At 47.6% G+C, this 141424-nt stretch overlaps 3 protein-coding genes, 3 long non-coding RNA genes and 1 pseudogene across 68 annotated transcripts; 4 read left to right on the top strand and 3 right to left on the bottom strand.

Annotated features, from left to right (window-relative positions):
- Nucleotides 1–2113: 2113 nt before the first annotated feature.
- On the top strand, nt 2114–3320 carry LOC127916387 (uncharacterized). 24 transcript variants are annotated; one of them, XR_008094859.1, is made up of 4 exons: nt 2114–2406; nt 2455–2550; nt 2647–2922; nt 3178–3320. It is a non-coding gene; the product is annotated as an uncharacterized LOC127916387 (long non-coding RNA). The 24 variants fall into 24 exon arrangements; XR_008094878.1 differs by having other exon boundaries at nt 2455–2502; nt 2695–2922; XR_008094858.1 differs by having other exon boundaries at nt 2503–2550; nt 2695–2922.
- Nucleotides 3321–4325: 1005 nt separating this feature from the next.
- On the bottom strand, nt 4326–40874 carry LOC118375740 (mothers against decapentaplegic homolog 1-like). Of its 4 annotated transcripts, XM_052498034.1 has the most exons (10): nt 40856–40874; nt 40501–40624; nt 37743–38191; nt 37412–37627; nt 35170–35451; nt 34473–34592; nt 33833–34054; nt 7894–8054; nt 7207–7302; nt 4326–4998 (listed from the first exon to the last, which is right to left on the bottom strand). In XM_052498034.1, exons 3-10 carry the CDS (start codon nt 37924–37926, stop codon nt 4855–4857), a joined length of 1425 nt encoding a protein of 474 aa, XP_052353994.1. In that variant the 5' UTR covers nt 37927–38191; nt 40501–40624; nt 40856–40874; the 3' UTR covers nt 4326–4854. The 4 variants fall into 4 exon arrangements, with proteins under 4 accessions (XP_052353994.1, XP_052353996.1, XP_052353993.1 ...); XM_052498036.1 differs by lacking the exon at nt 40856–40874 and having other exon boundaries at nt 34473–34574; nt 40501–40662; XM_052498033.1 differs by lacking the exon at nt 40856–40874 and having other exon boundaries at nt 40501–40660.
- Nucleotides 40875–41188: 314 nt separating this feature from the next.
- otud4 (OTU deubiquitinase 4) lies at nt 41189–84926 on the top strand. Of its 32 annotated transcripts, XM_052498039.1 has the most exons (24): nt 41189–41768; nt 42291–42374; nt 42919–42969; nt 43075–43121; nt 43310–43382; nt 43483–43564; nt 45898–46072; nt 53810–53858; nt 55855–55960; nt 58324–58388; nt 58496–58596; nt 58689–58798; nt 59664–59829; nt 64449–64608; nt 65485–65532; nt 67740–68574; nt 68754–69038; nt 75659–75699; nt 75965–76959; nt 77535–77875; nt 78046–78214; nt 78508–78718; nt 78804–79214; nt 83947–84926. In XM_052498039.1, the coding sequence occupies exons 1-19, from the start codon at nt 41622–41624 to the stop codon at nt 76823–76825; spliced, it is 3486 nt and encodes a 1161-aa protein (XP_052353999.1). In that variant the 5' UTR covers nt 41189–41621; the 3' UTR covers nt 76826–76959; nt 77535–77875; nt 78046–78214; nt 78508–78718; nt 78804–79214; nt 83947–84926. The 32 variants fall into 32 exon arrangements, with proteins under 32 accessions (XP_052353999.1, XP_052353998.1, XP_052354009.1 ...); XM_052498038.1 differs by lacking the exon at nt 78046–78214 and having other exon boundaries at nt 77535–77918; nt 78384–78718; XM_052498049.1 differs by lacking the exon at nt 78046–78214 and having other exon boundaries at nt 77535–77918; nt 78384–78591; nt 78762–79214.
- On the bottom strand, nt 56194–57299 carry LOC127916392 (uncharacterized). Of its 2 annotated transcripts, none has more exons than XR_008094889.1 (4): nt 57196–57299; nt 56652–56875; nt 56364–56491; nt 56194–56235 (listed from the first exon to the last, which is right to left on the bottom strand). It is a non-coding gene; the product is annotated as an uncharacterized LOC127916392 (long non-coding RNA). The 2 variants fall into 2 exon arrangements; XR_008094888.1 differs by lacking the exon at nt 56194–56235 and adding an exon at nt 56258–56299.
- Nucleotides 70599–73644, bottom strand: LOC127916391 (uncharacterized). 5 transcript variants are annotated; one of them, XR_008094883.1, is made up of 6 exons: nt 73517–73556; nt 72735–72806; nt 72429–72611; nt 71885–71995; nt 71221–71283; nt 70599–70634 (listed from the first exon to the last, which is right to left on the bottom strand). It is a non-coding gene; the product is annotated as an uncharacterized LOC127916391 (long non-coding RNA). The 5 variants fall into 5 exon arrangements; XR_008094885.1 differs by lacking the exons at nt 70599–70634; nt 71221–71283 and adding an exon at nt 70941–71013 and having other exon boundaries at nt 71966–71995; XR_008094887.1 differs by lacking the exons at nt 70599–70634; nt 71221–71283; nt 72735–72806; nt 73517–73556 and adding exons at nt 71427–71630; nt 73601–73644 and having other exon boundaries at nt 71678–71995; nt 72480–72530.
- Nucleotides 84927–90872: 5946 nt separating the features above from the next.
- On the top strand, nt 90873–116614 carry anapc10 (anaphase promoting complex subunit 10). Its single transcript, XM_052498069.1, has 6 exons — nt 90873–91075; nt 93962–94077; nt 94323–94413; nt 97253–97373; nt 115759–115829; nt 115932–116614. Exons 2-6 carry the CDS (start codon nt 93963–93965, stop codon nt 116089–116091), a joined length of 558 nt encoding a protein of 185 aa, XP_052354029.1. The 5' UTR covers nt 90873–91075; nt 93962; the 3' UTR covers nt 116092–116614.
- Nucleotides 116614–117796, top strand: LOC127916394 (tubulin polyglutamylase TTLL11-like; annotated as a pseudogene).
- Nucleotides 117797–141424: the final 23628 nt, after the last annotated feature.

The raw sequence follows: 141424 nt of genomic DNA on the forward strand, positions 1-141424 counted from the left end.
TAAAATGACCATAGTGTTAATCACTACAGAGTAAACTGACCATAGTGTTAATCACTACAGAGTACACTGACCATAGTGTTAATCACTACAGAGTAAAATGACCATAGTGTTAATCACTACAGAGTAAAATGACCATAGTGTTAATCACTACAGAGTAAACTGACCATAGTGTTTATCACTACAGAGTAAACTGACCAGTGTTTATCACTACAGAGTAAACTGACCATAGTGTTTATCACTACAGAGTAAACTGACCATAGTGTTTATCACTACAGAGTAAACTGACCAGTGTTAATCACTACAGAGTAAACTGACCATAGTGTTAATCACTACAGAGTAAACTGACCATAGTGTTAATCACTACAGAGTAAACTGACCATAGTGTCTATCACTACAGAGTAAAATGACCATAGTGTTAATCACTACAGAGTAAAATGACCATAGTGTTAATCACTACAGAGTAAACTGACCATAGTGTTTATCACTACAGAGTAAACTGACCAGTGTTTATCACTACAGAGTAAACTGACCATAGTGTTTATCACTACAGAGTAAACTGACCATAGTGTTTATCACTACAGAGTAAACTGACCAGTGTTAATCACTACAGAGTAAACTGACCATAGTGTTAATCACTACAGAGTAAACTGACCATAGTGTTAATCACTACAGAGTAAACTGACCATAGTGTCTATCACTACAGAGTAAAATGACCATAGTGTTAATCACTACAGAGTAAACTGACCATAGTGTTAATCACTACAGAGTAAACTGACCATAGTGTTTATCACTACAGAGTAAACTGACCAGTGTTTATCACTACAGAGTAAACTGACCATAGTGTTTATCACTACAGAGTAAACTGACCATAGTGTTTATCACTACAGAGTAAACTGACCAGTGTTAATCACTACAGAGTAAACTGACCATAGTGTTAATCACTACAGAGTAAACTGACCATAGTGTTTATCACTACAGAGTAAACTGACCATAGTGTTTATCACTACAGAGTAAACTGACCAGTGTTTATCACTACAGAGTAAACTGACCATAGTGTTTATCACTACAGAGTAAACTGACCATAGTGTTAATCACTACAGAGTAAACTGACCATAGTGTTTATCACTACAGAGTAAACTGACCATAGTGTTTATCACTACAGAGTAAACTGACCAGTGTTTATCACTACAGAGTAAACTGACCATAGTGTTTATCACTACAGAGTAAACTGACCATAGTGTTTATCACTACAGAGTAAACTGACCAGTGTTTATCACTACAGAGTAAACTGACCAGTGTTTATCACTACAGAGTAAACTGACCGTAGTGTTAATCACTACAGAGTAAACTGACCATAGTGTTAATCACTACAGAGTAAACTGACCATAGTGTTTATCACTACAGAGTAAACTGACCATAGTGTTTATCACTACAGAGTAAACTGACCATAGTGTTTATCACTACAGAGTAAACTGACCATAGTGTTTATCACTACAGAGTAAACTGACCATAGTGTTTATCACTACAGAGTAAACTGACCATAGTGTTTATCACTACAGAGTAAACTGACCATAGTGTTTATCACTACAGAGTAAACTGACCATAGTGTTAATCACTACAGAGTAAACTGACCATAGTGTTAATCACTACAGAGTAAACTGACCATAGTGTTTATCACTACAGAGTAAACTGACCATAGTGTTAATCACTACAGAGTAAACTGACCATAGTGTTAATCACTACAGAGTAAACTGACCATAGTGTTTATCACTACAGAGTAAACTGACCATAGTGTTTATCACTACAGAGTAAATGGACCATAGTGTTAATCACTAGAGTAAACTGACCATAGTGTTAATCACTACAGAGTAAACTGACCATAGTGTTAATCACTACAGAGTACACGGTGATCCTGGCCGTAGAGACAGTCCTCTCTCTTCAGTCTTCTCTTTATTCACTCAGCAGGAAGAAAACAGACTCCAAACCACATCCAATAAGAAATGCTCAGTTTTATTTAAATGTAAAAATAATAAAACCACAGTTTTTTATGGAACAGACATCATGTCTGTTTGTAACGGCAGCCCATTTCCTATACAGAGCCCTATAGGCCAGGGTCTAAAGTAGTGTACTATGTAGGGAATAGGGTCTAAAGTAGTGTACTATGTAGGGAATAGGGTCTAAAGTAGTGCACTATGTAGGGAATAGGGTCTAAAGTAGTGTACTATGTAGGGAATAGGGTGCCCTATAGGTCCTGGTCTAAAGTAGTGCACTATGTAGGGAATAGGGTCTAAAGTAGTGCACTATGTAGGGAATAGGGTGCCCTATAGGTCCTGGTCTAAAGTAGTGCACTATGTAGGGAATAGGGTCTAAAGTAGTGCACTATGTAGGGAATAGGGTGCCCTATAGGTCAGGGTCTAAAGTAGTGCACTATGTAGGGAATAGGGTGCCCTATAGGTCCTGGTCTAAAGTAGTGTACTATGTAGGGAATAGGGTGCCCTATAGGTCCTGGTCTAAAGTAGTGTACTATGTAGGGAATAGGGTGCCCTATAGGTCCTGGTCTAAAGTAGTGTACTATGTAGGGAATAGGGTGCCCTATAGGCCAGGGTCTAAAGTAGTGTACTATGTAGGGAATAGGGTGCCCTATAGGACAGGGTCTAAAGTAGTGTACTATGTAGGGAAAAGGGTGCCCTATAGGCCAGGGTCTAAAGTAGTGTACTATGTAGGGAATAGGGTCTAAAGTAGTGTACTATGTAGGGAATAGGGTTCCCTATAGGTCAGGGTCTAAAGTAGTGTACTATGTAGGGAATAGGGTGCCCTATAGGTCCTGGTCTAAAGTAGTGCACTATGTAGGGAATAGGGTGCCCTATAGGTCCTGGTCTAAAGTAGTGCACTATGTAGGGAATAGGGTGCCCTATAGGCCTGGTCTAAAGTAGTGTACTATGTAGGGAATATATGGTCTAAAGTAGTGTACTATGTAGGGAATAGGGTGCCCTATAGGCCAGGGTCTAAAGTAGTGTACTATGTAGGGAATAGGGTGCCCTATAGGACAGGGTCTAAAGTAGTGTACTATGTAGGGAAAAGGGTGCCCTATAGGCCAGGGTCTAAAGTAGTGTACTATGTAGGGAATAGGGTCTAAAGTAGTGTACTATGTAGGGAATAGGGTTCCCTATAGGTCAGGGTCTAAAGTAGTGTACTATGTAGGGAATAGGGTCTAAAGTAGTGCACTATGTAGGGAATAGGGTGCCCTATAGGCCAGGGTCTAAAGTACAAACATATACTACTGTCGTGACACAACAACCAAATGATACCCTTCTTACATTTATAGTCCACTACTATTGACCAGGGTCCATTGGGGTTAAAGTACTGCACTATAAAAGGGAACAAGTGTTCCATTTGGGACATAACCTGAATATAAAGATGAATATAAAATGCACTGGAAAGGGCCTTTTCTCATTTGGGCAAAAGTCCATCCTCCACCCTCTCTCCTCCGTGACCCAGAAACCAATAGGTAGTCAAGGAGATGGCAATTCGTTAAGCAGGCGAACGGAAGACGGTCCCTCCCCTCCTCGATAGCCATCGCTCATGGAGGACAGTCACGTGTGTCCTACCTTAGTCCTTCACAGAAGAGTTTTGAAATCAACCCCCCCCCCCCACACCCTTTGAATCAGCTTTTGTTTTGTCACAGGAGAAAAACATGCCTCTGTTTAAAAACAATATACTACTTATAGTTTTATCTAGAACATGTACTTCACAACTAGCATTCATTTGATTGTCTTTACATGTTTTAATTGGGATCCATTTGCCTGTTTGAGGCCAGGCATTTTAGTCCCATGATCACAGACCCTTTGACCTTTTGTCTCGGTCCTGATTGATTGTCCTGGCTGGCCAGGCAGTGCTAGCCGATCACAGATGATTGTCACGGTCCTGATTGAGGCCAGGCAGAGCTAGCCGATCACAGATGATTGTCTCGGTCCTGATTGAGGCCAGGCAGTGCTAGCCGATCACAGATGATTGTCTCGGTCCTGATTGAGGCCAGGCAGTGCTAGCCGATCACAGACGATGTCTCGGTCCTGATTGAGGCCAGGCAGTGCTAGCTGATCACAGATGTCTCGGTCCTGATTGAGGCCAGGCAGTGCTAGCTGATCACAGATGTCTCGGTCCTGATTGAGGCCAGGCAGTGCTAGCTGATCACAGATGTCTCGGTCCCGATTGAGGCCAGATAATCTCTCAGTCCTGATTGTCCAGCTTGGTCATGGTAAATTTAAATTACCCATGTGACATTGCTACAAAACAGGGATATACCATGAAATATCAGATAATTCACAAACTTTTCAAGGTAGTTTTTATAACGTGGTCCCGTAAAAAAGACCGGTAGCCTTTACTGTGTAGCTTGTTGTTATGTTGGCCAATCAAATAGGCTCAATGTGACGCAAGTGGAGTGAGTTCACTAATGCAAGATGGAATAACATATGGGAACTCAAAGTTAGCAAAAATGGGGTTGGAAGTAACCAATAGGTAGGCTGATGTTTTCTCATCTGAATGGGGTTGGGAGTAACCAATAGGAAGGCTGATGTTTTCTCATCTGAATGGGAGTAACCAATAGGTAGGCTGATGTTTTCTCATCTGAATGGGGTTGGGGAGAAATTGCAGCATGTGGCCTCATTTAGCCTAGCTATTCATAGCTGATTCTCTGGGCTACTCCAGTCAAGACAGATATTGTAATATGGGATGATGAATAACGTTGTGTTTTTTTTCCTCTCTCAGCAGATTTAAAAAAAATAAAAAAAGTTACAAAAATAACATTTGAACATGTGGCGTCGAGAGGCTGTGTGTGTGTGTGTGTGTGTGTGTGTGTTAGGACACGGAGGATATGGCATTATGGGGAGAGCCCATCTGTGTGAGGACTTTGTCCAGCCACTGTAGAGGGCCGTGCAGGTGCACTTCTATCCAGCAGGGGGTGCTGGTCACGTCCTGGCGGTGGTACTCTGCACCCCAACCCTGGGGGAGGAAGAGGAACACACACGATTAGATGGTACACTGCACAACACAACTGAAAACGTGCAGGATTGAGCATTCAGAGACAAGAGAATGGGATGAGCTTGTAGACCACCTGTTAACCCCTGACCCCTCAAATCTAGTTGTATTTGTCACGTGCCGAAAACAATGGGTAGAGACTTAACCGTGAAATGCTTATGAGCCCTTGCCAACGATGCAGAGTTGAATAATATAAAATACACAAGAATAGAGCTATATACAGGAAGTACCAGATCAATGTGGAGCTATATACAGGAAGTACCAGATCAATGTGGAGCTATATACAGGAAGTACCAGATCAATGTGGAGCTATATACAGGAAGTACCAGATCAATGTGGAGCTATATACAGGAAGTACCATATCAATGTGGAGCTATATACAGGAAGTACCAGATCAATGTGGAGCTATATACAGGAAGTACCATATCAATGTGGAGCTATATACAGGAAGTACCAATGTACAGGAGTACCATATCAATGTGGAGCTATATACAGGAAGTACCATATCAGGAGCTATATACAGGAAGTACCAGATCAATGTGGAGCTATATACAGGAAGTACCATATCAATGTGGAGCTATATACAGGAAGTACCAGATCAATGTGGAATGACAGTTGAAGCAGGAAGTTTACATACATCTTTAGCCAAATACATTTAAACTCAGTTATTCACAATCACTGACATTTAATCCTAGTAAAAAATTCCCTGTTTTAGGTCAGTTAGGATCACCCCTTTATTTAAGAATGTTAAATGTCAGAATAATAGTAGAGAATGATTTATTTCAGCTTATTTCAGATTTATTTCTTCCATCACATTGGGTCAGAAGTTTACGTACACTCAATTAGTATTAGGTAGCATTGCCTTTAAAATTGTTTAACTTGGGTCAAACATTTCGGTTAACTTTCTGATGGCCACTCCAATACCTTGACTTTGTTGTCCTTAAGCCATTTGGCCACAACTTTGGAAGTCTGCTTGGGGTCATTGTCCATTTGGAAGACCCAATTGTGACCAAGCTTTAACTTCCTGACTGATGTGTTGAGATGTTGCTTCAATAGATCCACATAATTTCTCCCTCATGATGCTGTCTATTTTGTGAAGGGCACCAGTCCCTCCTGCAGCAAAGCACCCCCACAACATGATGCTGCCACCCCCATGCTTCACGGTTGGGATGGTGTTCTAAAGAGTACGATCTTTGTCCCCATGTGCAGTTGCAAACCGTAGTCTGGCTTTTTTATGGCGGTTTTGGAGCAGTGGCTTCTTCCTTGCTGAGCGGCCTTTCAGTTTGTGTCGATATAGGACTCGTTTTACTGTGGATATAGATACTTTTGTACCTGTTTCCTCCAGCATCTTCACAAGGTCCTTTGCTGTTGTTCTGGGATTGATTTGCACTTTTCGCATCTCCTTCCTGAGCGGTATGACGGCTGCGTGGTCCCATGGTGTTTATACTTGCGTACTATTGTTTGTAGAGATGAACGTGGTACCTTCAGACGTTTGGAAAATGCTCCGAATGATGAACCAGACTTGTGGAGGTCTACAATTTTTTTTCTGAGGACTTGGCTGATTTCTTTTGATTTTCCTATGATGTCAAGCAAAGAGGCACTGAGTTTGAAGGTAGGCCTAGAAATACATCCACAGGTACACCTCCAATTGACTCAGATGATGTCAATTAGCCTATCAGAAGCTTCTAAAGCCATGACATCATTTTCTGGAATTTTCCAAGCTGTTTAAAGGCACAGTCAACTTAGTGTTTGTACACTTCTGACCCACTGGAATTGTGATACAGTGAATTATAAGTTAAACAATCTGTCTGTAAACAATTGTTGGAAACATGACTTGTGTCATGCACAAAGTAGATGTCCTAACCAACTGGCCAAAACTATAGTTTGTTAACAAGAAGTTTGTGGAGTGGTTGAAAAACAAATTGACCCCTCCCCTGACCCCATGTTGACCTTGACGAAGCTCATGCGTACGGTACACATTGCCCACCTGTAACCCTTAGCCCCTCCCCTGACCCCATGTTTACCTTGGCGTAGCTCATGCGTATGGTACACAATGCCCACCTGTAACCCTTAGCCCCTCCCCTGACCCCATGTTTACCTTGGCGTAGCTCATGCGTATGGTGCACAATGCCCACCTGTAACCCTTAGCCCCTCCCCTGACCCCATATTTACCTTGACGAAGCTCATGCGTATGGTACACATCTTGGTGAGCTCGTAAACAGCCTCAAAGCCGTGGTTCACTGACTGGGCCAGTAGCTGGGCAAATTCCTGGTGAAGAAGATATAAGGCAGAAGACACGTTTCTACTATATAAAGTGTATATATACAGTACCAGTCAAAAGTTAGGACACACCTACTCATTTAAGGGTTTTTCTTTATTTTTACTATTTTCTACATTGTAGAATAATAGTGAAGACATCAAAACTATAAAATAACACATATGGAATCATGTAGTAACCAAAAACTATTTGAGATTCTTCAAAGTAGCCACCCTTTGCCTTGATGACAGCTTTGCACACTCTTGACATTCTCTCAACCCGCTTCATGAGGTCGTCAAAAGAAAAAGATTTTATTTGTTTTACACTTTTTTTTGGTTACTACATGATTCCATATGTGTTATTTCATAGTGTTGATGTCTTCACTATTATTCTACAATGTAGAAAATAGTAAAAAAATAAAATAAAGAATAACCCCTGGAACCCCGGAACCCCTGGAACCCCGGAACCCCTGGAATGTTCTAAAACTATTGACCAGTGGGGTTTATAATTATATTATATTCTCCTCTGAAAGACATAGAGAGGTAGAAATGGAACCTTCCGGTCGTTTTGTGTGTGTGTGTGTGTGTGACCTGTCTACGTACCTGGTTGTTAAAGATCTTCAGACTGCAGCCACTCGGGATCTTACACACCGTGGTGGGGTGGAAACCGTGGTGATAGTTACAGTTACGACTCTGAACGAAGATACTGGTGTCACTCAGACACTCTGCATACACCTCACCTCCTACGTAGTAGAGGTGGACACCTGGGGAGAGGAGTTTGTTTTTTAAATGCATAAATGTCTCCTATGACAGAAAACAGCCTCTGGACATCAGAACAGCAATCACTAACTTCGATGAAAATGTCTACTTCAATGAGTCGGCAGATCAGAGCGTTATGGTGATGGTTTGGGGTCAGCATGGTGGTGGTTTGGGGTCAGCATGGTGATGGTTTGGGGTCAGCATGGTGGTGGTGGTGATGGTTTGGGGTCAGCATGGTGGTGGTGTGTGATGGTTTGGGGTCAGCATGGTGGTGGTAGGGTGATGGTTTGGGGTCAGCATGGTGGTGGTGTGATGGTTTGGGGTCAGCATGGTGGTGGTTTGGGGTCAGCATGGTGATGGTAGTGTGATGGTTTGGGGTCAGCATGGTGGTGGTGTGATGGTTTGGGGTCAGCATGGTGGTGGTTTGGGGTCAGCATGGTGATGGTTTGGGGTCAGCATGGTGATGGTTTGGGGTCAGCATGGTGGTGGTAGTGTGATGGTTTGGGGTCAGCATGGTGATGGTTTGGGGTCAGCATGGTGGTGGTGGTGTGATGGTTTGGGGTCAGCATGGTGATGGTTTGGGGTCAGCATGGTGATGGTTTGGGGTCAGCATGGTGGTGGTGGTGATGGTTTGGGGTCAGCATGGTGGTGGTGTGATGGTTTGGGGTCAGCATGGTGGTGGTAGTGTGATGGTTTGGGGTCAGCATGGTGGTGGTAGTGTGATGGTTTGGGGTCAGCATGGTGGTGGTAGTGTGATGGTTTGGGGTCCAGCATGGTGGTGGTAGTGTGATGGTTTGGGGTCAGCATGGTGGTGGTAGTGTGATGGTTTGGGGTCAGCATGGTGGTGATAGTGTGATGGTTTGGGGTCAGCATGGTGGTGGTGGTGATGGTTTGGGGTCAGCATGGTGGTGGTAGTGTGATGGTTTGGGGTCAGCATGGTGGTGGTAGTGTGATGGTTTGGGGTCAGCATGGTGGTGGTGTGATGGTTTGGGGTCAGCATGGTGGTGGTAGTGTGATGGTTTGGGGTCAGCATGGTGGTGGTAGTGTGATGGTTTGGGGTCAGCATGGTGGTGGTAGTGTGATGGTTTGGGGTCCAGCATGGTGGTGGTAGTGTGGTGGTTTGGGGTCAGCATGGTGGTGGTAGTGTGATGGTTTGGGGTCAGCATGGTGGTGGTAGTGTGATGGTTTGGGGTCCAGCATGGTGGTGGTAGTGTGATGGTTTGGGGTCAGCATGGTGGTGGTTGTGTGATGGTTTGGGGTCCAGCATGGTGGTGGTGATGGTTTGGGGTCAGCATGGTGGTGGTGTGATGGTTTGGGGTCAGCATGGTGGTGGTAGTGTGATGGTTTGGGGTCAGCATGGTGGTGGTAGTGTGATGGTTTGGGGTCAGCATGGTGGTAGTGTGATGGTTTGGGGTCAGCATGGTGGTGGTAGTGTGATGGTTTGGGGTCCAGCATGGTGGTGGTAGTGTGATGGTTTGGGGTCAGCATGGTGGTGGTGTGTGATGGTTTGGGGTCAGCATGGTGGTGGTAGTGTGATGGTTTGGGGTCAGCATGGTGGTGGTGGTGTGATGGTTTGGGGTCAGCATGGTGGTGGTGTGATGGTTTGGGGTCCAGCATGGTGGTGGTGGTGTGATGGTTTGGGGTCAGCATGGTGGTGGTAGTGTGATGGTTTGGGGTCAGCATGGTGGTGGTGGTGTGATGGTTTGGGGTCAGCATGGTGGTGGTGGTGTGATGGTTTGGGGTCAGCATGGTGGTGGTAGTGTGATGGTTTGGGGTCAGCATGGTGGTGGTGGTGGTGATGGTTTGGGGTCAGCATGGTGGTGGTGGTGTGATGGTTTGGGGTCAGCATGGTGGTGGTGGTGTGATGGTTTGGGGTCAGCATGGTGGTGGTGGTGTGATGGTTTGGGGTCAGCATGGTGGTGGTAGTGTGATGGTTTGGGGTCAGCATGGTGGTGGTGGTGGTGATGGTGGTGGTGATGGTTTGGGGTCAGCATGGTGATGGTGGTGATGGTTTGGGGTCAGCATGGTGGTGGTGTGATGGTTTGGGGTCAGCATGGTGGTAGTGTGATGGTTTGGGGTCAGCATGGTGGTGGTGTGATGGTTTGGGGTCAGCATGGTGGTGGTAGTGTGATGGTTTGGGGTCCAGCATGGTGGTGGTAGTGTGGTGGTTTGGGGTCAGCATGGTGGTGGTAGTGTGATGGTTTGGGGTCAGCATGGTGGTGGTGGTGGTGGTGATGGTTTGGGGTCAGCATGGTGGTGGTGATGGTTTGGGGTCAGCATGGTGGTGGTAGTGTGGTGGTTTGGGGTCAGCATGGTGATGGTTTGGGGTCAGCATGGTGGTGGTGGTGTGATGGTTTGGGGTCAGCATGGTGGTGGTAGTGTGATGGTTTGGGGTCAGCATGGTGGTGGTAGTGTGATGGTTTGGGGTCAGCATGGTGGTGGTAGTGTGATGGTTTGGGGTCAGCATGGTGGTGGTGTGATGGTTTGGGGTCAGCATGGTGGTGGTAGTGTGATGGTTTGGGGTCAGCATGGTGGTGGTAGTGTGATGGTTTGGGGTCAGCATGGTGGTGGTAGTGTGATGGTTTGGGGTCAGCATGGTGGTGGTGGTGTGATGGTTTGGAGTCAGCATGGTGGTGGTAGTGTGATGGTTTGGGGTCAGCATGGTGGTGGTAGTGTGATGGTTTGGGGTCAGCATGGTGGTGGTAGTGTGATGGTTTGGGGTCAGCATGGTGGTGGTAGTGTGATGGTTTGGGGTCAGCATGGTGGTGGTGTGATGGTTTGGGGTCAGCATGGTGGTGGTGGTGTGGTGGTTTGGGGTCAGCATGGTGGTGGTAGTTTGATGGTTTGGGGTCAGCATGGTGGTGGTAGTGTGATGGTTTGGGGTCAGCATGGTGGTGGTAGTGTGATGGTTTGGGGTCAGCATGGTGGTGGTAGTGTGATGGTTTGGGGTCAGCATGGTGGTGGTAGTGTGATGGTTTGGGTCAGCATGGTGGTGGTAGTGTGGTGGTTTGGGGTCAGCATGGTGGTGGTAGTGTGATGGTTTGGGGTCCAGCATGGTGGTGGTAGTGTGATGGTTTGGGGTCAGCATGGTGGTGGTGGTGTGATGGTTTGGGGTCAGCATGGTGGTGGTAGTGTGATGGTTTGGGGTCAGCATGGTGGTGGTGTGATGGTTTGGGGTCAGCATGGTGGTGGTGTGTGATGGTTTGGGGTCAGCATGGTGGTGGTAGTGTGATGGTTTGGGGTCAGCATGGTGGTGGTAGTGTGATGGTTTGGGGTCAGCATGGTGGTGGTAGTGTGATGGTTTGGGGTCAGCATGGTGGTGGTAGTGTGATGGTTTGGGGTCAGCATGGTGGTGGTAGTGTGATGGTATGGGGTCAGCATGGTGGTGGTAGTGTGATGGTTTGGGGTCAGCATGGTGGTGGTGGTGTGATGGTTTGGGGTCAGCATGGTGGTGGTAGTGTGATGGTTTGGGGTCAGCATGGTGGTGGTGTGATGGTTTGGGGTCAGCATGGTGGTGGTGTGATGGTTTGGGTCCAGCATGGTGGTGGTAGTGTGATGGTTTGGGGTCAGCATGGTGGTGGTAGTGTGATGGGTTGAGGCCAGCATGGTGGTGGTAGTGTGAAGGTTTGGGGTCAGCATGGTGGTGGTAGTGTGATGGTTTGGGGTCAGCATGGTGGTGGTGGTGTGATGGTTTGGGGTCAGCATGGTGGTGGTAGTGTGATGGTTTGGGGTCCAGCATGGTGGTGGTGGTGTGATGGTTTGGGGTCAGCATGGTGGTGGTGTGATGGTTTGGGGTCAGCATGGTGGTGGTAGTGTGATGGTTTGGGGTCAGCATGGTGGTGGTGTGATGGTTTGGGGTCAGCATGGTGGTGGTAGTGTGATGGTTTGGGGTCAGCATGGTGGTGGTGTGATGGTTTGGGGTCAGCATGGTGGTGGTAGTGTGGTGGTTTGGGGTCAGCATGGTGGTGGTGTGATGGTTTGGGGTCCAGCATGGTGGTGGTGGTGTGATGGTTTGGGGTCAGCATGGTGGTGGTGTGATGGTTTGGGGTCAGCATGGTGGTGGTAGTGTGATGGTTTGGGGTCAGCATGGTGGTGGTGTGATGGTTTGGGGTCAGCATGGTGGTGGTAGTGTGATGGTTTGGGGTCAGCATGGTGGTGGTGTGATGGTTTGGGGTCAGCATGGTGGTAGTGTGATGGTTTGGGGTCAGCATGGTGGTGGTAGTGTGATGGTTTGGGGTCAGCATGGTGGTGGTGGTGTGATGGTTTGGGGTCAGCATGGTGGTGGTGGTGTGGTGGTTTGGGGTCAGCATGGTGGTGGTGGTGTGATGGTTTGGGGTCATGGTGGTGGTGGTGGTGATGGTTTGGGGTCAGCATGGTGGTGGTAGTGTGATGGTTTGGGGTCAGCATGGTGGTGGTGGTGTGATGGTTTGGGGTCAGCATGGTGGTGGTGTGATGGTTTGGGGTCAGCATGGTGGTGGTGGTGTGATGGTTTGGGGTCAGCATGGTGGTGGTGTGATGGTTTGGGGTCCAGCATGGTGGTGGTGGTGTGATGGTTTGGGGTCAGCATGGTGGTGGTGTGATGGTTTGGGGTCAGCATGGTGGTGGTAGTGTGATGGTTTGGGGTCAGCATGGTGGTGGTGTGATGGTTTGGGGTCAGCATGGTGGTGGTAGTGTGGTGGTTTGGGGTCAGCATGGTGGTGGTGTGATGGTTTGGGGTCAGCATGGTGGTGGTAGTGTGATGGTTTGGGGTCAGCATGGTGGTGGTGTGATGGTTTGGGGTCAGCATGGTGGTAGTGTGATGGTTTGGGGTCAGCATGGTGGTGGTAGTGTGATGGTTTGGGGTCAGCATGGTGGTGGTGGTGTGGTGGTTTGGGGTCAGCATGGTGGTGGTAGTGTGATGGTTTGGGGTCAGCATGGTGGTGGTGGTGTGATGGTTTGGGGTCAGCATGGTGGTGGTGGTGTGATGGTTTGGGGTCCAGCATGGTGGTGGTGTGATGGTTTGGGGTCAGCATGGTGGTGGTGTGATGGTTTGGGGTCAGCATGGTGGTGGTAGTGTGATGGTTTGGGGTCAGCATGGTGGTGGTGGTGTGATGGTTTGGGGTCAGCATGGTGGTGGTGTGATGGTTTGGGGTCAGCATGGTGGTGGTAGTGTGATGGTTTGGGGTCAGCATGGTGGTGGTAGTGTGATGGTTTGGGGTCAGCATGGTGGTGGTAGTGGGATGGTTTGGGGTCAGCATGGTGGTGGTAGTGTGATGGTTTGGGGTCCAGCATGGTGGTGGTAGTGTGATGGTTTGGGGTCAGCATGGTGGTGGTAGTGTGATGGTTTGGGGTCAGCATGGTGGTGGTAGTGGGATGGTTTGGGGTCAGCATGGTGGTGGTAGTGTGATGGTTTGGGGTCAGCATGGTGGTGGTAGTGTGATGGTTTGGGGTCAGCATGGTGGTGGTAGTGTGATGGTTTGGGGTCCAGCATGGTGGTGGTAGTGTGATGGTTTGGGGTCAGCATGGTGGTGGTAGTGTGATGGTTTGGGGTCAGCATGGTGGTGGTAGTGTGATGGTTTGGGGTCAGCATGGTGGTAGTGTGATGGTTTGGGGTCAGCATGGTGGTGGTGGTGTGATGGTTTGGGGTCAGCATGGTGGTGGTAGTGTGATGGTTTGGGGTCAGCATGGTGGTGGTAGTGTGATGGTTTGGGGTCAGCATGGTGGTGGTGGTGTGATGGTTTGGGGTCAGCATGGTGGTGGTAGTGTGATGGTTTGGGGTCAGCATGGTGGTGGTGGTGTGATGGTTTGGGGTCAGCATGGTGGTGGTAGTGTGATGGTTTGGGGTCAGCATGGTGGTGGTGTGATGGTTTGGGGTCAGCATGGTGGTGGTAGTGTGATGGTTTGGGGTCAGCATGGTGGTGGTAGTGTGATGGTTTGGGGTCAGCATGGTGGTGGTGGTAGTGTGATGGTTTGGGGTCAGCATGGTGGTGGTGGTAGTGTGATGGTTTGGGGTCAGCATGGTGGTGGTAGTGTGATGGTTTGGGGTCAGCATGGTGGTGGTGGTAGTGTGATGGTTTGGGGTCAGCATGGTGGTAGTGTGATGGTTTGGGGTCAGCATGGTGGTGGTAGTGTGATGGTTTGGGGTCAGCATGGTGGTAGTGTGATGGTTTGGGGTCAGCATGGTGGTGGTGGTGTGATGGTTTGGGGTCAGCATGGTGGTGGTAGTGTGATGGTTTGGGGTCAGCATGGTGGTGGTGGTAATGTGATGGTTTGGGGTCAGCATGGTGGTGGTAGTGTGATGGTTTGGGGTCAGCATGGTGGTGGTGGTAGTGTGATGGTTTGGGGTCAGCATGGTGGTGGTAGTGTGATGGTTTGGGGTCAGCATGGTGGTGGTAGTGTGATGGTTTGGGGTCAGCATGGTGGTGGTGGTGTGATGGTTTGGGGTCAGCATGGTGGTGGTGGTGTGATGGTTTGGGGTCAGCATGGTGGTAGTGTGATGGTTTGGGGTCAGCATGGTGGTGGTGGTGTGATGGTTTGGAGTCAGCATGGTGGTGGTAGTGTGATGGTTTGGGGTCAGCATGGTGGTGGTGGTGTGATGGTTTGGAGTCAGCATGGTGGTGGTAGTGTGATGGTTTGGGGTCCAGCATGGTGGTGGTAGTGTGATGGTTTGGGGTCCAGCATGGTGGTGGTAGTGTGATGGTTTGGGGTCAGCATGGGGGTGGTAGTGGGATGGTTTGGGGTCAGCATGGTGGTGGTAGTGTGATGGTTTGGGGTCAGCATGGTGGTGGTGGTGTGATGGTTTGGGGTCAGCATGGTGGTGGTAGTGGGATGGTTTGGGGTCAGCATGGTGGTGGTAGTGTGATGGTTTGGGGTCAGCATGGTGGTGGTAGTGTGATGGTTTGGGGTCCAGCATGGTGGTGGTAGTGTGATGGTTTGGGGTCCAGCATGGTGGTGGTAGTGTGATGGTTTGGGGTCAGCATGGTGGTGGTAGTGTGATGGTTTGGGGTCAGCATGGTGGTGGTAGTGTGATGGTTTGGGGTCAGCATGGTGGTAGTGTGATGGTTTGGGGTCAGCATGGTGGTGGTGGTGTGATGGTTTGGGGTCAGCATGGTGGTGGTAGTGTGATGGTTTGGGGTCAGCATGGTGGTGTAGTGTGATGGTTTGGGGTCAGCATGGTGACGGTGGTAGTGTGATGGTTTGGGGTCAGCATGGTGGTGGTAGTGTGATGGTTTGGGGTCAGCATGGTGGTGGGTGTGTGATGGTTTGGGGTCAGCATGGTGGTGGTAGTGTGATGGTTTGGGGTCAGCATGGTGGTGGTAGTGTGATGGTTTGGGGTCAGCATGGTGGTGGTAGTGTGATGGTTTGGGGTCAGCATGGTGGTGGTAGTGTGATGGTTTGGGGTCAGCATGGTGGTGGTGGTAGTGTGATGGTTTGGGGTCAGCATGGTGGTGGTGGTAGTGTGATGGTTTGGGGTCAGCATGGTGGTGGTAGTGTGATGGTTTGGGGTCAGCATGGTGGTGGTAGTGTGATGGTTTGGGGTCAGCATGGTGGTAGTGTGATGGTTTGGGGTCAGCATGGTGGTGGTAGTGTGATGGTTTGGGGTCAGCATGGTGGTAGTGTGATGGTTTGGGGTCAGCATGGTGGTGGTGGTGTGATGGTTTGGGGTCAGCATGGTGGTGGTAGTGTGATGGTTTGGGGTCAGCATGGTGGTGGTGGTAATGTGATGGTTTGGGGTCAGCATGGTGGTGGTAGTGTGATGGTTTGGGGTCAGCATGGTGGTGGTGGTAGTGTGATGGTTTGGGGTCAGCATGGTGGTGGTAGTGTGATGGTTTGGGGTCAGCATGGTGGTGGTAGTGTGATGGTTTGGGGTCAGCATGGTGGTGGTAGTGTGATGGTTTGGGGTCAGCATGGTGGTGGTGGTGTGATGGTTTGGGGTCAGCATGGTGGTGGTTTGGGGTCAGCATCGTGGTGGTGGTAGTGTGATGGTTTGGGGTCAGCATGGTGGTGGTGGTAGTGTGATGGTTTGGGGTCAGCATGGTGGTGGTGGTGTGATGGTTTGGGGTCAGCATGGTGGTGGTGGTGTGATGGTTTGGGGTCAGCATGGTGGTAGTGTGATGGTTTGGGGTCCAGCATGGTGGTAGTGTGATGGTTTGGGGTCAGCATGGTGGTAGTGTGATGGTTTGGGGTCAGCATGGTGGTGGTGGTGTGATGGTTTGGGGTCAGCATGGTGGTGGTAGTGTGATGGTTTGGGGTCCAGCATGGTGGTGGTGGTGATGGTTTGGGGTCAGCATGGTGGGGGTGGTGTGATGGATTGGGGTCAGCATGGTGGTGGTAGTGTGATGGTTTGGGGTCAGCATGGTGGTGGTAGTGTGATGGTTTGGGGTCAGCATGGTGGTGGTAGTGTGATGGTTTGGGGTCAGCATGGTGGTGGTAGTGTGATGGTTTGGGGTCAGCATGGTGGTGGTAGTGTGATGGTTTGGGGTCAGCATGGTGGTGGTGGTGTGATGGTTTGGGGTCAGCATGGTGGTGGTGGTAGTGTGATGGTTTGGGGTCAGCATGGTGGTGGTAGTAGTGTGATGGTTTGGGGTCCAGCATGGTGGTGGTAGTGTGATGGTTTGGGGTCCAGCATGGTGGTGGTGGTGTGATGGTTTGGAGTCAGCATGGTGGTGGTAGTGTGATGGTTTGGGGTCAGCATGGTGGTGGTAGTGTGATGGTTTGGGGTCAGCATGGTGGTGGTAGTGTGATGGTTTGGGGTCAGCATGGTGGTGGTAGTGTGATGGTTTGGGGTCAGCATGGTGGTGGTAGTGTGATGGTTTGGGGTCAGCATGGTGGTGGTAGTGTGATGGTTTGGGGTCAGCATGGTGGTGGTAGTGTGATGGTTTGGGGTCAGCATGGTGGTGGTAGTGTGATGGTTTGGGGTCAGCATGGTGGTGGTGGTGTGATGGTTTGGGGTCAGCATGGTGGTGGTGGTGTGATGGTTTGGGGTCAGCATGGTGGTGGTGGTAGTGTGATGGTTTGGGGTCAGCATGGTGGTGGTGGTGTGATGGTTTGGGGTCCAGCATGGTGGTGGTGGTGTGATGGTTTGTCAGCATGGTGGTGGTGTGATGGTTTGGGGTCAGCATGGTGGTGGTGGTGTGATGGTTTGGGGTCAGGATGGTGGTAGTGTGATGGTTTGGGGTCAGCATGGTGGTGGTAGTGTGATGGTTTGGGGTCAGCATGGTGGTGGTGGTGTGATGGTTTGGAGTCAGCATGGTGGTGGTATTGTGATGGTTTGGGGTCAGCATGGTGGTGGTAGTGTGATGGTTTGGGGTCAGCATGGTGGTGGTAGTGTGATGGTTTGGGGTCAGCATGGTGGTGGTAGTGTGATGGTTTGGGGTCAGCATGGTGGTGGTGGTGTGATGGTTTGGGGTCAGCATGGTGGTGGTGTGATGGTTTGGGGTCCAGCAGTGCGATGGTTTGGGGTCAGCATGGTGGTGGTAGTGGGATGGTTTGGGGTCAGCATGGTGGTGGTAGTGTGATGGTTTGGGGTCAGCATGGTGGTGGTAGTGTGATGGTTTGGGGTCCAGCATGGTGGTGGTAGTGTGATGGTTTGGGGTCCAGCATGGTGGTGGTGGTGTGATGGTTTGGGGTCAGCATGGTGGTGGTAGTGTGATGGTTTGGGGTCAGCATGGTGGTGGTAGTGTGATGGTTTGGGGTCAGCGTGGTGGTAGTGTGATGGTTTGGGGTCAGCATGGTGGTGGTGGTGTGATGGTTTGACATCAGCATGGTGGTGGTAGTGTGATGGTTTGGGGTCAGCATGGTGGTGGTTGTGATGGTTTGGGGTCAGCATGGTGATGGTGGTAGTGTGATGGTTTGGGGTCAGCATGGTGGTGGTGGTGTGATGGTTTGGGGTCAGCATGGTGGTGGTGTGATGGTTTGGGGTCAGCATGGTGGTGGTAGTGTGATGGTTTGGGGTCAGCATGGTGGTGGTAGTGTGATGGTTTGGGGTCAGCATGGTGGTGGTAGTGTGATGGTTTGGGGTCAGCATGGTGGTGGTAGTGTGATGGTTTGGGGTCAGCATGGTGGTGGTAGTGTGATGGTTTGGGGTCAGCATGGTGGTAGTGTGATGGTTTGGGGTCAGCATGGTGGTGGTAGTGTGATGGTTTGGGGTCAGCATGGTGGTAGTGTGATGGTTTGGGGTCAGCATGGTGGTAGTGTGATGGTTTGGGGTCAGCATGGTGGTGGTGGTGTGATGGTTTGGGGTCAGCATGGTGGTGGTAGTGTGATGGTTTGGGGTCAGCATGGTGGTGGTGGTAATGTGATGGTTTGGGGTCAGCATGGTGGTGGTAGTGTGATGGTTTGGGGTCAGCATGGTGGTGGTGGTAGTGTGATGGTTTGGGGTCCAGCATGGTGGTGGTAGTGTGATGGTTTGGGGTCAGCATGGTGGTGGTGGTAGTGTGATGGTTTGGGGTCCAGCATGGTGGTGGTAGTGTGATGGTTTGGGGTCCAGCATGGTGGTGGTGGTGTGATGGTTTGGGGTCAGCATGGTGGTGGTAGTGTGATGGTTTGGGGTCAGCATGGTGGTGGTGGTAGTGTGATGGTTTGGGGTCAGCATGGTGGTGGTAGTGTGATGGTTTGGGGTCAGCATGGTGGTGGTGGTGTGATGGTTTGGGGTCAGCATGGTGGTGGTAGTGTGATGGTTTGGGGTCAGCATGGTGGTGGTGGTGTGATGGTTTGGGGTCAGCATGGTGGTGGTGGTGTGATGGTTTGGGGTCAGCATGGTGGTGGTGGTGTGATGGTTTGGGGTCCAGCATGGTGGTAGTGTGATGGTTTGGGGTCAGCATGGTGGTGGTAGTGTGATGGTTTGGGGTCAGCATGGTGGTGGTGGTGTGATGGTTTGGAGTCAGCATGGTGGTGGTGGTGTGATGGTTTGGAGTCAGCATGGTGGTGGTAGTGTGATGGTTTGGGGTCCAGCATGGTGGTGGTAGTGTGATGGTTTGGGGTCCAGCATGGTGGTGGTAGTGTGATGGTTTGGGGTCAGCATGATGGTGGTAGTGGGATGGTTTGGGGTCAGCATGGTGGTGGTAGTGTGATGGTTTGGGGTCCAGCATGGTGGTAGTGTGATGGTTTGGGGTCAGCATGGGGGTGGTGGTGTGGTGGTTTGGGGTCCAGCATGGGGGGGGTAGTGTGATGGTTTGGGGTCCAGCATGGTGGAGTGTGATGGTTTGGGGTCAGCATGGTGGTGGTAGTGTGATGGTTTGGGGTCAGCATGGTGGTGGTGGTGTGATGGTTTGGGGTCAGCATGGTGGTGGTAGTGTGATGGTTTGGGGTCAGCATGGTGGTGGTGGTGTGATGGTTTGGGGTCAGCATGATGGTGGTAGTGGGATGGTTTGGGGTCCGCATGGTGGTGGTAGTGTGATGGTTTGGGGTCAGCATGGTGGTGGTAGTGTGATGGTTTGGGGTCCAGCATGGTGGTGGTAGTGTGATGGTTTGGGGTCCAGCATGGTGGTGGTAGTGTGATGGTTTGGGGTCAGCATGGTGGTGGTAGTGTGATGGTTTGGGGTCAGCATGGTGGTGGTAGTGTGATGGTTTGGGGTCAGCATGGTGGTAGTGTGATGGTTTGGGGTCAGCATGGTGGTGGTGGTGTGATGGTTTGGGGTCAGCATGGTGGTGGTAGTGTGATGGTTTGGGGTCAGCATGGTGGTGGTAGTGTGATGGTTTGGGGTCAGCATGGTGACGGTGGTAGTGTGATGGTTTGGGGTCAGCATGGTGACGGTGGTAGTGTGATGGTTTGGGGTCAGCATGGTGACGGTGGTAGTGTGATGGTTTGGGGTCAGCATGGTGGTGGTAGTGTGATGGTTTGGGGTCAGCATGGTGGTGGTAGTGTGATGGTTTGGGGTCAGCATGGTGGTGGTAGTGTGATGGTTTGGGGTCAGCATGGTGGTGGTAATGTGATGGTTTGGGGTCAGCATGGTGGTGGTAGTGTGATGGTTTGGGGTCAGCATGGTGGTGGTGGTAGTGTGATGGTTTGGGGTCAGCATGGTGGTGGTAGTGTGATGGTTTGGGGTCAGCATGGTGGTGGTAGTGTGATGGTTTGGGGTCAGCATGGTGGTAGTGTGATGGTTTGGGGTCAGCATGGTGGTGGTAGTGTGATGGTTTGGGGTCAGCATGGTGGTGGTGGGGTGATGGTTTGGGGTCAGCATGGTGGTGGTGGTGTGATGGTTTGGGGTCAGCCTGGTGGTGGTAGTGTGATGGTTTGGGGTGAGCATGGTGGTGGTAATGTGATGGTTTGGGGTCAGCATGGTGGTGGTAGTGTGATGGTTTGGGGTCAGCATGGTGGTGGTGGTGTGATGGTTTGGGGTCAGCATGGTGGTGGTGGTGTGATGGTTTGGGGTCAGCATGGTGGTGGTAGTGTGATGGATTGGGGTCAGCATGGTGGTAGTGTGATGGTTTGGGGTCAGCATGGTGGTGGTGGTGTGATGGTTTGGGGTCCAGCATGGTGGTAGTGTGATGGTTTGGGGTCAGCATGGTGGTAGTGTGATGGTTTGGGGTCAGCATGGTGGTGGTGGTGTGATGGTTTGGGGTCCAGCATGGTGGTGGTAGTGTGATGGTTTGGGGTCCAGCATGGTGGTGGTGGTGATGGTTTGGGGTCAGCATGGTGGTGGTGGTGTGATGGTTTGGGGTCAGCATGGTGGTGGTAGTGTGATGGTTTGGGGTCAGGATGGTGGTGGTAGTGTGATGGTTTGGGGTCAGCATGGTGGTTGTGTGATGGTTTGGGGTCAGCATGGTGGTGGTAGTGTGATGGTTTGGGGTCAGCATGGTGGTGGTAGTGTGATGGTTTGGGGTCAGCATGGTGGTGGTGGTGTGATGGTTTGGGGTCAGCATGGTGGTGGTGGTAGTGTGATGGTTTGGGGTCAGCATGGTGGTGGTAGTAGTGTGATGGTTTGGGGTCAGCATGGTGGTGGTAGTAGTGTGATGGTTTGGGGTCAGCATGGTGGTGGTAGTGTGATGGTTTGGGGTCCAGCATGGTGGTGGTGGTGTGATGGTTTGGGGTCAGCATGGTGGTGGTAGTGTGATGGTTTGGGGTCAGCATGGTGGTGGTGTGATGGTTTGGGGTCAGCATGGTGGTGGTGGTGTGATGGTTTGGGGTCAGCATGGTGGTGGTAGTGTGATGGTTTGGGGTCAGCATGGTGGTGGTAGTGTGATGGTTTGGGGTCAGCATGGTGGTGGTGGTGTGATGGTTTGGGGTCAGGATGGTGGTGGTGTGATGGTTTGGGGTCAGCATGGTGGTGGTAGTGTGATGGTTTGGGGTCAGCATGGTGGTGGTGTGATGGTTTGGGGTCAGCATGGTGGTGGTAGTGTGATGGTTTGGGGTCATGGTGGTGGTGGTGTGATGGTTTGGAGTCAGCATGGTGGTGGTGGTGTGATGGTTTGGAGTCAGCATGGTGGTGGTTGTGTGATGGTTTGGGGTCATGGTGGTGGTGGTGTGATGGTTTGGAGTCAGCATGGTGGTGGTGGTGTGATGGTTTGGGGTCAGCATGGTGGTGGTGTGATGGTTTGGGGTCAGCATGGTGGTGGTAGTGTGATGGTTTGGGGTCAGCATGGTGGTGGTGGTGTGATGGTTTGGGGTCAGCATGGTGGTGGTGGTGTGATGGTTTGGGGTCAGCATGGTGGTGGTAGTGTGATGGTTTGGAGTCAGCATGGTGGTGGTGGTGTGATGGTTTGGAGTCAGCATGGTGGTGGTAGTGGGATGGTTTGGGGTCAGCATGGTGGTGGTAGTGTGATGGTTTGGGGTCAGCATGGTGGTGGTAGTGTGATGGTTTGGGGTCAGCATGGTGGTGGTAGTGGGATGGTTTGGGGTCAGCATGGTGGTGGTAGTGGGATGGTTTGGGGTCAGCATGGTGGTGGTAGTGTGATGGTTTGGGGTCAGCATGGTGGTGGTAGTGTGATGGTTTGGGGTCCAGCATGGTGGTGGTAGTGTGATGGTTTGGGGTCCAGCATGGTGGTGGTGGTGTGATGGTTTGGGGTCAGCATGGTGGTGGTAGTGTGATGGTTTGGGGTCAGCATGGTGGTGGTAGTGTGATGGTTTGGGGTCAGCATGGTGGTGGTGTGATGGTTTGGGGTCAGCATGGTGGTGGTGTGATGGTTTGGGGTCAGCATGGTGGTGGTGGTGTGATGGTTTGGGGTCAGCATGGTGGTGGTAGTGTGATGGTTTGACATCAGCATGGTGGTGGTGGTGTGATGGTTTGGGGTCAGCATGGTGATGGTGGTAGTGTGATGGTTTGGGGTCAGCATGGTGGTGGTGGTGTGATGGTTTGGGGTCAGCATGGTGGTGGTGTGATGGTTTGGGGTCAGCATGGTGGTGGTAGTGTGATGGTTTGGGGTCAGCATGGTGGTGGTAGTGTGATGGTTTGGGGTCAGCATGGTGGTGGTGGTAGTGTGATGGTTTGGGGTCAGCATGGTGGTGGTAGTGTGATGGTTTGGGGTCAGCATGGTGGTGGTAGTGTGATGGTTTGGGGTCAGCATGGTGGTGGTAGTGTGATGGTTTGGGGTCAGCATGGTGGTAGTGTGATGGTTTGGGGTCAGCATGGTGGTGGTAGTGTGATGGTTTGGGGTCAGCATGGTGGTAGTGTGATGGTTTGGGGTCAGCATGGTGGTGGTGGTGTGATGGTTTGGGGTCAGCATGGTGGTGGTAGTGTGATGGTTTGGGGTCAGCATGGTGGTGGTAGTGTGATGGTTTGGGGTCAGCATGGTGGTGGTGGTAATGTGATGGTTTGGGGTCAGCATGGTGGTGGTAGTGTGATGGTTTGGGGTCAGCATGGTGGTGGTGGTAGTGTGATGGTTTGGGGTCAGCATGGTGGTGGTAGTGTGATGGTTTGGGGTCAGCATGGTGGTGGTAGTGTGATGGTTTGGGGTCAGCATGGTGGTGGTGGTGTGATGGTTTGGGGTCAGCATGGTGGTGGTGGTGTGATGGTTTGGGGTCAGCATGGTGGTGGTAGTGTGATGGTTTGGGGTCAGCATGGTGGTGGTGGTGTGATGGTTTGGGGTCAGCATGGTGGTGGTAGTGTGATGGTTTGGGGTCAGCATGGTGGTGGTGGTAATGTGATGGTTTGGGGTCAGCATGGTGGTGGTAGTGTGATGGTTTGGGGTCAGCATGGTTGTGGTAGTGTGATGGTTTGGGGTCAGCATGGTGGTGGTGGTGTGGTGGTTTGGGGTCAGCATGGTGGTGGTAGTGTGATGGTTTGGGGTCAGCATGGTGGTGGTAGTGTGATGGTTTGGGGTCAGCATGGTGGTGGTAGTGTGATGGTTTGGGGTCAGCATGGTGGTGGTGGTGTGATGGTTTGGGGTCAGCATGGTGGTGGTAGTGTGATGGTTTGGGGTCAACATGGTGGTGGTGGTAGTGTGATGGTTTGGGGTCAACATGGTGGTGGTGGTAGTGTGATGGTTTGGGGTCAGCATGGTGGTGGTGGTGTGATGGTTTGGGGTCAGCATGGTGGTAGTGTGATGGTTTGGGGTCAGCATGGTGGTGGTGTGATGGTTTGGGGTCAGCATGGTGGTGGTAGTGTGATGGTTTGGGGTCAGCATGGTGGTGGTAGTGTGATGGTTTGGGGTCAGCATGGTGGTGGTAGTGTGATGGTTTGGGGTCAGCATGGTGGTGGTGGTGTGATGGTTTGGGGTCAGCATGGTGGTGGTGGTGTGATGGTTTGGGGTCAGCATGGTGGTGGTAGTGTGATGGTTTGGGGTCAGCATGGTGGTGGTAGTGTGATGGTTTGGGGTCAGCATGGTGGTGGTGTGATGGTTTGGGGTCCAGCATGGTGGTGGTAGTGTGATGGTTTGGGGTCAGCATGGTGGTGGTGGTGTGATGGTTTGGGGTCAGCATGGTGGTGGTGGTAGTGTGATGGTTTGGGGTCAGCATGGTGGTGGTGGTGTGATGGTTTGGGGTCAGCATGGTGGTGGTAGTGTGATGGTTTGGGGTCAGCATGGTGGTGGTAGTGTGATGGTTTGGGGTCAGCATGGTGGTGGTAGTGTGATGGTTTGGGGTCAGCATGGTGGTGGTAGTGTGATGGTTTGGGGTCAGCATGGTGGTAGTGTGATGGTTTGGGGTCAGCATGGTGGTGGTAGTGTGATGGTTTGGGGTCAGCATGGTGGTAGTGTGATGGTTTGGGGTCAGCATGGTGGTGGTGGTGTGATGGTTTGGGGTCAGCATGGTGGTGGTAGTGTGATGGTTTGGGGTCAGCATGGTGGTGGTGGTAATGTGATGGTTTGGGGTCAGCATGGTGGTGGTAGTGTGATGGTTTGGGGTCAGCATGGTGGTGGTGGTGTGATGGTTTGGGGTCAGCATGGTGGTGGTGGTGTGATGGTTTGGGGTCAGCATGGTGGTGGTAGTGTGATGGTTTGGGGTCAGCATGGTGGTAGTGTGATGGTTTGGGGTCAGCATGGTGGTGGTGGTGTGATGGTTTGGGGTCAACATGGTGGTGGTGGTAGTGTGATGGTTTGGGGTCAACATGGTGGTGGTGGTAGTGTGATGGTTTGGGGTCAACATGGTGGTGGTGGTGGTAGTGTGATGGTTTGGGGTCAGCATGGTGGTGGTGGTGTGATGGTTTGGGGTCAGCATGGTGGTGGTAGTGTGATGGTTTGGGGTCAGCATGGTGGTGGTGGTGTGATGGTTTGGGGTCAGCATGATGGTGGTAGTGTGATGGTTTGGGGTCAGCATGGTGGTGGTAGTGTGATGGTTTGGGGTCAGCATGGTGGTGGTAGTGTGATGGTTTGGGGTCAGCATGGTGGTGGTGGTGTGATGGTTTGGGGTCAGCATGGTGGTGGTGGTGTGATGGTTTGGGGTCAGCATGGTGGTGGTGGTGTGATGGTTTGGGGTCAGCATGGTGGTGGTAGTGTGATGGTTTGGGGTCAGCATGGTGGTGGTAGTGTGATGGTTTGGGGTCAGCATGGTGGTGGTGGTGTGATGGTTTGGGGTCAGCATGGTGGTGGTGTGATGGTTTGGGGTCAGCATGGTGGTGGTGGTTTGGGGTCAGCATGGTGGTGGTAGTGTGATGGTTTGGGGTCAGCATGGTGGTGGTAGTGTGATGGTTTGGCGTCAGCATGGTGGTGGTAGTGTGATGGTTTGGGGTCAGCATGGTGGTGGTAGTGTGATGGTTTGGAGTCAGCATGGTGGTGGTGGTGTGATGGTTTGGGGTCAGCATGGTGGTGGTAGTGTGATGGTTTGGGGTCAGCATGGTGGTGGTGGTAATGTGATGGTTTGGGGTCAGCATGGTGGTGGTAGTGTGATGGTTTGGGGTCAGCATGGTTGTGGTAGTGTGATGGTTTGGGGTCAGCATGGTGGTGGTAGTGTGATGGTTTGGGGTCAGCATGGTGGTGGTGTGATGGTTTGGGGTCAGCATGGTGGTGGTAGTGTGATGGTTTGGGGTCAGCTTGGTGGTGGTGGTGTGATGGTTTGGGGTCAGCATGGTGGTGGTAGTGTGATGGTTTGGGGTCAGCATGGTGGTGGTAGTGTGATGGTTTGGGGTCAGCATGGTGGTGGTAGTGTGATGGTTTGGGGTCAGCATGGTGGTGGTAGTGTGATGGTTTGGGGTCCAGCATGGTGGTGGTAGTGTGATGGTTTGGGGTCCAGCATGGTGGTGGTAGTGTGATGGTTTGGGGTCAGCATGGTGGTGGTAGTGTGATGGTTTGGGGTCAGCATGGTGGTGGTGGTGTGATGGTTTGGGGTCAGCATGGTGGTGGTAGTGTGATGGTTTGGGGTCAGCATGGTGGTGGTAGTGTGATGGTTTGGGGTCAGCATGGTGGTGGTGGTGTGATGGTTTGGGGTCAGCATGGTGGTGGTGGTAGTGTGATGGTTTGGGGTCAGCATGGTGGTGGTGGTAGTGTGATGGTTTGGGGTCAGCATGGTGGTGGTAGTGTGATGGTTTGGGGTCCAGCATGGTGGTGGTGGTGTGATGGTTTGGGGTCAGCATGGTGGTGGTAGTGTGATGGTTTGGGGTCAGCATGGTGGTGGTAGTGTGATGGTTTGGGGTCAGCATGGTGGTGGTGTGATGGTTTGGGGTCAGCATGGTGGTGGTGGTGTGATGGTTTGGGGTCAGCATGGTGGTGGTAGTGTGATGGTTTGGGGTCAGCATGGTGGTGGTAGTGTGATGGTTTGGGGTCAGCATGGTGGTGGAAGTGTGATGGTTTGGGGTCAGCATGGTGGTGGTAGTGTGATGGTTTGGGGTCAGCATGGTGGTGGTGGTAGTGTGATGGTTTGGGGTCAGCATGGTGGTGGTGGTAGTGTGATGGTTTGGGGTCAGCATGGTGGTGGTAGTGTGATGGTTTGGGGTCAGCATGGTGGTGGTGGTGTGATGGTTTGGGGTCAGCATGGTGGTGGTGGTGTGGTGGTTTGGGGTCAGCATGGTGGTGGTGGTGTGATGGTTTGGGGTCAGGATGGTGGTAGTGTGATGGTTTGGGGTCAGCATGGTGGTGGTGGTGTGATGGTTTGGGGTCAGCATGGTGGTGGTGGTGTGATGGTTTGGGGTCAGCATGGTGGTGGTAGTGTGATGGTTTGGGGTCAGCATGGTGGTGGTAGTGTGATGGTTTGGGGTCAGCATGGTGGTGGTAGTGTGATGGTTTGGGGTCCAGCATGGTGGTGGTAGTGTGATGGTTTGGGGTCAGCATGGTGGTGGTAGTGGGATGGTTTGGGGTCAGCATGGTGGTGGTAGTGTGATGGTTTGGGGTCAGCATGGTGGTGGTAGTGTGATGGTTTGGGGTCAGCATGGTGGTGGTAGTGTGATGGTTTGGGGTCCAGCATGGTGGTGGTGGTGTGATGGTTTGGGGTCAGCATGGTGGTGGTGGTAGTGTGATGGTTTGGGGTCAGCATGGTGGTGGTAGTGTGATGGTTTGGGGTCAGCATGGTGGTGGTAGTGTGATGGTTTGGGGTCAGCATGGTGGTGGTGGTGTGATGGTTTGGGGTCAGCATGGTGGTGGTGGTGTGATGGTTTGGGGTCAGCATGGTGGTGGTGGTGTGATGGTTTGGGGTCAGCATGGTGGTGGTGGTGTGATGGTTTGGGGTCAGCATGGTGGTGGTGGTGTGATGGTTTGGGGTCAGCATGGTGGTGGTAGTGTGATGGTTTGGGGTCAGCATGGTGGTGGTGGTGTGATGGTTTGGGGTCAGCATGGTGGTGGTGGTGTGATGGTTTGGGGTCAGCATGGTGGTGGTGGTGTGATGGTTTGGGGTCAGCATGGTGGTGGTGGTGTGATGGTTTGGGGTCAGCATGGTGGTGGTAGTGTGATGGTTTGGGGTCAGCATGGTGGTGGTGGTGTGATGGTTTGGGGTCAGCATGGTGGTGGTAGTGTGATGGTTTGGGGTCAGCATGGTGGTGGTGGTAATGTGATGGTTTGGGGTCAGCATGGTGGTGGTAGTGTGATGGTTTGGGGTCAGCATGGTTGTGGTAGTGTGATGGTTTGGGGTCAGCATGGTGGTGGTGGTGTGGTGGTTTGGGGTGCAGCATGGTGGTGGTAGTGTGATGGTTTGGGGTCTAGCATGGTGGTGGTGATGGTTTGGGGTCAGCATGGTGGTGGTAGTGTGATGGTTTGGGGTCAGCATGGTGGTGGTGGTGTGATGGTTTGGGGTCAGCATGGTGGTGGTAGTGTGATGGTTTGGGGTCAACATGGTGGTGGTGGTAGTGTGATGGTTTGGGGTCAACATGGTGGTGGTGGTAGTGTGATGGTTTGGGGTCAGCATGGTGGTGGTGGTAGTGTGATGGTTTGGGGTCAGCATGGTGGTGGTGGTGTGATGGTTTGGGGTCAGCATGGTGGTAGTGTGATGGTTTGGGGTCAGCATGGTGGTGGTGGTGTGATGGTTTGGGGTCAGCATGGTGGTGGTAGTGTGATGGTTTGGGGTCAGCATGGTGGTGGTAGTGTGATGGTTTGGGGTCAGCATGGTGGTGGTAGTGTGATGGTTTGGGGTCAGCATGGTGGTGGTAGTGTGATGGTTTGGGGTCAGCATGGTGGTGGTAGTGTGATGGTTTGGGGTCAGCATGGTGGTAGTGTGATGGTTTGGGGTCAGCATGGTGGTGGTAGTGTGATGGTTTGGGGTCAGCATGGTGGTAGTGTGATGGTTTGGGGTCAGCATGGTGGTGGTGGTGTGATGGTTTGGGGTCAGCATGGTGGTGGTGGTGTGATGGTTTGGGGTCAGCATGGTGGTGGTAGTGTGATGGTTTGGGGTCAGCATGGTGGTGGTGGTAATGTGATGGTTTGGGGTCAGCATGGTGGTGGTAGTGTGATGGTTTGGGGTCAGCATGGTGGTGGTGGTAGTGTGATGGTTTGGGGTCAGCATGGTGGTGGTAGTGTGATGGTTTGGGGTCAGCATGGTGGTGGTAGTGTGATGGTTTGGGGTCAGCATGGTGGTGGTAGTGTGATGGTTTGGGGTCAGCATGGTGGTGGTAGTGTGATGGTTTGGGGTCAGCATGGTGGTGGTGGTGTGATGGTTTGGGGTCAGCATGGTGGTGGTAGTGTGATGGTTTGGGGTCAGCATGGTGGTGGTGGTGTGATGGTTTGGGGTCAGCATGGTGGTGGTGGTGTGATGGTTTGGGGTCAGCATGGTGGTGGTGGTGTGATGGTTTGGGGTCAGCATGGTGGTGGTGGTGTGATGGTTTGGGGTCAGCATGGTGGTGGTGGTGTGATGGTTTGGGGTCAGCATGGTGGTGGTAGTGTGATGGTTTGGGGTCAGCATGGTGGTGGTGGTGTGATGGTTTGGGGTCAGCATGGTGGTGGTAGTGTGATGGTTTGGGGTCAGCATGGTGGTGGTGGTAATGTGATGGTTTGGGGTCAGCATGGTGGTGGTAGTGTGATGGTTTGGGGTCAGCATGGTTGTGGTAGTGTGATGGTTTGGGGTCAGCATGGTGGTGGTGGTGTGGTGGTTTGGGGTCAGCATGGTGGTGGTAGTGTGATGGTTTGGGGTCAGCATGGTGGTGGTAGTGTGATGGTTTGGGGTCAGCATGGTGGTGGTGGTGTGATGGTTTGGGGTCAGCATGGTGGTGGTAGTGTGATGGTTTGGGGTCAACATGGTGGTGGTGGTAGTGTGATGGTTTGGGGTCAACATGGTGGTGGTGGTAGTGTGATGGTTTGGGGTCAGCATGGTGGTGGTGGTGTGATGGTTTGGGGTCAGCATGGTGGTAGTGTGATGGTTTGGGGTCAGCATGGTGGTGGTGGTGTGATGGTTTGGGGTCAGCATGATGGTGGTAGTGTGATGGTTTGGGGTCAGCATGGTGGTGGTAGTGTGATGGTTTGGGGTCAGCATGGTGGTGGTAGTGTGATGGTTTGGGGTCAGCATGGTGGTGGTGGTGTGATGGTTTGGGGTCAGCATGGTGGTGGTGGTGTGATGGTTTGGGGTCAGCATGGTGGTGGTAGTGTGATGGTTTGGGGTCAGCATGGTGGTGGTAGTGTGATGGTTTGGGGTCAGCATGGTGGTGGTAGTGTGATGGTTTGGGGTCAGCATGGTGGTGGTGTGATGGTTTGGGGTCAGCATGGTGGTGGTGGTGTGATGGTTTGGGGTCAGCATGGTGGTGGTGGTGTGATGGTTTGGGGTCAGCATGGTGGTGGTGGTGGTGTGATGGTTTGGGGTCAGCATGGTGGTGGTAGTGTGATGGTTTGGGGTCAGCATGGTGGTGGTAGTGTGATGGTTTGGGGTCAGCATGGTGGTGGTAGTGTGATGGTTTGGGGTCAGCATGGTGGTGGTGGTGTGATGGTTTGGGGTCAGCATGGTGGTGGTGGTGTGATGTTTGGGGTCAGCATGGTGGTGGTAGTGTGATGGTTTGGGGTCAGCATGGTGGTGGTAGTGTGATGGTTTGGGGTCAGCATGGTGGTGGTGGTGTGATGGTTTGGGGTCAGCATGGTGATGGTTTGGGGTCAGCATGGTGGTGGTGGTGATGGTTTGGGGTCAGCATGGTCGTAGTGTGATGGTTTGGAGTCAGCATGGTGGTGGTAGTGTGATGGTTTGGGGTCAGCATGGTGGTAGTGTGATGGTTTGGGGTCAGCATGGTGGTGGTGGTGTGATGGTTTGGGGTCAGCATGGTGGTGGTGGTGTGATGGTTTGGGGTCAGCATGGTGGTGGTAGTGTGATGGTTTGGGGTCAGCATGGTGGTGGTGGTGTGATGGTTTGGGGTCAGCATGGTGGTGGTGGTGTGATGGTTTGGGGTCAGCATGGTGGTGGTAGTGTGATGGTTTGGGGTCAGCATGGTGGTGGTGTGATGGTTTGGGGTCAGCATGGTGGTGGTAGTGTGATGGTTTGGGGTCAGCATGGTGGTGGTAGTGTGATGGTTTGGGGTCAGCATGGTGGTGGTGTGATGGTTTGGGGTCAGCATGGTGGTGGTAGTGTGATGGTTTGGGGTCAGCATGGTGGTGGTAGTGTGATGGTTTGGGGTCAGCATGGTGGTGGTGTGATGGTTTGGGGTCAGCATGGTGGTGGTAGTGTGATGGTTTGGGGTCAGCATGGTGGTGGTGTGATGGTTTGGGGTCAGCATGGTGGTGGTGGTGTGATGGTTTGGGGTCAGCATGGTGGTGGTAGTGTGATGGTTTGGGGTCAGCATGGTGGTGGTGGTGTGATGGTTTGGGGTCAGCATGGTGGTGGTGGTGTGATGGTTTGGGGTCAGCATGGTGGTGGTGTGATGGTTTGGGGTCAGCATGGTGGTGGTGTGATGGTTTGGGGTCAGCATGGTGGTGGTGGTGTGATGGTTTGGGGTCAGCATGGTGGTGGTAGTGTGATGGTTTGGGGTCAGCATGGTGGTGGTAGTGTGATGGTTTGGGGTCAGCATGGTGGTGGTAGTGTGATGGTTTGGGGTCCAGCATGGTGGTGGTAGTGTGATGGTTTGGGGTCCAGCATGGTGGTGGTAGTGTGATGGTTTGGGGTCCAGCATGGTGGTGGTAGTGTGATGGTTTGGGGTCAGCATGGTGGTGGTAGTGTGATGGTTTGGGGTCAGCATGGTGGTGGTTGTGTGATGGTTTGGGGTCAGCATGGTGGTGGTTGTGTGATGGTTTGGGGTCCAGCATGGTGGTTGTGTGATGGTTTGGGGTCCAGCATGGTGGTTGTGTGATGGTTTGGGGGCAGCATGGTGGTGGTAATGTGATGGTTTGGGGTCAGCATGGTGGTGGTTGTGTGATGGTTTGGGGTCAGCATGGTGGTGGTTGTGTGATGGTTTGGGGTCCAGCATGGTGGTTGTGTGATGGTTTGGGGTCCAGCATGGTGGTTGTGTGATGGTTTGGGGTCAGCATGGTGGTGGTTGTGTGATGGTTTGGGGTCAGCATGGTGGTGGTAATGTGATGGTTTGGGGTCAGCATGGTGGTGGTTGTGTGATGGTTTGGGGTCAGCATGGTGGTGGTTGTGTGATGGTTTGGGGTCCAGCATGGTGGTTGTGTGATGGTTTGGGGGCAGCATGGTGGTGGTAATGTGATGGTTTGGGGTCAGCATGGTGGTGGTAGTGTGATGGTTTGGGGTCAGCATGGTGGTGGTAGTGTGATGGTTTGGGGTCAGCATGGTGGTGGTAGTGTGATGGTTTGGGGTCAGCATGGTGGTGGTGTGATGGTTTGGGGTCAGCATGGTGGTGGTGGTGATGGTTTGGGGTCAGCATGGTGGTGGTGGTGTGATGGTTTGGGGTCAGCATGGTGGTGGTAATGTGATGGTTTGGGGTCAGCATGGTGGTGGTAATGTGATGGTTTGGGGTCAGCATGGTGGTGGTTGTGTGATGGTTTGGGGTCCAGCATGGTGGTGGTAGTGTGATGGTTTGGGGTCAGCATGGTGGTGGTAGTGTGATGGTTTGGGGTCCAGCATGGTGGTGGTAGTGTGATGGTTTGGGGTCCAGCATGGTGGTGGTAGTGTGATGGTTTGGGGTCAGCATGGTGGTGGTTGTGTGATGGTTTGGGGTCAGCATGGTGGTGGTAGTGTGATGGTTTGGGGTCAGCATGGTGGTGGTCGTGTGATGGTTTGGGGTCAGCATGGTGGTGGTAGTGTGATGGTTTGGGGTCAGCATGGTGGTGGTAGTGTGATGGTTTGGGGTCAGCATGGTGGTGGTTGTGTGATGGTTTGGGGTCAGCATGGTGGTGGTTGTGTGATGGTTTGGGGTCCAGCATGGTGGTTGTGTGATGGTTTGGGGTCCAGCATGGTGGTTGTGTGATGGTTTGGGGGCAGCATGGTGGTGGTAATGTGATGGTTTGGGGTCAGCATGGTGGTGGTTGTGTGATGGTTTGGGGTCAGCATGGTGGTGGTTGTGTGATGGTTTGGGGTCCAGCATGGTGGTTGTGTGATGGTTTGGGGGCAGCATGGTGGTGGTAATGTGATGGTTTGGGGTCAGCATGGTGGTGGTAGTGTGATGGTTTGGGGTCAGCATGGTGGTGGTAGTGTGATGGTTTGGGGTCAGCATGGTGGTGGTTGTGTGATGGTTTGGGGTCAGCATGGTGGTGGTAGTGTGATGGTTTGGGGTCAGCATGGTGGTGGTAGTGTGATGGTTTGGGGTCAGCATGGTGGTGGTAGTGTGATGGTTTGGGGTCAGCATGGTGGTGGTAATGTGATGGTTTGGGGGCAGCATGGTGGTGGTAAGGTGATGGTTTGGGGTCAGCATGGTGGTGGTAGTGTGATGGTTTGGGGTCCAGCGTGGTGGTGGTTGTGTGATGGTTTGGGGATGCTTTGCTGCCTCAGGACCTGGACGACTTGCCTTAATAGAAGCCTTAGTCAAAGTCCAGACCCAATTGAGATGTTGTGGCAGAGACTGTGTGTCAAACTTCCTCCACAGCGACGTGAGAGACTGGTCCACAACTCCAGGAAGTGTTTGGTTGGTCCACAACTCCAGGAAGTGTTTGGTTGGTCCACAACTCCAGGAAGTGTTTGGTTGGTCCACAACTCCAGGAAGTGTTTGGTTGGTCCACAACTCCAGGAAGTGTTTGGTTGGTCCACAACTCCAGGAAGTGTTTGGTTGGTCCACAACTCCAGGAAGTGTTTGGTTGGTCCACAACTCCAGGAAGTGTTTGGTTGGTCCATAACTACAGGAAGTGTTTGGTTGGTCCACAACTCCAGGAAGTGTTTGGTTGGTCCACAACTCCAGGAAGTGTTTGGTTGGTCCACAACTCCAGGAAGTGTTTGGTTGGTCCACAACTCCAGGAAGTGTTTGGTTGGTCCATAACTACAGGAAGTGTTTGGTTGGTCCACAACTCCAGGAAGTGTTTGGTTGGTCCACAACTACAGGAAGTGTTTGGTTGGAGTCATTGCTGCCACAGTAAACTCCTCCACAGCGATGTGAGAGACTGATCCACAACTACACGAAGTGGTTGGTTGGAGTCATTGCTGCTACAGTAAACTCCTCCATAGAGACATGATAGACTGGTCAACAACTACAGGAAGTGTTTGGTTGGTCCATAACTACAGGAAGTGGTTGGTTGGAGTCATTGCAGCTAAAGGAGAACCAGAGATTCAGTGTAAAGGGGGAAATTACTTTTTTTTGCAACTACCATGTATATTTGGCCTTGTGTTTTAGGTTATTGTCCTGCTGAAAGGTGAATTCATCTCCCAGTGTCTGTTGGAAAGCAGACTGGACCAGGTTTTCCTCTAGGATTTAGCCCGGAGGAAAATAACAAAATGGAGCCCTGACCTCAAACCCATCGAACACCTTTAGGATGAATTGGGACGCCGACTGCGAGCCAGGGCTAATCGCCCCCAACGTCAGTGCACGAAGGCTCTTGTGGCAGAATGGAAGCATGTCCCCCCCCCCCCGCAGCAACGTTCCAACATCTAGTGGAAGGGTCTTCCCTGTTGCCATAGCCACAGTCTCACCAATATTTCTAAAGCTAAACTCACCTTTGCCGATGTGCCTGCGTGTGTTCTCTATGGTCGAGTTGCGGTTGACGTTAGACAGCAGGCCGAGGCAGAAGCGGTTGCGGTTATTGGACGGGTCGGTGAAGCCGTCGACCAGAACACTGGAGTCTGACGCCAGGTACGCCTCACCCACGCGGTTATTAAGCTCATAGTACACTATAGAACACCAGTGTTTCGGTTCCTCGTAGGCTACTGGCTGAACATCTAGAGAGAGAGACAGACAGAGAGGTTATTCAGCTCATAGTACACTATAGAACACCAGTGTTTTGGTTCCTCGTAGGCTACTGGCTGAACATCGAGAGAGAGAGACAGAGATCAGGTTATTCAGAGACATCTAGAGAGAGAGAGGAGGGAGAGAAGGAGAAAGAAGAGGGATAGAGAGAGAGAGAGAGAGAGAGAGAGGAGGAAGGAGAGAAGGAGAAAGAAGAGAAAGAGAGAGGAAGAGAGAGGAAGAGAGAGGAAGAGAGAGGAAGAGAGAGGAAGAGAGAGGAGGAAGGAGAAAGAAGAGAGGGATAGAGAGAGAGGAGGAAGAAGAGAGAAGAGAGGAGGTTATTCAGAGACAGAAGAGAGGCAGGAAGAGAGGATATTCATGTCTATGGGCAGACTGCGTTTCTGTCGTTACCTGGCCTGTTGTTGGTATCCAGGCCGGTTGGCATGGCGAGGAGGTTGGTTTCCATTGGCTGGGAGCAGTCCTGAATGAGATAATCATCTGGAGGCATGTAGGCTGGGGGCGGGGTGTCAGCTGTGTTACAACACACCATTTATTAGCCAACACAACAAACCTACGGCATAGAAAACTACTTGAACACAGCTGTATAGAGTAAGACGCTCCAGGTAAGCTGCAGAGAGGAGAGGAGAGAGGGGGAGGAAAGAGAGGAGAGAGGGGGAGGAAAGAGAGGAGAGAGGGGGAGGAAAGAGAGGAGAGAGCAGGAGGAAAGAGAGGAGAGAGAAGGACGAAAGAGAGGAGAGAGAAGGACGAAAGAGAGGAGAGAGAAGGAAGAAAGAGAGGAGAGAGAAGGAAGAAAGAGAGGAGAGAGAAGGAAGAAAGAGAGGAGAGAGAAGGAAGAAAGAGAGGAGAGAGAAGGAAGAAAGAGAGGAGAGAGAAGGAAGAAAGAGAGGAGAGAGAAGGAAGAAAGAGAGGAGAGAGAAGGAAGAAAGAGAGGAGAGAGAAGGAAGAAAGAGAGGAGAGGGAGGAAGGAAGGAAAGAGAAGGAGGAAAGAGAGGAGAGAGAAAGGGAGGAAGGAGAAGGAGAGAGCAGGAGGAAAGAGAGGAGAAGGAAAGAGGGCTCCAGAGGTGAGCCGGCTCGGGACCAGTCTTACCCGGGACATGGAAGGGGCTGTCTGGGTCGGAGCTAAGTGGGGAGTGGGGGAACGCGGAGATACTGCTGGACCCACTGCCGGGCGAACTGGGGAAGCTGTTGCCAGGGGAACAAGGGAACGCCAACCCTCCGTTGCCGCCCCCGCCTGGAGGGAAGGATTCTGGGAAAGTGGCGTTGTGGGGCATGAGAGGCTCGTTCTGGTCGATGGCGCCATGGTAACGGGGCTGCATCCCCGGCCTCGCTGTGAGGTCGCTGTTCCTAGGGACCAGGACAGGGGGCAGCACTGAGGAGGGGGGAGAGGGGAGGGAGAGGAGGAGGGTGTCAGTCCCTTATCAATAAGGCAAGCTGGCTCTATTTCCATACAGCTAAAACCTTGTAGAGGTCAATTTCAGATTGTATACTTGTTATTATAAACTGGGCTGTTCGAGCCCTGAATGCTGATTGGCTGAAAGCGGTGGTATATCAGACCGTATACCACGGGGTATGACAAAAACATTTATTTTTACTGCTCTAATTATGTTGGTAACTAATTTATAACAGCAATAAGGCACCTCGGGGGTTTGTGGTATGTGGCCAATATGCCACGGCTAAGGGTTGTGTCCAGGCACTCTGAGTTGCATCGTGGGTAAGAACAGCCCTTAGCCGTGGTACATTGTATACACACAAAAGTATGTGGACACCGCTTCAAATTAGTGGCTTTGGCTATTTCAGCCACACCCATTGCTGACATGCAATCTCCATAGACAAACATTGGCAGTAGAATAGCCTATACTGAAGAGCTCAGTGACTTATAACGTGGCACTGTCTGAGGATGCCACCTTTCCAACAAATCAGTTTGTCAAATTTCTACCCTGCTAGAGCTGACCCCGGTCAACTGTAAATGCTGTTATTGTGAAGTGGAAACGTCGAGGAGCAACAACGGCTCAGCCGAGAAGTGGTAGACCACACAAGCTCACAGAACGGGACCGCAGAGTGCTGGAGCGTATAAATATCGCCTGTCCTCGGTCACAAGCCTAAGATCACCATGCGCAATGCCAAGCGTTGGCTGGAGAGGTGTAAAGCTCACCGCCATTGGACTCTGGAGCAGTTCTCTGGAGTGATCGATCACACTTCACCATCTGGCAGTCCGGCGGACTAATCTGGGTTTGGGGGATGCCAGGAGAACGCTACCTGCCCCAAATGCATAGTGGCAACTGTAAAGTTTGGTGGAGGAGGAAACTTTATAGTTGGCGCTTTTCATTGGGGCAGGTAGCGTTCTCCTGGCATCCGCTGGGTCCCTTTCCTGTTTCAACATGACAATGCCCCCGTGCACAAGGAGAGGTCCACACACTTTTCAATTTAGTGGTCATTTACCCCCTCCGGCCATACACCACCACACCCCCTCCTGCCATACACCACCACACCCCCTCCGGCCTTATACCACCACACCCCCTCCTGCCCCATACCACCACACCCCCTCCTGCCATATACCACCACACCCCCTCCTGCCATACACCACCACACCCCCTCCGGCCTTATACCACCACACCCCTCCTGCCCCCATACCACCACACCCCCTCCTGCCATACACCACCACACCCCCTCCTGCCATACACCACCACACCCCCTCCGGCCATACACCACCACACCCCCTCCGGCCTTATACCACCACACCCCCTCCTGCCCCATACCACCACACCCCCTCCTGCCATATACCACCACACCCCCTCCTGCCATATACCACCACACCCCCTCCTGCCCCATACCACCACACCCCCTCCTGCCCCATACCACCACACCCCCTCCTGCCATACACCACCACACCCCCTCCTGCCATACACCACCACACCCCCTCCGGCCTTATACCACCACACCCCCTCCTGCCCCATACCACCACACCCCCTCCTGCCATATACCACCACACCCCCTCAGGCCCTTATACCACCACACCCCCTCCGGCCATGTCCAATTTCTTGTAGTGGTAGGGGGCAGTGTAACCTCACTAGGGGGGCAGTGTAACCTCACTAGGGGGCAGTGTAACCTCACTAGGGGGGCAGTGTAACCTCACTAGGGGGGCAGTGTAACCTCACTAGGGGGCAGTGTAACCTCACTAGGGGGGCAGTGTAACCTCACTAGGGGGCAGTGTAACCTCACTAGGGGGTCAGTGTATACTCACTAGGGGGTCAGTGTATACTCACTAGGGGGTCAGTATATACTCACTAGGGGGTCAGTATATACTCACTAGGGGGTCAGTGTATACTCACTAGGACTGTCCACTCTCTTATAGTGGTAGGGGTTGATACAGACATCTTTGTGTTTGGCCGTGAAGGGGAATTGGCAGCACTCCAAGGCCTTGAGTTCGTGATGAGACTGTAGGTCGGGCCACCTCCACACTCTGCAGTAGATGACGTGGGGGAGACCTTTACGATGGGATACCTGGAGACGACCGTCCAACGACCGAGGGATGGTCACACACTTACCTGGTGAGAGAGGGGAGAGGATTTAGAGAGAGACACACACACACACACACACACACACACACACACACACACACACACACACACACACACACACACACACACACACACGACTCACTGGGCTGTCCGGGACAGCTGAGAGCCTTCTCCAGCTCCTCCATCGTTCCCTTCCTCTTCTTCAGTTTCTTCACTAGGGCGTCCACTGCCTTCTCCGCCCACTTCTCCTCCTCATCCCCCTGTTTCCATCCCAGCAGCCTCTTCACCGCCGGGCTGGTGAAGGAGAATAGCGACGTCACGTTCATCTTGATGACGACGTAGGGAAGGACGGGGTCCTCTGGGAGAAATATCCTCAAATACAGTACAGTACAGTCACACACGGGTACTCAGTATCTCCCTCTCAGTCACATACAGATGCACACTAAGTAGTGTGGAGAGGATCACACTCTGTGTTGTTGTGCCCTAGCTAGCCTCTGGACTGTAGAGTGTTACTGCACGGAGGGATCTAGGTTGGCCAGTTGTGTTGGGCAGTCGTAGGACCAGATCAGGCTGTCAAGCCTTACAGCACACCTGAGAGAGAGAGAGACAGACAGTACACCTGAGAACAAGAGAAACAGTACAACTGATAGAGAGACAGAGAGCACACCTGAGAGAGAGAGACAGCGCACCAGAGAGAGAGAGAGACAGCGCACCAGAGAGAGAGAGAAAGACAGCGCACCAGAGAGAGAGAGAGAGAGAAAGAAAGACAGCGCACCAGAGAGAGAGAGAGAGAAAGACAGCGCACCAGAGAGAGAGAGAGAGAAAGAAAGACAGCGCAGAGAGAGAGAGAGAGAGAGAGACAGACAGCGCACCAGAGAGAGAGAGAGAGAGACAGACAGCGCACCAGAGAGAGAGAGAGACAGACAGCGCACCAGAGAGAGAGAGAGACAGACAGCGCACCAGAGAGAGAGAGAGACAGACAGCGCACCAGAGAGAGAGAGAGAGAGAGACAGACAGCGCACCAGAGAGAGAGAGAGAGAGAGAGACAGACAGCGCACAGAGAGAGAGAGAGAGAGAGAGAGACAGCGCACCAGAGAGAGAGAGAGACAGACAGCGCACCAGAGAGAGAGAGAGACAGCGACAACAGCGCACCAGAGAGAGAGAGAGAGACAGCAGCGCACAGAGAGAGAGAGAGACAGACAGCGCACCAGAGAGAGAGAGAGACAGACAGCGCACCAGAGAGAGAGAGAGAGAGACAGACAGCGCACCAGAGAGAGAGAGAGAGACAGACAGCGCACCAGAGAGAGAGAGACAGACAGCGCACCAGAGAGAGAGAGAGAGACAGACAGCGCACCAGAGAGAGAGAGAGAGAGAGACAGACAGCGCACCAGAGAGAGAGAGAGAGACAGCGCACCAGAGAGAGAGAGACAGACAGCGCACCAGAGAGAGAGAGAGAGACAGACAGCGCACCAGAGAGAGAGAGAGAGAGACAGACAGCGCACCAGAGAGACAGACAGCGCACAGACAGACAGCGCACCAGAGAGAGAGAGACAGACAGCGCACCAGAGAGAAAGACAGCGCACCAGAGAGAGAGAGAGACAGACAGCGCAAGAGAGAGAGAGAGAGACAGACAGCGCACCAGAGAGAGAGAGAGACAGGCAGCGCACCAGAGACAGACAGCGCACCAGAGAGAGAGACAGACAGCGCACAAAGAGAGAGACAGACAGCGCACCAGAGAGAGAGAGAGACAGGCAGCGCACCAGAGAGAGAGAGAGACAGGCAGCACACCAGAGAGAGAGAGAGAGCGACAGGCAGCGCACCTGAGAGAGAGAGAGAGAGAGAGACAGGCAGCGCAGAGAGAGAGAGAGAGAGACAGGCAGCGCACCAGAGAGAGAGAGACAGGCAGCACACCTGAGAGAGAGAGACAGGCAGCACACCAGAGAGAGAGACAGGCAGCACACCAGAGAGAGAGACAGGCAGCACACCAGAGAGAGAGACAGGCAGCACACCTGAGAGAGAGACAGGCAGCACACCTGAGAGAGAGACAGACAGACAATTCGGTCAGAATTGGACAGAGAGCACAGCAGTTTAACTCTCAAACTAACCCGCCCTAGATCTGAAAGAATCGGCTAGCTGTAAACTACCCTTCTCATTTCACTGTCTGGCCTGCCTGATGCTCAATCCTACACCACTACCGCATAAGATACAAAACATTTCCCTGCTTCTATCTGCAGGATAGACAGCTGAAGAATAAAAATCAATGTGTCCAGGCACGGACGGCCATGGCGCGGTTTAATTGGGAGATGGAGATGTGGAGAGAGAGAGAGTGTTACGTTGCAACAGCAACCCTGCCTTTGCCTCCCCCCCTTGGGACACTCTCCTATCCCGCCTTGTGGAGAACGAAGCTACATTGTTTATGACCGACCAGGAGACAGGCCTGTAGCTTGCCCGGTCTGAGAGCACTTTCAACAGACCTGTGCTTCAGACAGAGACGCCCTGTCAATCAAATGTATTTTGATACGATCATTGCTACAAGGAGAAATCATAACGACAAAACAAAAATCCGTTTCTAACTACATCCGACTGTTATTTCTACAGGGAGAGAAAACGGGGTCTAAAAAATAATAACGTTCATCGTTTAACCGATTCTAAACGGATAAACTATTAACTTAACTTTTTTTAAAAACGGTTTATGATCAGATAGGCCTACATGCTTTGGGGATAGTCTTGTCTGGATGAGAACGACAATAGAGCGAAAAGTTGGACGACTCTGGAATCGTAAAATAAACTCTTACTCTAGTTTGAGCTTCGAACAAACGATTTAAACAAACAATTTCTTCGGAAAAACATAGGACTGTTGTTTATTTTTGTATTTAAATTATAGGAAGCATTTACATTACCGTGTTTTAAAACAGACGTTATTTTTGTTTTAAAGCGCTCCAGAACAACACCGGACTCCTCGCCACCCGCTTGCCGGACTCTAGCGTCACATTATAGGGCAGAACCACTGGCAAAACGCCCTCCCTGGGACCGCACCGCGTAGGAGGAGGGGCAAAAACAAATTAGAAACCAAGACACGACATATACATTACATATAAGGTTATATTATTGGGTTATCGTATAAGGTTTTCCATTCTCTCTGACATCTAAAAAAATATATATATTTGTATAATCTCTAAATAACAACATATAAGAATAATATGATAAAAAAATATGTTATGTTAAAAAAAATATATATATATATATATAACCAACGGATAGTTTCCACCGATCTCCTCTGGTAACAACTCCTATTGAGAATGTGTTAAATGGAGAAAGATAAAAAAAACAATATATATATATATATATGATTAATTAAGTAGTGTGCTAGTGTTGAGAGATAATTCACCATCAAATCACAAACAACCTTAAAAATAAAATATTTATTTTATGTTTCTAGACCTTTTAATTTTTAATTTAATTGTATTAATTTCGTTACAGTTTGTTTGGAAAAGAGAAGAGAATCTGCGTGGGGGCACGATGGTTAATGTAGTTCTCTTGGCACTCTGCCCCTGCGCACAGGAAGGGCGTGTTGCCTACAACTCCCAGCGGCCAGTCGAGTTACCAAACTTCAGTGAGAGTAAAACAGCGAGGAGACAACCGTGGACTAAAACGAGAAGCTATTTTGTTTCGTTATTTTTTGTTGTTGTTGTTGTTGTTATTGGTGAATACATGTTAGCTATGTCATCTATTTAATTGTACACGATAGCGAGTTAATATAACACACGGTATATTTAGTCTTTAATTGACAGTCTAGGAAAAAATATACAAATAATGAGACTATAAAGGAATGTTTTGGTGAAAACGAAAGCTTGACGCTTCCACCGAAACAAAACAGCAGTCCTTATATATACTGTTTCCTGGTATTCATTGCACAGCCTGAATGGAAAACGTCTTATATTGTTAGTTAACCAGAAAGCTAACTTAACTCTTAGTGTCTCGAGTGAGACTATCAAGACTCAACAGCATCGATAAACCAACTATGGACGGATGTCAACCAAACATGCGGCCAAATAACAACGAAAAAAGTGTAGAAAAATGTATGGACGAATACCTGACATCCATCGGCTTTCACCGGAAAAAAATAGCCAAAGACGGGTCGTGTTTATTTCGGGCTGTAGCTGAACAGGTAAAGTCCAATTTTCACGTTATTCACATGACACATCAAAGAAAAACAAAATATCACAGACGGGCTCTTTTTAATACAAAATTTAAAAAAATAAGCTTTTTTTTAATAAAGTTAAAAGCTTCGTAGACATGAAAGTCCTCAACAGTGTTTCACACACACCCTCTTTCTTTCTTTCCAAACACGTGTTTTTAATCCATGCTGTTTTTTTTCCCACCTACTCATCCTCACGTTAAAGTCCAAAACAAACATCATTTATATTATATTGCAAACATTCTTAACTTGAATCTCAACTAATAAAAACAATTTGCGACTTTATTTATTTTGTTTTTCCTTTCAGGGAGACTTGGTCCAGGGGAATTTAGTCAAGTTGTGTTTTTAGCGAGATGGTTAGTTAGCTATGGTAGCAATCAGTGTGTTGGTCCAGTCTTATGTTAGCCTGCTAGCTAGTTTGTCAAGCCTGGAGTTTTCTAGCTACTTTAGTGCACTATTTTTGACTGGGTTTTCGTGTGTGGTGTTTCTCAGGTGTTACACTGTCAAAGCCTCCATACCAAAGTCCGTGCCACCTGTGTGCAGTATCTAAAGAAGAACAAGGAGAACTATGCGGCGGTAGGAAGCTAGTTAATAGGAAGGCCTCAACCAAGTTACCACTTGAACCAACTGCGTTATATTATATTGGCTAGACGTGACTCTCTGTGTGTCTATCTCTCATTTCTCTGTCTCTCAAATCTCTCTCTCATATCTGTCTCTCTCCCTCTCTATCTCTCATCTCTCTCTCTCTCTCTCTCTCTCATCCTTCTCTATCTGTCTCCGTCTCTATCTCTCTGTGTCTATCTCTCTGAGGGTCTGTGTCTCCCTCTCTATCTCTCTCTGTCTCTCTATCTATCTCTCATCCCCCTCTCTCTCATCACTCTCTCTGTCTCTATCTATCTCTGTCTCTATCTATCTCTGTCTCTATCTATCTCTGTCTCTCTCTCTCTCTCTCTCTCTCTCTCTCTGTCTCTCACCCCTCTCTATCTCTGTCTCTCATCCCTCTCTCTCTCTGTCTCTCACCCCTCTCTATCTCTGTCTCTCATCCCTCTCTCTCTCTGTCTCTCATCCCTCTCTCTCCGTCTGTCTCTCTCGTCCCTGTCTCTTTCTTGCTCTCCTCCAGTTCATAGAAGGAGACTTCGAGGAGTACATAATGAAACTTGAGGACCCTCAGGTAAAGTGTTTATCCGTGTCCAAAACACATCACTGTAACTCCAAACTAATATGATCCTTTAGGCATTTCTTAGTATGTAGCTGATTCATATAATTATTTTTTCAGCACTGGGTGGGAGAGGTGGAGATATGTGCACTGGCTCTGATGTACAAGTAAGAGTTTTCATCACGTTCATCATCTTGACCTTGTCGTCTGTCTCTCTCTTGTAAATGAGATCTTGTTCTCAACTAGCTTAAATAAAGGTGAAATAAAAAAAAAATGTGTGTTTGTTTACATGTTAGTAGTTATTTACTGAGACTAAAGCTTGGTCTATGTTCTCTAAATGCATTTGTTGATCCAGGAGTGATTTCATCATCTTCCAGACCCCTGGTAAACCTCCTGTTCAAATCACTGACAACGGCTTTAATGACAAGGTAAAAAAAACAAACGCACCATGTTTAAACAACACTGCATCCTGATTTCTATTCACTACTTTTGACCCGAGGCAAACTTTTGTTGTTTTGTGTCCGTTAGGTGCGTCTGTGCTTCCTGAACGGGAACCATTACGACAGTGTCTACCCCATAGCTCATGTGAAGAATGCTGCCCTGTGCCAGTGTGAGTTAAGAACACACACACACACACAGTCAGGGGGTTAGATTAATCTGGCCTGGGGTATGGCCTGACACGTCATCGGGGCGGAAGTGGTAAGGGAGCAGCGTCCTTCTCAAAGAGAACAGGAATCTCTGCTGCTCGGTCATGTTGTCAATCCAGGGAGCAGTGAATCGTCCGGATATGTTTTTCAAACTAGTTTTCATGAGGAAAGCAGATAAAAGAGTTGTTGTTTTTTAAAATCAAAAAGCCAATTCACTTTTTGCACGTGAAAAACATCCATATACAGAACGGGACACCTGGGTCCTGGGAGGGTAGCCTGATTCCAAATCCAATTTATTTATAAAGCCCTTCGTACATCAGCTGATATCTCAAAGTGCTGTACAGAAACCCAGCCTAAAACCCTCAAACAGCAAGCAATGCAGATGTAGAAGCACGGTGGCTAGGAAAAACTCCCTAGAAAGGCTAGAACCTAGGAAGAAACCTAGAGAGGAACCAGGCTCTGAGGGGTGGCCAGTCCTCTTCTGGCTGTGCCGGGTGGAGATTATAACAGAACATGACCAAGATGTTCAAATGTTCATAAATGACCAGCATGATAATAATCACATGCAGAACAGTTGAAACTGGAGCAGCAGCACGGCCAGGTGGACTGGGGACAGCAAGGAGTCATCATGTCAGGTAGTCCTGAGGCATGGTCCTAGGGTTCAGGTCCTCCGAGAGAGAGAAAGAGAGAATTAGACAGAGCATACTTAAATTCACACAGGACACCGGATAAGACAGGAGAAGTTCTCCAGATATAACAAACTGACCCTAGCCCCTCGACACAAAGTTACTGCAGCATAAATCAAATCAAATGTGATTTTAAACTTACAGCCTGGAAAAAAAGAGGGGGGGGGGGGGTTCCATTAACCCCTCTCTCAGTTTGGGACGAGGTTAATGGAACCCCCTCTCTCAGTTTGGGACGAGGTTAATGGAGTCCCCCTCCTCTCTCAGTTTGGGACGAGGTTAATGGAACCCCCCCTCTCTCAGTTTGGGACGAGGTTAATGGAACCCCCCCTCTCTCAGTTTGGGACGAGGTTAATGGAGTCCCCCCTCCTCTCTCAGTTTGGGACGAGGTTAATGGAACCCCCCTCTCAGTTTGGGACGAGGTTAATGGAACCCCCCCCTCTCAGTTTGGGACGAGGTTGATGGAACCCCCCTCTCTCAGTTTGGGACGAGGTTGATGGAACCCCCCCTCTCTCAGTTTGGGACGAGGTTGATGGAACTCTCCCTCTCTCAGTTTGGGACGAGGTTAATGGAACCCCCCCCAGTTTCGAGGTTAATGGAACTCAGTTTGGGACGAGGTTAATGGAACCCCCTCTCTCAGTTTGGGATGAGGTTAATGGAACCCCCCTCTCAGTTTGGGACGAGGTTAATGGAACCCCCTCTCTCAGTTTGGGATGAGGTTAATGGAACCCCCCTCTCAGTTTGGGACGAGGTTAATGGACCCCCCTCTCTGTTTGGGACGAGGTTAATGGAACCCCCACTCCTCTCTCAGTTTGGGACGAGGTTAATGGAACCCCCCTCTCTCTCAGTTTGGGACGAGGTTAATGGAACCCCCCCCCCTCCTCTCTCTCAGTTTGGGACGAGGTTAATGGAACCCCCTCTCTCAGTTTGGGATGAGGTTAATGGAACCCCCCTCTCAGTTTGGGACGAGGTTAATGGAACCCCCTCTCTCAGTTTGGGATGAGGTTAATGGAACCCCCCCCTCTCAGTTTGGGACGAGGTTAATGGACCCCCCTCTCTGTTTGGGACGAGGTTAATGGAACCCCCTCCTCAGTTTGGGACGAGGTTAATGGAACCCCCCTCCTCTCTCAGTTTGGGACGAGGTTAATGGAACCCCCCTCCTCTCTCAGTTTGGGACGAGGTTAATGGAACCCCCCCCCTCTCAGTTTGGGACGAGGTTAATGGAACCCCCCCTCTCTGTTTGGGACGAGGTTAATGGAACCCCCCCCCTCCTCTCTCAGTTTGGGACGAGGTTAATGGAACCCACCCCCCTCTTGTGAAGAACACTGCCCTCTGTCTGCCACTGTGAATTGCGATGAGTCATTTCACCATTTTAGGTTTGTGCTATTAGCTGGCTGTACTGTTTTGCCTAATCCTATGGTCAATGACCACAGACCTGCAACCAGGCAGATCAACCTTCCTGGAGTGCCTTTAAAATATATGTTGGGGCGAAGGTTTATCTATCAACAGAATAACAAGGCAGTCAACAGGTTGTTTTTACTGACGTTGTCACTGTCTGTCTCTGTGTCTCTCTGTGTGTGTGTCTGTCCTGCCCTCTCTCTCTCTCTCTGCAGCCGTCCTGTACGAGCTCCTCTATGAGCGCGTGTGTGGCACGGACCATTCCGTGGTGGCTCCCTGTCTGAAGGGCGGTACCGGTAACCGTGGCAACGACCTTCTCGAAGACGACCCGGACAATGAGCAGTGTCGTAGCAGCGACGAGTCGGACCTGGAGGGAGAGGACGCTCTCTGGTAGGGACGGCTCTAGGAACTGTTCTGGGGACAGCTCTAGAGACAGCTCTAGGAACTGTTCTGGGGACGGCTCTAGGAACTGTTCTGGGGACGGCTCTAGGAACTGTTCTGGGGACGGCTCTAGGAACTGTTCTGGGGACGGCTCTAGGAACTGTTCTGGGGACGGCTCTGGGAACTGTTCTGGGGACGGCTCTAGGAACTGTTCTGGGGACGGCTCTAGGAACTGTTCTGGGGACGGCTCTAGGAACTGTTCTGGGGACTGCTCTAGGAACTGTTCTAGGGGACGGCTCTAGGAACTGTTCTGGGGAGCTCTAGGACTGTTCGGCTCTAGGAACTGTTTAGGGACAGCTCTAGGGACAGCTCTAGGAACTGTTCTGGGGACGGCTCTGGGAACTGTTCTGGGGACGGCTCTAGGAACTGTTCTGGGGACGGCTCTAGGAACTGTTCTGGGGACGGCTCTAGGAACTGTTCTGGGGACGGCTCTAGGAACTGTTCTGGGGACGGCTCTAGGAACTGTTCTAGAGACAGCTCTAGGAACTGTTCTAGGGACAGCTCTAGGAACTGTTCAGCTCTAGGAACTGTTCTAGGGACAGCTGTTCTGGGGACTGTTCTAGGGACAGCTGTTCTGGGGACAGCTCTAGGAACTGTTCTGGGGACAGCTCTAGGAACTGTTCTGGGGACGGCTCTAGGAACTGTTCTAGGGACGGCTCTAGGAACTGTTCTAGGGACGGCTCTAGGAACTGTTCTAGGGACAGCTCTAGGAACTGTTCTGCCTCTACATTGGGGACTTATAGGCTCTAGACTGAGGAACTGTTCTACAGGGACGGCTATAGGAACTGTGGACTAGGCCTTATAGCCTCTAGTTCTGTTCTGGGGATAGCTCTAGACTGATGGGGCCTTATAGGCTCTGAGGAACTTTATAGTTCTGGGGACGGCTCTAGGAACAGTTCTGGGGACATAGCCTCTACATTGATGGACATTAGGCTTTATAGCCTCTAGACTGATGGACATTAGGCCTTATAGCCTCTACATTGATGGACATTAGGCTTTATAGCCTCTAGACTGATGGACATTAGGCTTTATAGCCTCTAGACTGATGGACATTAGGCTTTATAGCCTCTAGACTGATGGACATTAGGCTTTATAGCCTCTAGACTGATGGACATTAGGCCTTATAGCCTCTAGACTGATGGACATTAGGCCTTATAGCCTCTAGACTGATGGACATTAGGCTTTATAGCCTCTAGACTGATGGACATTAGGCCTTATAGCCTCTAGACTGATGGACATTAGGCTTTATAGCCTCTAGACTGATGGACATTAGGCCTTATAGCCTCTAGACTGATGGACATTAGGCCTTATAGCCTCTAGACTGATGGACATTAGGCCTTATAGCCTCTAGACTGATGGACATTAGGCTTTATAGCCTCTAGACTGATGGACATACCAGTGGAGTGAAATGCATTTGACTGGTCACGCTTATTGGTCTAAATGTTAATTTACATAATTTATTGGAATTAAATTGCCGCTTTTTTTTTTTTTACAGTATCTTATCATAGGCGTACAGCGTACAGATAGATTTTCCTCTAAGGCTCTGTCGGGAGGGAGTGAGAGTTGCTGCTTCAGCATATCAAACAGCAAGTGTCAACGGAAGGCCTCCTCTTCCTCAGCGCCTCACGCACCACTCTGCAATGAGCTGGAGGCAGTATGCAGCTTTTTTGAAAACCATTTACTTAATTGTTTGAAACCTGGAACATTTTTACTACATATTATATGAGGCATGTATTTCAAAGTAGCCTGGGGGTAGCCTATGCTGTCTAGTGCAGTCAGACAATATTCATGTCTTGGCGGCTATCAGAGACTCACTTGGACTCTTCTTTTGAAGAAGCTGAGATCTCTATACATGGATACAATATGTTCAGGAGGGACAGAAATAGATCTGGAGGGTTGGAGTTTACATCCAGGATCATACTCCAGCTAAACAACGTCAGGACTTAATGTTGACTGGATTAGAGACACTGTGGGAACAGCTGCTATAGGCTCTATGGGTACAGCTGCTATAGGCTCTATGGGTACAGCTGCTATAGGCTCTGTGGGAACAGCTGCTATAGTCTCTATGGGTACAGCTGCTATAATCTCTATGGGTACAGCTGCTATAGTCTCTATGGGTACAGCTGCTATAGTCTCTATGGGTACAGCTGCTATAGGCTCTATGGGTACAGCTGCTATAGGCTCTGTGGGAACAGCTGCTATAGTCTCTATGGGTGCAGCTGCTATAGGCTCTATGGGAACAGCTGCTATAGGCTCTATGGGTACAGCTGCAATAGGCTCTGTGGGAACAGCTGCTATAGGCTCTATGGGTACAGCTGCTATAGGCTCTATGGGAACAGCTGCTATAGGCTCTATGGGTACAGCTGCTATAGGCTCTATGGGTACAGCTGCTATAGGCTCTATGGGTACAGCTGCTATAGGCTCTATGGGTACAGCTGCTATAGGCTCTATGGGTACAGCTATATGCTCTATGGGTACAGCTGCTATAGTCTCTATGGGTACAGCTGCTATAGGCTCTATGGGTACAGCTGCTATAGAGATCCTTACTATAGTAGATTGACATGTTGGCTAGTGATTCTAATGTTCATGTTGGCTAGTGATTCTGATGTTCATGTTGGCTAGTGATTCTGATGTTCATGTTGGCTAGTGATTCTAATGTTCCTTACTATAGTAGATTGACATGTTGGCTAGTGATTCTGCTGTTCCTTACTATAGTAGATTGACATGTTGGCTAGTGATTCTAATGTTCATGTTGGCTAGTGATTCTAATGTTCATGTTGGCTAGTGATTCTAATGTTCCTTACTATAGTAGATTGACATGTTGGCTAGTGATTCTAATGTTCATGTTGGCTAGTGATTCTAATGTTCATGTTGGCTAGTGATTCTAATGTTCCTTACTATAGTAGATTGACATGTTGGCTAGTGATTCTAATGTTCATGTTGGCTAGTGATTCTAATGTTCCTTACTATAGTAGATTGACATGTTGGCTAGTGATTCTAATGTTCCTTACTATAGTAGATTGACATGTTGGCTAGTGATTCTAATGTTCATGTTGGCTAGTGATTCTGCTGTTCCTTACTATAGTAGATTGACATGTTGGCTAGTGATTCTGCTGTTCCTTACTATAGTAGATTGACATGTTGGCTAGTGATTCTAATGTTCATGTTGGCTAGTGATTCTAATGTTCCTTACTATAGTAGATTGACATGTTGGGTAGTGATTCTGCTGTTCCTTACTATAGTAGATTGACATGTTGGCTAGTGATTCTGCTGTTCCTTACTATAGTAGATTTACATGTTGGCTAGTGATTCTAATGTTCATGTTACTATAGTAGATTGACATGTTGGCTAGTGATTCTGCTGTTCCTTACTATAGTAGATTTACATGTTGGCTAGTGATTCTAATGTTCATGTTGGCTTACTATAGTAGATTGATGTTCATGTTGGCTAGTGATTCTAATGTTCATGTTGGCTAGTGATTCTAATGTTCATGTTGGCTAGTGATTCTAATGTTCATGTTGGCTAGTGATTCTGCTGTTCCTTATTATAGTAGATTGACATGTTGGCTAGTGATTCTGATGTTCATGTTGGCTAGTGATTCTGCTGTTCCTTACTATAGTAGATTGACATGTTGGCTAGTGATTCTAATGTTCATGTTGGCTAGTGATTCTGCTGTTCATGTTGGCTAGTGATTCTAATGTTCCTTACTATAGTAGATTGACATGTTGGCTAGTGATTCTAATGTTCATACTATAGTAGATTCTGCTGACATGTTTATAGTAGATTGATGTTCATGTTGGCTAGTGATTCTAATGTTCATGTTGGCTAGTGATTCTGCTGTTCATGTTGGCTAGTGATTCTAATGTTCCTTACTATAGTAGATTGACATGTTGGCTAGTGATTCTAATGTTCATGTTGGCTAGTGATTCTAATGTTCATGTTGGCTAGTGATTCTAATGTTCATGTTGGCTAGTGATTCTGCTGTTCCTTACTATAGTAGATTGACATGTTGGCTAGTGATTCTGCTGTTCCTTACTATAGTAGATTGACATGTTGGCTAGTGATTCTAATGTTCCTTACTATAGTAGATTGGCATGTTGGCTAGTGATTCTGCTGTTCCTTACTATCGTAGATTGACATGTTGGCTAGTGATTCTAATGTTCCTTACTATAGTAGATTTGACATGTTGGCTAGTGATTCTAATGTTCCTTACTATAGTAGATTTGGCATGTTGGCTAGTGATTCTGTTCTGTTGGCTTACTATCTAATGTTCATGTTGGCTAGTGATTCTAATGTTCCTTACTATAGTAGATTGACATGTTGGCTAGTGATGCTGCTGTTCCTTACTATCGTAGATTGACATGTTGGCTAGTGATTCTGCTTTTCCTTACTATCGTAGATTGACATGTTGGCTAGTGATTCTAATGTTCATGTTGGCTAGTGATTCTAATGTTCCTTACTATAGTAGATTGACATGTTGGCTAGTGATTCTGCTGTTCCTTACTATCGTAGATTGACATGTTGGCTAGTGATTCTGATGTTCATGTTGGCTAGTGATTCTAACTGTTCATGTTGGCTAGTGATTCTAATGTTCATGTTGGCTAGTGATTCTAATGTTCATGTTGGCTAGTGATTCTAATGTTCATGTTGGCTAGTGATTCTGCTGTTCATGTTGGCTAGTGATTCTAATGTTCATGTTGGCTAGTGATTCTAATGTTCCTTACTATAGTAGATTGACATGTTGGCTAGTGATTCTAATGTTCCTTACTATAGTAGATTGACATGTTGGCTAGTGATTCTAATGTTCCTTACTATAGTAGATTGACATGTTGGCTAGTGATTCTGCTGTTCCTTACTATCGTAGATTGACATGTTGGCTAGTGATTCTAATGTTCATGTTGGCTAGTGATTCTAATGTTCATGTTGGCTAGTGATACTGATGTTCATGTTGGCTAGTGATTCTGCTGTTCCTTACTATAGTAGATTGACATGTTGGCTAGTGATTCTAATGTTCATGTTGGCTAGTGATTCTGATGTTCATGTTGGCTAGTGATACTGATGTTCATGTTGGCTAGTGATTCTGCTGTTCCTTACTATAGTAGATTGACATGTACTCATCTTGTTGCCTAGTGATTTCACGGTTAGATACTCGTCTTGTTGGCTAGTGATTTCGCGGTTCGATACTCGTCTTGTTGGCTAGTGATTTCGCGGTTCGATACTCGTCTTGTTGGCTAGTGATTTCGCGGTTCGATACTCGTCTTGTTGGCTAGTGATTTCGCGGTTCGATACTCGTCTTGTTGGCTAGTGATTTCGCGGTTCGATACTCGTCTTGTTGGCTAGTGATTTCGCGGTTCGATACTCGTCTTGTTGGCTAGTGATTTCGCGGTTCGATACTCGTCTTGTTGGCTAGTGATTTCGCGGTTCGATACCGTCTTGTTGGCTAGTGATTTCGCGGTTCGATACTCGTCTTGTTGGCTAGTGATTTCGCGGTTCGATACTCGTCTTGTTGGCTAGTGATTTCGCGGTTCGATACTCGTCTTGTTGGCTAGTGATTTCGCGGTTCGATACTCGTCTTGTTGGCTAGTGATTTCGCGGTTCGATACTCGTCTTGTTGGCTAGTGATTTCGCGGTTCGATACTCGTCTTGTTGGCTAGTGATTTCGCGGTTCGATACTCGTCTTGTTGGCTAGTGATTTCGCGGTTCGATACTCGTCTTGTTGGCTAGTGATTTCGCGGTTCGATACTCGTCTTGTTGGCTAGTGATTTCGCGGTTCGATACTCGTCTTGTTGGTTAGTGATTTCGCGGTTCGATACTCGTCTTGTTGGTTTAGGGAAACTACACTGAACAATAATATAAACTCAACATGCAACAATTCTAAATATTTTACTGAGTCACAGTTCATTTTAGGAAATCAGTCAATTTAAATATAATTCATTAGGTCTTAATCTGTTGGTCACAGACACCTTAAAAAAGGTAAGGAGTGTGGATCAGAAAACCAGTCAGTATCTGGTGTGGATCAGAAAACCAGTCAGTATCTGGTTTGGATCAGAAAACCAGTCAGTATCTGGTGTGGATCAGAAAACCAGTCAGTATCTGGTGTGGATCAGAAAACCAGTCAGTATCTGGTGTGGATCAGAAAACCAGTCAGTATCTGGTGTGGATCAGAAAACCAGTCAGTATCTGGTGTGGATCAGAAAACCAGTCAGTATCTGGTGTGGATCAGAAAACCAGTCAGTATCTGGTGTGACCATTTGCCTCATGCAGCGCGACACATCTCCTTCACATAGAGTTGATCAGGCTGTTGATTGTGGCCTGTGGAATGTTGTCCCACTCCTCTTCAATGGCTTTGGGAAGTTGCTGGATATTGGCAGGAACTGGAACATGCTGTCGTACATGTCAATCCAGAGCATCCCAAACATGCTCAATGGGTGACATGTCTGGTGAGAATGTGGGCCATTGAAAAACTGGGACATTCTCAGCTTCCGGGAATTGTATACAGATCCTTGCGACATGGGGACGTGCATTATCATGCTGAAACATGAGGTGATGACAGCGGATGAATGGCACGATAATGGGCCTCAGGATCTCATCACGGTATCTTTGTGCATTCAAATTGACATCGATAAAATGCAACTGTGTTCGCTGTACGTAGCTTATGCCTGCCCATACCATAACCCCACCGCCACCATGGGGCACTCTGTTCACAATGTTAACATCAGCAAACCGCTCGCCCACACGACACCATACATGCTATCTGCCATCTGTCCGGTCCAGTTGAAACCGGGATTCATCCGTGAAGAACACACTTCTCCAGGGTGCCAGCGGCCATCGAAGGTGAACATTTCCCCACTGAAGTCGGTTACGACGCCGAACTGCAGTCAGGTCAAGACCCGGGTGAGGACGACGAGCAAACCCAGTTTCATCAGCTGTCTGGGTGACTGGTCTCAGACGAACCTGCGGGTGAAGAAGCCTGATGTGGAGGTCCTGGGTTGTCGTGGTTACACGTGGTCTGCGATTGTGAGGCCGGTTGGACATACTGCCAAATTCTCTAAAACGATGTTGGTGGCGGCTCATGGTAGAGAAATGAACATCTGGTGGACATTCCTGCAGTCAGCATTCCAACTGCACGCTCCCTCAACTTGAGACATCTGTGGCATTGAGTGGCCTTTTATTGCCCAAGGTGCACCTGTGTAATCATCATGCTGTTTAATCTGCTTCTTGATATGCCCACACCTGTCAGGTGGATGGATTCTCTTGGCAAAAAACCAACAGGGATGTAAAACAAATTTGTGACATGAAAATTTGAGAAAGAAAAATAAGCTTTTTTTTGTTCATATGGAACATTTCTGGGATCTGATATTTCAGCTCATGAAACGTTGTACCAACACTTTACGTTCATATTTTTTGTTCAGTATAGATGTGGACAGTTTATTTTTTTATCAGAATTTTCTAAGGATTGCCCAAATCGTTTCATCCTCGATTTTGCACTTTCTGTCCATATTCTAAATCTTAGTGATTTACTATGTTATCTATATCAGCTTTAAGCACTAAATTCATTTGGGTCCGGTAAATTTTCTCAAATGTTCAGTGAATATAAACATTTTTAAAAAACGCGACTGGTTAAATGTCCGTCGCCACGGAAACCCGGGTCTGAATATATAATATTTATGTCGTTGTGATCCACAGGAGCCAGGATGGACCGGCTGGACCTGCAGGCCGGGGACTCACCGTTAAGGTAAAACTATAGGACGCACACACACACACACAGTAGAGTAGGCTTCTTTCTCTGTTCTCTCTGTTATTGATCTCTCTCTGTTTATTGGTTATTGATTTGTAATGAATGGTTATGTTAAATTGGTATCCTGAACGTTTCAAAATCCCGAACGGAAAAAAATTCAAATCAAAAATGCAGCTGGCTACTCTCTTTTCACTGATGATGCCAGTTTGTGTTCAGTCTTCGGTCTGTCCTTTAGAATATCCAGCATAAGGTGTCACTACAGCCCCGGGTTTGATCCCAGGCTGTGTCACAGCTGGCCCCATGACGCGGCGCACAGTTGGCCCAGCGTCGTCCGGGTCAGGGGATGGTTTGGCCCGGCCTGGGGTTACCTTGTCCCATCACACTCTTGCGACTCCTTATGGCGGCGGGCCTGCAAACTGATTTCGGTCGGCCAGTTGGACTGTGTTTCCCTCTGACGCATTGGCTTCTGGGTTAAGCGAGAGGTGTGTCAAGAAGCAGTGTGAAGCTGTCGTCAAGGCAAAGGGTGGCTTCTTTGAACAATCTCATCAAATATATTTTGATTTAATTTTTTTTGGGGGGGGTTACTACATGATTCCATATGTGTTATTTCATAGTTTTGATGTCTTCACTATTATTCTACAATGTAGAAAATAGTTTTAAAAAATAAAGAAAAACCCTTGAATAAGTTGAGTGTCCAAACCTTTTGATTGGTACTGTGTGTATATCTTTATAAATATATATATATTTTATTTATATCCTATAAATAGCCTATCCTAGGAGTGGATTAAAAAAAAAAAGAGTTCTATTTTTTTTGTTGCCAGGCAGAAGGCAGGCAGCTCTATTATTTGATTGACAGTTCTGGTTGCCTAGTGATGGAAGTTAATCCCTCTTCAGAAGCGGTACTCCTTTACAGACGAGTTAAATGGTGCATCGATCATTAACCAGGGAAGTTATTACAAATATATATTTTTTTGGTCTGAATCTAAAAAGCCGTAGTGAACCCTTCCAGACAAACCAGGTGTAGCCGACGCGATTTCAAAGGTATATGACTGCGGTAGAATTCAGGCGGTTCTGGAGGGGGGTACGACCCAGTACTAATAACGGGCCTAATTGGTGTATCTAATAAACTGTGGTCTACGACATAATTGGACCAGTACTAGATGGGTGTGTCTAATAAACTGGTCTATGGCCTAATTGGACCAGTACTAGATGGGTGTATCTAATAAACTGGTCTACGGCCTAATTGGACCAGTACTAGATGGGTGTATTTAATAAACTGTGGTCTACGGCCTAATTGGACCAGTACTAGATGGGTGTATTTAATAAACTGTGGTCTACGACCTAATTGGACCAGTACTAGATGGGTGTGTCTAATAAACTGGTCTATGGCCTAATTGGACCAGTACTAGATGGGTGTATCTAATAAACTGGTCTACGGCCTAATTGGACCAGTACTAGATGGGTGTGTCTAATAAACTGGTCTATGGCCTAATTGGACCAGTACTAGATGGGTGTATTTAATAAACTGTGGTCTACGACATAATTGGACCAGTACTAGATGGGTGTGTCTAATAAACTGGTCTATGGCCTAATTGGACCAGTACTAGATGGGTGTATCTAATAAACTGTGGTCTACGGCCTAATTGGACCAGTACTAGATGGGTGTATTTAATAAACTGTGGTCTACGACCTAATTGGACCAGTACTAGATGGGTGTGTCTAATAAACTGGTCTATGGCCTAATTGGACCAGTACTAGATGGGTGTATCTAATAAACTGGTCTACGGCCTAATTGGACCAGTACTAGATGGGTGTGTCTAATAAACTGGTCTATGGCCTAATTGGACCATTATTCTGCATTGTAAATATTTTTTTTCACCTTTATAGTTTAAACGATTATTTTTTTAATGACAGTTTAAACGTTATTAAGCAGAATTGTAAATTTGTCACATCCCTGGTCGTTTATTGGTTTGGTTATTGCTGTGTGTTTCAGGGTCGAGGAAGTCGAGGCCCACCCTTCTCCAACAGGGTCAGACGTTCTCTCAACCCCTCCCTCTACAGAAACACTGAGTACGACGTCTGGGTCAAGTCCAAGCGAGGTACGTTTTTAAGATACTTCCTTTTAAATACAATTACCTCAAGAAGGATTTCGGTCATTTAAAAGACGAGGGCTATAGAAAGCACTTTGTCCAGACAGCTCGTCTGACTGCTGATACAGCAGTCGGTCATCTGTACGTGCTGTCGAGCTATGAGTAGGTCATCTGTACGTGCTGTCGAGCTATGAGTAGGTCATCTGTACGTGCTGTCAACCTATGAGTAGGTCATCTGTACGTGCTGTCAAGCTATGAGTAGGTCATCTGTACGTGCTGTCAAGCTATGAGTAGGTCATCTGTATGTGCTGTCAAGCTATGAGTAGGTCATCTGTACGTGCTGTCAAGCTATGAGTAGGTCATCTGTACGTGCTGTCAACCTATGAGTCGGTCATCTGTACGTGCTGTCAACCTATGAGTAGGTCATCTGTACGTGCTGTCAAGCTATGAGTAGGTCATCTGTACGTGCTGTCAAGCTATGAGTAGGTCATCTGTACGTGCTGTCAAGCTATGAGTAGGTCATCTGTACGTGCTGTCAAGCTATGAGTAGGTCATCTGTACGTGCTGTCAACCTATGAGTAGGTCATCTGTACGTGCTGTCAACCTATGAGTCGGTCATCTGTACGTGCTGTCAAGCTATGAGTAGGTCATCTGTACGTGCTGTCAACCTATGAGTAGGTCATCTGTACGTGCTGTCAACCTATGAGTAGGTCATCTGTACGTGCTGTCAAGCTATGAGTAGGTCATCTGTACGTGCTGTCAACCTATGAGTAGGTCATCTGTACGTGCTGTCAACCTATGAGTAGGTCATCTGTACGTGCTGTCAACCTATGAGTAGGTCATCTGTACGTGCTGTCAACCTATGAGTAGGTCATCTGTACGTGCTGTCAACCTATGAGTAGGTCATCTGTACGTGCTGTCAAGCTATGAGTGGGTCATCTGTACGTGCTGTCAAGCTATGAGTGGGTCATCTGTATGTGCTGTCAACCTATGAGTAGGTCATCTGTACGTGCTGTCAAGCTATGAGTCGGTCATCTGTACGTGCTGTCAAGCTATGAGTAGGTCATCTGTATGTGCTGTCAACCTATGGGTAGGTCATCTGTACGTGCTGTCAACCTATGGGTAGGTCATCTGTACGTGCTGTCAAGCTATGAGTAGGTCATCTGTACGTGCTGTCAACCTATGAGTAGGTCATCTGTACGTGCTGTCAAGCTATGAGTAGGTCATCTGTACGTGCTTTCAACCTATGAGTAGGTCATCTGTACGTGCTGTCAACCTATGAGTAGGTCATCTGTATGTGCTGTCAACCTATGAGTAGGTCATCTGTACGTGCTGTCAACCTATGAGAAGGCTTTCCACTAGATGTTGGAACATTGCTGCTATAACAGCCTCCACTCTTCTGGGAAGGCTTTCCACTAGATGTTGGAACATTGCTGCTATAACAGCCTCCACTCTTCTGGGAAGGCTTTCCACTAGATGTTGGAACATTGCTGCTATAACAGCCTCCACTCTTCTGGGAAGGCTTTCCACTAGATGTTGGAACATTGCTGCTATAACAGCCTCCACTCTTCTGGGAAGGCTTTCCACTAGATGTTGGAACATTGCTGCTATAACAGCCTCCACTCTTCTGGGAAGGCTTTCCACTAGATGTTGGAACATTGCTGCTATAACAGCCTCCACTCTTCTGGGAAGGCTTTCCACTAGATGATGGAACATTTCTGCAGGGACTTGCTTCCATTCAGCTACAACGGCATTAGTGAGGTCGGGCCCTGATGTTGGGTGATCAGGCCTGGCTCACAGTCGGTGTTCCAATTCATCCCAAATGTGTTTGATGGGGTTGAGGTCAGGGCTCTGCAGGCAAGTCAAGTTCTTCCACACCGATCTACACAAACCATATCTGTATGGACTTCACTTTGTGCACGGGGGCATTTTCATGCTGAAACAAGAAAGGGCCTTCCCCAAACCACCAAGTTGGAATCACAGAATCGTGTAGAATGTAATTATATGCTCTAGCATTAAAAATTTCCCTTCACTGGAACTAAGATCCATGAAAAAACAGCCCCAGACCATTATTCCTCCTCCACCAAACTTTACAGTTGGCACTATGCATTAGGGCAGGTAGCGTTCTCCTGGCTCCAAACCCAGATCTGTCTGTCGGACTTCCAGGTGGTGACACGTGATTCATCACTCCAGATTTAGTATTTTTTTATGCAGTCAAATACAAAAGTTTTTATTTTTTGGGGCTTAATAGTTTTTCAATTGTATTTTTTTTGTTTGTTTTCAATTGTCATTTACTATAATAACCTTGGTACCTGTGTCGGTGTCATGGTGATCTTGTTCACCTGTTATAACTTTGTTACTTCCTGTTTCAGCTCAGCAGAAGCTGGATTTCTGCATCGCCGCTGGAATGCAGTATACAGTGGGAGACAAGTGCAAGGTACGGTGTGTGTGTGTGTGTGTGTCTCTGTGTGCGTGGTCTTCTCTCTACTGACTTTTTTTGTGTGGATGCTCTCTGATAGTGTAGTTCTGTCCCGCCCCCTCTAGGTTCGCCTTGACAACGGTGGGCGTTACTACGGCGCCTACATCCAGGAAGTGTCGCCTGACAACGGGCCTGTCACTGTCTTCATAGAGGAACTGGGCAAGAAGTAGGTCATCTCTCCTTTTTATATTATCTCTGTTCTCTGATTTACTCTTTTTTACATTTTTTCATGTAACATTAATTTGTGTGTTTGTCCAGACACACTGTGTCCCTCTGGAACCTGCGCCCCCCCACAGATGAGACGTTGTCCTGGAGCACGGTGGCCCGAGACGGAAAGAGACTGAACAACGGCTCTGCTCCAAACTCTGGTAAGGACAACTGTCCCCTCGCCCCCTAATCTCTGTTAAGGGCCTTAAACATGTCCCCTACGTCTGCCCCCTAGTCTTTGGTAAGGGCATTACACGTGTCCCTTAGCCACTAACTCTATGAAACCTCTTGCATCTTCCCAACAGTATTCTTGAATAACCTTTTCCTGCTCTGGAATTCTAGAGTTTTTGATCGATCTCTAGAATATGTTCTAGAATAATGTGTGTTCTAGAATATAAAAATAAATAATAATATGCCATTTAGCAGACGCTTTTATCCAAAGCGACTTACAGTCATGTGTGCATACATTCTACGTATGGGTGGTCCCGGGAATCGAACCCACTACCCTGGCGTTACAAGCGCCATGCTCTACCAACTGAGCTACAGAAGGACCACGAATATAGAATATATTTGTTTTAGAATGAGCTGTGTGTGTTCTGTTGTTGAACACTCTCAACTTCTCTCTCTCTCTCTCTCTCTCTCTCTCTCTCTGTCTCTCTCTGTCTCTGTCTCTGTCTCTGTCTCTGTCTCTGTCTCTGTCTCTGTCTCTGTCTCTGTCTCTGTCTCTGTCTCTCTCTCTCTGTCTCTCTCTCTCTCTGTCTCTCTCTGTCTCTCTCTGTCTCTCTCTGTCTCTCTCTCTGTCTCTCTCTCTCTGTCTCTCTCTGTCTCTCTCTGTCTCTCTCTGTCTCTCTCTGTCTCTCTCTGTCTCTCTCTCTCTCTCTCTCTCTCTCTGTCTCTCTCTGTCTCTCTCTGTCTCTCGTCTCTCTCTCTCTGTCTCTCTCTGTCTCTCTCTGTCTCTCTCTCTCTCTCTCTGTCTCTCTCTCTGTCTCTCTCTGTCTCTCTCTCTCTCTCTCTCTCTCTCTCCAGATTGGGAGGGCAGGGGAAGAGGGAGGAAGTCGGGGAAGCCTTCGACGCAGTCTGTCTCCCAGGCTAAAGGACCCTCCCAAAGTGGTGGGCGTGGTGTCCAGAAGCAGCACTCTTGGCCCCTGCAGGCCACCGTAGAGGAGGGAGGTGTCCGGAGCACCAACACCAGGTCTGTTTGGACCCCAATACTACATTTTTTACATCACAGATCTCAGATGGAAAACAAGCCATCAATCTACAAACAATTTCCCCATAATGACAAAACAAAAACACGTTTTAAGAAATTTTTGCAAAAACCCTGAAATATCACATTTACATAAGTACTCAGACCCATTACTCAGTACTTTGTTGAAGCACCTTTGGCAGCGATTACAGCCTCCAGTCTTCTTGGGTATGATGATACAAGCTTGGCACACCTGTATTTGGGGAGTTTCTCCCATTCTTCTCTGCAGATCCTCTCAAGCTCTGTCATGTTGGATGGGGAGCATTGCTGCACAGCTATTTTCAGGTCTCTCCAGAGATGTTCGATCGGGTTCAAGTCCGGGCTCTTGCTGGGCCCCTCAAGGACATTCAGAGACTTGTCCTGAAGACACTCCTACGTTGTCTTGGCTGTGTGCTTAGGGTCGTTGTCCTGTTGGAAGGTGAACCTTCACCTCAGTCTGAGGTTCTGAGCGCTATGGAGCAGGTTTTCATCAAGGATCTCTGTACTTTGCTCCGTTGATCTTTCCCTCGATCCTGACTAGTCTCTTGGTTCCTGTCACTGAAAAACATCCCCACAGCATGATTCTACCACCACCATGCTTCACCGTAGGGATGGTGCCAGGTTTCGTCTAGACGTGACGCTTGGCATTCAAGCCAAAGAGTTCAATCTTTGTTTCTTCAGACCACAGAATCTTGTTTCCCATGGTTTGAGAGTCTTTAGGTGCCTTTTGGCAAACTCCAAGCGGGCTGTCCTGTGCGTTTTACTGAGGAGTGGCTTCCGTCTGGCCACTCTACCTTTTTAAAGGCCTGATTGGTGGAGTGCTGCAGAGATGGTTGTCCTTCTGGAAGGTTCTCCTATCTCCACAGAGGAACTCTGGAGCTCTGTCAGAGTGACCATCTGGTTATTGGTCGCCTCCCTGACCAAGGCCCTTCTCCGCTGATTGGTCAGTTTGTCCGGGCGGCCAGCTCTAGGAAGAGTCTTTGTGGTTCAAAACTTCCTCCATTTTAGAATGATGGAGGCCTCTGTGCTCTGGATAAGAGCGTCTGCTAAATGACTTAAATGTAAATGTAAATGTTCTTGGAGACCTTCAATGCTGCAGAAATGTTTTGGTACCCTTCCCCAGATCTGTGCCTCGACACAATCCTGTCTCGGAGCTCTGTGGACAGTTCCTTCGACCTCATGGCTGGGTTTTGTTTTGACGTGCACTGTCAACTGTGGGACCTAATGTGAATCGTTTCACGAAACTAGACGTATGTCGCGCTTCACTTAATTAAATGTTTTATCAACAATGCGTTTTGGGGCAGAAATGCCTTCTGGGACATGTGAACTTTCATGTGCCTTAATAACAAACTTGTATACCATCTGTAAATACGAACAAAATAGTTAAATGACTATTTGCTTAGGAATAAGCAAGGAGCCTTCCCACTAGCCATGATTGGCTTAAATAATGTATGGGCTGGACATGCTGAGAGAGATGAGTTTGGATTGGTCTGCCATGTAGCAAGCTTCTGTCAATAACGTGAGCTGTTCAGTGTTGACGGCTCTTTCTACCGCACCGTTTTTTTCCAGTCATCCAGAACAGCTGGTGCTCTCATGCATGCTTCAGTGTTGCTTGCCTCGAAGCGAGCATAGAAGGCATTCAGCTCGTCTGGTAGGCTCCCGTCACTGGGCAGCTCGCGTCTGGGTTTCCATTTGTAGTCCGTAATAGTTTTCAAGCCCTGCCACATCAGACGAGCATCAGAGCCGGTGTAGTAGGATTCAATCGTAATCAATTTAGACAAGTTTGTCGGGTAAGCATCATCTAATAACAATAACATATTTTTGGGGGACTCTTAGTGCATAGTAGCAATATCAAAAACAATCACTGTACCTTTTACACCTGCTATATTTTGTGCTTGTGACAAATAAACATTTATTTGATATAGCATGTGTTTAGTACATGGCCTCACATCCTTAAAATGATGGGCGTGGCTAAAGCTTAAGAGGGTGTGAACAATGCTGAATGGGTGGGGCTAAAGCTCTCCTGTAGTAGCAGTACCAAAACATTCAGGGGCCAATTTCTCAAAAGTGGGGTTACAAGTTTAGCAACTTTACAAGCAGAATTACTTTCCCATTGTTCCTTGAGTGTAGTGTCGGATATACCATTTTCTAGCGCTGAAAACTCTACTTTTATCCAATGTAAAGAATAAATATAAACATTTTCAAATTTTGCTACTTAAGACCGAATCCAGGTTGTCGGTCACACATGGACAGGTGTCTGCCTTTCCAAATCATGTCCAATCAACTGAATTTACCACCAGGTGGACTGTGATGGATGATCAATGGAAACAGGATGCACCTGAGCTCAATTTTGAGTCTTCTAGCAAAAGGGTCCGAATACTTGTTTAAGTAAGGTATTTCTGTTTTAGTTTTTTTTTTTTTTTTAAATGACATTTGCAAAAATGAATTGTTTTCACTTTGTCATTATGGGGTAGATTGATGAGGAGCATGTTTTATGGGATCCATTTTTAGAATAAGGCCGGAACTTAACAAAATGTGTGAAAAAGTCAAGGGGGTCTGAATACTTTCCCGAATGCACTTTTACTCATTATTGACTGGCTGGTTATTGACTGGCTGGTTATTGACTGGCTGGTTATTGACTGGGGTCTGAATACTTTCCCGAATGCACTTTTACTCATTATTGACTGGCTGGTTATTGACTGGCTGGTTATTGACTGGCTGGTTATTGACTGGTCTGGTTACTTTGACTTTTACTGGTTATTGACTGGCTGGTTATTGACTGGCTGGTTATTGACTGGCTGGTTATTGACTGGGGCTGAATACTTTGAATGCACTTTTTCATTATTGACTGGCTGGTTATTGACTGGCTGGTTATTGACTGGCTGGTTATTCTGGGGTCTGATTGACTCCCGAATTTTTCTGGTTATTGACTGGCTGGTTATTGACTGGCTGGTTATTGACTGGCTGGTTATTGACTGGCTGGTTATTGACTGTGGTGGCTGGTTATTGACTGGCTGGTTATTGACTGGCTGGTTATTGACTGGCTGGTTATTGACTGGCTGGTTATTGACTGGCTGGTTATTGACTGGCTGGTTATTGACTGGCTGGTTATTGACTGTGGTGGCTGGTTATTGACTGGCTGGTTATTGACTGTGTTGGCTGGTTATTGACTGTGATGGCTGGTTATTGACTGTGTTGGCTGGTTATTGACTGTGTGGTCTGGTTATTGACTGTGTGGTCTGGTTATTGACTGTGTGGTCTGGTTATTGACTGTGTGGCCTGGTTATTGACTGTGTGGGCTGGTTATTGACTGTGTGGGCTGGTTATTGACTGTGTGGCTGGTTATTGACTGTGTTGGCTGGTTATTGACTGTGTGGGCTGGTTATTGACTGTGTGGCCTGGTTATTGACTGTGTGGGCTGGTTATTGACTGTGTTGGCTGGTTATTGACTGTGTGGTCTGGTTATTGACTGTGGTGGCTGGTTATTGACTGTGTGGGCTGGTTATTGACTGTGGTGGCTGGTTATTGACTGGCTGGTTATTGACTGGCTGGCTGGTTATTGACTGGGTGGCTGGTTATTGGCTGTGTTGGCTGGTTATTGACTGTGTTGGCTGGTTATTGACTGTGGTGGCTGGTTATTGACTGTGGTGGCTGGTTATTGACTGTGGTGGCTGGTTATTGACTGTGGTGGCTGGTTATTGGCTGGCTGGTTATTGACTGTGGTGGCTGGTTATTGACTGTGTTGGCTGGTTATTGACTGGCTGGTTATTGACTGTGGTGGCTGGTTATTGACTGGCTGGTTATTGACTGGCTGGTTATTGACTGGCTGGTTATTGACTGGCTGGTTATTGACTGGTGGCTGGTTATTGACTGTTGGCTGGTTATTGACTGTGGTGGCTGGTTGTGGCTGTGGTGGCTGGTTATTGGCTGTGGTGGCTGGTTATTGGCTGTGGTGGCTGGTTATTGTCTGTGGTGGCTGGTTATTGACTGTGGTGGCTGGTTATTGACTGGCTGGTTATTGACTGGCTGGTTATTGACTGTGGTGGCTGGTTATTGACTGTGTGGGCTGGTTATTGACTGTGTGGGCTGGTTATTGACTGTGGTGGCTGCTTATTGATTGTGTGGGCTGCTTATTGACTGTTGGCTGGTTATTGACTGTGGTGGCTGGTTATTGACTGTGGTGGCTGGTTATTGACTGTGGTGGCTGGTTATTGACTGTGGTGGCTGGTTATTGACTGTGGTGGCTGGTTATTGATTGTGTGGGCTGCTTATTGACATTTGTACGTGTACAGTTATTGACTGGCTGGTTATTGACTGTGGTGGCTGGTTATTGACTGGCTGGTTATTGACTGGCTGGTTATTGACTGGCTGGTTATTGACTGTGGTGGCTGGTTATTGACTGTGGTGGCTGGTTATTGACTGGCTGGTTATTGACTGTGGTGGCTGGTTATTGACTGGCTGGTTATTGACTGGCTGGTTATTGACTGTGGTGGCTGGTTATTGACTGGCTGGTTATTGACTGTGGTGGGCTGGTTATTGACTGGCTGGTTATTGACTGTGGTGGCTGGTTATTGACTGTGTATCAGGAGACCCTCTTCCACCTCTGTGTCAGAGGCAGCATCAGTAGCAGCAGTGGAAGCATTTGGTCTATCAGAGGCACAGCGTCAAGCCAAAGAGGAGGAGCAGAGGAACATGGCCCTGCTGGAGATGGCACTACGGGATGAGAGAAGCTTCCCTGCACTGGGGGTGAGGAGGAGGCGTGTGTCTGGGGGGTGAGGAGGAGGCGCGTGTCTGGGGGGTGAGGAGGAGGCGCGTGTCTGGGGGTGAGGAGGAGGCGTGTGTCTGGGGGTGAGGAGGAGGCGTGTGTCTGGGGGTGAGGAGGAGGCACGTGTCTGGGGGTGAGGAGGAGGCGCGTGTCTGGGGGTGAGGAGGAGGCGTGTGTCTGGGGGTGAGGAGGAGGCGTGTGTCTGGGGGTGAGGAGGAGGCGCGTGTCTGGGGGTGAGGAGGAGGCGCGTGTCTGGGGGTGAGGAGGAGGCGCGTGTCTGGGGGTGAGGAGGAGGCGCGTGTCTGGGGGTGAGGAGGAGGCGCGTGTCTGGGGGGTGAGGAGGAGGCGTGTGTCTGGGGGTGAGGAGGAGGCGCGTGTCTGGGGGGGTGAGGAGGAGGCGCGTGTCTGGGGGTGAGGAGGGAGGCGCGTGTCTGGGGGGTGAGGAGGAGGCGGCGCGTGTCTGGGGGTGAGGAGGAGGCGGCGCGTGTCTGGGGGTGAGGAGGAGGCGGCGCGTGTCTGGGGGCGAGGAGGAGGCGCGTGTCTGGGGGCGAGGAGGAGGCGCGTGTCTGGGGGGTGAGGAGGAGGCACGTGTCTGGGGGGGCGAGGAGGAGGCGCGTGTCTGGGGGGTGAGGAGGAGGCGCGTGTCTGGGGGCATGTGTCAATGTTTTTTTGTTAAGACTATACTTAACCCATGATAAACTTCTCCTTTCTCTGTCCCTGCTGTCTCTGTCCCTGCTGTTTCTGTCCCCGCTGTCTCTGTCCCCTCTGTCTCTGTCCCTGCTGTCCCCTCTGTCTCTGTCCCTGCTGTCTCTGTCCCCTCTGTCTCTGTCCCTGCTGTCTTTCTGTCTCGCTCTCAGGTGGTGTCTAATGCCAGTGAGGGGAAGAAGAGGACAGGCAGAGGCATGGTGAGTTACATTCTAAACACTGTGAATTGTCTTTATTTCTCAACTGTGGGTTTGTCTGTCTGTCTGGAGGGCCTGTCTGTCTGTCTGGAGGGCCTGTGGGTTTGTCTGTCTGTCTGGAGGGCCTGTGGGTTTGTCTGTCTGTCTGGAGGGCCTGTGGGTTTGTCTGTCTGTCTGGAGGGCCTGTGGGTTTGTCTGTCTGTCTGGAGGGCCTGTGGGTTTGTCTGTCTGTCTGGAGGGCCTGTGGGTTTGTCTGTCTGTCTGGAGGGCCTGTGGGTTTGTCTGTCTGTCTGGAGGGCCTGTGGGTTTGTCTGTCTGTCTGGAGGGCCTGTGGGTTTGTCTGTCTGTCTGGAGGGCCTGTGGGTTTGTCTGTCTGTCTGGAGGGCCTGTGGGTTTGTCTGTCTGTCTGGAGGGCCTGTGGGTTTGTCTGTCTGTCTGGAGGGCCTGTGGGTTTGTCTGTCTGTCTGGAGGGCCTGTGGGTTTGTCTGTCTGTCTGGAGGGCCTGTGGGTTTGTCTGTCTGTCTGGAGGGCCTGTGGGTGGGTTTGTCTGTCTGTCTGGAGGGCCTGTGGGTTTGTCTGTCTGTCTGGAGGGCCTGTGGGTTTGTCTGTCTGTCTGGAGGGCCTGTGGGTTTGTCTGTCTGTCTGGAGGGCCTGTGGGTTTGTCTGTCTGTCTGGAGGGCCTGTGGGTTTGTCTGTCTGTCTGGAGGGCCTGTGGGTTTGTTTGTCTGTCTGTCTGGAGGCCCTGTGGGTTTGTCTGTCTGTCTGGAGGGCCTGTTGGTGGGTTTGTCTGTCTGTCTGGAGGGCCTGTTGGTGGGTTTGTCTGTCTGTCTGGAGGGCCTGTTGGTGGGTTTGTCTGTCTGTCTGTCTGTCTGTCTGTCTGTCTGTCTGTCTGTCTGTCTGTCTGTCTGTCTGTCTGGAGGGCCTGTTGGTGTGTTTGTCTGTCTGTCTGGAGGGCCTGTGGGTGGGTTTGTCTGTCTGTCTGTCTGGAGGGCCTGTTGGTGGGTTTGTCTGTCTGTCTGTCTGGAGGGCCTGTGGGTGGGTTTGTCTGTCTGTCTGGAGGGCCTGTGGGTGGGTTTGTCTGTCTGTCTGGAGGGCCTGTGGGTGGGTTTGTCTGTCTGTCTGGAGGGCCTGTTGGTGGGTTTGTCTGTCTGTCTGTCTGGAGGGCCTGTTGGTGGGTTTGTCTGTCTGTCTGTCTGTCTGGAGGGCCTGTTGGTGGGTTTGTCTGTCTGTCTGTCTGGTGGGCCTGTGGGTGGGTTTGTCTGTCTGGAGGGCCTGTGGGTGGGTTTGTCTGTCTGGAGGGCCTGTGGGTGGGTTTGTCTGTCTGTCTGGTGGGCCTGTGGGTGGGTGTGTCTGTCTGGAGGGCCTGTGGGTGGGTGTGTCTGTCTGGAGGGCCTGTGGGTGGGTTTGTCTGTCTGGAGGGCCTGTGGGTGGGTGTGTCTGTCTGGAGGGCCTGTGGGTGGGTGTGTCTGTCTGGAGGGCCTGTGGGTGGGTGTGTCTGTCTGGAGGGCCTGTGGGTGGGTGTGTCTGTCTGGAGGGCCTGTGGGTGGGTGTGTCTGTCTGGAGGGCCTGTGGGTGGGTGTGTCTGTCTGGAGGGCCTGTGGGTGGGTTTGTCTGTCTGGTGGGCCTGTGGGTGGGTGTGTCTGTCTGTCTGGTGGGCCTGTGGGTGGGTTTGTCTGTCTGGAGGGCCTGTGGGTGGGTGTGTCTGTCTGGTGGGCCTGTGGGTGGGTGTGTCTGTCTGGAGGGCCTGTGGGTGGGTGTGTCTGTCTGGAGGGCCTGTGGGTGGGTGTGTCTGTCTGGAGGGCCTGTGGGTGGGTGTGTCTGTCTGTCTGGAGGGCCTGTGGGTGGGTTTGTCTGTCTGTCTGGAGGGCATGTGGGTGGGTTTGTCTGTCTGTCTGGAGGGCATGTGGGTGGGTGTGTCTGTCTGTCTGGAGGGCATGTGGGTGGGTGTGTGTGTCTGTCTGTCTGGAGGGCCTGTGGGTGGGTGTGTCTGTCTGGAGGGCCTGTGGGTGGGTGTGTCTGTCTGGAGGGCCTGTGGGTGGGTGTGTCTGTCTGTCTGGAGGGCCTGTGGGTGGGTGTGTGTGTCTGTCTGTCTGGAGGGCCTGTGGGTGGGTGTGTCTGTCTGTCTGGAGGGCCTGTGGGTGGGTGTGTCTGTCTGTCTGGAGGGCCTGTGGGTTTTTTTGATGCTAATCTTTACCTGTTGTGTTTTATAGAGGAGATCAACACTCGAGGAGGAGAGGAAGACCCCATCACCTCCTACTCCTAACCTTCCTGCTACTCCTAAACTTCCTCCTAACCTTCCTCCCACTCCTAACCTTCCTCCTAACCTTCCTCCCACTCCTAGCCTTCCTGCTAACTTTCCTCTCACTCCTAACCTTCCTCTCACTCCTAACCTTCCTCCCACTCCTAACCTTCCTCCTAACCTTCCTCCCACTCCTAACCTCCCTCCCACTCCTAACCTTCCTCCCACTCCTAACCTCCCTCCCACTCCGAACCTACCTGCTACTCCTAACCTTCCTCCCACTCCTAACTTTCCTCTCACTCCTAACCTCCCTCCCACTCCTAACCTCCCTCCCACTCCTAACCTCCCTCCCACTCCTAACCTCCCTCCCACTCCTAACCTCCCTGCTACTCCTAACCTTCCTCCCACTCCTAACCTTCCTCCCACTCCGAACCTACCTGCTACTCCTACCTTTCCTGCTACTCCTAACCTTCCTCCAACCACCATTCCTTCCACCCCTATCCATGTCAACTCCTGGCCTAAAACAACTGCTGCTGTTCCAGTCGTCCCCACCCCTCACCTCGTCCCACCTGTGTCTGGGGTTTTAACTGCCCTACCTCTGGTGACCACTGTGCCCGACACGGTGACCTCTGTGCCCGACACGGTGGACCAATCCCCTCAGACAATACAGACTGTCCCTCTCAACCCCCCCTCTCTCAATCTCACCCACCCCTCCTCTCTTCCACAATCTGGTCAACCCTATCTACCCCAATGTTCTCTCTCCCTGGATCCTCCATCCAGTGAGGTCTCCTCAGCCTACACCCCAGGTAACATCCTCTAAAGTGTTCCACTCACCTTTTTGTGTTTGTTTTCTATGTTACCTCATAAAGAAGTGATTTTACTTGTCTCTCCTTGTAGTTTACCTCTCAGTTCATCTCAATGCTGCCACCTTGGCAGGATTTGGTAAAGAACAAGTACAAATACAAGTGTCTCTCCTCTTCAACAGCTTTGTCCCACATCGGTGTTCCCCCCACTTCCTTCCTCCCCACCAACCACCCATCTCACCCCTCCAACCACCCACCTCACCCCTCCAACCACCCTTCCCTTCCCCCCGGGCTCTCCCCAGCCCCCCTCCAGCCCCAGACTGTCACCCAGCCCCCCCTGTCGTTCCACCAGCTGGCTCATCTCTACCAAGACCCCTTGTTCCCAGGGTTTCCTTTGTCTGACAAGGAAGAGATCGTCCAGACTCCCCTTTATTCTTATATCCACACGGGAGAGGACCTGCCACGAGGTGAGTAGTGAAATATATATTTTATTATTGTCCCCTAACCCTACCACCCGTTAACTAATGGACAACAGCACTTAGGCTTCTATTTCCAGCTCATACATACCAGAGGTGTGGACTCGGGGTCACATGGCGCGGACTCGGGGTCACATGGCGCGGACTCGGGGTCACATGGCGCGGACTCGGGGTCACATGGCGCGGACTCGGGGTCACATGGCGCGGACTCGGGGTCACATGGCGCGGACTCGGGGTCACATGGCGCGGACTCGGGGTCACATGGCGCGGACTCGGGGTCACATGGCGCGGACTCGGGGTCACATGACGAGGGTCACACACATGATGACGTGCAACTCGACTTTGACACCAATGACTCGTGACTTCGGGGTCACATGAGACTTTTGACTCGACCTGACTTGATATACCCCCAAGCCTCCTCAACTCTCCCCAAGCCTCCTCAACCCTCCCCACGCCTCCACAACCCTCCTCAACTCCGGGCCTCCACATGGCTCCGGACGCCTCCTCACCCATCCCGACGCCTCCTCACCATGACGACCTGCAACCCTCCCCAACCCAATGACCTCCCTCAACCCTCCTCAACTCTCCCCACTCCTCAGACTTTTGCCTCCTCGACCCTGACGCCTCCTCAACCCTCCCCAACCCTCGCCTCCCCAACCCTCCCCAACCCTCCTCAACTCTCCCCAAGCCTCCTCAACCCTCCCCAAGCCTCCTCAACCCTCCCCAAGCCTCCCCAACCCTCCCCAAGCCTCAACCCTCCCCAACCCTCCCCACGCCTCCTCAACTCTCCCCCTCCCTCAACGCCTCCCCAACCCTCCCCACGCCTCCCCAACCCTCCCCACGCCTCCCCAACCCCTCCCCACGCCTCCTCAACCCTCCCCAAGCCTCCTCAACCCTCCCCAAGCCTCCTCAACCCTCCCCAACCCTCCTCAACCCTCCCCAACCCTCCCCAAGCCTCAATCTATATGGCACAGCTGGTAATTTTTTTGTAATCCTTAAATTAAACTGGTATGGTTTTTATTTATCACAATTTTCTTTAGCCGATTTTGGTCTTTAATTCACATACAAGCTCCTTACTTACTCCCCCTTCCTCTTGCATTTTTGTGGTAATTCTACAATTTGTTTTTAGTATATAATTTTGGGTAGAGCAGACATTTCCGTATGTTTTTGTTAGCTGCATGTGTGACTTAACTCCACCAGTCCTATTTATGATATTATTTACAAATATTATACAACACGGTAATGGAAGAGTTAATATTTTTTCGTAATCCAATAAGTAATATAGTACATAATCTGGTTTTAATCCAGAGGTTAGCAAAAGTATCTAGATCCTCTGAGGCTCTGGAGGGATTCAGATTGTGGATTTAAAAGAAAACATGAATCATCAGTGTACAGTGACACCTTAGTGATGATGATGATGATGATGAATGATACCTTAGTGATGATGATGAATGACACCTTAGTGATGATGATGATGAATGACACCTTAGTGATGATGATGATGATGAATGACACCTTAGTGATGATGATGATGATGATGATGATGATGAATGATACCTTAGTGATGAGGATGATGATGAATGACACCTTAGTGATGATGATGATGATGATGAATGACACCTTAGTGATGATGATGATGATGATGATGAATGACACCTTAGTAATGATGATGATGATGATGAATGACACCTTATGATGATGATGATGATGAATGACACCTTTGTGATGATGATGATGAATGACATGATGATGATGATGATATGATGATGAATGACACCTAGTGATGAGTGATGATGAATGACACCTTAGTGATGATGATGAATGACACCTTAGTGATGTGATGATGAATGACACCTTATGATGATGATGAATGACACCTTAGTGATGTGATGATGATGAATGACACCTTAGTGATGATGATGATGATGAATGACACCTTAGTGATGATGATGATGATGAATGACACCTTAGTGATGATGTGATGATGAATGACACCTTATGTGATGATGATGAATGACACCTTTGATGATGATGAATGACACCTGATAGTGATGATGATGATGAATGACACCTTAGTGAGTGATGATGAATGACACCTTTGATGATGATGAATGACACCTTAGTGATGATGATGATGAATGACACCTTAGTTGATGATGATGATGAATGACACCTTAGTGATGATGATGATGATGATGAATGACACCTTAGTGATGATGATGATGATGAATGACACCTTAGTGATGATGATGATGAATGACACCTTTGATGATGATGATGATGATGAATGACACCTTAGTGATGATGATGATGAATGACACCTTAGTGATGATGATGATGAATGACACCTTAGTGAGTGATGATGAATGACACCTTAGTGATGATGATGATGAATGACACCTTAGTGATGATGATGATGAATGATACCTTAGTGATGAGGATGATGATGAATGACACCTTAGTGATGATGATGATGATGATGAATGACACCTTAGTGATGATGATGAATGACACCTTTGTGATGATGATGATGAATGACACCTTAGTAATGATGAATGACACCTTAGTGATGATGAATGACACCTTAGTGATGATGAATGACACCTTAGTGTGATGATGATGAATGACACCTTAGTGATGATGAATGACACCTTAGTGATGATGAATGACACCTTTGTGATGATGAATGACACCTTAGTGATGATGATGATGAATGACACCTTAGTGATGATGAATGACACCTTTGTGATGATGAATGACACCTTAGTGATGATGATGATGAATGACACCTTAGTGATGATGATGATGAATGACACCTTAGTGATGATGAATGACACCTTAGTGATGATGATGATGAATGACACCTTAGTGATGATGATGATGAATGACACCTTAGTGATGATGATGATGAATGACACCTTAGTGATGATGATGATGATGAATGACACCTTAGTGATGATGAATGACACCTTAGTGATGATGATGATGAATGACACCTTAGTGATGATTGATGTGATGACACCTTAGTGATGATGATGATGAATGACCCCTTAGTGATGATGAATGACACCTTAGTGATGATGAATGACACCTTAGTGATGATGATGAATGACACCTTAGTGATGATGATGAATGACACCTTAGTGATGATGAATGACACCTTAGTGATGATGATGATGATGACACCTTAGTGATGAATGACACCTTAGTGATGATGATGACACCTTTGTGATGATGAATGACACCTTAGTGATGATGATGATGAATGACACCTTAGTGATGATGATGATGATGAATGACACCTTATGTGATGACCTTAGTGATGATGATGATGATGATGATGATGATGAATGACACCTTAGTGATGATGATGAATGACACCTTAGTGATGATGATGAATGACACCTTAGTGATGATGATGATGAATGACACCTTAGTGATGATGATGATGAATGACACCTTAGTGATGATGATGAATGACACCTTAGTGATGATGATGATGAATGACACCTTAGTGATGATGATGATGATGAATGACACCTTAGTGATGATGATGAATGACACCTTAGTGATGATGATGATGACACCTTATGTGATGATGATGAATGACACCTTAGTGATGATGATGATGAATGACACCTTAGTGATGATGATGATGAATGACACCTTAGTGATGATGAATGACACCTTAGTGATGATGATGAATGACACCTTAGTGATGATGATGAATGACACCTTAGTGATGATGATGAATGACACCTTAGTGATGATGATGATGAATGACACCTTAGTGATGATGATGATGATGATGAATTAGGATGATGATGATGATGATGAATGACACCTTAGTGATGATGATGATGAATGACACCTTAGTGATGATGATGATGAATGACACCTGAATGACACCTTAGTGTGATGATGATGATGAATGACACCTTAGTGATGATGATGATGATGAATGACACCTTAGTGATGATGATGATGAATGACACCTTAGTGATGATGATGATGAATGACACCTTAGTGATGATGATGATGATGAATGACTTAGTGATGATGATGATGAATGACACCTTAGTGATGATGATGATGATGAATGACACCTTGAGTGATGATGATGATGAATGACACCTTATGATGATGATGATGATGAATGACACCTTAGTGATGATGATGATGAATGACACCTTAGTGATGATGAATGACACCTTAGTGATGATGATGATGATGATGAATGACACCTTAGTGATGATGATGATGAATGACACCTTAGTGATGATGATGATGATGATGAATGACACCTTAGTGATGATGATGATGATGAATGACACCTTAGTGATGATGATGATGAATGACACCTTAGTGATGATGATGATGAATGACACCTTAGTGATGATGATGATGATGATGAATGACACCTTAGTGATGATGATGATGAATGACACCTTAGTGATGATGAATGACACCTTAGTGATGATGATGAATGACACCTTAGTGATGATGATGATGATGATGAATGACGCCTTAGTGATGATGATGATGAATGACACCTTAGTGATGATGATGATGATGATGAATGACACCTTAGTGATGATGATGATGATGATGAATGACTTAGTGATGAGGATGATGATGAATGACCTTAGTGATGATGATGATGATGATGATGATGATGATGATGATGATGAATGATGATGACACCTTAGATGATGATGATGATGAATGACACCTTAGTGATGATGATGATGAATGATGATGATGATGATGAATGACACCTTAGTGATGATGATGATGATGATGATGAATGACACTTAGTGATGATGATGATGAATGACACCTTAGTGATGATGATGATGAATGACACCTTAGTGATGATGATGATGATGATGAATGACACACCTTGAGTGATGATGATGATGAATGACACCTTAGTGATGATGATGAAACACCTTAGTGATGATGATGATGAATGACACCATGACACCTTTCTTAGTGATGATGATGATGTGTTGACACCTTAGTGATGATTGATGAATGACACCCACTACTTAGTGATGATGATTATCTGACACCAGTGACACCTTGATGATGATGATGATGATTCATAGTGATGATGATGATGAATGACACCTTAGTGATGATGATGATGATGAATGACACCCACTGACACCTTAGTGATGATGATGATGAATCTCCAGTCTTGACACCTTAGTGATGATGATGATGTGACACCTTAGTGATGATGTGATTCCAATACCTTATGATGATATCCCCATGATGTCTGAATGACACCTTAGTGATGAGTGATTGATTCCCACACCTTAGTGATGATGATGATGATGAATGACACCTTAGTGATGATGATGAGTGACACCTTAGTGATAGTGTTCTTAGTGATGATGATGATGAATGACACCTTATTGATGATTGACACCTTAGTGATGATGATGATGAATGACACCTTAGTGATGATGATGATGAATGACACCTTAGTGATTATGATGATGAATGACACCTTAGTGATGATGATGATGAATCCATGATGAATGACACCTTCAGTGATGATGTGAATTCTATGATGATGAATTGACACCTTAGTGATGATGATGATGAATGACACCTACTTAGTGATGATGATGATGAATGACACCTTGACACCTTAGTGATGATGTGTTGACACCTTAGTGATGATTGATGATGAATCCAATGACACCTTAGTTATGATGATGAATCTTAGTGATGATGATGAATCTTCTTAGTGATAGTGATGAATGACACCTGATGATGTTGAATCCACCTGACACCTTAGTGATGATGATGATGATGATGAATCCCCAGAGTCTTGATGATGAATGACACCTTATTGTTTCCACTGACTTAGTGATGATGATGAATGACACCTTAGTGATGATGATGATGAGTCTTCTTAGTGATGATGTTCTGATGATGATGAATGACACCTTACTTATGATGATATCTGAGTCTGATGATGTGTTCTATGTTTCCACCTTATATTATCTCCAGAGTCTTCATAGTGATTGATACTTATATTATCTCCGTGATGATGAGTCTTCTTAGTGTTCTATTGTTTGACACCTTAGTATGATTATATTATCTCCAGTCTTCATAGTGTTCTATTGTTTCCACTACTTATATTATCTCCAGAGTCTTCAGTGTTCTATTGTTCCACTACTTATATTATCTCCAGAGTCTTCATAGTGTTCTATTGACACCTTAGTGATGATGATTTCCACTACTTATATTATCCCCTGAGTCTCCATAGTGTTCTATTGTTTCCACTACTTATATTATCTTCGTTGGACTAGTAACCGTGAAGGTTGACACCTTAGTGATGATGTTCAAACCCTTAGTGATGATGAGATGAATGACAAGGTACAAATCTAGTCGTTCTGCCCCTGAACAGGCAGTTAACCCACTGTTCCCAGGCCGTCATTGAAAATAAGAATATGTTCTTAACTGACTTGCCTGGTTAAATAAAGGTCAAATAAATTTTAAAAAATAACAACGTATCATCCATGTAAAACACCTGTCTGATTAGGATGAATAATATCTGACAAAACCTTTTTTTTTTAATACTCTCTCTACAGATGTCAACATCCTGAGGTTTTTCTTCAACCTTGGTGTGAAGGTAATGACCATACTACATTGCCTAGCAGCTCTGAACAAGTGTCTGTAAATACGCTACTAACCAACACACTTGCACTATTTTCCTCCCTCCCTCCCTGCCTGCCCCTCCCTCCCTGCCTGCCCCTCCCTCCCTGCCCCTCCCTGCCTCCCTGCCTCCCTGCCCCTCCCTGCCTGCCCCCCTGCCCCTCCCTGCCTCCCTGCCCCTCCCTGAATGACCCTCCCTGCCCCCCCTCCCCTCCCTGCCCCTCCCTCCCTTCCCCCTCCAGGCGTTCACCAACCCCATGTGGCCCCCCCACTCTTACATCCTCCCTCTTCACCAGGCCTACAGCATGCAGCCCAAACTACCCTCAGTCTCCCTCCCCTCTTCCCACTGGTACCCCTCCCACCCCTCCACCGTGCCCCAGGAGGGGTACGGACACCCCCACCCTCAGTACCCCTCCCCCTCGGGTTTGGGGGGCCTCCATCTGCATGACAGCCTCCAGAGATCAACCCCCCAATCGGCTGCAGAACCTCCCCAGCATATGGAGTTCAGATACGGGCAGGATGGTCGCTCCGCCCTGGGGTACCCTTCCAACCGCCACCTTCACCCTGCCTCAACCCAGCCCGTGCCGTTCCAGCAACGTCTGGCTGGCTCTCTACCCTGGTGTAGCAACGTTACCCCGCGACCGAACGCCTACGCTGGGGTATGCTCTGTACCCACACCCCTGACACAATACTCTCCACAAGCACCCCAACCTGCACCTCCCAACCAGTACCCGACTGCACCTCCCAACCAGTACCCGACTGCACCTCCCAACCAGTACCCGACTGCACCCCAATCCTCTACCCACACCTCTCAAGCTCAGCCCTACACTCCAGCTCCAGCCGCCTCCCCTCCCTCCGTACCCCAGTACCAATCAGCATCTCTGGGGTACCCTCCCCCGAGGCTGCCCAGTGGGAACCAGACCCAAGGACCGCTGGATCCTTGCCCCGCCAGCGGTGCCTCTTCCCTGGGTATGAGGTCCAGCCACAGCCCCCTGGAGAACCATAATGCTTATACTACCTCTGTTGTCAATATTACTACTGATGCTGCTGCTACAACCTTGTCTAGTACTACTGCTTCCAACACAGAGAGAGGTGAGTGCTGACCTCTCTACATTTTATGTGATCGATTATTTTGTTTGATAAAGTTGGAAACGAAAAAACACTCTTTTTACTTGTTTACACAAAGATTTAGAGGTTGAACACATTCTCTCACTTTACTAACAGAGAGGATTTAGAGGTTGAACACATTCTCTCACTTTACTAACAGAGAGGATTTAGAGATGAACCAGACCCAAGGATTCTGCCCTCACTTTACTAACAGAGAGGATTTAGAGGTTGAACACATTCTCTCACTCTTTACTAACTACTGAGAGGATTTAGTACTACTGCTTCCAACACATTCTCTCACTTTTTATGTGAGATTATTTTGTTTTAAAGTTGAACACATTCTTTCACTTTACTAACAGAGGATTTAGAGATGAACACATTCTCTCACTTTACTAACAGAGAGGATTTAGAGATGAACACATTCTCTCACTTTACTAACAGAGAGGATTTAGAGATGAACACATTCTCTCACTTTACTAACAGAGAGGATTTAGAGGTTGAACACATTCTCTCACTTTACTAACAGAGAGGATTTAGAGATGAACACATTCTCTCACTTTACTAACAGAGAGGATTTAGAGATGAATACATTCTCTCACTTTACTAACAGAGGATTTAGAGATGAACACATTCTCTCACTTTACTAACAGAGAGGATTTAGAGATGAACACATTCTCTCACTTTACTAACAGAGAGGATTTAGAGGTTGAACACATTCTCTCACTTTACTAACAGAGAGGATTTAGAGATGAACACATTCTCTCACTTTACTAACAGAGAGGATTTAGAGATGAACACATTCTCTCACTTTACTAACTGAGAGGATTTAGAGGTTGAACACATTCTCTCACTTTACTAACAGAGAGGATTTAGAGGTTGAACACATTCTCTCACTTTACTAACAGAGAGGATTTAGAGATGAACACATTCTCTCACTTTACTAACAGAGAGGATTTAGAGGTTGAACACATTCTCTCACTTTACTAACAGAGAGGATTTAGAGGTTGAACACATTCTCTCACTTTACTAACAGAGAGGATTTAGAGGTTGAACACATTCTCTCACTTTACTAACAGAGAGGATTTAGAGGTTGAACACATTCTCTCACTTTACTAACAGAGAGGATTTAGAGATGAACACATTCTCTCACTTTACTAACAGAGAGGATTTAGAGATGAACACATTCTCTCACTTTACTAACTGAGAGGATTTAGAGGTTGAACACATTCTCTCACTTTACTAACAGAGAGGATTTAGAGATGAACACATTCTCTCACTTTACTAACAGAGAGGATTTAGAGATGAACACATTCTCTCACTTTACTAACAGAGAGGATTTAGAGATGAACACATTCTCTCACTTTACTAACAGAGAGGATTTAGAGGTTGAACACATTCTCTCACTTTACTAACAGAGAGGATTTAGAGATGAACACATTCTCTCACTTTACTAACAGAGAGGATTTAGAGATGAGCACATTCACTCACTTTACTAACAGAGAGGATTTAGAGATGAACACATTCTCTCACTTTACTAACAGAGAGGATTTAGAGATGAACACATTCTCTCACTTTACTAACAGAGAGGATTTAGAGATGAACACATTCTCTCACTTTACTAACAGAGAGGATTTAGAGATGAATACATTCTCTCACTTTACTAACAGAGGATTTAGAGATGAACACATTCTCTCACTTTACTAACAGAGAGGATTTAGAGATGAACACATTCTCTCACTTTACTAACAGAGAGGATTTAGAGGTTGAACACATTCTCTCACTTTACTAACAGAGAGGATTTAGAGATGAACACATTCTCTCACTTTACTAACAGAGAGGATTTAGAGATGAACACATTCTCTCACTTTACTAACAGAGAGGATTTAGAGGTTGAACACATTCTCTCACTTTACTAACAGAGAGGATTTAGAGATGAACACATTCTCTCACTTTACTAACAGAGAGGATTTAGAGATGAATACATTCTCTCACTTTACTAACAGAGGATTTAGAGATGAACACATTCTCTCACTTTACTAACAGAGAGGATTTAGAGATGAACACATTCTCTCACTTTACTAACAGAGAGGATTTAGAGATGAATACATTCTCTCACTTTACTAACAGAGAGGATTTAGAGGTTGAACACATTCTCTCACTTTACTAACAGAGAGGATTTGGAGCTAATTTAATTTCTCTAGTAGGAACCTTTAAGTTGTTTATGGTAATCAACGATATAAGTGGACGGTTTGGTCAGTCTCTAATGTTCGGGTTATTGTCTCAGCTTTACAGACTGTTCTTGCAGGCTTTGCAGACAGAGGACAGGGAGACATGAAGACGGCTAGCACTCTGCTAGTGAACCCTCCTCTTCCTCCTACTGAGCAGGTAAGTCTTGATGGAGCAGCAATGGCGTCCTGACAAAGTGGGCTACATCGCTTGCCAAAGTTATTGTTTAAAAAAAAAAAGGTGAATGTTCGAAGAGAATGTTAGCATTTTAGTTAACCCTTTACCCTTTTCCTAACTTTAACCAAATTCTCCTAACCTGCGGGGTTAGTTCTCCTAACCTGCTGGGTTAGTTCTCCTAACCTGCTGGGTTAGTTCTCCTAACCTGCTGGGTTAGTTCTCCTAACCTGCTGGGTTAGTTCTCCTAACCTGCTGGGTTAGTTCTCCTAACCTGCGGGGGTTAGTTCTCCTAACCTGCGGGGGTTAGTTCTCCTAACCTGCGGGGGTTAGTTCTCCACACCTGCGGGGTTAGTTCTCCTAACCTGCTGGGTTAGTTCTCCTAACCTGCTGGGTTAGTTCTCCTAACCTGCGGGGTTAGTTCTCCTAACCTGCGGGGTTAGTTCTCCACACCTGCGGGGTTAGTTCTCCTAACCTGCGGGGTTAGTTCTCCTAACCTGCGGGGTTAGTTCTCCTAACCTGCTGGGTTAGTTCTCCTAACCTGCTGGGTTAGTTCTCCTAACCTGCTGGGTTAGTTCTCCTAACCTGCTGGGTTAGTTCTCCTAACCTGCTGGGTTAGTTCTCCTAACCTGCGGGGGTTAGTTCTCCTAACCTGCGGGGGTTAGTTCTCCTAACCTGCGGGGGTTAGTTCTCCTAACCTGCGGGGTTAGTTCTCCTAACCTGCGGGGTTAGTTCTCCTAACCTGCGGGGTTAGTTCTCCTCACCTGCGGGGTTAGTTCTCCACACCTGCGGGGTTAGTTCTCCACACCTGCGGGGTTAGTTCTCCTAACCTGCGGGGTTAGTTCTCCTAACCTGCGGGGTTAGTTCTCCACACCTGCGGGGTTAGTTCTCCACACCTGCGGGGTTAGTTCTCCTAACCTGCGGGGTTAGTTCTCCTAACCTGCGGGGTTAGTTCTCCTAACCTGCGGTGGTTAGTTCTCCTAACCTGCGGGGTTAGTTCTCCACACCTGCGGGGTTAGTTCTCCTAACCTGCGGGGTTAGTTCTCCTAACCTGCGGTGGTTAGTTCTCCTAACCTGCGGGGTTAGTTCTCCTAACCTGCGGGGTTAGTTCTCCTAACCTGCGGGGTTAGTTCTCCTAACCTGCGGGGTTAGTTCTCCACACCTGCGGGGTTAGTTCTCCACACCTGCGGGGTTAGTTCTCCACACCTGCGGGGTTAGTTCTCCTAACCTGCGGGGTTAGTTCTCCTAACCTGCGGGGTTAGTTCTCCACACCTGCGGGGTTAGTTCTCCACACCTGCGGGGTTAGTTCTCTAACCTGCGGGGTTAGTTCTCCTAACCTGCGGGGTTAGTTCTCCTAACCTGCGGGGTTAGTTCTCCTAACCTGCGGGGTTAGTTCTCCACACCTGCGGGGTTAGTTCTCCAACCTGCGGGGTTAGTTCTCCTAACCTGCGGGGTTAGTTCTCCTAACCTGCGGGGTTAGTTCTCCTAACCTGCGGGGTTAGTTCTCCAACCTGCGGGGTTAGTTCTCCAACCTGCGGGGTTAGTTCTCCTAACCTGCGGGGTTAGTTCTCCTAACCTGCGGGGGTTAGTTCTCCTAACCTGCGGGGGTTAGTTCTCCTAACCTGCGGGGGTTAGTTCTCCTAACCTGCGGGGTTAGTTCTCCTAACCTGCGGGGGTTAGTTCTCCTAACCTGCGGGGTTAGTTCTCCTAACCTGCGGGGTTAGTTCTCCTAACCTGCGGGGGTTAGTTCTCCTAACCTGCGGGGTTAGTTCTCCTAACCTGCGGGGTTAGTTCTCCTAACCTGCGGGGTTAGTTCTCCTAACCTGCGGGGTTAGTTCTCCTAACCTGCGGGGTTAGTTCTCCTAACCTGCGGGGTTAGTTCTCCTAACCTGCGGGGTTAGTTCTCCTAACCTGCGGGGTTAGTTCTCCTAACCTGCGGGGTTAGTTCTCCTAACCTGCGGGGTTAGTTCTCCACACCTGCTGGGTTAGTTCTCCACACCTGCTGGGTTAGTTCTCCACACCTGCGGGGTTAGTTCTCCTAACCTGCGGGGTTAGTTCTCTAACCTGCGGGGGTTAGTTCTCCTAACCTGCGGGGTTAGTTCTCCTAACCTGCGGGGTTAGTTCTCTAACCTGCGGGGTTAGTTCTCCTAACCTGCGGGGGTTAGTTCTCCTAACCTGCGGGGGTTAGTTCTCCTAACCTGCGGGGTTAGTTCTCCAAACCTGCGGGGTTAGTTCTCCAAACCTGCGGGTGTTAGTTCTCCTAACCTGCGGGTGTTAGTTCTCCTAACCTGCGGGGGTTAGTTCTCCACACCTGCGGGGGTTAGTTCTCCACACCTGCGGGGGTTAGTTCTCCTAACCTGCTGGGTTAGTTCTCCTAACCTGCTGGGTTAGTTCTCCTAACCTGCTGGGTTAGTTCTCCTAACCTGCGGTGGTTAGTTCTCCTAACCTGCGGGGTTAGTTCTCCTAACCTGCGGGGTTAGTTCTCCTAACCTGCTGCTTAAAGTCACTTTTCACTGTAGCTGTATACCATCTCGTCAACCACAGTAATGTTATTTTTCTTCCTGGGGTAAATGCAGATGGACCCCAGGCTTCAGTACCTTTTAATAATATAATACCAATCAGGAAGTGAGACCAACTCCAGGCTTCTGGACCTTTTAATAATATAATACCAATCAGGAAGTGAGACCAACTCCAGGCTTCAGTACCTTTTAATAATATAATACCAATCAGGAAGTGAGACCAACCCCAGGCTTCAGTACCTTTTAATAATATAATACCAATCAGGAAGTGAGACCAACTCCAGGCTTCAGTACCTTTTAATAATATAATACCAATCAGGAAGTGAGACCAACCCCAGGCTTCTGGACCTTTTTAATAATATAATACCAATCAGGAAGTGAGACCAACCCCAGGCTTCTGGACCTTTTTAATAATATAATACCAACCAGGAAGTGAGACCAACCCCAGGCTTCTGGACCTTTTTAATAATATAATACCAATCAGGAAGTGAGACCAACCCCAGGCTTCAGTACCTTTTAATAATATAATACCAATCAGGAAGTGAGACCAACCCCAGGCTTCTGGACCTTTTAATAATATAATACCAATCAGGAAGTGAGACCAACCCCAGGCTTCTGGACCTTTTAATAATATAATACCAATCAGGAAGTGAGACCAACCCCAGGCTTCTATCACCCGGGCCAGCCTCTAAATATCACCCGGGCCAGCCGCTAAATATCACCCGGGCCAGCCTCTAAATATCACCCGGGCCAGCCGCTAAATATCACCCGGGCCAGCCGCTAAATATCACCCGGGCCAGCCTCTAAATATCACCCGGGCCAGCCTCTAAATATCACCCGGGCCAGCCTCTAAATATCACCCGGGCCAGCCGCTAAATATCACCCGGGCCAGCCTCTAAATATCACCCGGGCCAGCCTCTAAATATCACCCGGGCCAGCCGCTAAATATCACCTGGGCCAGCCCCTAATATCACCTGGGCCAGCCCCTAAATATCACCTGGGCTAAATATCACCTGGGCCAGCCGTTAAATATCACCTGGGCCAGCCTCTAAATATCACCTGGGCCAGCCGATAAATATCACATGGGCTAAATATCACCTAGGCCATCCTCTAAATATCACCTGGGCCAGCCGCTAAATATCACATGGGCCAGCCCCTAAATATCACCTGGGCTAAATATCACCTGGGCCAGCTGTTAAATATCACCCGGGCCAGCCGCTAAATATCACCCGGGCCAGCCCCTAAATATCACCCGGGCCAGCCTCTAAATATCACCCGGGCCAGCCGCTAAATATCACCTAGGCCCTCCTCTAAATATCACCTGGGCCAGCCGCTAAATATCACCTGTTACACTTCGACAAGAGACACGGAGGAAACACCGTGCACCTGGCAACCTTGGTTAGTGCAACTGGCAACCTTGGTTAGTGCAACTGGCAACCTTGGTTAGTGCGCACTGCGTCCGGCCTGCCACAGGAGTCACCTGGCAACCTTGGTTAGTGCACACTGCGCCCGGCCTGCCACAGGAGTCGCTGGGGCGCGATTAACAAGGACATCCCTACCGGCCAAACCCTCCCTAACCCGGACGATTGAACCTCCCGGTCGCGACCGTTTACGCCAGAGCCTGGGCGCGAACCCAGAGTCTCTGGTGGCAGAGTCTCTTAACCACTGCGCCATCCGGGAGGCTGATAACATCTTTTCACAGTGTCATAATCTGGACTCTGGTCGAGAGGGAAAGCGACGGTACATTTTCTGAGCGTTTCTCACCAGAACACTTTGGAAGAGCAGTGGCCAAATGTCTGGCGGCCATTTTAGGGAATCCTGCTCAAACAGACATGAATCCACTTCCATTGAATGGCGGTACAAGTTGGCTGTTTCCCTTACTATGTTGAGGGTGCAGGATCTTGTTCTCCATGATTTATGGTTGTCTCTCTGATCACCAATTCTGAAACTCTGCTGTGTTCAAAATACACTTTTAGGTAAACGTCCATTATTTTGTTAGCCTGTGTGTTTATGCAACTTTTGAAATGATTCCACCAATCCTCAAGGTGGATGTCAGTGACACTCTACCCAAATGTGTATTTTGATCGACGTACATTTTCGTCATGGGATTTTGTTGTTCATTGATTTCATCTGTGTATAGTGTTTCTGGTTTTTGTACTGTTGCTAATCTCTCTATCTATCTCTCTTACCTCTCTCAGGTCACATGGGTCCCCGAGGGTCACCTGATAACAACAGTAAGTGCCCAGACCATGTTCAAGGATGTATCCGTCGGCATGGCGATGCAGGGTGCGGGCGACGCCCCAATGACCCAGAGTGGGTCGGAGTTTAACATGAAAACGACCAATGAGACGACGACGGGAGGGAGCTGGGGCGAGACTTCATATTTAGTGCCCCAGGCCCCAAGCGGCGTAACATCATTGGACCGAGACTGGGAGGGAGGGGAGTGGCTAGACCCTAATGACCACACCCTCAGAAACGGAAAGAAGTTCTACAGTCGCTCCTTCAGAGGTGGAGGAGGGAGGGGAGGACACGAGGAGGGAGGAGGAGCCAGAGGGTATAGAGAGAACCGTTGGAGGGGTGAGAGACGGGGGGTAGGAGGTTACCGAGGAGTGGGGAGGAGAGATAACAGGGAAGGTTTCCGGGAACAAGACCGAGGGGACAGGAAGCAGGAAGGAAGAGTGGGCGACGCCACCTCTAAAGGACAAAATGTGAGGGGTCGGGGGAGGAGCTACCACTACAATCAACAGCAATCCAATGTCAGAGAGGCAGGCGACTCTAGTGGGATGAGAAACCCCCCATATACAGATTTGTGAGATTTGATTGGCTGATATGGCTTTTTTTGTTTATATTTTTGTTTTTTTCTGATTTGGTATTTTAATAGTCTGGTTTGTGGGATTATATAGCTGTCGTTGGACTAGTCTTTTTAAAAAAGAAAAAAAAAATCTGTCAAGTGTCTTTCTCCATGTTATTGTTGCTTTCTGGACTCGGGCTGTATCCCACATATAGTGCACTACCCCCCCATAGGGCCCTGGTCAAAAGTAGTGCACTACATAGGGATTAGGGTGTCATTTGGGATACAGACTATCTCCTCTGAAAGATGTTAATCCTGCACAGGGTAGTTAATGTTATTCCAGGTAGATGTTTGAATTTTCATTTAATAAAAGGTTGCTGTATTAGATATTGCCTTTTTTGTCTGTTTCAGAAACATTTATTTCTGACGCGTCATGGGATTATGTGTATATATACACTACCGTTCAAAAGTTTTTAAATGTACTTAACAAAAATATATATATACATGTATGTACATGTATGTAATCGAACCCACAAATGCTGATGCTCCAGATACTCAAACTAGTCTAAAGAAGGCCAGTTTAATTGCTTCTTTAATCAGAACAACAGTTTTCAGCTGTGCTAACATAATTGCATAATTGCAAAAGGGTTTTCTAATGATCAATTAGCCTTTTAAAATGATAAACTTGGATTAGCTAACACAACGTGCCATTGGAACACAGGAGTGATGGTTGCTGATAATGGGCCTCTGTGCACCTATGTAGATATTCTATAATACATATATACATCTATATACAGTTGAAGTTGGAAGTTTGCTTAGGTTGGAGTCCTTTTAACTTATTTTTCAACCACTCAAACTATAGTTTTGGCAAGTCGGTTAGGACATCTACTTTGTGCATTACACAAGGAATTTTTTCCAACAATTGTTTACAGACAGATTATTTCACTTATAATTCACTGTATCACAATTCCAGTGGGTCCGAAGTTTACATACACTAAGTTGACTGTGCCTTTTAAACAGCTTGGAAAATTCCAGAAAATGATACCATGGCTTTAGAAGCTTCTGATAGGCTAATTGACATAATTTGAGTCAACTGAAGTTGTACCTGTGGATGTATTTCAAGGCCCACCTTCAAACGCAATGCCTCTAGTTGACATCATGGGGAAATCAAAAAGAAATCAGCCGAGACCTCCACAAGTCTGGTACGTCCTTGGGAGCAATTTCCAAATGCCTGAAGGTTCATCTGTACAAATTATAGTACGCAAGTATAATCACCATGGGACCACGCAGCCATCATACCAGTCAGAAAGGAGACTCGTTCTGTCTCCTAGAGATGAACGTACTTTGGTGCAAAAAGTGCAAATCAATCCCAGAACAACAGCAAAGAACCTTGTCAAGATGCTGGAGGAAACGGGTACAAAAGTATCTATATCCACAGTAAAACGAGTCCTATATCGACAACCTGAAAGGCCGCTCAGCAAGGAAGAAGCTACTGCTCCAAAACCGCCATTAAAAAGCCAGACAACGGTTTGCAACTGCACATGGGGACAAAGATGGTACTTTTTGGAGAAATGTGCTCTGGTTTGATAAAACAAAAATAGAAATGTTTGGCCATAATGACCATCGTTATGTTTGGAGGAAAAAGGGAGAGGCTTGCAAGCTGAAGAACACCATCCCAACCGTGAAGCACGGGGGTGGCAGCATCATGTTGTGGCTGTGCTTTGCTGCATGAGGGACTGGTGTACTTCACAAAATAGATGGAATCATGAGGAAGGGGAAATAATGTGGATCTATTGAAGCAACATCTCAAGACATCAATCAGGAAGTTAAAGCTTGGTCGCAAATGGGTCTTCCAGATGGACAATGACCCCAAGCATACTTCCAAAGTTGTGGCAAAATGGCTTAAGGACAACAAAGTCAAGGTATTGTAGTGGCCATCACAAAGCCCTGACCTCAATCTTATAGAACATTTGTGGCAGAACTTAAAACGCGTGTGTGAGCATAGAGGCTTACAAACCTGACTCAGCTACACCAGCTCTGTCGGGAGGAATGGGCTAAAAAAAATCACCCAACTTCTTGTAAGTTTGTGGAAGGCTACCTGAAATGTTTGACCCAAGTTTAACAATTTAAAGGCAATGCTAACAAATACTAATTGAGTGTAAACTTCTGACCCACTGGGAATGTGATGTAAGAAATAAAAATAAAATAAAACCTGAAATAAATCCCTATTATTCTGACATTTCACATTCTTAAAATAAAATGGTGATCCTAACTGACCTATGACGGGGAATGTTTACTAGGATTAAATGTCAGGAATTGTGAACCTGAGATCAAATGTATGTAATCTTCCGACTTCAACTGTAGATATTCCCAGCTACAATGGTCATTTACAACATTAACAATGTGATTTTATTTTAATGGACAAAAAAATAGTTTATCTTTCAAAAACAAGGACATTTCTAAGTGACCCCACTTTTTGATCGGAAGTATAATATATGCCATTTAGCAGACGCTTTTATCCAAAGCGACTTACAGTCATGTGTGCATACATTCTACGTATACATATACACACACACACACACACACAGTGTATTTGGAAAGTATTCAGATCAGTTCTCCCGGTAACCATGGTTTCCCCACAGAGGAACTATGGAGCTTTTTCAGAGTGACCATCGGGTTGTTGAACCACTACCTAACCATGGCCCTTCACCCCCGATTGCTCAGTTTGGCTGGGCGGCCAGATCCAGGAAGTGTCTTGGTGGATTTGTACTACTTTAATTTAAGAATAATGGAGAAGCCCTTTTTATGCAAAGCAATGACGATGGCACATGTTTCCTTGCAGGTAACCATGGTTGACAGAGGAAGAACAATGATTCTAAGCACCACCCTCCTTTTGAAGCTTCCAGTCTGTTATTCGAACTCAATCAGCATGACAGAGTGATCTCCAGCCTTGTCCTCGTCAACACTCACACCTGTGTTAACTAGAGAATCACTGACCCTTTTGTGGCAGGGCTGAAATGCAGTGGAAATGTTTTGGGGGGATTCAGTTCATTTCCATGGCAAAGAGGGACTTTACAATTCATCTGATCACTCTTCATAACATTCTGGAGTATATGCAAATTGCCATTATACAAACTGAGGCAGCAGACTTTGTGAAAATGTATATTTGCGTCATTCTCAAAACTGTTAGCCACGACTGTACATATGAGATGAGTAATGCAAGATATGTAAACATTATTGAAGTGACTAGTTAACTATTTATTAGTGGCCAATGATTTCAAGTCTGTATGTAGGCAGCAGACTCTCTGTGCTAGTGAAGGCTGTTTAACAGTCTGATGGCCTTGGCACCTTACTGACCTCGCCTTCTGTATATATCAATGATGTTGCTCTTGCTGGGGATTCCTGATCCACCTCAGGTAGACACCATTCTATGGTGGTCATTGGACACTGTGTCCAACCTGATGATCTTCAATGCCATACAGCACTCCTTCCTGGCCTCCAACTGACTAAACGGAGTAAAACCAAATGCATGCTTTTCAACCGGCTGCCTGCACCCGCATGCCCGACTAGCATCACCACCCTGGATGGTTCCAGTCCTTAAATGTGGACATCTATGTACCTAGGTGACTGGCTAGACTGCAAACCTTCCAGACTCACATCAAACATCTCCAATCAAAAATCAAATCCAGAGTCGGCTTTCAGCAACAAACTTCCTTCACTCACGGCAAGTCTAGTAAAACTGGATCCTCGACTTGGCGATGTCATCTCAAAATGGTTACACTCTACTCAGCAAACTGGATGCAGATCACAGGCCACAGTTTTGGCACCTTATACCACCCACCACTGCGACTTGTATGCACAGGGACTGGCCCTCACTAATATTCGTCGCCAGACCCACTGGCTCAGGTCATCTACAAGTCCATGCTAGGTAAAGCTCCGCCTTATCTCAGTTCACTGGTCACGATGGCAACACCCATCCGTAGCACGCGCTCCAGCAGGTGTATCTCACTGATCATCCCTAAAGCCAACACCTCACCGCCTTTCGTTCCAGTACTCTGCTGCCTGTGACTGGGCTGTAATTCACCTCCTGTTGGAGACTTTTATCTCCCTCACCAACTTCAAAATCACCTTCCACAGCTAATTCACAGCTGTACATAGTCTATTGGTAAATAGCTCACCCCTACCCAGCCATACTGTTTTTATACTGTTTTATTTTGACTTTTCTGCTCTTTTCAACCAATATCTCTACCTGTACATGCCCATCTGATCATTTATCACCAGTGTTAATCGCTCTAATTCGCCTACCTCCTCATGCCTTTTGCAGCCCATTTTTTTTCTACTGTGTTATTGACTTGCTAAATTGTTTACTCCATGTGTAACTCTGTGTTGTCTGTTCACACTGCTATGCTTTCCAGGTCGCAGTTGCAAATGAGAACTTGTTCTCAACTAGCCTACCTGTTAAATAAAGGTGAAATAAAATAAAAATAAAATAAAAATGGAAAAAGGTAGTGGCTTTGGTGGTTGTTGTCCTTTGATCTTTATGTCCTTCCAAATGGTTCACCTGGAGGGCAAGTTTGCCCCCGGTGATGGTTGACCTCAATACCCTCTGGAAAAGTTACGGTTGTGGGCTGGCAGTCGTCAGGCTTTAACCTCGTTGTCATCTGTAAAAGGTTATCATTTCAAATTCCAAGCCTCCTGAGGTTGACAGAACCAACGCTGTCAACATTTACAACCAAAATGTTACTGTGACAATCAGTTTTGTGATGCTCAAGTTGAGCTCTGTACATCACTGACAAACTGAAATGGTAACATTTTGTTGTTGTTGTTTTGGTTCTGTACTCCAAGCGAAATGGTTAACCATAACGAGGTTAAAGTGAAATAAAGGTATTGTCAAATAAAAATTGGGTGAACAGACAGCGTACAGGTGAAGAAGGTGCAACAGCGCCAGTAATTTACAAGGTTCAATCCTCAGGAGGAATCTATGGGAGGTGAATTTGTGCTTGTACAACTAGGAGGTATATCTAAAAACCAGGAGGTAATCACAGGAGGTTTTACAGATGCTGGTATCTATGCTGTTTTTGTGTAGCATCCTGCCTTCTCTTCAGTCCCTGGTATCACCGCCTGGAATGTAACATGATATGACTTGCCCAGACTTGCCTTACAAGTCTGACCCATGTTATGAAGCGTGTCAGCTTGGGTTCCAGGCTAGCCTTGTCCCTATTACAGTAAGTTTTAGAGTGAAGACTGAATTTCCTTAGCAACATAGTCATGTTTCAAAAGCTGTTCTGTAGTTAAGTTGTGGTATTCTTTTATAAACAGGAAAATATAATTGTATTGTATATTGCAGACCAGTATGCCACATAGTCAGTGGACAGTTTATTAGGTACACCCATCTAGTACCGAATAGGACCCCCCTTTGCCTCCAGAACAGCCTGAATTATTTGGGGCATTCAACAAGGTGTCTGTAAACGTTCCACAGGGATGTTGGTCCATGCTGACGCGATGGCATCACGTAGTTGCTGCTGATTGGACACCGGTACGTTCCTGCTGCGAACAACCCCATTACATCATCATTACAAAGATCCCCTATTGCGTTCAGGTCTGGGGACTGCGCAGGCCACTCGAGCAAACCCGAACGAAATGAACCAGACTTTCACGGGTCATGCAGGCAGTAGACATGCGTTCAGTAGTCCCACTGAGCTGGGAAGTGGCACAAATCGAAAAGGGATATGGGGTGGAAAGTAGTTTGCTGGAGCCAGTAACCGAAAGGTTGCACAATCGAATCCCTGAGCTGACATGGTAAAAATCTGTCCTTCTACCCCTGAAGAATGCAGTTAACCCACTGTTCCCCGGTAGGCCATCCATTGTAAATAAGAATTTGTTCTTAACTGACTAGTTAAATAAATACAAAATAAAGTTCTAGCCTGTGTCTAAAACTTTTTCAATCAATTTATTTAAAAATAATAATTTATATATAAAATCTCTGAAAGTGTGACAGACAAAACATCAGAATTTTTAGTTTTTGTGTTCACACGTTCAAGGAGTTTGTAATGCGTTCAGTTTCCCCCTGCGGTTCATTTATGGCCTTTATCACACCTCATATGGGTACCACAGATGGACAATGTATGTAAGTAAGATGCACAACAGGACATTTGAGAAAACTGCCCTTATGCACAGGTCTAGGATCAGTGTCACCCCACGCCCATTCCTCACCAAAGGGGAGAATAACTGTCCTAAAATCAGTGTCTAGGTCTAACTTTACAACTTCATTTCTAGGGAGAGACAGAAAAAGAGAGTTACATAAATGCTCTTTCGTTCGATCTAGGAGAGAAGTAGGAAGGAAAAGATCGCGCGAGAAAGACATTGTTGTGCGACAGAAGTGTCTCCACTTCCTGTGTCGTCATCGACATGCGACCAAACCTGGAGCGAGAAGTGGGAGATTCGAAGTAGCAAAACAAGTAACAGTAATTTCATTAAACAAATGCCATCTACGATTAGTTAAAAACGAAAAAGGAAAACCACGACATCGGAGTAAGGTAATATAACTTACTGTGTATAAGAACGTTCTTGTTTCTGGCACAAATGGTTTTGCACGACTGTTATTAACATAGCTAGCTAGCTAACTCGACAGAGATGCGTGAAGGGTTATCGACGTGATACTTGTTATTGTCGTGTTGCTAACTCCCATGGTAATCGATACTGTATTTTGCGTGCGACAAGCGCACGTCACTTCAGGCTTGAATGAAAAAGCCCTCTGCTTTCCCCTTGTAGCCACAAGCCTTGGTAGTTCGCCGTGATAAAATAATGCTTAGTATTTCGCGTTGTGACCGCGGGAACATCGGTTTGAATCCAGGTCACTGCATTGCAATGTCAAACCATGAGGGCTATTTTTTAAATTGATAAGGTAGGTAATGATATCTCAGAACTGTAATTGTCACATGTTGTTTGGCGTGAGGGTTAGTATCTCATGATAAGCTGTAGACCACACTATATACCAAGAGTTCTCATCTATATTTTTTATAGCTGTCTATTTACCACCAGAGGCGACGTGCTCCCGGTGGAGGCGACGTGCTCCCGGTGGAGGCGGCGGATTCACAGAATGCAGCCAATGTCAAAGCGAAATAAATCATTTTCTACCTTCAGTCGTGCTTTTACTAAAACTCCAGATCTAACTGGTTGATCAATAAATCATGGGATTTATCTGTTGCTAGGTCTTAGCAGGTGATTTTTTATTTCTTATGATTATGCTAGCTATGGCTCCATACAGAATCTATCTTAAAAATAGTTTACAAAACCCTTTTTGTCACGGTAGGATGCTAAAGCACTGCCAAAAGTCTTGAGTGTGCAAAATCGACATGCTGCAAGATGGACAAATGTAATGATTGCTCGTAAATTTTTAAATTTACAAGTTTGTTTACAAATACAGATTATTCTTTTCAACACTCATCAGTTACACATTTTGCAAATTGTGTTTACAACTAGAAAAATATATTCTACCAACTCAAATCATTGACGATTTTACCTCCGTACCTCTGCTGTAGCTATGCGATCAAAGGCTACAGCATCATCTAGATCTGTGTGGTACATTTTGAATTCATGTACCTCTGCTGTAGACGACCTGTGTTTTTGTCTAACTCTTGAAAACTCTTGGCACCTATTCTGCCGTCTCCCTGTGTTTGTCAGACATTCTGCCGTCTCCCTGTGTTTGTCAGACATTCTGCCGTCTCCCTGTGTTTGTCAGACATTCTGCCGTCTCCCTGTGTTTGTCAGTCATTCTGCCGTCTCCCTGTGTTTGTCAGTCATTCTGCCGTCTCCCTGGTTATTAACATTTCAATCGTCGCTTGCGACACGGCTTTAAAAACATATGGCCCCTTTCATCAGCGAGAAAGAATACTTCAATAAAAAACATACTTACTGTTCCAGATCCATATGGCTGCCTCCATCCTACTAAACTACACTTACTGTTCAGATCCATACAGCTATGGCTGCCTCCATCCTACTAAACTACACTTACTGTTCTAGATCCATATGGCTGCCTCCATCCTACTAAACTACACTTACTGTTCAGATCCATATGGCTGCCTCCATCCTACTAAACTACACTTACTGTTCAGATCCATATGGCTGCCTCCATCCTACTAAACTACACTTACTGTTCTAGATCCATATGGCTGGCTCCATCCTACTAAACTACACTTACTGTTCTAGATCCATATGGCTGCCTCCATCCTACTAAACTACACTTACTGTTCCAGATCCATATGGCTGCCTCCATCCTACTAAACTACACTTACTGTTCTAGATCCATATGGCTGCCTCCATCCTACTAAACTACACTTACTGTTCAGATCCATACAGCTATGGCTGCCTCCATCCTACTAAACTACACTTACTGTTCTAGATCCATATGGCTGCCTCCATCCTACTAAACTACACTTACTGTTCAGATCCATACAGCTATGGCTGCCTCTATCCTACACTTACTGTTCCAGATCCATATGGCTGCCTCCATCCTACTAAACTACACTTACTGTTCTAGATCCATATGTCTGCCTCCATCCTACTAAACTACACTTACTGTTCAGATCCATACAGCTATGGCTGCCTCCATCCTACTAAACTACACTTACAGTCCAGATCCATACAGCTATGGCTGCCTCCATCCTACTAATCTACACTTACTGTTCCAGATCCATATGGCTGCCTCCATCCTACTAAACTACACTTACTGTTCCAGATCCATATGGCTGCCTCCATCCTACTAAACTATACTTACTGTCCAGATCCATACAGCTATGGCTGCCTCCATCCTACTAAACTACACTTACTGTTCCAGATCCATATGGCTGCCTCCATCCTACTAAACTACACTTACTGTCCAGATCCATACAGCTATGGCTGCCTCCATCCTACTAAACTACACTTACTGTTCTAGATCCATATGGCTGCCTCCATCCTACTAAACTACACTTACTGTTCAGATCCATACAGCTATGGCTGCCTCCATCCTACTAAACTACACTTACTGTTCCAGATCCATATGGCTGCCTCCATCCTACTAAACTACACTTACTGTTCCAGATCCATATGGCTGCCTCCATCCTACTAAACTATACTTACTGTCCAGATCCATACAGCTATGGCTGCCTCCATCCTACTAAACTACACTTACTGTTCCAGATCCATATGGCTGCCTCCATCCTACTAAACTACACTTACTGTCCAGATCCATACAGCTATGGCTGCCTCCATCCTACTAAACTACACTTAATGTTCCAGATCCATACAGCTGATAATAACTAATACAAGATACGTATACCTACATAATAAGTGTGGGGCTGCAACCTCTGATGTAATTCATTCTATTTTCAATGGTTTTTGTTCCTTCCTGTGTGTGTGTGTGTGTGTGTGTGTGTGTGTAGCATGGCGACCCCCAGTAAGACCCCGCCAGGTTCTGACCCCAAGCAGCTGGAGAGAACCGGGACGGTCCGGGAGATCGGCTCTCAGGCGGTGTGGTCTCTGTCTTCCTGTAAACCAGGTGAGTTCAGTTGGGTTCTATTCATTAGTGCACACTGTAGCAAAAATGTTTTGTAAAGGTAATGAAAACTAGTTATTGGACCATTCAGGACAGTCCCTCCCGGGTTTCAGTTTGTTTGTTGTCTGATGAACTCAACCCTTGTGTTTTCCTCCGTCTCTGATGAACTCATCCCTGGTGTTCTTTCTCTGCTCCTCTAGTCAGCTGACTGGTGAACTCGTACACTGACTCTGCCCCCCTCCCTCTAGGTTTTGGTGTGGACCAGCTGAGAGATGATAACTTGGAGACATACTGGCAGTCTGATGGATCCCAGCCACACCTAGTCAACATCCAGTTTAGGTACAGTCTGTATCCCTTTCTCCCTGCCTACCTGCCTTTCTCCCTGCCTACCTGCCTTTCTCTCTGCCTGACTTTCTACCTGACCTACCTGCCTTTCTCCCTGCCTGCCTGACTTTCTCCCTGCCTGCCTGACTTTCTCCCTGCCTGCCTGACTTTCTCCCTGCCTGCCTGACTTTCTCCCTGCCTGCCTGACTTTCTCCCTGCCTGCCTGACTTTCTCCCTGCCTGCCTGACTTTCTCCCTGCCTGCCTGACTTTCTCCCTGCCTGCCTGACTTTCTCCCTGCCTGCCTGACTTTCTACCTGACCTACCTGACTTTCTCCCTGCCTGCCTGACTTTCTCCCTGCCTGCCTGCCTTTCTCCCTGCCTGCCTGCCTTTCTCCCTGCCTGCCTGACTTTCTCCCTGCCTGCCTGACTTTCCTGCCTGCCTGACTTTCTTCCCTGCCTGACTTTCTCCCTGCCTGCCTGACTTTCTCCCTGCCTGCCTGACTTTCTCCCTGCCTACTACCTGACTTTCTCCCTGCCTACCTGACTTTCTCCCCCTGCTGACTTTCTCCCTGCCTGCCTACCTGCTGACTTTCTCCCTGCCTGCCTGACTTTCTCCCTGCCTTTGTCTCTGCCCTGCCTTTGTCTCTGCCTGCCTGACTTTCTCCCTGCCTGCCTGCCTGCCTGCCTGACTTTCCCTCTTTCTCCTGCCTGCCTGACTTTCTCCCTGCCTGCCTGACTTTCTCCCTGCCTTTCTCCCTGCCTGACTTTCTCCCTGCCTCCCTGCCTGACTTTGTTTCTGCCTTTGTCTCTGCCTGCCTGACTTTTCTTCCTGCCTGCCTGACCTGACTTTCTCCCTGCCTGCCTGACTTTCTCCCTGCCTGCCTGACTTTCTCCCTGCCTGCCTGACTTTCTCCCTGCCTACCTGACTTTCTCCCTGCCTGACTTTCTCCCTGCCTACCTGAAAGACCTCTTTCTCCCTTTGACTTTCTCCCTGCCTGCCTGCCTTTCTCCCTGCCTGCCTGCCTTTCTCCCTGACTGCCTGACTTTCTCCCTGCCTGCCTGACTTTCTCCCTGCCTGCCTGGCTTTCTGCCTGTGACTGAATTAGTCAATCAGGATCTCAATGAAGGCATCTCCAACATACATCATTCCTCTCTTCCTTTTCTCCTCCTCTCCTCAGGAGAAAGACAGACCATCATTCATCTCTTCCTCTCCTCAGGAGAAAGACCATCATTCCTCTCTTCCTTCCCCCTCCTCTCCTCAGGAGAAAGATCATCATTCATCTCTTCCTTCTCTCCTCTTCTCCTCAGGAGAAAGATCATCATTCATCTCTTCATTCTCTCCTCGGGAGAAAGATCATCATTCATCTCTTCCTTCCCCCTCCTCTCCTCGGGAGAAAGATCATCATTCATCTCTTCCTTCTCTCCTCTTCTCCTCAGGAGAAAGACCATCATTCATCTCTTCCTCCTCTCCTCCTCTCCTCAGGAGAAAGACCATCATTCATCTCTTCCTCCTCTCCTCCTCCTCCTCAGGAGAAAGATCATCATTCATCTCTTCCTTCTCTCCTCTTCTCCTCAGGAGAAAGACCATCATTCATCTCTTCCTTCTCTCCTCCTCTCCTCAGGAGAAAGACCATCATTCATCTCTTCCTCTCTCCTCAGGAGAAAGATCATCATTCATCTCTTCCTCCTCTCCTCAGGAGAAAGACCATCATTCATCTCTTCCTCCTCTCCTCAGGAGAAAGATCATCATTCATCTCTTCCTTCTCTCCTCCTCTCCTCAGGAGAAAGATCATCATTCATCTCTTCCTCCTCTCCTCAGGAGAAAGACCATCATTCATCTCTTCCTTCTCTCCTCCTCTCCTCAGGAGAAAGACCATCATTCATCTCTTCCTTCTCTCCTCCTCTCCTCAGGAGAAAGATCGTCATTCATCTCTTCCTCCTCTCCTCAGGAGAAAGACCATCATTCATCTCTTCCTCCTCTCCTCAGGAGAAAGACCATCATTCATCTCTTCCTCCTCTCCTCAGGAGAAAGATCATCATTCATCTCTTCCTTCTCTCCTCAGGAGAAAGATCATCATTCATCTCTTCCTTCCTCCTCTCTCCATTCAGGAGAAAGACCATCATTCATCTCTTCCTTCATTCTCCTCCTCTCCTCAGGAGAAAGACCATCATTCATCTCTTCAGGAGAAAGACCATCATTCATCTCTCCTCTCCTCAGGAGAAAGATCATCATTCATCTCTTTCTCTCCTCCTCTCCTCAGGAGAAAGATCATCATTCATCTCTTCCTTCTCTCCTCCTCTCCTCAGGAGAAAGATCATCATTCATCTCTTCCATTCATCTCTTCCTTCTCTCCTCAGGAGAAAGATCATCATTCATCTCTTCCTCCTCTTCTCCTCAGGAGAAAGATCATCATTCAATCTCTCTCCTCCATCATTCATCTCTTCCTCCTCTCCTCTCCTCAGGAGAAAGATCATCATTCATCTCTTTCCTCCTCTCCTCAGGAGAAAGATCATCATTCATCTCTTCCTCAGGAGAAAGACCTCTCATCTCTCCTCTCCTCAGGAGAAAGATCATCATTCATCTCTTCATCCTCTCCTCAGGAGAAAGACCATCATTCATCTCTTCCTCCTCTCCTCAGGAGAAAGATCATCATTCATCTCTTCCTTCTCTCCTCTTCTCCTCAGGAGAAAGATCATCATTCATCTCTTCCTCCTCTCCTCCTCTCCTCAGGAGAAAGACCATCATTCATCTCTTCCTCCTCTCCTCAGGAGAAAGATCATCATTCATCTCTTCCTTCTCTCCTCAGGAGAAGGATCATCATTCATCTCTTCCTTCTCTCCTCTTCTCCTCAGGAGAAAGACCACAGTGAAGATGTTGTGTATGTATGCAGACTACAAGTCAGACGAGAGCTACACCCCCAGTAAGATCTCTGTCAGAGTAGGAAACAACTTCCACAACCTGCAGGAGATCAGAGTAAGAACTTTAACTGTTATGTGATGTTATAACTGTTATGTGATGTTATAACTGTTATGTCATGTTATAACTGTTATGTGATGTTATAACTGTTATGTGATGTTATAACTGTTATGTGATGTTATAACTGTTATGTCATGTTATAACTGTTATGTCATGTTATAACTGTTATGTCATGTTATAACTGTTATGTGATGTTATAACTGTTATGTGATGTTATAACTGTTATGTCATGTTATAACTGTTATGTGATGTTATAACTGTTATGTGATGTTATAACTGTTATGTGATGTTATAACTGTTATGTCATGTTATAACTGTTATGTCATGTTATAACTGTTATGTCATGTTATAACTGTTATGTCATGTTATAACTGTTATGTCATGTTATAACTGTTATGTCATGTTATAACTGTTATGTGTATCAGTGTCTACATGTTATAACTGTTATGTCATGTTATAACTGTTATGTCATGTTATAACTGTTATGTCATGTTATAACTGTTATGTGATGTTATAACTGTTATGTGATGTTATAACTGTTATGTGATGTTATAACTGTTATGTGATGTTATAACTGTTATGTGATGTTATAACTGTTATGTGATGTTATAACTGTTATGTGATGTTATAACTGTTATGTGATGTTATAACTGTTATGTGATGTTATAACTGTTATGTGTATCAGTGTCTACATGTTATAACTGTTATGTGATGTTATAACTGTTATGTGATGTTATAACTGTTATGTGATGTTATAACTGTTATGTGTATCAGTGTCTACATGTTATAACTGTTATGTGATGTTATAACTGTTATGTCATGTTATAACTGTTATGTCATGTTATAACTGTTATGTCATGTTATAACTGTTATGTGATGTTATAACTGTTATGTGATGTTATAACTGTTATGTGTATCAGTGTCTACATGTTATAACTGTTATGTGATGTTATAACTGTTATGTGTATCAGTGTCTACATGTTATAACTGTTATGTCATGTTATAACTGTTATGTGATGTTATAACTGTTATGTGTATCAGTGTCTACATGTTATAACTGTTATGTCATGTTATAACTGTTATGTCATGTTATAACTGTTATGTCATGTTATAACTGTTATGTCATGTTATAACTGTTATGTCATGTTATAACTGTTATGTGATGTTAGTGTAACTGTTATGTGTTAGTGTTCATGTTATAACTGTTATGTGATGTTATAACTGTATGTGATGTTACATGTGTCTGATGATGTTATAATATGTTATAACTGTTATGTGATGTTATAACTGTTATGTGATGTTCAGTGTCTACATGTTATAACTGTTATGTGATGTTATAACTGTTATGTGATGTTATAACTGTTATGTGTATCAGTGTCTACATGTTATAACTGTTACATGTTATAACTGTTATGTGATGTTATAACTGTTATGTGATGTTATAACTGTTATGATGTTACAACTGTTATGTTATCACTGTTCTATGTTATAACATGTTATAACTGTTATGTGATGTTATAACTGTATAACTTATGTGATGTTATAACTGTTATGTGTGTATCAGTGTCTACATGTTATAACTGTTATGTGATGTTATAACTGTTATGTGATGTTATAACTGTTATGTCATGTTATAACTGTTATGTGATGTTATAACTGTTATGTCATGTTATAACTGTTACTGTTATGTCATGTTATAACTGTTATGTGATGTTATAACTGTTATGATGTTATAACTGTTATGTGATGTTATAACTGTTATGTGATGTTATAACTGTTATGTTATGTTATAATGTTATAACTGTTATGTGTCATGTTATAACTGTTATGTGATGTTATAACTGTTATGTGATGTTATAACTGTTATGTGTTATCAGTGATGTTATAACTGTTATGTGATGTTATAACTGTTATGTGATGTTATAACTGTTATGTCATGTTATAACTGTTATGTGTATCAGTGTCTATGTTAACTGTTATGTGATGTTATAACTGTTATGTGATGTTATAACTGTTATGTTGTGTTATCAGTATGTGTCTACATGTTATAACTGTTATTATGTTATAACTGTTATGATGTTATAACTGTTATGTGATGTTATCTGTTCTGTGTATCTACATGTTATAACTGTTATGTTATGTTATAATGTTATAACTGTTATGTGATGTTATAACTGTTATGTGATGTTATAACTGTTATGTGATGTTATAACTGTTATGTTATGTGTCTACATGTTATAACTGTTATGTGATGTTATAACTGTTATGTGTGATGTTATAACTGTTATGTGATGTTATAACTGTTATGTGATGTTATAACTGTTATATGTATCAGTGTCTACATGTTATAACTGTTATGTGATGTTATAACTGTTATGTGATGTTATAACTGTTATGTGATGTTATAACTGTTATGTGATGTTATAACTGTTATGTGATGTTATAACTGTTATGTGATGTTATAACTGTTATGTGATGTTATAACTGTTATGTGATGTTATAACTGTTATGTGATGTTATAACTGTTATGTGATGTTATAACTGTTATGTGATGTTATAACTGTTATGTGATGTTATAACTGTTATGTGATGTTATAACTGTTGTGATGTTATAACTGTTATGTGATGTTATAACTGTTATATGATGTTATAACTGTTATGTGATGTTATAACTGTTATGTGTATCAGTGTCTACATGTTATAACTGTTATGTGATGTTATAACTGTTATGTGATGTTATAACTGTTATGTCATGTTATAACTGTTATGTGATGTTATAACTGTTATGTCATGTTATAACTGTTATATGATGTTATAACTGTTATATGTATCAGTGTCTACATGTTATAACTGTTATGTGATGTTATAACTGTTATGTGATGTTATAACTGTTATGTGATGTTATAACTGTTATGTGATGTTATAACTGTTATGTGATGTTATAACTGTTATGTGATGTTATAACTGTTATGTGATGTTATAACTGTTATGTGATGTTATAACTGTTATGTGATGTTATAACTGTTATGTCATGTTATAACTGTTATGTCATGTTATAACTGTTATGTGATGTTATAACTGTTATGTGATGTTATAACTGTTATGTGATGTTATAACTGTTATCAGTGATGTTATAACTGTTATGTGATGTTATAACTGTTATGTGATGTTATAACTGTTATGTGATGTTATAACTGTTATGTGATGTTATAACTGTTATGTTATAACTGTATCAGTGTCTACATGTTATAACTGTTATGTGATGTTATAACTGTTATGTGATGTTATAACTGTTATGTGATGTTATAACTGTTATGTGATGTTATAACTGTTATGTGATGTTATAACTATGTGTATCAGTGTCTACATGTTATAACTGTTATGTGATGTTATGTGATGTTATAACTGTGATGTTATAACTGTTGTGATGTTATAACTGTTATGTGATGTTATAATGTTATAACTGTTATGTGATGTTATAACTGTTATGTGATGTTATAACTGTTATGTGATGTTATAACTGTTATGTGATGTTATAACTGTTATGTGATGTTATAACTGTTATGTGATGTTATAACTGTTATGTGATGTTATAACTGTTATGTCATGTTATAACTGTTATGTGATGTTATAACTGTTATGTGATGTTATAACTGTTATGTGATGTTATAACTGTTATGTGATGTTATAACTGTTATGTGATGTTATAACTGTTATGTGATGTTATAACTGTTATGTGATGTTATAACTGTTATGTGTATCAGTGTCTACATGTTATAACTGTTATGTGATGTTATAACTGTTATGTGATGTTATAACTGTTATGTGATGTTATAACTGTTATGTGATGTTATAACTGTTATGTGATGTTATAACTGTTATGTGATGTTATAACTGTTATGTGATGTTATAACTGTTATGTGATGTTATAACTGTTATGTGTATCAGTGTCTACATGTTATAACTGTTATGTGATGTTATAACTGTTATGTGATGTTATAACTGTTATGTGATGTTATAACTGTTATGTGATGTTATAACTGTTATGTGATGTTATAACTGTTATGTGATGTTATAATGTGATGTTATTATGTGATGTTATGTTAACTGTTATGTGATGTTATAACTGTTATGTGATGTTATAACTGTTATGTGATGTTATAACTGTTATGTGATGTTATAACTGTTATGTGATGTTATAACTGTTATGTGATGTTATAACTGTTATGTGTATCAGTGTCTACATGTTACAACTGTTATGTGATGTTATAACTGTTATGTGATGTTATAACTGTTATGTGATGTTATAACTGTTATGTGATGTTATAACTGTTATGTGATGTTATAACTGTTATGTGATGTTATAACTGTTATTATGTTACAACTGTTATGTTACAACTGTTATGTGATGTTACAACTGTTATGTGATGTTACAACTGTTATGTGATGTTATAACTGTTATGTGATGTTACAACTGTTATGTGATGTTATAACTGATGTTATAACTGTTGTGATGTTATAACTGTTGTGTATCAGTGTCTACATGTTACAACTGTTATGTGATGTTATAACTGTTATGTGATGTTACAACTGTTATGTGATGTTATAACTGTTGTGTGTATCAGTGTCTACATGTTAGCCTGTAGGCTAGACCTAAGTCGGCCTGTAGGCTAGACCTATGTCGGCCTGTAGGCCAGGACCTGTAGGTTAAGTCGGCCTGTAGGCCAGACCCAAGTCGGCCTGTAGGCCAAGTCGGCCTGTAGGCCAGACCTGTCGGCCTGTAGGACCTAAGTCGGCCTGTAGGCCAGACCCAAGTCGGCCTGTAGGCCAGACCAAGTCGGCCTGTAGGCCAGACCTAAGTCGGCCTGTAGGCCAGACCAAGTCGGCCTGTAGGCCAGACCAAGTCGGCCTGTAGGCCAGACCAAGTCGGCCTGTAGGCCAGACCCAAGTCGGCCTGTAGGCCAGACCCAAGTCGGCCTGTAGGCCAGACCCAAGTCGGCCTGTAGGCCAGACCAAGTCGGCCTGTAGGCCAGACCCAAGTCGGCCTGTAGGCCAGACCCAAGTCGGCCTGTAGGCCAGACCCAAGTCGGCCTGTAGGCCAGACCTAAGTCGGCCTGTAGGCCAGACCCAAGTCGGCCTGTAGGCCAGACCCAAGTCGGCCTGTAGGCCAGACCCAAGTCGGCCTGTAGGGACCCAGAGTGCCGGCCTGTAGGCCAGACCCAAGTCGGCCTGTAGGCCAGACCCTAAGTCGGCCTGTAGGCCAGACCCAAGTCGGCCTGTAGGCCAGACCCAAGTCGGCCTGTAGGCCAGACCCAAGTCGGCCTGTAGGCCAGACCCAAGTCGGCCTGTAGGCCAGACCTGTCGGCCTGTAGGCCAGACCCAAGTCGGCCTGTAGGCCAGACCCAAGTCGGCCTGTAGGCCAGACCCAAGTCGGCCTGTAGGCCAGACCCAAGTCGGCCTGTAGGCCAGACCCAAGTCGGCCTGTAGGCCAGACCCAAGTCGGCCTGTAGGCCAGACAGTCGGCCTGTAGGCCAGACCCAAGTCGGCCTGTAGGCCAGACCCAAGTCGGCCTGTAGGCCAGACCCAAGTCGGCCTGTAGGCCAGACCCAAGTCGGCCTGTAGGCCAGACCCAAGTCGGCCTGTAGGCCAGACCCAAGTCGGCCTGTAGGCAGACCCAAGTCGGCCTGTAGGCCAGACCCAGTCGGCCTGTAGGCCAGACCTGTCGGCCTGTAGGCCAGACCCAAGTCGGCCTGTAGGCCAGACCCAGAGTCGGCCTGTAGGCCAGACCCAAAGTCGACCTGTAGGCCAGACCTGTCCGGCCTGTAGGCCAGACCCAAGTCGGCCTGTAGGCCTTGTCGGCCTGTAGGCCGGTTCGGCCTGTAGGCCAGACCTGTCGGCCTGTAGGCCAGACCCAAGTCGGCCTGTAGGCCAGACCCAAGTCGGCCTGTAGGCCAGACAAGTCGGCCTGTAGGCCAGACCCAAGTCGGCCTGTAGGCCAGACCCAAGCCGTAGGCCAGACCCAGGTCGGCCTGTAGGCAGACAGGTCGCCTGTAGGCCAGACCCAGGTCGGCCTGTAGGCCAGACCCAGGTCGGCCTGTAGGCCAGACCCAGGTCGGCCTGTAGGCCAGACCCAGGTCGGCCTGTAGGCCAGACCCAGGTCGGGCCTGTAGGCCAGACCCAGGTCGGCCTGTAGGCCAGACCCAGGTCGGCCTGTAGGCTATGCCTACTCTGTGTTGTATACCATTGTCTCGTAAGCAAAGCAGAGTGGGGTTGGGAGGGGGGCACATTGTAGTCTGCTCTCTCTCTCAAGGCCCCTCCTCTCCCTGCTCTCTCTCTCGTAGCCCCTCCTCCCCCTGCTCTCTCTCTCGTAGCCCCTCCTCCCCCTGCTCTCTCTCTCGTAGCCCCTCCTCCCCCTGCTCTCTCTCTCGTAGCCCCTCCCCCTGCTCTCTCTCAAGGCCCCTCTCCTGCTCTCTCTCGTAGTCCTCCTCCCCTGCTCTCTCTCTCGTAGCCCCTCCTCCCCTGCTCTTTCTCTCGTAGCCCCTCCTCCCCTGCTCTTTCTCTCGTAGCCCCTCCGCCTGCCCCTCTCTCTCTCGTAGCCCCTCCTCCCCCTGCTCTCTCTCGTAGCCCCTCCTCCCCCCTGCTCTCTCTCTCGTAGCCCCTCCCTCCCCCCTGCTCTCTCTCTCGTAGCCCCTCCTCCCCCTGCTCTCTCTCTCGTAGCCCCTCCTCCCCCTGCTCTCTCTCTTGTAACCCCTCCTCCCCCTGCTCTCTCTCTCGTAACCCCTCCTCCCCTGCTCTCGTTCTCGAAGCCCCTACTCCCCTGCTCTCGTTCTCGTAGACTCCCCCTGCTCTCGTTCTCTCGTAGCCCCTACTCCCCTGCTCTCGTTCTCGTAGCCCCTACTCCCCCTGCTCTCGCTCTCGTAGCCCCTACTCCCCCTGCTCTCGTTCTCGTAGCCCCTACTCCCCCTGCTCTCGTTCTCGTAGCCCCCTCCCCTGCTCTCGTTCTCGTAGGCCCCTACTCTCCCCCTGCTCTCGTTCTCGTAGCCCCTACTCCCCCTGCTCTCGTTCTCGTAGCCCCTACTCCCCCTGCTCTCGTTCTCGTAGCCCCTACTCCCCCTGCTCTCGTTCTCGTAGCCCCTACTCCCCCTGCTCTCGTTCTCGTAGCCCCTACTCCCCCTGCTCTCGTTCTCGTAGCCCCTCCTCCCCCTGCTCTCTCTCTCGTAGCCCCTCCTCCCCCTGCTCTCTCTCTCGTAGCCCCTCCTCCCCTGCTCTCTCTCTCGTAGCCCCTCCTCCCCCCTGCTCTCTCTCTCGTAGCCCCTCCCCTGCTCTCTCTCTCAAGGCCCCTCCTCTCCCTGCTCTCTCTCTCGTAGCCCCTCCTCCCCTGCTCTCTCTCTCGTACCCCCCTCCTCCCCCTGCTCTCTCTCTCTCGTAGCCCTCCCCCTGCTCTCTCTCGTAGCCCCTCCCCCTGCTCTCTCTCTCGTAGCCCCTCCTCTCCCTGCTCTCTCTCTCGTAGCCCCTCCTCCCCTGCTCTCTCTCTCGTAGCCCCTCCTCCGACTGCTCTCTCTCTCGTAGCCCCTCCTCCGACTGTCTCTCTCTCGTAGCCCTCCTCCCCCTGCTCTCTCTCTCGTAGCCCCTCCTCCCCCTGCTCTCTCTCTCGTAGTCCCTCCTCCCCTGCTCTCTCTCTCTCGTAGCCCTCCTCCCCTGCTCTCGCTCTCGTAGCCCCTACTCCCCCTGCTCTCGTTCTCGTAGCCCCTACTCCCCTGCTCTCGTTCCGTAGCCCCTACTCCCCTGCTCGTTCTCTCGTAGCCCCTACTCCCCTGCTCTCGTTCTCGTAGCCCCTACTCCCCTGTCTCTCGCTCTCGTAGCCCCTCCTCCCCTGCTCTCGCTCTCGTAGCCCCTCCTCCCCTGCTCTCGCTCTCGTAGCCCCTCCTCCCCCTGCTCTCGTTCTCGTAGCCCTACTCCCCCCTCTCGTTCTCGTAGCCCCTACTCCCCCTGCTCTGTTCCCGTAGCCCCTACTCCCCTGCTCTCGCTCTCGTAGCCCCTCCTCCCCTGCTCTCGCTCTCGTAGCCCCTCCTCCCCTGCTCTCTCTCTCGTAGCCCCTCCTCTCCCTGCTCTCTCTCTCAAGGCCCCTCCCTCTCCCTGCTCTCTCTCTCGTAGCCCCTCCTCCCCTGCTCTCTCTCTCGTAGCCCCCCTCTCCCTGCTCTCTCTCTCAAGGCCCCTCCTTCCCTGCTCTCTCTCTCAAGGCCCCTCCTCCCCTGCTCTCTCTCTCGTAGCCCCTCCTCCCCCTGCTCTCTCTCTCGTAGCCCCTCCTCTCCCTGCTCTCTCTCTCGTAGCCCCTCCCTCTCCTGCTCTCTCTCTCGTAGCCCCTCCCCTCCCCTGCTCTCTCTCCCGTAGCCCCTCCTCCCCTGCTCTCTCTCTCTCTCGTAGCCCCCCCCCTGCTCTCTCTCTCGTAGCCCCTCCCCTCTCTCTCTCTCGTAGCCCCTCCTCTCCCTGCTCTCTCTCTCGTAGCCCCCTCCTCCCCCTGCTCTCTCTCTCGTAGCCCCTCCTCCCCCTGCTCTCTCTCGTAGCCCCTCCTCCCCTGCTCTCTCTCTCGTAGCCCCTCCTCCCCCTGCTCTCGTTCTCGTAGCCCCTACTCCCCTGCTCTCTCGTTCGAGGCCCCTACTCCCCCTGCTCTCGTTCTCGTAGCCCCTACTCCCCCTGCTCTCGTTCTCGTGGCCCCTCCCCCTGCTCTCGTTCTCGTAGCCCCTACTCCCCCTGCTCTCGTTCTCGTAGGCCCTACTCCCCCTGCTCTCGTTCTCGTAGCCCCTACTCCCTGCTCTCGTTCTCGTAGCCCCCTACTCCCCCTGCGCTCGTTCTCGTAGCCCCTACTCCCCTGTCTCGTTCTCGTAGCCCCTACTCCCCCTGCTCTCGTTCTCGTAGCCCTACTCCCCCTGCTCTCGTTCTCGTAGCCCCCTACTCCCCTGCTCTCGTTCTCGTAGCCCCTACTCCCCCTGCTCTCGTTCGTAGCCCCACTCCCCCCTGCTCGCGTTCTCGTAGCCCCTACTCCCCTGCTCTCGTTCTCGTAGCCCTCTCCCCCTGCTCTCGTTCTCGTAGCCCCTACTCCCCCTGCTCTCGTTCTCGTAGCCCCTACTCCCCTGCTCGTTCTCGTAGCCCCTACTCCCCCTGCTCTCGTTCTCGTAGCCCCTACTCCCCCTGCTCTCGCTCTCGTAGCCCCTCCTCCCCTGCTCTCGCTCCGTAGCCCCTCCTCCCCTGCTCTCGCTCTCGTAGCCCCCCTCCCCTGCTCTCGCTCTCGTACCCCCTACTCCCCCTGCTCTCCCCCTGCTCTCGCTTCCGTAGCCCCTCCTCCCCCTCTTCTCTCTCAAGGCCCCTCCTCCCCTGCTCTCTCTCTCGTAGCCCCTCCTCCCCTGCTCTCTCTCGTAGCCCCTCCTCCCCCTGCTCTCTCTCTCGTAGCCCCTCCTCCCCCTGCTCTCTCTCGTAGCCCCTCCTCCCCTGCTCTCTCTCTCAAGGCCCCTCCTCTCCCTGCTCTCTCTCTCGTAGCCCCTCCTCCCCCTGCTCTCTCTCTCGTAGCCCCTCCTCTCCCTGCTCTCTCCCTCTCAAGGCCCCTCCTCCTCCTGCCCTGCTCTCAAGCCCCTCCTCCCCTGCTCTCTCTCGTAGCCCCTCCTCCCCTGCTCTCTCTCTCGTAGCCCCTCCTCCCCCTGCCTCTCTCTCGTAGCCCCTCCTCCCCCCCTGCTCTCTCTCTCTCGAGCCCCTCCTCCCCTGCTCTCTCTCTCGTAGCCCCTCCTCCCCCTGCTCTCTCTCTCGTAGCCCCTCCTCCCCTCTCTCTCTCTCGTGAGCCCCTCCCCTGGCCCCTCCCCCTCTCTCTCGTAGCCCCTCCCCCTGCTCTCTCTCTCGTAGCCCCTCCCCTGCTCTCTCTCTCGTAGCCCCTCCTCGACTGCTCTCTCTCGTAGCCCCTCCTCCGACTGCTCTCTCTCGTAGTCCTCCTCCGACTGCTCTCTCTCTCTCGTAGCCCCTCCTCCCCCTGCTCTCTCTCTCAGAGCCCCTCCTCCCCCTGCTCTCTCTCGTAGCCCCTCCTCCCCCTCTCTCCCGTAGCCCCTCCTCCCCTCTCTCTCTCTCGTAGCCCCTCCTCCCCTGCTCTCGCTCCGTAGCCCCTCCTCCCCTGCTCTCGCTCTCGTAGCCCCTCCTCCCCCTGCTCTCGCTTCGTAGCCCCTACTCCCCCCTGCCTCGTTCTCGTGAGCCCCTACTCCCCCCTGCTCTCGTTCTCGTAGCCCCCTACTCCCCCTGCTCCGATTTCGAGTCCCTTTACTCCCCCTGCTCCTCGCCTCGTAGCCCCTCCTCCCCTGCTCTCGCTCTCGTAGCCCCTCCTCCCCCTGCTCTCGCCTCGTAGCCCCTCCCTCCCCTGCTCTCGCTCCTCGAGGCCCTACTCCCCCTGCTCTCTCTCTCGAGCCCCTACTCTCCCTGCTCTCTCTCTCTCGTAGGCCCTCCTCCCCTGCTCTCGCTCTCGTAGCCCCTCCTCCCCTGCTCTCGCTCCTCGAGCCCCTCCTCCCCTGCTCTCGCTCTCGTAGCCCCTCCTCCCCCTGCTCTCGCTCCTCGTAGCCCCTCCTCCCCTGCTCTCTCGCTCTCGTAGCCCCTCCTCCCCTGCTCTCGCTCTCGTAGCCCCTACTCCCCCCTGCTCTCGTTCTCGTAGCCCCTACTCTCCCCCTGCTCTCTCTCTCGTAGCCCCTACTCCCCCTGCTCTCTCTCTCGTAGCCCTCCTCCCCTGTTCTCTCTCTCGTAGCCCCTCCTCCCCCTGCTCTCTCTCTCGTAGCCCCTCCTCCCCTGCTCTCTCTCTCGTAGCCCCTCCTCCCCTGCTCTCTCTCTCTCGTAGCCCCTCCTCCCCCTGCTCTCTCTCTCGTAACCCCTCCTCCCCTGCTCTCGTTCTCGTAGCCCCCTACTCCCCTGCTCTCGTTCTCGTAGCCCCCTCCCCCTGCTCTCGTTCTCGTAGCCCCTACTCCCCCTGCTCTCGTTCCGTAGCCCTACTCCCCCTGCTCTCGTTCTCGTGGCCCCTACTCCCCTGCTCTCGTTCTCGTAGCCCTACTCCCCCTGCTCTCGTTCTCGTGGCCCCTACTCCCCCCTGCTCTCGTTCTCGTGGCCCCTACTCCCCCTGCTCTCGTTCTCGTAACCCCTACTCCCCCTGCTCTCGTTCTCGTAGCCCCTACTCCCCCTGCTCTCGTTCTCGTAGCCCCTACTCCCCCTGCTCTCGTTCTCGTAGCCCCTACTCCCCCTGCTCTCGTTCTCGTAGCCCCTACTCCCCCTGCTCTCGTTCTCGTAGCCCCCTACTCCCCCCCTGCTCGTTCTCGTGGCCCCTACTCCCCCTGCTCCGTTCTCGTAGCCCCTACTCCCCCTGCTCTCGTTCTCGTAGCCCTACTCCCCTGCTCTCGTTCTCGTAGCCCCTACTCCCCTGCTCTCGTTCTCGTAGCCCCTACTCCCCTGCTCTCGTTCTCGTAGCCCCTACTCCCCTGCTCTCTCGTAGGCCCCTACTCCCCTGCTCTCTCTCTCGTAGCCCCTCCTCCCCCTGCTCTCTCTCTCAAGGCCCCTCCTCTCCCTGCTCTCTCTCTCGTAGCCCCTCCTCCCCCTGCTCTCTCTCTCTCGTAGCCCCTCCTCTCCCTGCTCTCTCTCTCAAGGCCCCTCCTCTCCCTGCTCTCTCTCTCAAGGCCCCTCCTCCCCTGCTCTCTCTCGTAGCCCCTCCTCCCCCTGCTCTCTCTCTCGTAGCCCCTCTCCCTGCTCTCTCCTCGTAGCCCCTCCCTCTCCCTGCTCTCTCTCTCGTAGCCCCTCCTCCCCTGCTCTCTCTCTCGTAGCCCCTCCTCCCCTGCTCTCTCTCTCGTAGCCCCTCCTCCCCTGCTCTCTCTCTCTCGTAGCCCCTCCCCTGCTCTCTCTCTCTCGTAGCCCCTCCCCTGCTCTCTCTCTCGTAGCCCCTGCTCTCTCTCTCGTAGCCCCTCCTCCCCTGCTCTCTCTCTCGTAGCCCCTCCTCCCCTGCTCTCTCTCTCGTAGCCCCTCCTCCCCCTGCTCTCTCTCTCGTAGCCCCTCCCCCCCTGCTCTCTCTCTCGTAGCCCCTCCTCCCCCCTGCTCTACTCCCCCTGCTCTCTCGTAGCCCCCTACTCCCCCCTGCTCTCGTTCTCGTAGCCCCTACTCCCCCTGCTCTCGTTCTCGTAGCCCCTACTCCCCCTGCTCTCGTTCTCGTAGCCCCTACTCCCCTGCTCTCGTTCTCGTAGCCCCTACTCCCCTGCTCTCGCTCTCGTAGCCCCCCTCCCCCTGCTCTCGCTCCGTAGCCCCTCCTCCCCCCTGCTCTCGCTCCGTAGCCCCTCCTCCCCTGCTCTCGCTCTCGAGTCCCCTCCTCCCCTGCTCTCGCTCTCGTAGCCCTACTCTCCCTGCTCTCTCTCTCGTAGCCCCTCCTCCCCTGCTCTCGCTCCTCGTAGCCCCTCCTCCCCTGCTCTCGCTCTCGTAGCCCCTCCTCCCCTGCTCTCGCTCTCGTAGCCCCTCCTCCCCTGCTCTCGCTCTCGTAGCCCCTCCTCCCCCCTGCTCTCGCTCTCGTAGCCCCTCCTCCCCCTGCTCTCGCTCTCGTAGCCCCTCCTCCCCCTGCTCTCGTTCTCGTAGCCCTCCTCCCCCTGCTCTCTCTCGTAGCCCCCTCCTCCCCCCTGCTCTCTCTCTCGTAGCCCCTCCTCCCCTGCTCTCTCTCTCGTAGCCCTCCTCCCCTGCTCTCTCTCTCGTAGCCCCTCCCCCCTGCTCTCTCTCGTAGTAGCCCCTCCTCCCCTGCTCTCTCTCTCGTAGCCCCTCCTCCCCTGCTCTCTCTCTCTCGTAGCCCCTCCTCCCCCTGCTCTCTCTCCGTAGCCCCTCCTCCCCCTGCCTCTCTCTCGTAACCCCTCCTCCCCCCTGCTCTCTCTCTCGTAACCCTCCTCCCCTGCTCTCGTTCTCTCGTGAGTCTCCTACTCCCCTGCTCTCGTTCCCAGAGCCCTACTCCCCTGCTCTCGTTCTCGTAGCCCCCTACTCCCCTGCTCTCTCTCGTAGTAGCCCCTCCTACTCCTCCTCTCCCTCCTCTCCCTGCTCTCTCTCTCGTAGCCCTCCTCCCTCTCTCTCTCGTAGCCCCTCCTCCCCCTGCTCTCTCTCTCGTAGCCCCTCCTCCCTGCTCTCTCTCTCGTAGCCCTCCTCCCCCTGCTCTCTCTCTCGTAGGCCCTCCTCCCTGCTCTCGCTCTCGTAGCCCTACCCCCCTGCTCTCGCTCTCGTAGCTCCCCTGCTCTCCCCGTGCCCTCCCTGCTCGCTCTCGTAAGCCCCCCTCCCCTGCTCTCGCTCTCGTAGCCCCTCCTCCCCCTGCTCGCTCCTCGTAGCCCCTCTCCCCCCTGCTCTCTCGTAGCCCCTCCCCCTGCTCTCTCCCCCTCTCTCTCTCTCGTAGCCCTCCTCTCCCTGCTCTCTCTCTCGTAGCCCCTCAAGTCCCCCTGCTCTCGCTCTCGTAGCCCCTCCTCCCCTGCTCTCTCTCTCAAGGCCCCTCCTCTGCTGCTCTCTCTCAAGGCCCCTCCTCCCCTGCTCTCTCTCTCAGAGTCCCTCCTCCCCTGCTCTCTCTCTCTCGTAGCCCCTCCTCCCCTGCTCTCTCTCTCGTAGCCCCCTCCCCTGCTCTCTCTCTCGTAGCCCCTCCCCCTGCTCTCTCTCTCGTAGCCCCTCCTCTCCCTGCTCTCTCTCTCGTAGCCCCTCCTCCCCCCTGCTCTCTCTCTCGTAGCCCCTCCTCCCCCTGCTCTCGTAGCCCCTCCTCCCCTGCTCTCCTCGTAGCCTCCTCCCCCTGCTCTCTCGTTCTCGTGGCCCCTACTCCCCTGCTGCTCTCGTGGCCCTCTCCCCGTGCTCCCTACTCCCCCTGCTCTCGTTCTCGTAGCCCCTACTCCCCCCTCGTTCTCTAGCCCCCGTCCCCCTGCTCTCGTGGCCCCTACTCCCCCTGCTCCCCTCTCTCGTTCCGTAGCCCCTACTCCCCCTGCTCTCGTTCTCGTAGCCCCCTCTCCCCCTGCTCTACGTTCTCGTAGCCCCCCCCCTTCTCGTAGCCCCTACTCCCCCTGCTCTCGTTCTCGTAGCCCCTACTCCCCCTGCTCTCGTTCTCGTGGCCCCTACTCCCCCTGCTCTCGTTCTCGTAGCCCCTACTCCCCCTGCTCTCGTTCTCGTAGCCCCTACTCCCCTGCTCTCGTTCTCGTAGCCCTACTCCCCTGCTCTCGTTCTCGTAGGCCCTACTCCCCCTGCTCTCGTTCTCGTAGCCCCTACTCCCCCCTGCTCTCGATTCTCGTAGCCCCTACTCCCCCCTGCTCTCGGTTCCGTAGCCCCTCCTCCCCCTGCTCTCGTTCTCGTAGCCCCTCCTCCCCTGCTCTCGCTCTCGCAGCCCCTCCTCCCCTGCTCTCGCTCTCGTAGCCCCTCCTCCCCCTGCTCTCTCTCTCATAGCCCCTCCTCCCCTGCTCTCCCCTCTGCTCTCGTAGCCCCTCCTCCCCCTGCTCTCTCTCGTAGCCCCCCTCCCCTGCCCCTCAAGGCCCTCCTCCCCTGCTCACTCTCTCGTAGCCCCTCCTCCCCTGCTCTCTCTCTCGTAGCCCCTCCTCCCCCTGCTCTCTCTCTCGTAGCCCCTCCTCCCCTGCTCTCTCTCTCGTAGCCCCTCCTCCCCCTGCTCTCTCTCTCAAGGCCCCTCCTCTCCCTGCTCTCTCTCTCGTAGCCCCTCCTCCCCTGCTCTCTCTCTCGTAGCCCCTCTCTCCCTGCTCTCTCTCTCAAGGCCCCTCCTCTCCCTGCTCTCTCTCTCAAGGCCCCTCCTCCCTGCTCTCTCTCTCTCGTAGCCCCTCCTCCTCCCTGCTCTCTCTCGTAGCCCCTCCTCTCCCTGCTCCTCTCTCTGTAGCCCCTCCTCCCCTGCTCTCTCTCTCGTAGCCCCTCCTCCCCCCTGCTCTCTCTCTCGTAGCCCCTCCTCCCCCTGCTCTCTCTCTCGTAGCCCCCTCCCCCTCTCTCTCTCTCGTAGCCCCTCCTCCCTGCTCTCTCTCTCGTAGCCCCTCCTCCCCTGCTCTCTCTCTCGTAGCCCCTCCTCCGACTGCTCTCTCTCGTAGCCCCTCCTCCCCTGCTCTCTCTCTCGTAGGCCCCTCCTCCCCTGCTCTGGCCCCTCTCTCGTAGCCCCTCCTCCCCCTGCTCTCTCTCTCGTAGCCCCTCCTCCCCCTGCTCTCTCTCTCGTAGTAGCCCCTCCTCCCCCTGCTCTCTCTCGTAGCCCCTACTCCCCCTGCTCTCGCTCTCGTAGCCCCTACTCCCCCTGCTCTCGCTCTCGTAGCCCCTACTCCCCCCCTGTAGCCCTACTTCTCGTAGCCCCTACTCCCCCTGCTCTCGCCTCTCGTAGCCCCTCCTCCCCTGCTCTCGCTCCGTAGCCCCTCCCCCCCTCTCGCGCTCGTAGCCCCTCCTCCCCTGCTCTCGCTCTCGTAGCCCCTACTCCCCTGCTCTCGCCCCGTAGCCCCTGTCTCTCTCCTGCTCTCTCTCTCGTCCGTAGGCCCCTCCTCCCCCTGCTCGCTCTCGTAGGCCCTCCTCCCCCTGCTCTCGCTCCGTAGCCCCTCCTCCCCTGCTCTCGCTCCCGTAGCCCCTCCTCCCCTGCTCTCGCTCTCGTAGCCCCTCCTCCCCCTGCTCTCGCTCTCGTAGCCCCTCCTCCCCTGCTCGCTCTCGTAGCCCCTACTCCCCCTGCTCTCTCTCTCGTAGCCCCTCCTCCCCCTGCTCTCTCTCTCGTAGCCCCTCCTCCCTGCTCTCTCTCTCGTAGCCCCTCCTCCCCTGCTCTCTCTCTCGTAGCCCCTCCTCCCCTGCTCTCTCTCTCGTAGCCCCTCCTCCCCCTGCTCTCTCTCTCGTAGCCCCTCCTCCCCCTGCTCTCTCTCGTAGCCCCTCCCTCCCCTGCTCTCTCTCGTAGCCCCTCCTCCCCTGCTCTCTCTCGTAACCCCTCCCTCCCCTGCTCTCGTTTCTCGTAGCCCCTCCTCCCCTGCTCTCGCTCTCGTAGCCCCTACTCCCCCTGCTCTCGTTCGTAGCCCCTACTCCCCTGCTCTCGTTCTCGTAGCCCTACTCCCCCTGCTCTCGTTCTCGTAGCCCCTACTCCCCTGCTCTCGTTCTCGTAGCCCCTACTCCCCCTGCTCTCGTTCTCGTAGCCCCTACTCCCCCTGCTCTCGTTCTCGTAGCCCCCTACTCCCCCTGCTCTCGTTCTCGTAGCCCCTACTCCCCCTGCTCTCGTTCTCGTAGCCCCTACTCCCCCTGCTCTCGTTCTCGTAGCCCCTACTCCCCCTGCTCTCGTTCTCGTAGCCCCTACTCCCCCTGCTCTCGTTCTCGTAGCCCCTACTCCCCTGCTCTCGTTCTCGTGAGGCCCCTACTCCCCCTGCTCTCGTTCTCGTAGCCCCTACTCCCCCTGCTCTCGTTCTCGTAGCCCCTACTCCCCCTGCTCTCGTTCTCGTAGCCCCTACTCCCCTGCTCTCGTTCTCGTAGCCCCTACTCCCCCTGCTCTCGTTCTCGTAGCCCCTACTCCCCCTGCTCTCGTTCTCGTAGCCCCTACTCCCCCTGCTCTCGTTCTCGTAGCCCCTACTCCCCCTGCTCTCGTTCTCGTAGCCCCTACTCCCCCTGCTCTCGTTCTCGTAGCCCCTACTCCCCCTGCTCTCGTTCTCGTAGGCCCTACTCCCCCCCCTGCTCTCGTTCTCGTAGCCCCTACTCCCCTGCTCTCTCTCTCGTAGCCCCTCCTCCCCCTGCTCTCTCTCTCAAGGCCCCTCCTCTCCCTGCTCTCGTTCTCGTAGCCCCTCCTCCCCCTGCTCTCTCTCTCGTAGCCCCTCCTCTCCTGCTCTCTCTCTCAAGGCCCCTCCTCTCCCTGCTCTCTCTCTCAAGGCCCCTCCTCCCCCTGCTCTCTCTCTCTCGTAGCCCCTCCTCCCCCTGCTCTCTCTCTCGTAGCCCCTCCTCCCCCTGCTCTCTCTCTCGTAGCCCCTCCTCCCCCTGCTCTCTCTCTCGTAGCCCCTCCTCCCCCTGCTCTCTCTCTCGTAGCCCCTCCTCCCCCTGCTCTCTCTCTCGTAGCCCCTCCTCCCCCTGCTCTCTCTCTCGTAGCCCCTCCTCCCCTGCTCTCTCTCTCTCGTAGCCCCTCCCCTCTCTCTCTCTCGTAGCCCCTCCCCTGCTCTCTCTCTCTCGTAGCCCCTCCTCTCCCTGCTCTCTCTCTCGTAGGCCTGCTCTCTCTCTCGTAGCCCCTCCTCCCCCTGCTCTCGCTCTCGTAGCCCCTACTCCCCCTGCTCTCGCTCTCGTAGCCCCTCCTCCCCTGCTCTCGCTCCGTAGCCTCCTCCCCTGCCTCGCTCCTCGTAGCCCCTCCTCCCCCTGTCTCGGCTCCGTAGCCCCACCTCCCCTGCTCTCGCTCTCGTAGCCCCTCCTCCCCTGCTCTCGCTCTCGTAGCCCCTCCTCCCCTGCTCTCGCTCTCGTAGCCCCTCCTCCCCTGCTCTCGCTCTCGTAGCCCCTACTCCCCCTGCTCTCGTAGTCCCTACTCCCCCTGCTCTCGTAGCCCCTACTCCCCCTGCTCTCGTTCTCGTAGCCCCTACTCCCCCTGCTCTCGTTCTCGTAGGCCCCTACTCCCCTGCTCTCTCTCTCGTAGGCCCTACTCCCCTGCTCTCGCTCTCGTAGCCCCTCCTCCCCCTGCTCTCGTAGCCCCTCCTCCCCCTCCTCTCGTAGCCCTGCTCTCGCTCCGTAGCCCCTGCTCTCGCTCCGCAGCCCCTGCTCTCGCTCTCGTAGCCCCTCCTCCCCCTGCTCTCGTAGCCCCTGCTCTCGCTCTCGTAGCCCCTCCTCCCCCTGCTCTCGCAGCCCCTCCTCCCCCTGCTCTCGTAGCCCCTCCTCCCCCTGCTCTCGTTGCCCCTGCTCTCGCTCTCGTAGCCCCTGCTCTCGCTCTCGTAGCCCCTGCTCTCGCTCTCGCAGCCCCTCCTCCCCCTGCTCTCGCTCTGTCTCTCTCTCAAGGCCCCTCCTCTCTCTCTCTTGAGCTGTATCAGCTCTGGTTAATAAAGTAGCTTACAAATAGACTTTTCTGCTGGTCTCTATATTGACAAATGTATTTATGCATATTTGTCCGGGTGGGAAAGCCCAGGTCCATTCCGGGATGGGTCCAACTTTTTAGACTTCTACTTGAGAAGCCCAACATAACAGTCCCTGTCGCAACAGACAATGCACTCACTCCTCTTCCTCCTCGCTCTTCCTCTTCTTCCTCCTCGCTCCTCTTCCTCCTCACTCTTCTTCCTCCTCCTCGCTCCTCTTCCTCCTCCTCGCTCCTCTTCCTCCTCGCTCTTCCTCCTCGCTCTTCTTCGTCCTCGCTCCTCTTCCTCCTCACTATTCTTCCTCCTCACTCTTCTTCCTCCTCCTCCCTCCACTGCAGCAGTTAGAGATGGTAGAGCCTAGCGGTTGGATCCACATCCCCCTTCTAGACACAGTCAACAACCCCATCAGGTACATTTATATGTGTTGTTCTGACAAGTGTCTCAAACACACTGCTTTGACCAATGATATTCTATGTGTTAAATTCTCTGTCCTAATGTATTCATTTGTCAGGACGTTCATGATCCAGATAGCTGTGTTAGCCAACCACCAGAACGGCAGAGACACGCACATGAGACAGATCAAAGTGTATACCCCCGTGGAGGAGAGCTCCATCGGCAAGTTCCCAAGATGCACCACGGTCGACTTCATGATGTACCGCACCATCAGATGACACTGAGGGTTCCGGGTGGAACCTCCTCAGGGTTCCGAATAGAACTTTCCAGAGTTCCGGGTGGAACCCTTAAGTGTACATTGTTGACAAATAAGGGAATTGGAATGCTAAGTTTTTTAAAAAAGTGAAATATATTATTCTAATTTTCAAGTTAACCTGAAATCCTTTTCATTTAAGATTACATGGAGCCACTCAACGTATTACGGTCTCTGTCTGCATCCCAAATGGCACCTATTCCCTATATAGTAGACTACTATAGACCAGAGCCCTATTCCCTATATAGTAGACTACTTTAGACCAGAGACCTATTCCCTATATAGTAGACTACTTTAGACCAGAGCCCTATTCCCTATATAGAGCACTACTTTAGACCAGAGACCTATTCCCTATATAGTAGACTACTTTATACCAGAGCCCTATTCCCTATATAGAGCACTACTTTAGACCAGAGACCTATTCCCTATATAGTGCACTACTTTATACCAGAGCCCTATTCCCTATATTGGGATTTGACATCCTCCTGATGAAGAACCTGAAGCCAGTTTTACTGGAGGTCAACGCCAACCCCAGTATGAGAATAGAACACGAGCAGGAAGTGTCCCCGGGGTGTTTGAGTACGTCCCCAGCCCAGTAGACAAGGAGGTGAAGGTGGGAGTCATTAGGGACACACTTCGTCTCATGGACCCTGCTCAGAAGAAATCACTAACGTCCTACCCAGAGCAGGAGGAGCTGTCGGGGTCACCAGTGAGGGGGTCTGGGGAGGAGGGGCGTGTCCTACCCTCTATGTGTCTGAAGCAGGTGTTCCCTAAGTACACCAAGCAGTTCAGCTACCTGCGGACCGTGGAGCGCATCACTGCCCTCTTCCTGCGCTTCCTGGGCGTCAAAGGCAACATGCGCCTGGGGCCCACTGGCTTCAGAACCTTCATCAGGAACTGTAAACTGAGCAACAGTCACTTCTCCATGGCGACTGTGGATATCCTCTACATCGACGTCACGCATGCTGCCTGGCTCCAGAGAAGCGGGGATGGGTCTGCAGGCATTCGTAGAGGCCTTCTTCTACCTGGCCCAGCGCCGGTTCAAGTCCCTCCCCCTGAGGGAGCAGGTGGTGTCCCTGCTGGAGGTGTGTGAGGCTCAGCTGGAGAACCAGGGAAGAGGAGATCCTGGAGGAGCTCTACCCGAGGACAGCACCTCCTCCACCAGGCGCTCTGTAAGCTGCGGCAGGACCCAGCCAGGCAGGACTGTACACCCCCACCATATGTCAACCTCCACCCCAGGCCAGGCTCTGTCGGCCCCCCAGCTCTGCTCCCCGGCCACCCCGCGCAGGGCCTTGTCCCAAGACTACAGGCTGCATCAGAGACTACGTCCCACACACAAGGGCAATGTAGAGAACTGACCCGACTGGGGCCTAAGGAGCTATACACACACACACACACACTCCTAACAGAGGAACACAAAGACTGGCTCAAATTCCCCAGGGGGTCCTGTTGAGAGAAGAGACACAGATTGTTGGGAGCTGACCTCAGAGGCTCAGCACCATGAGGCCTTTTCTGAATTCATTACTTTCCTTAAAAAGGAGAGGAGGAAGTCCACAGGGTGGATGAGGAAGTGGGAGAACGAGGTGTGTGTGTGTGTGTGTGTGTGTGTGTGTGTGTGTGTGTGTGTGTGTGTGTGTGTGTGTGTGTGTGTGTGTGTGTGTGTGTGTGTGTGTGTGTGTGTGTGTGTGTGTGTGTGTGTGTGTTTAGTGTATTTAGTGTATTTAGTGTATTTGAGATAACAGCCATAATCTGTAATGGCCAGCGGTTCTGCCATTCAGCTGTTCCTGCTCACAGAACCAATCAGTGATGAGATGTCTCATCATTGTACCAAAGGGAAAAGGACATCCTCCCAGACCGTTCTACCCAATCACAAATCGTCCCTTAGCCCAACAGTACCCCCATGCACTGAAGACCACCTGAGAAGATTGGATAGTATATAAGTCATATGGGAAAAAAACTGCCTATCTGAAGACAGCCTGTCCTTCTGTAGCTCAGTTGGTAGAGCATGGCGCTTGTAACGCCAGGGTAGTGGGTTCGATTCCCGGGACCACCCATACGTAGAATGTATGCACACATGACTGTAAGTCGCTTTGGATAAAAGCGTCTGCTAAATGGCATATATTATTATTATTATATAGTGCACTACTAGACTAGAACCCTATTCCCTATATAGTGCACTACTTTATACCAGAGCCCTATTCCCTATATAGTGCACTACTTTATACCAGAGCCCTATTCCCTATATAGTGCACTACTTTATACCAGAGCCCTATTCCCTATATAGTACACTACTATAGACCGGACCCCCAGGTGTGTTCCTATGGACCCTTGTCAATAGTAGTGCACTATATAGGGAATAGGGCTCTGGTCTAAAGTAGTGTACTATATAGGGAATAGGGCTCTGGTCTATAGTAGTGTACTATATAGGGAATAGGGCTCTGGTCTATAGTAGTACCACTATATAGGGAATAGGGCTCTGGTATATAGTAGTCTACTATATAGGGAATAGGGCTCTGGTCTATAGTAGTACCACTATATAGGGAATAGGGCTCTGGTCTATAGTAGTCTACTATATAGGGAATAGGGCTCTGGTCTATAGTAGTCTACTATATAGGGAATAGGGCTCTGGTCTATAGTAGTCTACTATATAGGGTCCTGGTCTCTCTGTGTGTTATTGATGTTGTTAATTCCATATTAGTCTGATGGCCTGTCTTTCGGTTGGTGTCTGATGTAAAGATGATTTGAAGACTTCAACGAGACCATGTAAGGTTTACTCCCCTTGTGACCTGCTGTCTGACTGGGAATGAATGTCAAATGTATGTATCTCTCTGTCTGTTGTTGAATTAAATGTATTTTGAGTTTGATCCCCGTAGGTCTGCTTTTACTATCTATAGGTCTGCTTTTACTATCTATAGGTCTGCTTTTACTAGTTACAGGTCTGCTATAGGTCTGCTTTTACTATCTATAGGTCTGCTTTTACTATCTATAGGTCTGCTTTTACTAGCTATAGGTCTGCTTTTACTATCTATAGGTCTGCTTTTACTATCTATAGGTCTGCTTTTACTATCTATAGGTCTGCTTTTACTATCTATAGGTCTGCTATAGGTCTGCTTTTACTATCTATAGGTCTGCTTTTACTATCTATAGGTCTGCTTTTACTAGCTATAGGTCTGCTTTTACTATCTATAGGTCTGCTTTTACTATCTATAGGTCTGCTTTTACTAGCTATAGGTCTGCTTTTACTATCTATAGGTCTGCTTTTACTATCTATAGGTCTGCTTTTACTAGCTATAGGTCTGCTTTTACTAGCTATAGGTCTGCTTTTACTATCTATAGGTCTGCTTTTACTAGCTATAGGTCTGCTTTTACTATCTATAGGTCTGCTTTTACTAGCTATAGGTCTGCTTTTACTATCTATAGGTCTGCTTTTACTATCTATAGGTCTGCTTTTACTATCTATAGGTCTGCTTTTACTATCTATAGGTCTGCTTTTACTATCTATAGGTCTGCTTTTACTATCTATAGGTCTGCTTTTACTATCTATAGGTCTGCTTTTACTATCTATAGGTCTGCTTTTACTATCTATAGGTCTGCTTTTACTAGCTATAGGTCTGCTTTTACTATCTATAGGTCTGCTATTACTATCTATAGGTCTGCTATAGGTCTGCTTTTACTAGCTATAGGTCTGCTTTTACTATCTATAGGTCTGCTATAGGTCTGCTATAGGTCTAGCTATAGGTCTGCTAGGTCTGCTTTTACTATCTATAGGTCTGCTTTTACTAGCTATAGGTCTGCTATAGGTCTGCTTTTACTATCTATAGGTCTGCTATAGGTCTGCTTTTACTATCTATAGGTCTGCTTTTACTAGCTATAGGTCTGCTATAGGTCTGCTTTTACTATCTATAGGTCTGCTTTTACTAGCTATAGGTCTGCTTTTACTATCTATAGGTCTGCTTTACTATCTATAGGTCTGCTATAGGTCTGCTTTTACTAGCTATAGGTCTGCTTTTACTATCTATAGGTCTGCTTTTACTAGCTATAGGTCTGCTTTTACTAGCTATAGGTCTGCTTTTACTATCTATAGGTCTGCTATTACTATCTATAGGTCTGCTATAGGTCTGCTTTTACTAGCTATAGGTCTGCTTTTACTATCTATAGGTCTGCTATAGGTCTGCTTTTACTAGCTATAGGTCTGCTATAGGTCTGCTTTTACTATCTATAGGTCTGCTTTTACTAGCTATAGGTCTGCTTTTACTATCTATAGGTCTGCTATTACTATTATAGGTCTCTATAGGTCTGCTTTTACTAGCTATAGGTCTGCTATAGGTCTGCTTTTACTATCTATAGGTCTGCTTTTACTATCTATAGGTCTGCTTTTACTAGCTATAGGTCTGCTTTTACTATCTATAGGTCTGCTTTTACTAGCTATAGGTCTGCTTTTACTAGCTATAGGTCTGCTTTTACTATCTATAGGTCTGCTTTTACTATCTATAGGTCTGCTTTTACTATCTATAGGTCTGCTTTTACTAGCTATAGGTCTGCTTTTACTATCTATAGGTCTGCTTTTACTATCTATAGGTCTGCTTTTACTATCTATAGGTCTGCTTTTACTATCTATAGGTCTGCTTTTACTATCTATAGGTCTGCTTTTACTATCTATAGGTCTGCTTTTACTATCTATAGGTCTGCTTTTACTAGCTATAGGTCTGCTTTTACTATCTATAGGTCTGCTTTTACTAGCTATAGGTCTGCTTTTACTATCTATAGGTCTGCTATTACTATCTATAGGTCTGCTATAGGTCTGCTTTTACTAGCTATAGGTCTGCTTTTACTATCTATAGGTCTGCTATAGGTCTGCTTTTACTAGCTATAGGTCTGCTATAGGTCTGCTTTTACTATCTATAGGTCTGCTTTTACTAGCTATAGGTCTGCTTTTACTATCTATAGGTCTGCTTTTACTATCTATAGGTCTGCTATAGGTCTGCTTTTACCATCTATAGGTCTGCTTTTACTAGCTATAGGTCTGCTTTTACTATCTATAGGTCTGCTTTTACTATCTATAGGTCTGCTATAGGTCTGCTTTTACTAGCTATAGGTCTGCTTTTACTAGCTATAGGTCTGCTTTTACTATCTATAGGTCTGCTTTTACCATCTATAGGTCTGCTTTTACCAGCTATAGGTCTGCTTTTACTATCTATAGGTCTGCTATAGGTCTGCTTTTACCATCTATAGGTCTGCTTTTACTATCTATAGGTCTGCTATAGGTCTGCTTTACTTTACTAGCTATAGGTCTGCTATAGGTCTGCTTTTACTATCTATAGGTCTGCTTTTACTAGTTATAGGTCTGCTTTTACTATCTATAGGTCTGCTTTTACTATCTATAGGTCTGCTATAGGTCTGCTTTTACTATCTATAGGTCTGCTTTTACTATCTATAGGTCTGCTATAGGTCTGCTTTTACTATCTATAGGTCTGCTATAGGTCTGCTTTTACTAGTTATAGGTCTGCTATAGGTCTGCTTTTACTATCTATAGGTCTGCTTTTACTATCTATAGGTCTGCTTTTACTATCTATAGGTCTGCTTTTACTATCTATAGGTCTGCTATAGGTCTGCTTTTACTAGCTATAGGTCTGCTTTTACTATCTATAGGTCTGCTATAGGTCTGCTTTTACTAGCTATAGGTCTGCTATAGGTCTGCTTTTACTATCTATAGGTCTGCTTTTACTAGCTATAGGTCTGCTATAGGTCTGCTTTTACTATCTATAGGTCTGCTATAGTCTGCTTTTACTAGCTATAGGTCTGCTATAGGTCTGCTTTTACTATCTATAGGTCTGCTTTTACTATCTATAGGTCTGCTTTACTATCTATAGGTCTGCTTTTACTAGCTATAGGTCTGCTTTTACTATCTATAGGTCTGCTATAGGTCTGCTTTTACTAGCTATAGGTCTGCTATAGGTCTGCTTTTACTAGCTATAGGTCTGCTATAGGTCTGCTTTTACTATCTATAGGTCTGCTATAGGTCTGCTTTTACTATCTATAGGTCTGCTTTTACTATCTATAGGTCTGCTTTTACTATCTATAGGTCTGCTTTTACTATCTATAGGTCTGCTTTTACTATCTATAGGTCTGCTATAGGTCTGCTTTTACTATCTATAGGTCTGCTTTTACTATCTATAGGTCTGCTTTTACTATCTATAGGTCTGCTATAGGTCTGCTTTTACTATCTATAGGTCTGCTTTTACTATCTATAGGTCTGCTTTTACTAGCTATAGGTCTGCTTTTACTATCTATAGGTCTGCTTTTACTATCTATAGGTCTGCTTTTACTAGCTATAGGTCTGCTTTTACTAGCTATAGGTCTGCTTTTACTATCTATAGGTCTGCTTTTACTATCTATAGGTCTGCTTTTACTATCTATAGGTCTGCTTTTACTATCTATAGGTCTGCTTTTACTATCTATAGGTCTGCTTTTACTATCTATAGGTCTGCTTTTACTATCTATAGGTCTGCTTTTACTATCTATAGGTCTGCTTTTACTATCTATAGGTCTGCTTTTACTATCTATAGGTCTGCTTTTACTATCTATAGGTCTGCTTTTACTATCTATAGGTCTGCTTTTACTAGCTATAGGTCTGCTTTTACTATCTATAGGTCTGCTTTTACTAGCTATAGGTCTGCTTTTACTATCTATAGGTCTGCTTTTACTATCTATAGGTCTGCTATAGGTCTGCTTTTACTAGCTATAGGTCTGCTTTTACTATCTATAGGTCTGCTATAGGTCTGCTTTTACTAGCTATAGGTCTGCTATAGGTCTGCTTTTACTATCTATAGGTCTGCTTTTACTAGCTATAGGTCTGCTATAGGTCTGCTTTTACTATCTATAGGTCTGCTATAGGTCTGCTTTTACTATCTATAGGTCTGCTTTTACTAGCTATAGGTCTGCTATAGGTCTGCTTTTACTATCTATAGGTCTGCTTTTACTAGCTATAGGTCTGCTTTTACTATCTATAGGTCTGCTTTTACTATCTATAGGTCTGCTATTACTATCTATAGGTCTGCTATAGGTCTGCTTTTACTAGCTATAGGTCTGCTTTTACTATCTATAGGTCTGCTTTTACTAGCTATAGGTCTGCTTTTACTAGCTATAGGTCTGCTTTTACTATCTATAGGTCTGCTATTTATCTATAGGTCTGCTATAGGTCTGCTTTTACTAGCTATAGGTCTGCTTTTACTATCTATAGGTCTGCTATAGGTCTGCTTTTACTAGCTATAGGTCTGCTATAGGTCTGCTTTTACTATCTATAGGTCTGCTTTTACTAGCTATAGGTCTGCTTTTACTATCTATAGGTCTGCTATTTTATCTAGGTCTGCTATAGGTCTGCTTTTACTAGCTATAGGTCTGCTTTTACTAGGTCTGCTATAGGTCTGCTTTTACTATCTATAGGTCTGCTATAGGTCTGCTTTTACTAGCTATAGGTCTGCTATAGGTCTGCTTTTACTATCTATAGGTCTGCTTTTACTATCTATAGGTCTGCTTTTACTATCTATAGGTCTGCTTTTACTATCTATAGGTCTGCTATAGGTCTGCTTTTACTATCTATAGGTCTGCTTTTACTATCTATAGGTTACTATCTATAGGTCTGCTTTTTAGCTATAGGTCTGCTATAGGTCTGCTTTTACTATCTATAGGTCTGCTTTTACTAGCTATAGGTCTGCTATAGGTCTGCTTTTACTATCTATAGGTCTGCTTTTACTATCTATAGGTCTGCTTTTACTATCTATAGGTCTGCTTTTACTAGCTATAGGTCTGCTTTTACTATCTATAGGTCTGCTTTTACTATCTATAGGTCTGCTTTTACTATCTATAGGTCTGCTATAGGTCTGCTTTTACTATTTATAGGTCTGCTATAGGTCTGCTTTTACTAGTTATAGGTCTGCTATAGGTCTGCTTTTACTAGCTATAGGTCTGCTTTTACTATCTATAGGTCTGCTTTTACTATCTATAGGTCTGCTTTTACTAGCTATAGGTCTGCTTTTACTATCTATAGGTCTGCTATAGGTCTGCTTTTACTAGTTACAGGTCTGCTATAGGTCTGCTTTTACTATCTATAGGTCTGCTTTTACTAGTTATAGGTCTGCTATAGGTCTGCTTTTACTATCTATAGGTCTGCTTTTACTATCTATAGGTCTGCTTTTACTATCTATAGGTCTGCTATAGGTCTGCTTTTACTATCTATAGGTCTGCTATAGGTCTGCTTTTACTAGTTACAGGTCTGCTATAGGTCTGCTTTTACTATCTATATGTCTGCTATAGGTCTGCTTTTACTATCTATAGGTCTGCTATAGGTCTGCTTTTACTAGTTACAGGTCTGCTTTTACTATCTATAGGTCTGCTTTTACTATCTATAGGTCTGCTTTTACTATCTATAGGTCTGCTTTTACTATCTATAGGTCTGCTTTTACTATCTATAGGTCTGCTATAGGTCTGCTTTTACTATCTATAGGTCTGCTATAGGTCTGCTTTTACTATCTATAGGTCTGCTTTTACTAGCTATAGGTCTGCTTTTACTATCTATAGGTCTGCTTTTACTATCTATAGGTCTGCTTTTACTATCTATAGGTCTGCTTTTACTATCTATAGGTCTGCTTTTACTATCTATAGGTCTGCTTTTACTAGCTATAGGTCTGCTTTTACTATCTATAGGTCTGCTATAGGTCTGCTTTTACTAGCTATAGGTCTGCTATAGGTCTGCTTTTACTATCTATAGGTCTGCTATAGGTCTGCTATAGGTCTGCTTTTACTATCTATAGGTCTGCTTTTACTAGCTATAGGTCTGCTTTTTTTACTATCTATAGGTCTGCTTTTACTATCTATAGGTCTGCTTTTACTAGCTATAGGTCTGCTTTTACTATCTATAGGTCTGCTTTTACTATCTATAGGTCTGCTTTTACTATCTATAGGTCTGCTTTTTACTATCTATAGGTCTGCTTTTACTATCTATAGGTCTGCTTTTACTAGCTATAGGTCTGCTTTTACTATCTTTTACTAGGTCTGCTATAGGTCTGCTTTTACTAGTTACAGGTCTGCTATAGGTCTGCTTTTACTAGTTATAGGTCTGCTATAGGTCTGCTTTTACTATCTATAGGTCTGCTTTTACTAGCTATAGGTCTGCTTTTACTATCTATAGGTCTGCTTTTACTATCTATAGGTCTGCTTTTACTATCTATAGGTCTGCTTTTACTATCTATAGGTCTGCTTTTACTATCTATAGGTCTGCTTTTACTATCTATAGGTCTGCTTTTACTATCTATAGGTCTGCTTTTACTATCTATAGGTCTGCTTTTACTATCTATAGGTCTGCTTTTACTATCTATAGGTCTGCTTTTACTATCTATAGGTCTGCTATAGGTCTGCTTTTACTATCTATAGGTCTGCTATAGGTCTGCTTTTACTAGTTATAGGTCTGCTATAGGTCTGCTTTTACTATCTATAGGTCTGCTTTTACTATCTATAGGTCTGCTTTTACTATCTATAGGTCTGCTTTTACTATCTATAGGTCTGCTTTTACTATCTATAGGTCTGCTATAGGTCTGCTTTTACTATCTATAGGTCTGCTATAGGTCTGCTTTTACTATCTATAGGTCTGCTTTTACTATCTATAGGTCTGCTTTTACTATCTATAGGTCTGCTTTTACTATCTATAGGTCTGCTTTTACTATCTATAGGTCTGCTTTTACTATCTATAGGTCTGCTTTTACTATCTATAGGTCTGCTTTTACTAGCTATAGGTCTGCTTTTACTATCTATAGGTCTGCTATAGGTCTGCTTTTACTAGCTATAGGTCTGCTATAGGTCTGCTTTTACTATCTATAGGTCTGCTATAGGTCTGCTATAGGTCTGCTTTTACTATCTATAGGTCTGCTTTTTAGCTATAGGTCTGCTTTTACTATCTATAGGTCTGCTTTTACTATCTATAGGTCTGCTATCTATAGGTTTTTTACTAGGTCTGCTATAGGTCTGCTTTTACTATCTATAGGTCTGCTTTTACTATCTATAGGTCTGCTTTTACTATCTATAGGTCTGCTTTTACTAGTTATAGGTCTGCTTTTACTATCTATAGGTCTGCTTTTACTATCTATAGGTCTGCTTTTACTATCTATAGGTCTGCTATAGGTCTGCTTTTACTAGTTACAGGTCTGCTATAGGTCTGCTTTTACTAGTTACAGGTCTGCTATAGGTCTGCTTTTACTATCTATAGGTCTGCTTTTACTAGTTATAGGTCTGCTTTTACTATCTATAGGTCTGCTTTTACTATCTATAGGTCTGCTTTTACTATCTATAGGTCTGCTTTTACTATCTATAGGTCTGCTTTTACTATCTATAGGTCTGCTTTTACTATCTATAGGTCTGCTTTTACTATCTATAGGTCTGCTTTTACTATCTATAGGTCTGCTTTACTATCTATAGGTCTGCTTTTACTATCTATAGGTCTGCTTTTACTATCTATAGGTCTGCTTTTACTATCTATAGGTCTGCTTTTACTATCTATAGGTCTGCTATAGGTCTGCTTTTACTAGTTATAGGTCTGCTATAGGTCTGCTTTTACTATCTATAGGTCTGCTTTTACTAGCTATAGGTCTGCTTTTACTATCTATAGGTCTGCTTTTACTATCTATAGGTCTGCTTTTACTATCTATAGGTCTGCTTTTACTAGCTATAGGTCTGCTTTTACTATCTATAGGTCTGCTTTTACTATCTATAGGTCTGCTTTTACTATCTATAGGTCTGCTTTTACTATCTATAGGTCTGCTTTTACTATCTATAGGTCTGCTTTTACTATCTATAGGTCTGCTTTTACTATCTATAGGTCTGCTTTTACTATCTATAGGTCTGCTTTTACTATCTATAGGTCTGCTTTTACTAGTTATAGGTCTGCTTTTACTATCTATAGGTCTGCTTTTACTAGTTATAGGTCTGCTTTTACTATCTATAGTTCTGCTTTTATCTATAGGTCTGCTATAGGTCTGCTTTTCTGCTATAGGTCTGCTTTTACTATCTATAGGTCTGCTTTTACTATCTATAGGTCTGCTTTTACTATCTATAGGTCTGCTATAGGTCTGCTTTTACTATCTATAGGTCTGCTTTTACTATCTATAGGTCTGCTATAGGTCTGCTTTTACTATCTATAGGTCTGCTTTTACTAGCTATAGGTCTGCTATAGGTCTTTACTATCTATAGGTCTGCTTTTACTAGCTATAGGTCTGCTTTTACTATCTATAGGTCTGCTTTACTATCTATAGGTCTGCTATAGGTCTGCTTTTAGTAGCTATAGGTCTGCTTTTACTATCTATAGGTCTGCTATAGGTCTGCTTTTACTAGCTATAGGTCTGCTATAGGTCTGCTTTTACTATCTATAGGTCTGCTTTTACTATCTATAGGTCTGCTTTTACTATCTATAGGTCTGCTATTACTATCTATAGGTCTGCTATAGGTCTGCTTTTACTAGCTATAGGTCTGCTTTTACTATCTATAGGTCTGCTATAGGTCTGCTTTTACTATCTATAGGTCTGCTATAGGTCTGCTTTTACTAGCTATAGGTCTGCTATAGGTCTGCTTTTACTATCTATAGGTCTGCTTTTACTAGCTATAGGTCTGCTTTTTTACTATCTATAGGTCTGCTTTTACTATCTATAGGTCTGCTATATAGGTCTGCTTTTACTAGCTATAGGTCTGCTTTTACTATCTATAGGTCTGCTATAGGTCTGCTTTTACTAGCTATAGGTCTGCTATAGGTCTGCTTTTACTATCTATAGGTCTGCTTTTACTAGCTATAGGTCTGCTTTTACTATCTAGGTCTGCTTTTACTATCTATAGGTCTGCTATAGGTCTGCTTTTTTTACTACTATAGGTCTGCTATAGGTCTGCTTTTACTATCTATAGGTCTGCTTTTACTATCTATAGGTCTGCTATAGGTCTGCTTTTACTATCTATAGGTCTGCTTTTACTATCTATAGGTCTGCTTTTACTATCTATAGGTCTGCTTTTACTAGCTATAGGTCTGCTTTTACTATCTATAGGTCTGCTATAGGTCTGCTTTTACTATCTATAGGTCTGCTATAGGTCTGCTTTTACTATCTATAGGTCTGCTTTTACTATCTATAGGTCTGCTTTTACTATCTATAGGTCTGCTTTTACTATCTATAGGTCTGCTTTTACTATCTATAGGTCTGCTTTTACTATCTATAGGTCTGCTTTTACTAGCTATAGGTCTGCTTTTACTATCTATAGGTCTGCTTTTACTAGCTATAGGTCTGCTATAGGTCTGCTTTTACTATCTATAGGTCTGCTTTTACTAGCTATAGGTCTGCTTTTACTATCTATAGGTCTGCTTTTACTAGCTATAGGTCTGCTTTTACTATCTATAGGTCTGCTTTTACTATCTATAGGTCTGCTTTTACTATCTATAGGTCTGCTTTTACTATCTATAGGTCTGCTTTTACTATCTATAGGTCTGCTTTTTACTATCTATAGGTCTGCTTTTACTATCTATAGGTCTGCTTTTACTAGCTATAGGTCTGCTTTTACTATCTATAGGTCTGCTATAGGTCTGCTTTTACTACTATAGGTCTGCTATAGGTCTGCTTTTACTATCTATAGTTCTGCTTTTACTATCTATAGGTCTGCTTTTACTATCTATAGGTCTGCTTTTACTAGCTATAGGTCTGCTTTTACTATCTATAGGTCTGCTTTTACTATCTATAGGTCTGCTTTTACTATCTATAGGTCTGCTTTTACTATCTATAGGTCTGCTTTTACTATCTATAGGTCTGCTTTTACTATCTATAGGTCTGCTTTTACTATCTATAGGTCTGCTTTTACTATCTATAGGTCTGCTTTTACTATCTATAGGTCTGCTTTTACTATCTATAGGTCTGCTTTTACTATCTATAGGTCTGCTATAGGTCTGCTTTTACTATCTATAGGTCTGCTATAGGTCTGCTTTTACTATCTATAGGTCTGCTTTTACTATCTATAGGTCTGCTTTTACTATCTATAGGTCTGCTTTTACTATCTATAGGTCTGCTTTTACTATCTATAGGTCTGCTTTTACTATCTATAGGTCTGCTTTTACTATCTATAGGTCTGCTTTTACTATCTATAGGTCTGCTTTTACTAGCTATAGGTCTGCTTTTACTATCTATAGGTCTGCTTTTACTATCTATAGGTCTGCTTTTACTATCTATAGGTCTGCTTTTACTATCTATAGGTCTGCTTTTACTATCTATAGGTCTGCTTTTACTATCTATAGGTCTGCTTTTACTATCTATAGGTCTGCTTTTACTATCTATAGGTCTGCTTTTACTATCTATAGGTCTGCTTTTACTATCTATAGGTCTGCTTTTACTATCTATAGGTCTGCTTTTACTATCTATAGGTCTGCTTTTACTAGCTATAGGTCTGCTTTTACTATCTATAGGTCTGCTTTTACTATCTATAGGTCTGCTTTTACTATCTATAGGTCTGCTTTTACTATCTATAGGTCTGCTTTTACTATCTATAGGTCTGCTTTTACTATCTATAGGTCTGCTTTTACTATCTATAGGTCTGCTTTTACTATCTATAGGTCTGCTTTTACTATCTATAGGTCTGCTTTTACTAGCTATAGGTCTGCTTTTACTATCTATAGGTCTGCTTTTACTATCTATAGGTCTGCTATAGGTCTGCTTTTACTATCTATAGGTCTGCTTTTACTATCTATAGGTCTGCTATAGGTCTGCTTTTACTATCTATAGGTCTGCTATAGGTCTGCTTTTACTATCTATAGGTCTGCTTTTACTATCTATAGGTCTGCTATAGGTCTGCTTTTACTATCTATAGGTCTGCTTTTACTATCTATAGGTCTGCTATAGGTCTGCTTTTACCATCTATAGGTCTGCTTTTACTAGCTATAGGTCTGCTTTTACTATCTATAGGTCTGCTTTTACTATCTATAGGTCTGCTATAGGTCTGCTTTTACCATCTATAGGTCTGCTTTTACTAGCTATAGGTCTGCTTTTACTATCTATAGGTCTGCTATAGGTCTGCTTTTACCATCTATAGGTCTGCTTTTACTATCTATAGGTCTGCTTTTTACTATCTATAGGTCTGCTTTTACTATCTATAGGTCTGCTATAGGTCTGCTTTTACTAGCTATAGGTCTGCTTTTACTATCTATAGGTCTGCTATAGGTCTGCTTTTACTTTTACTTTTACTATCTATAGGTCTACTATCTATAGGTCTGCTTTTACTAGCTATAGGTCTGCTATAGGTCTGCTTTTACTATCTATAGGTCTGCTTTTACTAGCTATAGGTCTGCTTTTACTATCTATAGGTCTGCTTTTTTAGGTCTGCTATAGGTCTGCTTTTACTATCTATAGGTCTGCTTTTACTATCTATAGGTCTGCTTTTACTATCTATAGGTCTGCTTTTACTAGCTATAGGTCTGCTTTTACTATCTATAGGTCTGCTTTTACTATCTATAGGTCTGCTTTTACTATCTATAGGTCTGCTTTTACTATCTATAGGTCTGCTTTTACTATAGGTCTGCTATAGGTCTGCTTTTACTAGCTATAGGTCTGCTTTTACTATCTATAGGTCTGCTATAGGTCTGCTTTTACTATCTATAGGTCTGCTTACTATCTATAGGTCTGCTTTTTACTATAGGTCTGCTATAGGTCTGCTTTTACTATCTATAGGTCTGCTTTTACTATCTATAGGTCTGCTTTTACTATCTATAGGTCTGCTTTTATAGGTCTGCTATAGGTCTGCTTTTACTAGCTATAGGTCTGCTTTTACTATCTATAGGTCTGCTTTTACTATCTATAGGTCTGCTTTTACTAGCTATAGGTCTGCTTTTACTATCTATAGGTCTGCTTTTACTATCTATAGGTCTGCTTTTACTATCTATAGGTCTGCTTTTACTATCTATAGGTCTGCTTTTACTATCTATAGGTCTGCTTTTACTATCTATAGGTCTGCTTTTACTATCTATAGGTCTGCTTTTACTATCTATAGGTCTGCTTTTACTAGCTATAGGTCTGCTTTTACTATCTATAGGTCTGCTTTTACTATCTATAGGTCTGCTTTTACTATCTATAGGTCTGCTTTTACTATCTATAGGTCTGCTATAGGTCTGCTTTTACTAGCTATAGGTCTGCTTTTACTATCTATAGGTCTGCTATAGGTCTGCTTTTACTATCTATAGGTCTGCTTTTACTATCTATAGGTCTGCTTTTACTATCTATAGGTCTGCTATAGGTCTGCTTTTACTATCTATAGGTCTGCTTTTACTATCTATAGGTCTGCTTGCTATAGGTCTGCTTTTACTATCTATAGGTCTGTCTCTATAGGTCTGCTTTTACTATCTATAGGTCTGCTTTTACTATCTATAGGTCTGCTTTTACTAGCTATAGGTCTGCCTTTACTAGCTATAGGTCTCTATAGGTCTGCTTTTACTAGCTATAGGTCTGCTTTTACTATCTATAGGTCTGCTTTTACTATCTATAGGTCTGCTTTTACTATCTATAGGTCTGCTATAGGTCTGCTTTTACTATCTATAGGTCTGCTTTTACTATCTATAGGTCTGCTTTTACTATCTATAGGTCTGCTTTTACTATCTATAGGTCTGCTATAGGTCTGCTTTTACTATCTATAGGTCTGCTTTTACTATCTATAGGTCTGCTATAGGTCTGCTTTTACTATCTATAGGTCTGCTTTTACTATCTATAGGTCTGCTTTTACTAGCTATAGGTCTGCTATAGGTCTGCTTTTACTATCTATAGGTCTGCTTTTACTATCTATAGGTCTGCTTTTACTAGCTATAGGTCTGCTTTTACTATCTATAGGTCTGCTTTTACTATCTATAGGTCTAGGTCTGCTTTTACTATCTATAGGTCTGCTTTTACTATCTATAGGTCTGCTATAGGTCTGCTTTTACTAGCTATAGGTCTGCTATAGGTCTGCTTTTACTATCTATAGGTCTGCTTTTACTAGCTATAGGTCTGCTATAGGTCTGCTTTTACTATCTATAGGTCTCTATAGGTCTGCTTTTACTACTATAGGTCTCTATAGGTCTGCTTTTACTATCTATAGGTCTGCTTTTTTACTATAGGTCTGCTATAGGTCTGCTTTTACTATCTATAGGTCTGCTTTTACTATCTATAGGTCTGCTTTTACTATCTATAGGTCTGCTTTTTCTGCTATAGGTCTGCTTTTTACTAGGTCTGCTATAGGTCTGCTTTTACTACTATAGGTCTGCTATAGGTCTGCTTTTACTATCTATAGGTCTGCTTTTACTAGCTATAGGTCTGCTTTTACTATCTATAGGTCTGCTTTTACTATCTATAGGTCTGCTTTTACTATCTATAGGTCTGCTTTTACTATCTATAGGTCTGCTTTTACTATCTATAGGTCTGCTTTTACTATCTATAGGTCTGCTTTTTAGGTCTGCTATAGGTCTGCTTTTACTTATAGGTCTGCTATAGGTCTGCTTTTACTATCTATAGGTCTGCTTTTACTATCTATAGGTCTGCTTTTACTATCTATAGGTCTGCTTTTACTATCTATAGGTCTGCTTTTACTATCTATAGGTCTGCTTTTACTATCTATAGGTCTGCTTTTACTATCTATAGGTCTGCTTTTTTTTTACTATCTATAGGTCTGCTTTTTACTATCTATAGGTCTGCTTTTACCAGCTATAGGTCTGCTTTTACTATCTATAGGTCTGCTATAGGTCTGCTTTTACCATCTATAGGTCTGCTTTTACTATCTATAGGTCTGCTTTTACTATCTATAGGTCTGCTATAGGTCTGCTTTTACTATCTATAGGTCTGCTTTTACTAGCTATAGGTCTGCTTTTACTATCTATAGGTCTGCTTTTACTATCTATAGGTCTGCTTTTACTATCTATAGGTCTGCTTTTACTATCTATAGGTCTGCTTTTACTATCTATAGGTCTGCTTTTACTATCTATAGGTCTGCTTTTACTATCTATAGGTCTGCTTTTACTATCTATAGGTCTGCTTTTACTATCTATAGGTCTGCTTTTACTATCTATAGGTCTGCTTTTACTATCTATAGGTCTGCTTTTACTATCTATAGGTCTGCTATAGGTCTGCTTTTACTCTATAGGTCTCTATAGGTCTGCTTTTACTATCTATAGGTCTGCTTTTACTATCTATAGGTCTGCTTTTACTATCTATAGGTCTGCTTTTACTATCTATAGGTCTGCTTTTACTATCTATAGGTCTGCTTTTACTATCTATAGGTCTGCTTTTACTATCTATAGGTCTGCTATAGGTCTGCTTTTACTAGTTATAGGTCTGCTTTTACTATCTATAGGTCTGCTTTTACTATCTATAGGTCTGCTTTTACTATCTATAGGTCTGCTTTTACTAGCTATAGGTCTGCTTTTACTATCTATAGGTCTGCTTTTACTATCTATAGGTCTGCTTTTACTAGCTATAGGTCTGCTTTTACTATCTATAGGTCTGCTTTTACTATCTATAGGTCTGCTTTTACTATCTATAGGTCTGCTTTTACTATCTATAGGTCTGCTTTTACTATCTATAGGTCTGCTTTTACTATCTATAGGTCTGCTTTTTACTATCTATAGGTCTGCTTTTACTAGCTATAGGTCTATAGGTCTGCTTTTACTATCTATAGGTCTGCTTTTACTATCTATAGGTCTGCTTTTACTAGCTATAGGTCTGCTTTTACTATCTATAGGTCTGCTTTTACTAGTCTATAGGTCTGCTATAGGTCTGCTTTTACTATCTATAGTCTGCTTTTCTGCTATAGGTCTGCTTTTACTAGTCTATAGGTCTGCTAGGTCTGCTTTACTATCTAGGTCTGCTTTTACTATCTATAGGTCTGCTATAGGTCTGCTTTTACTATCTATAGGTCTGCTTTTACTATCTATAGGTCTGCTTTTACTATCTATAGGTCTGCTATAGGTCTGCTTTTACTAGCTATAGGTCTGCTTTTACTAGCTATAGGTCTGCTTTTACTATCTATAGGTCTGCTTTTACTATCTATAGGTCTGCTTTTACTATCTATAGGTCTGCTTTTACTATCTATAGGTCTGCTTTTACTATCTATAGGTCTGCTTTTACTATCTATAGGTCTGCTTTTACTATCTATAGGTCTGCTTTTACTATCTATAGGTCTGCTTTTACTATCTATAGGTCTGCTTTTACTAGCTATAGGTCTGCTTTTACTAGCTATAGGTCTGCTTTTACTATCTATAGGTCTGCTTTTACTATCTATAGGTCTGCTTTTACTATCTATAGGTCTGCTTTTACTATCTATAGGTCTGCTATAGGTCTGCTTTTACTATCTATAGGTCTGCTTTTACTATCTATAGGTCTGCTATAGGTCTGCTTTTACTAGCTATAGGTCTGCTTTTACTAGCTATAGGTCTGCTTTTACTATCTATAGGTCTGCTTTTACTATCTATAGGTCTGCTTTTACTATCTATAGGTCTGCTTTTACTAGCTATAGGTCTGCTTTTACTATCTATAGGTCTGCTTTTACTATCTATAGGTCTGCTTTTACTATCTATAGGTCTGCTTTTACTAGCTATAGGTCTGCTTTTACTAGCTATAGGTCTGCTTTTACTATCTATAGGTCTGCTTTTACTATCTATAGGTCTGCTTTTACTATCTATAGGTCTGCTTTTACTATCTATAGGTCTGCTTTTACTATCTATAGGTCTGCTTTTACTATCTATAGGTCTGCTTTTACTATCTATAGGTCTGCTTTTACTATCTATAGGTCTGCTTTTACTATCTATAGGTCTGCTTTTACTATCTATAGGTCTGCTATAGGTCTGCTTTTACTAGCTACAGGTCTGCTTTTACTAGCTGTAGGTCCAAGCCTAATCCAGTGTTATACCACAGTTTAACCAGCAGGAGGCACTGTCCCCCCTCTGAATGGAGAATCTGGTACTGCAGCACAGGATATGAGGCGTGGTTGGATGGATAGCATGCAAGGGGTGGGTTTTAAATTAGGTACATTTTCCATTTTATACACAGTACCAGTCAAAAGTTTTAGAACACCTACTCATTCAAGGTTTTATTTTATTTTGTACTATTTTCTACATTGTAGAATTATAGTGAAGACATCGACACTATGAAATAACACACATGGAATCATGTAGTAACCAAACAAGTGTTAAACAAATCAAAATATATTTTAGATTCTTCAAAGTAGCCACCCTTTGCCTTGATGACAACTTTTCACACTTGGCATTCTCTCAACCAGCTTCACCTGGAATACTTTTCCAACAGTATTGAAGGAGTTCCCACATATGCTGAGCATTTGTTGGCTTTTTTTCTGTGGTCTGACTCATCCCAAACCATCTCAAATGGGTTGACGTCAGGTGATTGTGGAGGCCAGGTCATCTGATGCAGCACTCCATCACTCTCCTTCTTGATCAAATAGACCTTACACAGCCTGGAGGTGTGTTGGGTCATTGTCCTGTTGAAAAACTAATGATAGTCCCACTAAGCGCAAACCAGACGGGATGGCGTATCGCTGCAGAATGCTGTGGTAGTCATGCTGGTTAAGTGTGCCTTGAATTCTACATAAATCACAGACAGTGTCACCAGCAAAGCACCATCACACCTCCTCCTCCATGCTTCACAGTGGGAACCACACATGCAGAGATCATCCATTCACCTACTCTGCATCTCACAAAGACACGGTGGTTGGAACCAAAAATCTAAAATTTGGACGCATCAGACCAAAGGACAGATTTCCACCGGTCTAATGTCCATTGCTCGTGTTTCTCGGCCAAAGCAAGTCTCTTATTATTATTGGTGTCCTTTAGTAGTGGTTTCTTTGCAGCAATTTGACCATAAAGGCCTGATTCACGCAGTCTCCTCTGATCAGTTGATGTTGAGATGTGTCTGTTACTTGAACTCTGTGATGCATTTATTTGGGCTGCAATTTCTGAGGCTGGTAACTCTCTTGGACTTATCCTCTGCAGCAGAGGTAACTCTGGGTCTTCCTTTCCTGTGGCGGTCCTCATGAGAGCCAGTTTCATCATAGCGCTTGATTGTTTTTCCGACTGCACTTGAAGAAACTTTCAAAGTTTTTGAAATTTTCCAGATTGACTGACCCTCATGTCTTAAAGTAATGATGGAGTGTCGTTTTTCTTTGCTTATTTGAGCTGTTCTTGCCATAATATAGACTTGGTCTTTTACCAAATGGGGCTATCTTCTATATACCACCCCTACCTTGTCACAACACAACTGATTGGCTCAAACGCATTTAAGAAGGAAAGAAATTCCACAAATGTACTTTTAACAAGGCACCCCTGTTAATTGATATGCATTCCAGGTGACTACCTCATGAAGCTGGTTGAGAGAATACCAAGAGTGTGCAAAGCTGTCATCAAGGCAAAGGGTGGCTACTTTGAAGAATCTCAAATATAAAATATATTTAGATTTGTTTAACACTTTTGTTGGTTACTACATGATTCCATATGTGTTGTTTCATAGTTTTGATGTCTTCACTATTATTCTACAATGTAGAAAATAGTAAAAAAAAAGAAAAATCCTTGAATGAGTCAGTGTGTTCAAACATTTGACTGGTACTGTATGTACATTTATGACCTCATAACTGGGAAGTAAGAGATTCCCGGGAGCATTTGAAGGCAGCACACTGGTACTGTATATACATTTATGATCTCACAACTGGGGAGTAAGAGATTCCCGGGAGCATTTGAAGGCAGCACACTGGTACTGTATATACATTTATGATCTCACAACTGGGGAGTAAGAGATTCCCGGGAGCATTTGAAGGCAGCACACTGGTACTGTATATACATTTATGACCTCACAACTGGGAAGTAAGAGATTCCCAGGAGCATTTGAAGGCAGCACACTGGTACTGTATATACATTTATGATCTCACAACTGGGGAGTAAGAGATTCGGGAGCATTTGAAGGCAGCACACTGGTACTGTATATACATTTATGACCTCACAACTGGGAAGTAAGAGATTCCCAGGAGCATTTGAAGGCAGCACACTGGTACTGTATATACATTTATGACCTCATAACTGGGAAGTAAGAGATTCCCAGGAGCATTTGAAGGCAGCACACTGGTACTGTATATACATTTATGATCTCACAACTGGGGAGTAAGAGATTCGGGAGCATTTGAAGGCAGCACACTGGTACTGTATATACATTTATGATCTCACAACTGGGGAGTAAGAGATTCCCGGGAGCATTTGAAGGCAGCACACTGGTACTGTATATACATTTATGACCTCACAACTGGGAAGTAAGAGATTCCCAGGAGCATTTGAAGGCAGCACACTGGTACTGTATATACATTTATGATCTCACAACTGGGGAGTAAGAGATTCTGGTGCATTTGAAGGCAGCACACTGGTACTGTATATACATTTATGACCTCACAACTGGGAAGTAAGAGATTCCCAGGAGCATTTGAAGGCAGCACACTGGTACTGTATATACATTTATGACCTCATAACTGGGAAGTAAGAGATTCCCAGGAGCATTTGAAGGCAGCACACTGGTACTGTATATACATTTATGATCTCACAACTGGGGAGTAAGAGATTCGGGAGCATTTGAAGGCAGCACACTGGTACTGTATATACATTTATGACCTCACAACTGGGAAGTAAGAGATTCCCAGGGAGCATTTGAAGGCAGCACACTGGTACTGTATATACATTTATGACCTCATAACTGGGAAGTAAGAGAGATTCCCGGGAGCATTTGAAGGCAGCACACTGGTACTGTATATACATTTATGACCTCACAACTGGGAAGTAAGAGATTCCCAGGAGCATTTGAAGGCAGCACACTGGTACTGTATATACATTTATGACCTCACAACTGGGAAATTAGAGATTCCAGGGGAGCATTTGAAGGCAGCACACTGGTACTGTATATACATTTATGACCTCACAACTGGGAAGTAAGAGATTCCCAGGAGCATTTGAAGGCAGCACACTGGTACTGTATATACATTTATGACCTCACAACTGGGAAGTAAGAGATTCCCAGGAGCATTTGAAGGCAGCACACTGGTACTGTATATACATTTATGATCTCACAACTGGGGAGTAAGAGATTCCGGGAGCATTTGAAGGCAGCACACTGGTACTGTATATACATTTATGATCTCACAACTGGGGAGTAAGAGATTTCGAGCATTTGAAGGCAGCACACTGGTACTGTATATACATTTATGACCTCACAACTGGGAAGTAAGAGATTCCCAGGAGCATTTGAAGGCAGCACACTGGTACTGTATATACATTTATGATCTCACAACTGGGGAGTAAGAGATTCCCGGAGCATTTGAAGGCAGCACACTGGTACTGTATATACATTTATGACCTCACAACTGGGAAGTAAGAGATTCCCAGGAGCATTTGAAGGCAGCACACTGGTACTGTATGTACATTTATGACCTCATAACTGGGAAGTAAGAGATTCCCGGGAGCATTTGAAGGCAGCACACTGGTACTGTATATACATTTATGATCTCACAACTGGGGAGTAAGAGATTCCCGGGAGCATTTGAAGGCAGCACACTGGTACTGTATATACATTTATGATCTCACAACTGGGGAGTAAGAGATTCCCGGGAGCATTTGAAGGCAGCACACTGGTACTGTATATACATTTATGACCTCACAACTGGGAAGTAAGAGATTCCCAGGAGCATTTGAAGGCAGCACACTGGTACTGTATATACATTTATGATCTCACAACTGGGGAGTAAGAGATTCCCGGGAGCATTTGAAGGCAGCACACTGGTACTGTATATACATTTATGACCTCACAACTGGGAAGTAAGAGATTCCCAGGAGCATTTGAAGGCAGCACACTGGTACTGTATATACATTTATGACCTCATAACTGGGAAGTAAGAGATTCCCAGGAGCATTTGAAGGCAGCACACTGGTACTGTATATACATTTATGATCTCACAACTGGGGAGTAAGAGATTCCCGGGAGCATTTGAAGGCAGCACACTGGTACTGTATATACATTTATGACCTCACAACTGGGAAGTAAGAGATTCCCAGGAGCATTTGAAGGCAGCACACTGGTACTGTATATACATTTATGACCTCATAACTGGGAAGTAAGAGATTCCCGGGAGCATTTGAAGGCAGCACACTGGTACTGTATATACATTTATGACCTCACAACTGGGAAGTAAGAGATTCCCAGGAGCATTTGAAGGCAGCACACTGGTACTGTATATACATTTATGACCTCACAACTGGGAAATTAGAGATTCCAGGGAGCATTTGAAGGCAGCACACTGGTACTGTATATACATTTATGACCTCACAACTGGGAAGTAAGAGATTCCCAGGAGCATTTGAAGGCAGCACACTGGTACTGTATATACATTTATGACCTCACAACTGGGAAGTAAGAGATTCCCAGGAGCATTTGAAGGCAGCACACTGGTACTGTATATACATTTATGACCTCACAACTGGGAAATTAGAGATTCCAGGGAGCATTTGAAGGCAGCACACTGGTACTGTATATACATTTATGACCTCACAACTGGGAAATTAGAGATTCCAGGAGCATTTGAAGGCAGCACACTGGTACTGTATATACATTTATGACCTCACAACTGGGAAGTAAGAGATTCCCAGGAGCATTTGAAGGCAGCACACTGGTACTGTATATACATTTATGATCTCACAACTGGGGAGTAAGAGATTCCCGGGAGCATTTGAAGGCAGCACACTGGTACTGTATATACATTTATGATCTCACAACTGGGGAGTAAGAGATTCCCGGGAGCATTTGAAGGCAGCACACTGGTACTGTATATACATTTATGACCTCACAACTGGGAAGTAAGAGATTCCCAGGAGCATTTGAAGGCAGCACACTGGTACTGTATATACATTTATGATCTCACAACTGGGGAGTAAGAGATTCCCGGAGCATTTGAAGGCAGCACACTGGTACTGTATATACATTTATGACCTCACAACTGGGAAGTAAGAGATTCCCAGGAGCATTTGAAGGCAGCACACTGGTACTGTATATACATTTATGACCTCATAACTGGGAAGTAAGAGATTCCCAGGAGCATTTGAAGGCAGCACACTGGTACTGTATATACATTTATGACCTCACAACTGGGAAATTAGAGATTCCAGGGAGCATTTGAAGGCAGCACACTGGTACTGTATATACATTTATGACCTCACAACTGGGAAGTAAGAGATTCCCAGGAGCATTTGAAGGCAGCACACTGGTACTGTATATACATTTATGACCTCATAACTGGGAAGTAAGAGATTCCCGGGAGCATTTGAAGGCAGCACACTGGTACTGTATATACATTTATGACCTCACAACTGGGAAGTAAGAGATTCCCAGGAGCATTTGAAGGCAGCACACTGGTACTGTATATACATTTATGACCTCACAACTGGGAAATTAGAGATTCCAGGGAGCATTTGAAGGCAGCACACTGGTACTGTATATACATTTATGACCTCACAACTGGGAAGTAAGAGATTCCCAGGAGCATTTGAAGGCAGCACACTGGTACTGTATATACATTTATGACCTCACAACTGGGAAGTAAGAGATTCCCGGGAGCATTTGAAGGCAGCACACTGGTACTGTATATACATTTATGACCTCACAACTGGGAAGTAAGAGATTCCAGGGAGCATTTGAAGGCAGCACACTGGTACTGTATATACATTTATGACCTCACAACTGGGAAATTAGAGATTCCCGGGAGCATTTGAAGGCAGCACACTGGTACTGTATATACATTTATGACCTCACAACTGGGAAGTAAGAGATTCCCAGGAGCATTTGAAGGCAGCACACTGGTACTGTATATACATTTATGATCTCACAACTGGGGAGTAAGAGATTCCGGGAGCATTTGAAGGCAGCACACTGGTACTGTATATACATTTATGACCTCACAACTGGGAAGTAAGAGATTCCCAGGAGCATTTGAAGGCAGCACACTGGTACTGTATATACATTTATGACCTCATAACTGGGAAGTAAGAGATTCCCAGGAGCATTTGAAGGCAGCACACTGGTACTGTATATACATTTATGACCTCACAACTGGGAAGTAAGAGATTCCCAGGAGCATTTGAAGGCAGCACACTGGTACTGTATATACATTTATGATCTCACAACTGGGGAGTAAGAGATTCCCGGGAGCATTTGAAGGCAGCACACTGGTACTGTATATAC

This window comes from Oncorhynchus keta, chromosome 35 (assembly GCF_023373465.1).
Source record: "Oncorhynchus keta strain PuntledgeMale-10-30-2019 chromosome 35, Oket_V2, whole genome shotgun sequence".
NCBI classification, from domain to species: Eukaryota; Metazoa; Chordata; class Actinopteri; order Salmoniformes; family Salmonidae; genus Oncorhynchus; species Oncorhynchus keta.

Coding starts and splice junctions, on each gene's coding strand:
- anapc10 (XM_052498069.1), top strand. CDS start 93,963: ATGGCGACCCCCAGTAAGACCCCGCCAGGTTCTGACCCCAAGCAGCTG. Junction 94,078..94,322: donor TCTGTCTTCCTGTAAACCAG/GTGAGTTCAGTT, acceptor CCCTCCCTCTAG/GTTTTGGTGTGGACCAGCTG. Junction 97,374..115,758: donor ACAACCTGCAGGAGATCAGA/GTAAGAACTTTA, acceptor CCTCCACTGCAG/CAGTTAGAGATGGTAGAGCC.
- LOC118375740 (XM_052498034.1), bottom strand. CDS start 37,926: ATGAACGTGACGTCGCTATTCTCCTTCACCAGCCCGGCGGTGAAGAGG. Junction 35,452..37,411: donor TAAGAGAGTGGACAGTCCTA/GTGAGTATACAC, acceptor CCCCCTCCTCAG/TGCTGCCCCCTGTCCTGGTC. Junction 34,593..35,169: donor CAGCCCCTTCCATGTCCCGG/GTAAGACTGGTC, acceptor GTTGTAACACAG/CTGACACCCCGCCCCCAGCC.
- otud4 (XM_052498038.1), top strand. CDS start 41,622: ATGGACGGATGTCAACCAAACATGCGGCCAAATAACAACGAAAAAAGT. Junction 42,375..42,918: donor ACAAGGAGAACTATGCGGCG/GTAGGAAGCTAG, acceptor GCTCTCCTCCAG/TTCATAGAAGGAGACTTCGA. Junction 58,389..58,495: donor CAGTGGGAGACAAGTGCAAG/GTACGGTGTGTG, acceptor CGCCCCCTCTAG/GTTCGCCTTGACAACGGTGG.